The sequence below is a fragment of the Simochromis diagramma genome, unplaced genomic scaffold, assembly GCF_900408965.1.
Source record: "Simochromis diagramma unplaced genomic scaffold, fSimDia1.1 OVJJ01000159.1, whole genome shotgun sequence".
Taxonomy (NCBI): Eukaryota; Metazoa; Chordata; class Actinopteri; order Cichliformes; family Cichlidae; genus Simochromis; species Simochromis diagramma.
Genome location: NW_024387197.1, coordinates 165,384 through 287,279, shown reverse-complemented (window position 1 = coordinate 287,279; position 121,896 = coordinate 165,384). Strand labels below are relative to the sequence as shown.

The window sequence follows — 121,896 nt, the reverse complement described above, 5'->3', positions numbered from 1 at the left end:
GAATGATTCCTTGCAATCACCTTCAACTTAACAAACAGGATTTTGCATCATCAGAGCCAATATGAAATCTCAGCTGTCCAGTAGAACTTGGAATATTTTCTTGGAATTTCCCACGTACTTTGGTTTATGCAATGTAGCAGTTTAAATAACTGAAATTAACTGAACAGAAACTGTAGTGTAAGTAATGAAAATGCAAACTGGGCACTGTGTAACAAAGCTGAAATTTAAGCGCTTTGCATACACAGACTTTTTTTTAATCAAGGGAAAGGAATAATGTTACATTTTTCAGAATGTCACCGGATACCTTTTGATAACAATTCCCTTTTATCATATATAAACTTTTGTGTGTTGCGTACAGGATGTAAACTGAATGTTTTAATTTTTTTAATTTGCACAGTGGAAAATAAAAGGCTTAAAAAACCCTGCTTGCAGTGTAAATTTTAAACGGCTAACATGTGAGTATATTTCTGTACTTTTTAAATGAACTGAGACAAGTCTTTTTTATGTCTGAGGAGGGGATTGTTAAAATGTGATAAAGAGATGTGCAACAGACATAAACAACAGTTAAACCCGTTTTTATTTGAGAGTTGGGCTCTGACTGTGAGGTATTATTTACACTGCTCTTTTTTTAAATTCTTTGTTATGAGTTGTGGGTGCATTTGAGTTCTGTAGCTGCGTGTATGGCAAAGTCAACTGAGAATATGAAATCAAAATACAAAAAGCCGCAGGTCGACCGCCACATCACGCTCTGGGAAGTGAAAGGTTGGGAGCTTGTTGAGTGACAGTGTCCACACAGTATTCTACCTGTACAATAATAGTGCTACTATTCACATTCATCTGTACAATAATAATATTTACAGAGATCACATTAGGGAAAGAGCCAGTACCTGAGGAGTTGGTTTCATAATTAGCTTTACTCATTCACCATGGTAAAAAGAAGCACACCCACCCAATGGTAGCTATATTCACACAGAAAACGTGGGGTCCTGTCTGGGATCAGGTGGAAATTGCATCAATATTACAGCAACTCACTGCTTGAGATGATGCAATTTGATTGTAGGTGAGAACAGGATGTGTGTGGGTTTTTTTTAAACATCTGCAGGTTGGTTTCACTACACAACAGTATCAACAAGACAATACTGTTTATGTTTTTAAACTCTTTATCTTCTGAGTCACAGTACTCACCCTATCTAAGAATGAGAAGCACTTATTGAAATGGTTTGTTCAACTTTTGCTGAGGAAGGCAGCAAAGAGCAGATTAGATTATAAGATTATGGCCTTTTACACAATCCGAGTATGTGTCACTGTCTCACCATACTGCCAGAAGAAAGCAGTCTGTAAATACCAGTTGCAGTTTCTTTAAACAAAACACTCCTCTTAGATGTTTTAGGTGAGCTGGCACACTTTAACAAAAGTGAGAAAGCTATGAACAAAAGATGAGGTCACTAAGACGCGTGTGCTAACAGACTTTGTTTCCTTCTACAAATCTCTCTCCCTCTCTCTCTCTCCAAAACACACCAACTATACATGAAAACATATCAGCCAGTTCAGAGTACCATTTGACAGCACATAAGATAAAACACCATGAATAAACACAGCATACATGTGCAGCATTTCTCCCAACCAATAAATAAGAACAGAATACAAATTCATTAAATAACAATCATCGTCTCAGATTGAAATCACCATACCAAGTGATTCAGTTATAACTTAAACAGTCACAAATTCATTTAAAAAATATCTGAAATGTTAAGCTCCTGGAAGTCCTCTGACTGGTTCCAGAACCATTGTTTCAGCCAACAGGTGCATACTTTCACCAGCCTCTCACCGGCCCTCATTAATCTCCCCAGCAGTGCCCTCTGCAGGCAAGACTTAAACTGGTTTCTTTGGACCCCGTTTCACTGATCACCCATTCCACCCGAAATCGCACGAAAAAGTGGAAACTCTGCGTCTCTTTGCTTTGAACTCTCTATCAGGTTGCCAGGTGCTGTAAATGCTGCAGATGAGCAGTATAATGACAAACTGTCAAACATGAAGGAGCTTTGGATTTGGTGTTTTCCAGCAGCTTTATGTCATCTGTAAATCTAGGTGACTGCTTTGGAAATGGATGGAGAGCTAAGCTTTGTAGCAGTTTCCCTGCGTGGTGAGTGCCAGCTGGCCATTGGGCGCTACTTCATTAGCCTCATCCTCCAGCAGGCCTGACACGTCAGCGTTGGGGATGCTGTCGTGGTAGCTGCTGAAGCTGATGTTGTCCTCTTTCAGTTCAATGGTCCAGAAGGGGGCGTTGAGCTTGCGGTTCTGGTACTCCCTGTAGGTGTACACGCCTCCGACAAAGCCCAGCAGTAGCAGCACCACCAGGATGATGACAGCCAGAACGATGACGTTGAACTGAGTCCAGGTGACCTCTGTCAGGGCAGCTGTGGTGTTGTCAGTGGGGCTGCTTAGACTGGTCAGCAGAGCCTGGGTGGTGGAGGTGGTGCTTAGTGTGGTACTGGTGTTGCTGCTTGATGTGAAGGCTGGTATCCCTCTTGCTCTGGGAGACATCAAAGTAGTGCTGGTGGTTATTGTGGTGGAGGAGGATGTGGGGTGCTTTGCTGTAGCTTCTGGTGTGGGAATAATTCGGGGAGCTGAGGAGAAAAAGCATTTCAAGTATTTAATCATTTCAGATTTTATTTTTAAACATGTGAGACTACAGCAGACCTTTTCTTCCAAATTTTAACCCATTATTTTTATTCCTTGACCTAAGTAGCTTTGCATGGTTTGCAGTTCTATATAATGCTCGTTTGTAATCATCTTCAACCCAGCAGTGTGTTTTGGACTTACTCGGATGGGTGCAGTTAAGTTTGCGGTTGTCCCCTATGAAGCCGGGAGCACAAAGCTGGCACTGCGTCCCAGTAGTGCCGTTGATGCAGCGGAGGCAGTGGCCAGTGTCAGGGTGACAGAGCTGGGGCGGGCCCAGAGGGTCTGCATTTCCATTGCAGTCACATGGAACACAAATCCCAGCTGATTTGTAGAAACCAGCACTGCACTCAACACAGTGTGGTTTGCTGTACTGGGGAAGGCACTGGTCACATACTGGAGAGCCACTTTGATCTGTACAGGAACAGAGGAAGTTGCACATCAGCTGCTGATCACTGCTATTTATGACTTTCAAGTACACAAGCATGATCTGAGCTTTGTTTGAGATTTAAGTTTACTCATGTTAAATATGAGCATTTGCTAGATTACACTTACTGCAGGGACAAAAAGAATGTTAAACACATATAAAAAAAAACCCCACATCAAAACACATTCTTTAGTCTCAACTTTGATCGCTATATCATTAACATACATCCATCTTATTTCTTCTGCTTTACCAGGAGTTTATCCCAGCTGCCACAGGGTGAGAAGCAGTTTGCACCCTGCCATCAGTCTGTCACATATATTACAAGCAGAGGTTCTAAAATCTAGCTGTAATGATGACTAGCAATATTATGTTGTGTTTTCTGAAGAACCCTCTGAACATGTATGATCTTGTGTTATATTATACAGCCCGAAATGAAACAGCTATTGTCGGGCCACTAGGTGGCTCAAGCTGACAGTACATGGATGTGAGAGAACCATGTTGTGTCATATCTCCAGAGGAGGGTGTGATTTTCCCTGTTTGTCCTGTGCAACTCAGTGAAAACACAGAGTGCTTATGCCTCAGCCAGGCCCACTATGAAGTACTCTGAAAAGGTTTTACATTTTTTTAGTGTTTTTTTTAATTCTGGGTTAAAAAACAACAACAGTGATTTGTTTAAAGCTCAGTAATAGCTTGTATTCAACCAGAATTTACATGAACACTGTTCATCTGCAACAAGTGCATGTCAAATGTCAGCTTTCTCCTAGCCTTGAGCCTCTGGTCACATGACATCTTCTGGCACATCAAACAGAGACTGCAGTACTGCAGTGCACTCCCTTCAACAGCGTTGTGTCACCAAGACACCACCGTCATTGGCCTCATTCAGGATGGTGATGAGTCTGCATACCGGCAGGAAGTTGAGCGGCTGGTACTCTGGTGCAGTCAGCACAACCTGGAGCTGAACACTCTTAAGACTGTAGAGATGACAGTGGACTTCAGGAGACATCCCTCAACTCTGCTCCCCCTTACCATATCAGACAGCCCTGTGTCAACTGTGAAGACCTTCAAGTTCCTGGGTACCACCATCTCCCAGGACCTGAAGTGGGAGACCAACATCAACTCCATCCTCAAAAAGACCCAGCAGAGGATGTACTTCCTGAGACAACTGGGGAAGTACAGTCTTCCACAGGAGCTGCTAATCCAGTTCTACACTGCAGTCACAGTCTGGTATGGTGCAGCCACTAAACAGGACAGGAGCAGACTGCAGCGGACTGTACGGGCAGCAGAAAGGATCATCGGCGTCCCCCTGCCCTCCATCCAGGATCTGTACCTCTCAAGAACCAGAAAACGGTCAGGGAAAATCATCACAGACCCCTCACACCCTGGACACAGACTTTTTGACCTGCTGCCCTCTGGCAGACGGTACAGAAGCCTGCAGACCAGGACCATCTGACATAGGAACAGTTTCTTTCCCCTCGCCATCTCCCTTCTAAACAGTTGACCTGTCACACTGCTCCCACTGCCAGACTGCAACTGCACCTTATGTACATTCTGTAGTATTCATTCCACCTCATTTCATTTCTGTCATCCTGTATTCTGTGTATATAAGTTTAGATTGGTTATTTATAGTTGGTTTACACAGCTTTGTGTATGCATGTGTAATGTATATATAGACACGTATGTGTGTGTGTGTGTGTGTGTGTGTGTGATTTACATTGCTGTGCTTGAGAGTCACCATCTACCGGAACCAAATTCCTTGATTGTGTCTGCACATATACATGGCCAATAAACACGATTCTGATTCTGAAGTAAACATGGTGGTAGCCTTGATGATTAATCAAACCAAATGATCAACGCCTTATTTGAACAAGTAAATCAAGTCTGAATTGGATAAAATTCTTATCTGCCAAATGATTAGAATTCTTATTTTGTAATAAGTATTCAGTTTTAGATTTTAATTACAAGTAATATTATTTTAAGCTAAGTATGTGTTACACTGCCCAAAGGGCTCCAGTGTTTGGCAAACCAGCCTTTGCTTTTAAAGGGTTAATCTGTCTGCAGTAGGAGGATTTTTGCCATATGACTTAGAGGTGGGAATCATCCCCATGACACAAAATTATCACAATAATTCATTCAAACTGTGGTATTGTGATTTTGAACATTTAGTGATATGCTTAGTATTGCGATTTATTACCTTTTGTCAACTACAAATTGTCAAAGTCAAACCTTTCCAGTATCTTTTTTAATTAATAAAAGTTATCTCATGTCAGTTATCTTTTTGGCTGCAAAATGACATCAAGAATACAGGGAGTGCAGAATTATTAGGCAAGTTGTATTTTTGAGGAATAATTTTATTATTGAACAACAACCATGTTCTCAATGAACCCAAAAAACTCATTAATATCAAAGCTGAATGTTTTTGGAAGTAGTTTTTAGTTTTAGCTATTTTAGGGGGATATCTGTGTGTGCAGGTGACTATTACTGTGCATAATTATTAGGCAACTTAACAAAAAACAAATATATACCCATTTCAATTATTTATTTTTACCAGTGAAACCAATATAACATCTCCACATTCACAAATATACATTTCTGACATTCAAAAACAAAACAAAAACAAATCAGCGACCAATATAGCCACCTTTCTTTGCAAGGACACTCAAAAGCCTGCCATCCATGGATTCTGTCAGTGTTTTGATCTGTTCACCATCAACATTGCGTGCAGCAGCAACCACAGCCTCCCAGACACTGTTCAGAGAGTTGTACTGTTTTCCCTCCTTGTAAATCTCACATTTGATGATGGACCACAGGTTCTCAATGGGGTTCAGATCAGGTGAACAAGGAGGCCATGTCATTAGTTTTTCTTCTTTTATACCCTTTCTTGCCAGCCACGCTGTGGAGTACTTGGACGCGTGTTATGGAGCATTGTCCTGCATGAAAATCATGTTTTTCTTGAAGGATGCAGACTTCTTCCTGTACCACTGCTTGAAGAAGGTGTCTTCCAGAAACTGGCAGTAGGACTGGGAGTTGAGCTTGACTCCATCCTCAACCCGAAAAGGCCCCACAAGCTCATCTTTGATGATACCAGCACTCCACCTCCACCTTGCTGCCGTCTGAGTCGGACTGGAGCTCTCTGCCCTTTACCAGTCCAGCCACGGGCCCATCCATCTGGCCCATCAAGACTCACTCTCATTTCATCAGTCCATAAAACCTTAGAAAAACCAGTCTTGAGATATTTCTTGGCCCAGTCTTGACGTTTCAGCTTGTGTGTCTTGTTCAGTGGTGGTCGTCTTTCAGCCTTTCTTACCTTGGCCATGTCTCTGAGTATTGCACACCTTGTGCTTTTGGGCACTCCAGTGATGTTGCAGCTCTGAAATATGGCCAAACTGGTGGCAAGTGGCATCTTGGCAGCTGCACGCTTGACTTTTCTCAGTTCATGGGCAGTTATTTTGCGCCTTGGTTTTTCCACACGCTTCTTGCGACCCTGTTGACTATTTTGAATGAAACGCTTGATTGTTCGATGATCATGCTTCAGAAGCTTTGCAATTTTGAGACTGCTGCATCCCTCTGCAAGATATCTCACTATTTTTGACTTTTCTGAGCCTGTCAAGTCCTTCTTTTGACCCATTTTGCCAAAGGAAAGGAAGTTGCCTAATAATTATGCACACCTGATATAGGGTGTTGATGTCATTAGACCACACCCCTTCTCATTACAGAGATGCACATCACCTAATATGCTTAATTGGTAGTAGGCGTTCGAGCCTATACAGCTTGGAGTAAGACAACATGCATGAAGAGGATGATGTGGACAAAATACTCATTTGCCTAATAATTCTGCACTCCCTGTATAATATGGGCAGAAAGCTGTGACATTTTCAAACCATAAATTCAATTTCAAATTAGACTAATTCAAATTCAGTTTTCAAAAGCATTTATTCAAGTTACAATTCAGATTCAATCTGAGCAATTCAAATTCAAATTGAACTTATTCAAATTCAGCTTCTGATGGCACAGATTTCTGCCCATAATACAACGCTGCCAGTAAAAACCGCCATAATTGCCATAAGACAAAAATCAGTCAAGTCTGCAATCAGTCTGAAATTGAACTTGAATCCCCTCGAGTTGTGCTTATTGAGAGACTCATACAGACTGATGGCAACATGTTGGCAATCTGTTTGCATTTATAAATTAAACAGCAAGTATTTGCAAACTTTCAACAATCTGTCAGAGAGTTATTTCAGTCAGTCCAAGAGAATATGAGAACAACATAGGTAACTATCACTGAAGAATTCATAGTAAGACCAGTGGTCATCCTGAGGCATCTTAATTGGCGCCATTAAAAACTAAGGAGCAGCGTTGCTCCTTCTCAGCCACTGCTCATCCAACTCTGGAACAACTCTGGTCTAAGTTATAATTAAACTAATTTAAGTGACCAAATTGTATCACAATACATTATGCTGCTAACAAAGCTTTGTCTCTTTGAGAGCATACGCACAAGCTAATGTGTGCTAATGTAAAGCTAGCCAAGAACGGAGACTAATGCTCAAGCCCAGTGCACGCTGACCCCAGCCCTGAACTTCAACAGGCAACAGGGATGTGCAGTCTTCCAGAATAGTAGTGTTTCTATTTCTATTTCTACATGTTTCTACAGTAGAACATTGAGGTGATTACCTTGGAGTCTTTTTTGGCTCATTTTCAACTTCTCTTTGTGTATCTGATGTAACTGACTAAGCCTGCAAAATTACTTTTACACACATGCGTGTGCAACAGACAAAACACAACATCAAGATGGTGGGGATTGGAGGATTGTGTTATTTACCTGGTAGAGGGGAGTTTTTAACACATAATATAGCAAACATTTACTTCAATCTAAAGGGGTTAGACAGGTCAGTAGTGAATATTCCACCAATATAGATAAAAAGTTTTTGCAACATGAACAATATGACAAACGGTCCCATTGTTTTCCCCTTTTCAACACAAGCTGACAAGCCTGCAGTTCCATTTTACTGGTTCCCAGATTGCTCTTCTCATCAAAACACTGTTGCTGTCCAAAGAATAACAGGTTCCAACTTTCTTATAACAAAGACTGGTTTCTGGCACAGAACCACAGAATGTGTGCTCCAAAACTAGGAGCCACTGATTTTCTTCTGACAGAACTTAGTTCTGCACTGCTCAAAGTTCTGCTCTGAAACTTGTTGAAAAGTGTGTGTGTCAACATGTTGGTGGTGGAAAATAAGTAAAGAAAAGAACCATCAGTTTGGTTCTTAAATGTTCTTTTTATTTCTTTGACGCAATCTGATTCTGCAGTGGGATAAATCTCACTGATACCTGAGCTACTAAACCTTACTGTTCGAGCTTTGATTTGATGTGTAAAACTGAACAGCAAAAACATGGGTCATTGAGCAGGGGGTGAAGGCACACAATTTGGCTATGAGAAGTTGAGAACTCGTATAAATAATGTGTGTGACACTGCAGCATAGTAGACCATTCCCTCTCCAGTCGTCAGCACAGGAGAGCTGTTGGCATTGAATGATTTAAGCACAGATAGCTGCCTTCCAGTGGCCTAGATGTTGGTCTCCATCTACTGTAGTTACACGGCTGTGTTGATTTCCAGCAAAACTAAGGAAGGCGCATCTGATAAGGTTGATTTAACCTCTGCTGGGGGTTCAAAGGCTGGGTTATACAACCAAAAGGAAACAGGAGCTGCTTTGCAAGCGAAAAGTGCAAAGCACTCCTCTTTCCAACAGCACACACATACACACATTTGAGTGGTACTGTTAGGCAGGCAGGTCCCACATACACAATTATATAACACAAGACGATTTAAACAAATGAGTCAAAATATCTGATGAAGCTTAGAATAAACTGAAATATCCTGACTGTTCTATACCACTGGGTAAAGACACAATCATACATGGATGATTTAATATGTGTGACCCACATTCTGAACTGGTGCAATGCTCCATTTCACCTCTCCGAGTGTCAGTACAGAGGATATTCATTTACTGCAACAGGCCACATCAGCACATTTAGGAAGCATCTGCCCCTCACAGTGGAGCCATGATACTGCATTGTGGCATCTTCTCACTTGTCACTGTTGCCGGGGCAACCTATACAGGGAGGCTGATCTCTTTCCGGTTCTAGTCTTGAGTCTGTGAGATCCTCGACAGCTGTGCAACACTAACATGAGAGCACCTCACCCTGTGAACCATCCCAAGCATATTTCAAGCTGTCTAAATAGAGGGCATGATGATGCCCATCCCCCTGCTCCAGTCTGCTGCTGCCTGGGTGGCGCTGAAATGGCCCAGCTGTGAACATGCCGTCCCAGCTACGCTCTGCCTGGTTCATGTCCCATCCCCTCCCTCCCACATTTTGTAACCTCTGCTATGGCCCCTGGCAGTGGCAACCCTGATCCGCCAGTCTAAGTGCATCTATACATGGCTGTTGCCATGCAGGCCACCACCAATAGTGGTGGAGGGCATATCAAGATGTAGCAAAGCTGTGTGCCCCAAAAGGGGGAAGGGCAATGGTGATAGAAGACAATAAGCAGTAGAAAGCGAGGCCAGTGATGCAATGCTGAACGCAAACCTCCAAAGGCAGTTTGCAGAAAGGGTTATGGTGCAGTTCAACAAGGATGAGCTGTGATGTCTGAAGCACACAAACTCACACCATGAGAGACTCATCACTTGCACAGCACATGTAGCATGGTTCCTGGTCATATTTTATTTAACGCCTTGGAATGAAGTTCAGGCAATTTGAAGGTAACTGCCAAATTCCCTTGTTTGGTTGACAGCACAGTATCTTATTTGAAATTAAATAACTGCATTTCAAAACTGCAGTATTCTGCAGGTTCATCACATGCAAACTGGTCTGCCTAGCATTTGCTTTAGTTTCAGCTGATTCTTAACCTAAGTATAACTAAGGAAGTATATCTATGCATGTTCTTTCATAGGATGGAGCCTATCCCAGCTGTCTTAGGGCGAGAGGCAGGCTACACCCTGGACAGGTCACCAGTTGCAGGGCTAACACATAGACACCGACAACCCTTTGCCCTCACATTCGCACCTATGGGCAATTTAGAGCTTCCAGTTAACCTATTCCCACTAACTGCATGTCTTTGGACTGTGGAAGGAAGCCAGAGTACCCGGAGAGAACCCATGCAATTAAACCTATTTACAACAATTTGAAAAGGTGTGTTTTTTAAACTTCAAAACAATAGCAATTGAAAGGCTTTCTTTACTGACATATTGATGCCAAGCTCATCTTTGGTCCATGATTTTTTCTGTATTACATATATATGTTATTTATGTTATGTGTTTCTCACTCACCAAATGTTAAATTTTGATTTTTTTTACTCAAGAAAGTTGAAGGTGATTGCACATTGATATGGGACATGTGATACACCATTTTATCATTTCAAACATTGTTGTTGACCAGATGCTGATCTTCATGTTTGTTTTTTTTAAACTACTTCCTTGCGATGAAATTAAAGGAAGAATTGAGGTAGTCTGAGAATGTTATAGGGACTGTAGTTCAACTCAGATGTCAGCTCCACAGAGACCTCCAGGAGGTTGTGGAAGTAGGGCAGCAGCAGCCTGAGGTGAAAGAAGTGGGAACTAGAGTGCTGATCTTTGTCTGGAAACGTCGAAAAGACTGTGGTTTACAGTTGAAAAGTTATGAGAAAAGCGCAAAGGAAATAATTGATACTCCATTTCCAAAAAAGTTGTTTTTGCAAGTCAGTTAAATCCCACATATAAATAAAAATAATACAAAAAGAACATATCTAATGTTGTGACTTGCAACCATGTTGGCATTTAAAAAAATATTGCATTTTAACACATAACATATTAGTAAAATTCAAGAAATGTTGCAATACACTTGGTGAAATATACACAAATAATAAGATCAGTTAATTACACGACTGGATATAGAAAAAAAGCAGCAGATAACAATAGGGAGAGAATTATCACTTTTCATAGATGGTATGTTTCCAAACTGTTCAGCAATTTTTGAAATCATTATAATTTCAGAAAAATAAGCCATGCTAATGTAATATCTTAAAGGACTGAAAGAATCCTAAAATGACAATGCGAGTGACTCATCTTTGAGCAGTGAAGCAGCACTGTATTTAATGGTACAGTCACAGGGTGCAAAGCAGTGGCTGCACAGTGAGAAACATGCTGCTGTTATCATATTCAAAATGAGTTTATATCTGGAATAAACTTTCTCAGTTTCAATATGTTGCCTTTGAAATAATAGTTTTCTTTCAAATGTACAGTGGATTGCAAATCACTGGATTCTCTTTATACTTTACATTTTATGCAGTGTTGTGAATAGGCAGATCCAGGAACAGGACCAGACCTTGAAAGGCTCATTTTAATTTCACTCCATTCAAAATCTGCCAACAAACACAAGGTGTGTATGCAGTATATGTGGTATTATATGTAGTTTGCTTTTTAGGTTATCTAACATTTGGCTGCTGGTTGCTTATCTACATAATTTCTCTGATGTCACCCTCTTTCCTTTTCATTACATCTCCCTTTGACTGCATTTCTCTTTTTAGTTTGTGTAACCAGCCAACAGTAGACACCATGATGTCATTCCGAGTTATTTTCAGCAATAACAGCTTGAAGGTGGAAAATGCTTTCCAAGACATCATCACTGTCAGGTTTTTATGTCATAAATCCCAGGATTAATGGAGTATAAAGCCAGGAGGCCAGATCTGCTTAATCACTGCAACAAGCCATTGGATGAGCGCTAAATGTCTGACGTGTGAACAAGTGCTCACCAGTGTGACAGGTGCCATTGGAGGTGGAGTTAGAGCAGGGGCATGGCACACAGGCTTCGGTCAGGGCAGCTCCAGGACTGCGGTAAAAACCAGGCTTGCAGTTCTCGCAGTTCAATCCGTGGGTGTTGCCCTCGCAGTTCAGACACACTCCTGAAAGGTAGAACAAAGGTCACAAGATTAGCTGTTATTCTTTCTTGATCTGCTTATGACAGAAAACGAAAGTAGTTGGTTATATAACAATGTAATCTGACGACATTTTAAAAATCTAAAGCAAAGTTTTTTAAGACCTTTTTAAGACACTCAACAAATGTGAGTTACACTCTCAGTCGGAGGAACTCTCATTTATACAGTTTTAAATATAAAGCAATACTCAGATTGGTGCCTTCCTATATATGTTCCCTGTTTGCAATGAAACATGCTGGTAATTTCTCCGTCCACAAGGTTACTTGTTGCTTTCTGTTGTACTTGCATGAACTGAACTTGGCAAAAAGAGCTTTTGTGCAGAATGACTGGAAAATGACAGAATTCATTTCATCAAGTGCTTTAAAGCAAAACTAAGAATCCTTCAGACCAATTCCAAAACATGAAATGGTTTCAATTTTAATTGAATATTAAATTAATTAATTAATTTGTTTGTGTGTGTTGTTATGGCGTGTGTTTTATTGTATAATTTTTGTAATTGTGAGATAGTTGCTGGTGGCATCTTGGCCAGGTATCCCTTAAAAAGAGTTCTTTAATCTCAATAAATGTTAATTACAAAAAATTAACACAGAACCATACTAAAATCTTTTATTATATTTGGGTTTTCATAAACAAGCAACTACTAGTGCAAAACAATGCAAAAAGTCTTGAAGCAGAGTGTATTTGATGTTTTTGTTAATACATAGCAGTAAAATGTCTTTGGATTCTGGACTGGTGGTCAGACAAAAAAATACATATTTTTTAATAGTTTTCACTGTTTACCATCAGGGTGAGGAGTAAGAGTCATGATTCCTATTTTTTTAAACATACCATCAAACCATTATTCGCTCTTACAGGAACCTCATTTAATGTCTATCAGGAAATAGCCAAATAATCTATTAGAGCTTCCTTGGGTTGACATACTTAACCACATTCTAAAACATATCAAATGGCTGTGAGGACAAAGCAACAACTATGCTGAGACCGCTTAAGGCAACAGTTGCAATTTCACCAAATGTGCAGCTAATATTGCTGAACGCCAACTAGCATGCTAATATCGCTGAACTGCGAGCTACCAAAAAGACAGTAAACCCTGTTTGAAGTTGATTCCATGACCTAATTCATCAAAACTCTTGGATGTGATCTGGCTATTGGAACTCACTGGCTAGCCTATTGCCATTTAGAGTTTTAAGTAATATAATGTAATAGTGAAATGGTGAATTTGGTTTAAGGTTTAAGATAATCTGGCACATTGCAAAGCAATCACCTTGCACTACATGCAGGCAGCCAGGTGGGCCAAAGAGAAATACTTTTAGAATGCTTTGAGCATGTTAACAGGAATGGGTTTTTAACTTTCATGTTACTATATATACTTAATCATTCAATAAAAACCACAGCTCACTTCAGGATGAAGTATGTCGAGGTTATATTGAACTCCAAGGTAACATCCTGGCCTGTTACAACATACCAATCCTGGATTGACCAATTGCTTTAATGTAATCGCATTATATTTATTAGGCTTGCAATATATCCAAATCAGTCTAATAGATGCCAGGGTTAACAGGACACCGGTAGAAAATACAGGTACTGGGGAACTTGTTTTAGTCTTTCTGTTAGGATGCCTGGGTCGTTGACCCAGGGTTTTGAATTTATTATACTATTTATCATTTCTAATCTTGGGTTTCTTTGTTAGAGTTCTCTTTTATGGTTTATGTCTCTGTGCATCCTTAGTTGCTGTCTCCCCTGTCTGTGATATCCCCATGTCCAGTCAGTGTCTGTGTCTGTCCTGGTCCCACGTCTGTTCCCTCTGTTGCAGTGCCTGCGTGTGAGTCTGTGTCTTTAGTTCAGTCTGTGTTATGTTTCCTGTTTTATTTTGAAGGTCCATGTCTGATGTTAATGTATCTGGTTTCGCTTCCCCTTGTCTCGTTAGGCCTGATTTGCCCCAGCTGTGTTTCCCTCCTGTTACCCATTCCCTGATTGCTCCCTCTGTGTATTTAAGCCCTGTGTTTCTCTGTGTCAGTGTTGTGATCTACCCTCATTTAGGCTGTGTGTTCTGGCTGCCTGCTTATGTAAGTTCATTTGGATTTTTGTTATGTTTTGCCATCCAGCAATAAAAGCTGAGTTTTGAAATACACTTTTGCCTGCCGTGAGTCTGCACTTTGGGTCCACTACTCCTGCCTGCACACAGCGACACCAGACACTTTCCAGCCTTGTAATACCTGCAAGTCTCTTTTAGGCAGCTAAATAAAATCCAGGATGCTATGCCTGAAAAGGTGGGTACAGCTTTATTGCTCACCTATAGAACTTTCTTTCCCAAATAGGAAGCATTTCAGAAGTTAAAAAAAAAAAAAAATTTTGCAGAGTGCAAAAATGTTAATAATGTTACAAAGGCTGTGCAACTGCACCTTTAACACACCAACCAAGAAACAAGTTTTATTTATTTATATATAAATAGATCAGTCATGTCGACAGATATGATTATGACAGATATTGACTGATAGGTGTGGATGTGGGATTAATACAGTTTTTAGACTACATAAAAGAAAGTGGAGTTGTTTTGAATGTTCAGTGAGACCAGGGAAGGACTGCATAAATACCAGTTCATTTGCATTTCCTGGAGATATTGTGTTTACCTCTTCACTACAACATGCTCTGTCTTTCAACTTTACTCTCCTTCGTACCTTTATTTTCATTTAATGTTTATCTACAGATAACATTTTAATTTTACTGAAAACATATAAAGCAGGCTTTAAAACACTTGTTGGAAATACTTAATGTGGGTTGTTGCATTCAAGGAGATGTCCATGCTAATTCTCACTTTAGCATAACTGCATATTTTTCACCTTTTTTAAATTTAAAGAATTTTCAAAACATACTCTTTGCTTCAGTGCTTTATTTAAGAAAAAGAATCCCAGATTAAAGGCATTGTTATTCTTGTAAATATCTGTGACGGCAATCACCACTATTGTGCTGTTTGGAGTTGAGCTTCGATGTTTGTTTGAACTGTTTTGCCTCTATGAGCTCTGACAAAGGTTATGTAGATGTGACTCAGTCTGCCTACAGGCTTATGCCATATCGTTGTGTAACCAGGATTTCAGCCATCACCACACAGAGGTTAAATTACTGTTTAAAGAAGAAGACAGAAAAGTGAATATCTAAATGCAACGACAGCTTGTTTTCAGTTCAGAGACACCAATTTATAAGCAGAATTTAATATGTTAAAGTATTATGAAATTTGAATGTATGTTTTAAGGTTCAGAGAGATTCTAGTGAAACATCATCTTGTTTACTTATCCCTGCATTAGATACTTTTAAGGTTGAAAATAATGTGTGTTGAAAAAACAATAATGCACCCCTGTTGTGTTTATGAGACAGTGTTTGGGATACTGCCTAATTTGCATTTGTGCAAGGAGTTCCTGTGTGAGCAGCCTTAGGGAGAAGCCACAATCACTCTTTAAAGGGAGCTGTCAAACCTGAGCTATGGTAATCCATAGCACTATGAACACTGAGCCCAAGTGAAGGCTAAAGAGCTCCATCTGCGCCTGCATTATAATGCAAAGACATATGCCGTCTAAAACTGCTACACACATGCCCCACCCACACACACTGCCCCCCTGTGCAGTTCCTCCTTTTCGGGGTTGTCACTAGCCAGTGATTTCTAAGTATCAAGGCCTGACTGCTGGGAAGCGAGCAGCAATCCTCCTTTACATTTGAAGAAAGTGCAAACTCTCAAGAACACAAACCGAACTGGAATTGCACCCTAGTGTTTAACTTGCTTCTCGGGTTGCTGAGACCACAGACTACAGCAAATATTTACTTCAAGGAAGTAAAGTGGGGGAGTTTTGTGCTGCCAAAGATTAATTAAACTCGGCATTAGACTGTTCTCTGGGTATGCGATCAAGGTGTTACTGTAACCTGGACAAATCCAACATTTGAATTTAAAGAGTTTTATGAGTATTTAATCAGCAAAGACTGGACAATTTGCACTGCCTTTCTTATGCAATGCCAATGAACAAAACAGTGCATGTTGAAAACGCTGCTTCTTTCATTCCAAGCTCTAACAGATTGGTGTTGTCCATGTCAGGGTTCTCAAGAAAAAGCCCAATGCAAAAGCATCCAACTGAAATTGACTGACAGTCAACTTTGGGATTTGCTTGTCTTCGCCTTGCTCAAGGACACTTTGACCCTACAACTAGTAGGTGTAGCTGATCAGTGTTTAAGCTTCAACTCTATTACCTGGAGTCTCTGAGCTGGACTTGTTCGCTGCCTTTTGGAGCGTTTCAATTGAATCATCTGACAAATAACACAAGCTGGTGTATGATACAGACCGCCAAAGAAGTCTGTGCCTTTATTGAGTGAAATTGTAGTTGCTAGCAATAACATTGCTCCAACACAGTTTACTACTGGCTCTGAAAATCCACTCTGACAGCCAAACACCAACGAGTGATGTCATGAATTTGGGGTTAAACCATCACAAGATTTATATACATAAATATCAGTTCCATTTACAAATACAGGTTATCTGTTGTCATTATTATTAGTAGTCAGTACTGGTATCATAAAAAAAATATATTTTGTTTTTATGATGATTATAATTTTAAGTGAAGTTTCCATGTAAAATGAAGTAGGATAAAAAGCAGAGAGAGTAAAAGTTGTCCTCTAAAATGAAGCTGATTGTTTTCTTGGACTTTATTTATTGAGAAAAATGATTTAAAAAAAAAAAAAAAAAAAAAAAAAAGTCTCTGATAACAAATTACTTCAAAAAGGAAAGTGCTTCCAAATAATATTTATTGGAGTCAGTTTGTCTAAACAAAAGCTCTTATTTTGGAATCAGATTGTGCGGATTTGCAGGATTTTCTGTTTACAAGGCAGATGCTTTCACTAACTAAGCTACTGTGGCTCTTCACAGCTGACTCAGACAATCCTGAATAATGAAAAATTACAAAACAAAATAGGTTAGGTTTTAGTGACAATGAAAATGAGATCATTGAACTGCAGCGTTTGTCCTCAGCTGACTCACCGGACTGCGGATGGCAGTAGTTGGTGTGGTTGTTACACTGGCAAGGCCGACAGCCAGTGCTGCTGAAGTCGAAGAAACCCGGGTAGCAGTCATCACACTTCGGTCCATACACTCCTGATTTGCACACACATGTCCCTGAACTGTGGGGGCAGAACAGAAGACAAAAATCAATACCCAGTGGATCAAATACAGTCGCAGAAAGCATTTCAGTGGACCATAACACCATGGCAGCATGTCAATGAGGTACTCTGTGTGTGTGTGTGTGTGTGTCTGTGTGTTTGGTTTTAACAAAAGGTTTCCCTCCACGCCTTGATTAATTCGATGAGGTGATTTATTAGTGGCAAATGTGGTAAGAAATCATGTAAAGTAATTATATACTGGACAAAGCTATGTGGTGCTGCTGAGTAGCATATAAAGCCGGATTACAAACAAAGGTAGCTTATTAGTGGACCTCCCAGCATGCACTTTTTTGAGAGTGGTTACCTTTGATGAAAAATACACATTGTGCAAATGTATATTTATTACATACAAAGGTAGCATAAATCAAGGTTCACGGTTCTATTTCTTGAATGCTGAAAACAAGCAACTCTTAAGCAGCTCTTATGTTTAAAAATATTAACAGCAGACATTTGAGATGTTTTAAAGAATACTGTGATCTTTGTCTGTCAGGTTATGAAACGTCAGAGCATCGAGAATCAAGGCTTTTATTGGCCACATTTTCTTTACATATCTGAGAATGATTGCTTTCAGCTGAGAAAATCTCATTGTATAAAACATCTCCAAGAATCCTCCAGCAAACTTAAATCCAATTACATCTGAGTTCTTCAGCCATAACACACTCGCAACTGAGTTATTTCACATGATAATGTGTCTTTCATAGATCAGACCTTTGCTCTCATTATGCTGTGTTAAAAATAGCAAATGCTCATTAATACAGTGTGAGTGTCAAGAAGAGATTTTGTTTTTCTCTCTCATCCACCGCTCACTGGAGGTAAATTCCTTGGAAGAGAACAATGCTAAATCGAGCCCGATCAGCTCTTAAACCCAGACAATGGACTCAAAGATGTAATCTTGGGACAATGACTTCAAAACAATTGAAGCAAATCACAAGTGACTCGAAGCACTTTCCATGAATGTGTGCGTGGGTCTTCATACAAACAAGGCTTTGTTAAAACAACTGCACTTAATGCAAATGAAGAGGCCCATAGCGATGCTTAGTGAGGCGTGGGCACTGTTGAAGACGAGGCTGGGAGATCAACAGTCCTCGATCCTCTGGCTACAACACACACTCAAATATCAGGCACTAACAAAAAGTATCAGCGTGATACATCATGACCCTAATACAAGCAAGTGAAAGATATAATGTCCAGCTGCCAAAGGAAAAAATAAAAACACGATACAAAAAAACAGATTTATTTAAAATTGCCATTTATTACTAAACAGAAAGATACTTTGCTCATCAAAAAATGACAGAAAATGTAAAGGGATTTGTTTTTACAATAGCCAAATTATCTGTATTAGATTAGATTACGTTCATTGCCATTCTAAACAAAAAAAAAAGTTCATTTTTTTTCTTTAAGTGATTATAAACGAGTGTGTGGGGCTTATAGAAACTAGACTTTTGAAAACTGATTCAACATGAATTTTGTGAACCTGGAAAACTAACTAAACTAAAACACAAATTATTGGGGAAATATTATTTGTCTGTCTTTATCTGTTAGTTTGGTCAAACTTTTAGCTTGCAACTTTCCTGATGAGTCAGCGATGTGAGTTTGTAATCAAGATTCTACTTCGGCAAAATCAGCATGTGGTCAGAGAGCGAGGATACGCCTAATATGGTCATCTTAAGAACACCCCATGTTTACACCTTCTGTTTGTGAGAAGCAGGTAATATGAAAACTGCTTGCCAGTCTTGCCAGAGTTTTTTTTTTAAATGTGCTGAAACTTCCATATTTTATTGAGAAGAAAATAACTTGTAATGTTCTATCATTCAACTCTAACATTCACTCTGCATCAGGATCTGCGGTTAAGTGTACTTGAAAGCTGTCTTTTGATCAAATGTGCAGCATCCCAGTAAGGCCAGATGGTCCACTGGCTTTGATTCCTTACTTTTCCTTGTACAAAATACAACCTTTCACCTTTGGCTAATTATACATGTGTATTTCTCTAAGAGGAAAAATAAAAGAAAGATGTCAAACAAAAAACACTATACAGCATGCAGCTGCCTGAAATGAACACTAAAACATTTTAAGTATGCTATAATAAATAGCCATCTGTACAGTAATAAATACTACAAGGGACAGCAGCTGGAAAATCAGCTAAACTAACATGATGCATTTTTCCTTTAAAATACCTCTAATTCGGCGTTTTTCCTTTGGGGATCTTTTGTGGAATAACTACAACAGGTCTGAAAACCTCCAGGCCTTTATAAAGAGTTTTAACTTGGCTGGAAATTTAAATAAAGCTTTCAACAGACAAACTGTAATGCCAAAATATAATACTTCAATTGAAAGGTAATAGCCTATAGTCCCTGAAAATCGGTTTATAAAACATGTGGATAAAATAAAACCCAGCCTTCCCCCTAGATGGGTTCTACCAGAGGTTGATTCGTTCTGCTGTTATTTCTGCCCATTTAAAAGAAAGAATTTAATTTAAATACATTCCTGGAGGGTTCTCTTGGGTGCTAAAAACTTTGATTGTGCCCACATTTTAGTATATAGGAAATGCTCTGCCCAAAAGAGTTCTGCTGGATTCAAATCATTACTTTTGGATCATGATCACACCAAAAATATTCCTCTGCTACAAACTGGGAGTCTTGCCATCAGCCAGTGTTTTGGCAGACTCTCAGTGCTGCTGTTCATAAATGTCATATCCCTGCTACCTTCACATATTCAGCTCATTTCAACACACTTCCTCCTCCTTGCTTTAGTGCTGGGACTTCTCAGTTAATATGGTAGTCCTGGCCTGACTGATGTTAAACATCCTGGATCCTGTCAGAGGCAAATAAATATGTCACCAGTGACTGATTTATAATCAGAAAGCTTCTTCTTGCAAAGTTTATTCTTGTATTTCCCTCTTTTGACTGATAAAGGCCACCATTATGCAATGCCCCTTACACTGTCAGAGCTGTCACATAAATTCTGATTTAACCTCAAACACTTTGCATGGTGTAACATACAGAGGACAGCAGATTTGATCTGATTTGTATTACTGTGGTTCATTCTATACTCCTACTGTTGCAACTATGTTTCCAATGATTCCTAGCAAGAGCTTTCTAATTCATATAACAATCGTCTGGTGATTAATGGTGAAAATGTGTTAGGATAACAGGATAAAACAAGTGTCAACATTTTGGTTACAGTTAACACAGAATTCTACACTGTGGTCTATATTTTGATCACAATCTTTCTGAAGTGGTTATTCTGAAGAGTTATCTTATCTTAATGCAGCTTTACTAATGACTTTACATTGACGTGGTATTGCACAGCGATGCAGCCCGTCTGTTTGTCTACTGTAGCTTCATCTAATCTATAGGAACCCATAGGTTTGAACTAGGCTTTAAATGTTTACGTTGCGTCTCAGTGGCCCTGCTTGTGAGATTATGAAGACCCTCTCTTTGTCTTCTGTGGCCAGAAGGAGGGGGTTTGTTATTGTTTTGATGTAGTTTCATGGCTCCGTGCTGGCCAAGCTGCTCTGCGTCAGATCTGTGTGTTAAGTAGGTCAGTATAACATAAGCGACAAAGCTTAACCCCATTCTGCTGCTGCTGCCATGCCAGCGCTGTCCCATTGGCTGCTCCTGTGTTGGATCAGGCCAAATGTCCTCTCTGTAACGGGGACGTTGACAGTTCAGTTAGCCACAAGGTTCAGTAAAAATAAACAAGGAAGTACACTAAGCAGGTTTAGTTGCTTTTCTGGTTGAGCAGTGAAATGCTCAAAGGGTGTGTTAACCAAAAGCAGAGCCAGATCTCCCTTTGCCGTCTTAGCCTTTCATCTGTATGAATGTGTCCAAATATTCCATGTTATAGCAGGGCTTAGCGCGTCTGGTTTTACGTTCACTTCCCACGATCATGAAAACAAAACAAAAACAAGGGGGAAGAAAAGGTTATCTTTTTTTAATGTAACATGCTCACATTTTTCTAGCACTTGGCAAAGTCATTTAGACTACAAGTCATATTTAACCATCGTTTATTTAGCACTTAATTCAATTTTAGCACTCTATCGACCTCAAAACCAAAGCCAATTTACATTCTCCAATTAACTTAAGATGACCATGTCTTTAAACACTTGGAGGAAGCAGGAATGCCTGAGGTACTAAAACCACAAAACAAAGATCACTAACAGGCTCTTGTTTTGTCTTGTAAATTTGGGGCACCCCATCACTTGCCTGTATAGCAGCTCCTCTCCTTACAAGCCCAAACTCACTCAGTATTTAGTTTAGTCTGTGCTAAGATCATTGAATCAGCAGGATCTACACAGGGGGAGCAGAACAGCTTTAATGATTGCAGGGTTCCTTTTTTGGGAATCTCTAATGGTTTCTCACCCCAGTCATCTTCTGCAGTGCCCTGAGGTCTCGATTGGAAGTCAGCACTCCTAAGCTTTCTGTCTAGCTAACAAACAGGTCAACACAGGCACGCAAACCTGCTGTTGCCTGTGTTTTCTTATTGGCACTCAAACAACCTGCAGTGGAGCTGCCGGGTAGCAGGGACCAGCAGCTGCCCTTATGAGGGGGGGTTACACTCAGAAACTATCCTGTGCCTAACTACTGACTTTACAGTCAGTTCTGCTTTTCAGGGTTTTCCTTAAATATTTTATACACCTTTTTGTGCATTCAACAGGTCAGCAAAGTGCAAAGGGAGTTCTTCTCTCCTCCAGTAAAGCCTGCTGCTGAACTCCCTCAAACTTCATGCTGACAACCTAGGCTTTTCCCCTGCTACTTATCAAGGTCACCATGTAAATTTAGGCATGCCCTCAAACACAGAAAAAGCAGCTGCCTCAGAGGCCACCATTTTTAATTTACTAGCTACAGTCACTTTTGCTAAGTTTAAATCTAAAAATGTGTAAAGAAAATTGAATACCCATTGGACTGAGCCAGCTTAAAACTGCAATATGTGAAGAATACTATGGTTGCAATGAAATTCATCTCTCAAATGGTAATACCATTATAGGAAAACATTATTTGTGTACCTAATTAAATTAGCTAAAGGATTCTTTAAAGACATTTTAACCAAAACTTTCAATGTGCATTACCTTTAAGCCTTTAAGCTACCTGATATAAAACACTGAATAAATGTAGTCCGGAAAAAGACTTTTGCATCTTCTGCGTCATTTCTAATAATACTGTTCGCCACTGAAATATCACAATCGGTGCAGAGTAATGCTAGATGAACAGCAAAAATGCCTCCAGTGACCTGACATAGACACAGAAACATCTGTAGCCAAAATCAATATTTCATTACAGACTGTGGTGCTTTTTGACACAGTAATGGTAAAAAAAAAAAAAAAAAAAAAAAAAATCCTTATAGACATTGCCCACAGGATCTGACCCACATACACTACTGACTCTTGTGTTCTGACAGATGCAAGATGATATTAAAGCTCTTTTGTCAAAGACTGGCCTGACCTAACCCAACAAACTGGGTAACAGTGTGTGTCCACTTTACATCACATGATTTGCCGACAGACAGAATGCCAGATCATGAGAGAGCAAAAGAGGGGAATCTCATTAAGGTTGTTAAGAAGACTGAGCAAGGACAGAGTTACAAATGTCACTCGGCTTTAAACAGTCGCCAGCCCTGAGAGAATTCTATTAGAGTGGGTAATAGAGAAGCTTAGTGTCCTAGGACAGGGTCAATAATGATCACATATTTATATGTCCGCATACAACAGCTGCTGGTGAGTTATTTAGTTAATATTAACATAAACAGGTTTGACAAGTTCCTCATTCTCACACAGCAAAGCACAGACTGCTATCCAGTACCGTACAGTGCTTAAAACAGTTATTTCTTTTATTTCTTTGTGTTCAAAAGGGGAAGGAAATCTAGCTAAACAGTTATTATTTAAACTAGTATAAGTCCAAAATGTCACTATTGATGAATAGCGAAATGCATACCGAAATACCTGTGAAACACATTTGTATTTGCTAGACTACCTAGCTAATAACTGATAAGGTAATAATATCAGCTGAAAATATTGTTTAATAATGGATTGGATTTATATAGCACTTTTCAAGGCACCCAAAGCCAAACTGAAATTAACATGGTCCTATTAACACTAAAGAGGACCTATTCTGCTCCATATTTAGGTTTGGTTTATTCATGGGTCAAAATAACTGCCACTGCCATAAGAGAGCAGAGAGCAGGAGGGTGGAGTATTCAGTGTGCAATGGTATTTAGGGAAGTGATAAATCAATTCACATGAACGTCACAAAGGTTTAAAAAGCAGAACACTTCCCTGAAACAAGATGCACACCATCCTCATTACTTCTTCACAGCTGTAGATTTCCAGTAAAAATAAAAATAAGGAAATACTTTCTTAAGTAAGCACTATTCTACTAAACTACTGAAGGCAACCACCTATGTTACTATAGAATAATCCTATCTTGTAGTGGGTCTTAGGGATGGGTATTGTTTAGGTTTTATCCGATACCGGTGCCAAACCGGTACTTTTGAAACAGTGCCGGTGCTTAAACGGTGCTCGAACCGGTGCTTAAAGAATGGAGAACACAAACTTTGTCCAAAAACCTCTTATGTTTTTTACGCAGTAGATGTGCTCGGTGTGAGATCTTGCAGCAAGCTATCAAATACGGTGCATTTCTCGGCTTTTAAAAAAACACTATGCATCGCCAGGTGTTTCATCAGATTCGAGGTGTTATCTACTTTGCGCAGTATCACCTTAAAGCACTTGTTGCAGGCTGCTGAGTTTGCATCTGTTGCTGTGAAGTACAGCCAGACTTTTGACCGCTTCGCCTTGGGCATTTTTAATCTGTAGCTCTGCTCTAAAAGAACGTACGTACCTGGGCCTGCTTACTATTCTTGGAAAGTTAAAATGATTGGCTAGAATCCAAAGTGTATGACATCTCAGGGGAAAAAAAAGCACCGAAATAAAGCACCGAAATGTGCGCTGCTTTTCAGTCTGGTTACCACCGTTTATGTCAGAACCGGTGCCATAATGGCACTGGATATCGGTACCCATCCCTAGTCTTAGTGCAGGACAACAGGTTCCTGTCATTTTAGCTCCTCTGCCTATCAAGCTATCCCGTCTTTAAGAAAACTTTGATTGGTTACCCAATCAAACAGGTATTTGTAGCTGTCCTTGAGGTCTACAATGTTACTTTGTGGAAGTTCGATCCCCTCAGTTCTGACTACCTTCCCTCTCTTTGTTACCATCCGACTACACTTCTCCAATCCAAATGACATTCCAATGTCATAGCTGTATATCCTGGTGGTGTGGATCAGTGAACGGATGTCTTGTTCACTCTTGGCATACAACTTGATGTCATCCATGTACAGGGGGTGTCTGACAATTGCTCCGTTCCGTAGTTGGTATCCATAGCCAGTTTTGTCGATGATCTCACTGAGGGGGTTCAGGCCTATGCAGAACAGCAGTGGGGACAGAGCATCTCCTTGGGTAGATCCCGCAATTAATGGTGACTTGTGCTATGGGCTTGAAATTGGCCTCTAGTGTGGTATGCCACATCCCCACTAAGTGCCTGATAAAGGTTCTAAGGGTCCTGTTGATCTTGTACAATTCTAGGCATTCCAGGATCCAGGTGAGGGGCATCTAGTCATAGGCATTCTTGTAATCAATCCAAGCAGTACACAGACTGGTCAGTCTGCTCTTGCAGTCGTGGGACGACTGCTCTGTCTACCAGTAGCTGGTGTTTTGCTCCTCTTGTATTCCTGCCTATTCCTTTCTGTGACCCACTCATGTATTGAGCCATGTGCCTATTCATCTTAGCTGCTATGATGCCTGACAGGAGCGTCCATGTGGTACTGAGGCTGTGCTGGCAGATGCTCATGGAGTGCAGTCAAGCTCCTTCAGCCAGTAGGCGTGAACCATGTCGGGGCCTGGTGCTGTCCAACTCTTCATATTGGAGACCCTTTCTTGGATGTCTGCCACTTTGATGGTTATCCTGTTCAGGGAGGTTGCTGTGGTCTGCTCCTAGATCCATTAGCCACTGAGCATTGCTGTTATGTGTTTCATCCTTCTCCCATATGCTCTTCCAGTATTGCTCAGTCTCCAGCCTTGGTGGTTGTGTTCTCATATTGTTCCTCTGCCACTGAGCAGATGGTTGGATGGTTCTGTGGAGAATAGCAGGTTTATTCTCCTGCCTTCTATCCCTCTGGTATACCTCTTCAAGCAGCTGGCCAGGCCTGTAGGTTATTTCTTGGCAGTTTCCAAGGCCTCAGGTTGCTGTACTTCTTAGGCACCTTCTTCATCGCATCTTTTTGCAGCTCCGATAGTTGGCTAACCTCCCTCCATGCTACCTTGATCTTGGCCTCTAGTCTCATCCTCATATCGGAATACTCTCATGGCACTCGAAAAGATAGTCAAAGCAATGATCAGGACACATGGACTCACCATGTTACTGGCATTGATAGAAGAAGAGTATGAGGGTTTTTAACTTCTTTCTGAAGCCCCCCCCCCTTTTTTTTATAACTAGTAATATTTACATCACTTTTCTTGTGACCAAATGACTGAAACATTGTCAAAGTCTCATTGGAGTAACCATCTGGAAACCTGTGTGATTATGCAAATCTTTAAATGGCATTTCTAAAGGTTTAGACTTCTGCAGGAAATCCACCTTCTAACTTACATAGTAACCAGAAACTCCTTTACTCCCTACACCGGAACCTTCAATGCCATTCAAGTGGCTGTGGCATACATTAACCTGGCGTGGAATTGCATTTCTAGGAAGGTGCACGTCCAGTGGCGTAACTCATGACATAATTTACGGCATAGATTTGATGTAGAAGTACAATTCACATGTAACAGAAACTACTTTTCATAGTTTTGTTCTCCAGTGAGGCAAAGTTTGGGGTTTTTTTCGTTGTTGTTTTTTTTTTTGCTTTGTTTGTTTGTTTGTTTTTACAATCTTACCCAGCCCTTAGTTTTGTTATATAGTTTTCATTCATTTGTCATCTTTTATTTTCCCAAACTGTGGCTTAATGTCTTTATATTGAGCATTCACCACACTTAACACTCCTCCTGTGAGCAGAGGTCACATCATTATCAGCAGTTCTGTTGAAGGGTGAGTTAATCTACAACCCAAGGCACTAAAAAGTTTGCTTGTGCTGAAAGATTTCCGTTTCCCCATTTTGTGTGCCCACTGCAACTTAGTTAAAGAACACAGATGATCATTTCACACTGAGAACAACTAATGTCATCTGAGGGTAAAGAACAGTCTAAATGCAAAGTACTGGAAGGCACTTTGGCCTCTTTTTATCCAACCCGACTTCCTCTTCCTGACATAAGCTACTGCTGTCAATTTATAAATTCATTAGTTTGATCACATGTGACTCTGAGTTTGAGGATAGTGGCAGATATTCACTCAGCAGGGCTTGGGCATGCTTTACTTTCTCTTAGAGGCTATACAAGAAAAAACTGACCTTCCATAAAGTGGTTTCTGCCTCTGTGCAGAAAAACTAAATGAAGTAGATATTCTAGAAAGAAGGTCTTGCTTTTCAATTCTAAGGAACAAATGTGGAATTCTGGCATTTAAATTGAAGTTTTAGAGAACTGAAAATAGGCGCTTTTAAGCATCTGCCTGAGATGTCATGTCATCTATATTTGGCCAGCCAAACAGATAAATGCACCAGCAAACAAAAACAGTGACTCAGAAATGCAGGGGACATTCTTAAAAACACTCAGCATGTGTATGCAGAATGACATCACAACCAACAAAAATCTTCTGCTTCCACCCCGGCAAATGCCCCAACAGAGGCTCACAGAAGAGCACAGCGTTGAGCACTTGCTGTGGGCTACAGGCTGTCCGGCAGTTACATAATGCTGCTTCACACAGCAAAGCTCAGACTTAGTTGCTCGCTTGGATTTAGGAAACTACAACTGTATTATAACTAAATGCTGCCATTAAAGCCTATCAGGCTCTCGACAACCGTGCCAGACTTTCTAGACCTTTTTGTCTCACGTTCCGACTTGGAAATGATTATTCATGCTTTTGTTTCATCTCACTTAGACTATTGTAATTCCTTGTTTACTTGCTTAAGTAATGCCTCCCTGGAAGGACTGCAGGGTGTTCAGAATGCTGCTGCTAGGCTTCTGACAAAGCATCACAAATACTCCCATGCCACTCCCCTGCTGATTCAACTGCATTGGCTCCCTGTCAAGTTCAGGGTCCAATTTAAGATCATTATCATGACTTATAGGGCCCTGCACTGTGTAGCTCCAACTTACTTAAGTGATCTTCTTCTTTCCTATCACCCCAGCAGGTCCCTGAGGTCTTGTGACCAGGGGTTGCTGGCTGTCCCGCATACAAGGTTAAAAACAAAAGGTGACAGAGGGTTTGTATCAGTGGCTCCCAGACTCTGGAACTCACTCCCTTTGAGTTTGAGATCTGTGGACTCAGTCATGTCTTTTAAAAAGCAGTTAAACACCTATCTGTTTAAACTCGCTTTTGGTTGATTTTGTTTTGTTTTAGATTTTAATGTCTGTTTTCTGCCTCTGTAAAGCACTTTGTGATTTTATCTTGAAAGGTGCTATATAAATAAAATTTTATTTATTTATTTTATTTATTAAAAAGTGCTCTAGAGCAATAGTTCTACAGGATTTCTGTGGGTCTTTCAAGGTCGTTTGCTGTTTTGTTTTTTTCCACATGTTTTTGGGTCCAGTATATTTCCAGAGGAATATTTTGTGTTAGTTAAGACACAACACTGACCTATGAATCATTCAATCATAAAAAAGGCAGCTAACCTAGGGGATGAAACAGTGCTGTATGTGCACTTGAAAAATAACTGAGCAAAGACCCAATTAAAGGGAACTTAATTACTAGCAACTTGTCACAAAAACACAATATGTTATCACTTCACAAGCTGAATCTATGAAAAATGCCAAAAATAACAGTTTGACAGACAGTTTTGCACCAACAATGGAATTCCCAAAAAAGCTATTAGCTAAAAACTGTACACAGACATTTTAGGAAGCAGCATTGTTAGTTTCCAACCTTCTAAATATCACATTATGCCAACAACACAGGAACAATATGTTGATGCATAATCACATGTCATGTTTTTGAAATCTTTATGTAGACATAATCTATACATTTTATTCATTGTTAAGTTATATAGAAGAAACATTAACAATTTACATCTTCCTTAGCAAGGTTTCACCATTTCCCATTTCATATTTAAAAAGAAATAGATTCCAACTCAACAAGTACAGTAAAGGTTTTGGTTTGGTTATACTGACCAATTTTTTTTTTCCAAACAGCCAAACTCTCTTATTCCTAAGGGTGTAAGTTGCTCTGTCACTCTAGTAGAGTTGGCTTGTGAGCTTTCTGCCAATGTCATAGTTGCAAATTATTCCTGCCTGGCCTTAATTAACCCACTGTCAGTCCAAAAGTTTCAGGAAATTTGTATTTTTAATTTTTTTAGGCACAAGCATTTAAGAGTTGTAGTTGAATAGCTTCATTAGCACAGAAAAATGTTCTAATACTATTTTTTTTCTTCAGCAGTTCTGGGGCTAAGAGCTTAATTCTTGTGGAAATGTGGCTGTGCATTCTGTTCAGCTCCAAAGAGCAAGCAGACAGTCCTACTTGTGTAAGAAAATTCATCCAACAATATTTTAAGCAACACTTAAAATATCAAACACTTGTTTGATATAAATAAAGTCATATAATCCGCAGTCTTAAGATGTGAAATGTTTAACTGTTTTCAGCCCATTTCCAGTCTTTATGTCAGACTATGTGAAAGAGGGCTCTTAGTGAATCTTCTGACAGAATTAAGTAGATTCTCTAAAATGTTCCAGTTTATATTCTTGCTTTGGTTGAATATGCAACGTTAATGACAGAGAGTAGGAGGAACTTTACAGGTGTGATGAGATGACTGTCGGGAGTGAAACTCATCATGTTCCATGCCTAAAGGTAACTACGCCTCCCCAGCTTCTTGACCAGGTCAGTAATTCCTGAACTAATTCTTTGAAATCTTGGTATAATTTCTGCTGTTATCACTGTGATTTCAGTGAACATGACCACAGCACAGACTGCCTTTACTTCAGCTCATTACTTAATGGGAAAGAAACCTAAAGCAGCAGGCCAGGGGGTCTGAAAGCTGGTTAATCTGGATAAGTTACAATGCTAAGCTCCTGAATGAGGCTAGGCTAGGCCGGGATGGTTATCAGAGGCCAGGCGCAGACATCTGAGGAGGAGTGTATTTGGTGTGTCGCTGTGTGAAAGCCCAGAGCCCCAAAATAACCTTCTTGCCTCCACCTTTACCATCATTTGAAAGTGCTGTGCATGCAAAATCTCAATCAGCATGAAAAACACATCCTGTAGTTGCATCACAGGACTCCACCCAGTAGGATTTAGTTCAGGTGAGTAACATGTTTCTCGGGGCATGACAAAACAAATCCTCCACACGCTGCGGACACTGACTCAAGCTTCTAAACAGCAGCTTTCCTTTTCATGGCTAGAGGCAGAAAGTACAGCCGCTATTTTTACCGCATTCCTAACCCACACACGCAGCTTCTTTTCCCAGTCTGTTCTTGTGACTGTAGAAAGGCTGTGTATAAGAGCTGTTGTGTGTTCTTTGACTGGATTTGAGAAGTAACCGGGGTGGGTAACATTTTGACATCTTCCAGGAGGCCTGCAGCAAGACAACCTGGATCAATGAGCAGAATAATGATTGCGAATGAACACCGTGTCTGAGCACAGCTGATCCCTTGAACATCTCGACCCCATCTTTAGAGATAACAAACACTAATTCACAGCAGACAGTCTGTTCAAGCTTGGTGTGTCACAGCAGTTTTGGAGCTAAATTTAAGACTCCTTTAAAATGCTGTAGCCAATTTGCAGGTACATTACAAATCAGAGGTCTGCCTTTGTCCTGATAACCCACTGTATACAAAATGTGTACAGCTGGTCTACATAATAAAAATACCTGAAAGGGTTCATGGAGGCTCAAAGTAAATCTCAGTAGCCTCATAAAGAGGATTTGTTTCAGAGTTTAGATCACAGTGACACAATTAGAGTCTTAGATAGTGCTTCTCTACTCAACCTCAGCAATCAAAACGCTTCGTACAACATGTCTTATTCACCCATTTACACCAGTTCATACAAGCACTTTTTTCTGTCCAACATTCACAGTCTGATGGATGTGTCAGAGGGCAATTTGCAATATCTTGGCCAAGGATATTTGGTATGCAGGCAGGGATCAAACCAGCAACAATTCTGATTACCTTCTGATTAGTAGATATCCTGGTCTACCTCCTGAGCTACAGTCACCCTGTGTTCGACAAACTGGTGGTTAAATGCAGTCACTCTGTCGTTAACTCACGTGCAAATCAGTGCTGTCGCTAAGCCCTTTATGCAAAACATGTTCAAATTCAAGTTAAGCCAGTGACTGAGCCAGTGTTAAAGGAAAGCCCGAATGATGTCTTCGTTTTATTGATTTTACTGGTAAGTACTGACCAGTCGTAATATTTCTCTTATCCAAAATGGGTGAAACCTTTTTTTTCCCTCCAGAATTCAAACAAAAGCTTGAGGTCATTTTCAGGTGTAATCATGTCCTAAAATTTATTAGCATTAGTCCCAAATTGGCTTCCATGGTGTCAGAATTCATTTTTTTGAGCAATAGCTCTCCAGTCTTTCTGAAGGTTGTTCTCAGGTTTTTCTTTGAACACTGAACATCAGTGGGAACAGGTCTTCTGGAATAATGAATCCAAATTTTACATTTTTGAAGTAGGACAGAGGTACAGCAGTGAGTGTTTGCAGCCATTTTTAAAACATGCTGAAGGCTCTGTCGTGGCTTGTGGCTGCATTTCAGGCTGTAGCATTGGGAGTGGGAGAAAAACCCATTCGATTTTGATGCACCATGGAACACAATCTAGGAAAACTCTGAACAGTAACAGATTAATTTTTCATCATGACAATGATCCCACACAAACCACCAATGCAGTAAAGGGATACCTGGATAGAAAAAACACACAATGAAACACTATCAGTCATCGACTGGCCTCGCCAGAGTCTAAATCTAAACATTAGAAACATTAGTAGGGGCGATCGTGGCTCAAGAGTTGGGCGTTTGTCTCGTAATCGGAAGGTTGCCGGTTCGAGCCCCGGCTCCGACAGTCTCGGTCGTTGTGTCCTTGGGCAAGACATTTCACCCGTTGCCTACTGGTGGTGGTCAGAGCGCCCGGTGGTGCCAGTGTCCGGCAGCCTTGCCTCTGTCAGTGCGCCCCAGGGCGGCTGTCATCACCAGTGTGTGAATGTGTGTGTGGGTAGGTGGATGATTGTGTATAGTGTAAAGTGCTTTGGGGTCCTTAGGACCAAGTAAAGCGTTATACAAATACAGACCTTTTACCATTATTGAAGCAGTGTGGGAATATCTTGACAGAGAATGGAACAAAAGGAAGCCAACATCCAAAACAGGCTCTGGAATGACCTCCAAGAACCCAGAAAAAATATTTCACTTAACTACTAAGAGATTAAAAGACAGCTTGCCTACAACAGTCTAGACTAAGCACCCTAAGAAGGGCTAACTGATGGCACAACCATAGCTGGACTGGCCATCGGGCATACCGGGCATTTGCTCGGTGGGCCGATGATTTTTTTTCTTTTGTAAGGGTATAAAAAATGAAAGGTGGTGGATTTGCCAGATGCTGACCGGTGTGTAAAAATAACTCAGTTGTTTGGTGGTGGCTATGGCGGAGCTTCCACAGGGAAAAGGGAGGCAGGAAGAGCAGAGACCCAAGGCAGCACCGGTCCGAGTGTCAGGGGAACTGAACTTCAGGTAAGAAGTTATGACCTGCAGTCTATCTGGGTCAGATATAAATCAAGTTTAGGTGGAGTTTATTTTCGTTGTGCTGACTTTTTACAGTCAGTTACAATAACTCGTACTGCGTACTAGCTAGCATGACGGAGTTTTCATCAGCATTGTTGTAGCGAACTTTATTTTATTCATAAGGTTAGTTAGTAGAGTCGCCAACCGTCCCGTAAAACGGACGGAGTCGTCCCGCATTCAGAGAAAAATATTACGAGTTTCGTATTGAGCTGAAAAGGAACAGTTTGTCCCGTACTTCAGCTAGAATGGAAAAAGACACAAAGCTGGAGTTATTATGTCATTACGCTGCACAGCTGCCTCTTCTCTCCTCTCTCTCCTGTTGCTACTTCAATCATGAAACTGATCAATGATCAGCTTTTCTCTCTTCTTTGTTTATCGCCCACTTTGCGCCAGAAAGAGGAAACCGCCGAATGTCGCGCTAAACAACAACAGCACGTTTAAGCTTGATAAGCTGTTGTTAGAATTTATTTAATATTAATTTCTAGTATCAGCTGATGTTTGCTGGAGCCACAGCTGTAAAAGCTGCTGGTCATGATGTCGGTTTGGATATCTGGTGAGAGGGAAACATGAAGATGAAACCAGGAGATGCAATCTGAGCACTTAAAGAGCTTTCTACTACAATCTTCCTGCCATCCACATTCATACAATGCTTTCATTCTATGTCTTATAAGCACTTCATCCAAGACGGACACACTCGCACTCTGATGGACACATAGGGGCAACTTCACTTTGAAACACGCTGGAAGATCCAGACACTGACCGTGGGTTAACAGTAGGTCAACCAACCACTGTACCTTCTGATCAACAGCCGCTTCTGCCCTTACCTGAAAGTCTAGGCTGTGATTATGTATACAGGAAAAAAAATAATTAACTTGCTTATCTGGCTCTGCATTTTTATGCCAAATCCACCAGAGTAGTTGCCTCTTTATACACACAACAGTCAAGAAACCATGTTTAACACCAAAACAGCTTCAGAATTGACTCTCTCTGTTTTGTCCTTCACCAGTTAACAAAATACCCAACTTTACCTGATAAATACTAGCAATGTGGTTCTGGGCAATGTAAACATCTATTTCTGCTGGTCACTGTTGGAGCAAGCAGTAAGGCTGAACCAAAACAAGCTGAAAAATGCTAAAATACAGCCCCCCTTACATTCTATACAGAGATACAGTTGACATGCGCATTTTATACCACAGTTAGTCAGAAAAGCAGTAAATATGTAAACAAAGCTTATCTGATTTACTAGTGAGACACAGCACAGAAATGAGTTGTCTCTCTTCAGTTGTGTTGACAAAACAAACAAACTGACTTTTTTGCCAGAGGCTGCCCTCGCGGGGAAACTGAAAAAGCAGCCTTACCTGTCACAGAGGTGGTTCACTGCACCGTATGAGTCGCAGGAACAGGGCTGGCAGCCACTGGTGCCATTTGTGAAGTAATCCTCCTCGCAGTCCTCACACTGCAGACCAGTGTAGCCCTTCACACACGAACACTGACCGGTGCTCTTGTCACAGTCGTCGGGATGTGAAATCCCCTCAAAGTCACTGCTGCAGTTACAAAGGATCTCTGAGTGAGTGGTGGCTGGGGTGTGACAAAAAAACAGGAAAGACAAAAAAAAATGTAAATAATGCATGAAGGACAACAGTAGTGAGAGCAGGTCAGAACTGACCACACTAAACAAAATGATGAACATTGTGTTTATTTCACAAATATTAGTTCACAATAAAACATTTTAAATGCGACAAGCAGTGACTTGTGTAATGTGCAAAACAGGGATTTTAAAACCTTTTTGTTGTGACCCTTAAAGATGAAAATACATGTTTCCTTCAAAATCATAAACCATTCAACTTTTCATCTATATATATATATTTTTTTTTTACCCTGGTTTCACCCTGCTTGTTCAACACTTTCTCCTTTTCACTCCCTGTTTGTTTAGGTCTAGCAACAAACTACTTTGTTGGGATTAGGTAAAAAAAACAAAAAACATTTTGGTTTGGGTTAAAATACATCCTTTCACAATGTTAACCATATCTTACACAGCAAACCTCTCCCATCGGCAACAAGCGTCTTTGCCATTTCCTTGGATACCACAGTTATGTGTCCCACAACTGTGACAACCGCTAGCAGATTATACAGTCCCGATCAAAAGTTTAAAGCGCTTGAAAAATGGCAACAACAACAAAAAAAAAATCATATTTTGTACGGTTGGATCTTAACAAGGTTCTAACAAGCTTGGAACCAAGCTTTAACATGGAACAAGGAGAAATGGGAGTGAGACAAAACATTTGTTTGAGCATGCAATTTATTAAAAACAACAATTAAAGTGAAACTTTTTGCATTTGGAGGTCACTAAAGTTACACCACACCCTCTCCATGACCCTAGATAGGTCACCAGTGACTTGAGCCCTACCCCACGAAGAACCTTCAACAAACTCTGAGTGTAAAAGTAAACTCTTAGTTGATTAACTCTAATCTGTAACTGAGTTCCCTGTTCCAGACCAGCTGATCAGAGCAAGTTCAGTCATTTCAGAGCATGTTCATGCGCACATTCAGCTGCACATGCATGAATGTGGAAAGGACAATCTGCATTTGTAATCCGGTGGCCTAAGAGAAATGAACACATGTCAGTACTGACTATGATATTTACCTGAAATCACAGCAAGGAAGATGAGTAATTATAATCAGCTTGAGATACTATGTCATCTTCATAATAAGTATGAATGTTTAATAAAAAAAAAAAATAGATACAAAAAAATAAATGTCTGCTGGCATCTTTTACCCAACTTGAAGTGTCATTAGATGAAGCTGGAACCCTAATTTAGATTTGATTTGTAAATCTAATTATTCAAACTGTAGGAGTCAGAAACGGAAGATTAAAATATGAAGAAACAGATCAGACAGTTTACTGATAGACCTGCTGTTAATTACCCAGATAGCAAAAGATCATTTTGTTTTTTCAATATTTATTCAGTAAAAATTGAATCTACTGGAGTACTATAACAACCTCACTTTTTTTTAAAAATACAATTTTTTTATTTTATTTCCCCCACTACTGAATAAAACCCCCTTAATGAGATTTACAGAAAAACTCTGCTTTTATGTTCCCTTGTTAACCTGATCTAACAGCAGCTTCCCTTACAAATAATGGCTCTCTTACAGTCATAACAGAGATGCTGTACGTTACTTTCCGTGGAGCTTGCATTGAATAAAGACTTGGAAAAGTACTATCAGTAAAGCTAAACATGATTTTACTTCAATACTTCAATACAGTCTTGGGGGATCAGCCATTTTAAATAAGGAGCACAGATTGTGCCAGGGAGTAAGCCATTATGAATGGATCTAATCAGAGGAGCTAGGAAATGATGAGAACCAAAGATCCGGGCCTGACTCAGTCAGAATCCATGATCCATATCCATTTTGGATGTCAATGTGAGGACGCCACTTGCACTTGGCCTAACCCATGCAGGTGTTTGTAAAAACCCACTGAGACATGTTCAGACTGAATTTCAGACCATGTACCTTTCAAAATGTTGTTTGACATCATTTCATGACTGAATGTCAATCTGTGAACAAATTTTAACGCGGAATGTCAGAACGGACTTCAAAAACTCATTTAGTTGTATTATAGTCTTATCTCAAAGATCCCAGCTGTGACAGGCATTTTTTTATGACTGTTACCATTTACTATATGACAAGTGATTCATCATTGATCAGTCTTCTCTGTCTAAAGACCCTTTTCTTTAAATAGTGATTGCTACAGTAAGGCTCAATAGATGTTTGCAGTGGACAAAAACAGGCTGTCACTCTGATGGCTCCATTACTGCCTACAGAGTCAGAGTTAGCAGGATGGAGACTAAAATTTTATTCCGAGTAGATAATAACTCTGTCCTTATATACTGACAACTGAGTGAATGTCATAGCACTCATGTTAATTAAAAAAATAGCACACTAACATCTAAGTGTTTGTAAAATGAATTATGCTTTGACAGCAACTTTATGAATGAGGAAATGTTGCATCACACAGGTGGATCAGGTGCAGCAAGAGGGGAAGTGAGGAAGAAATTGAGACTTTGAAGTTTACAGAGTCTGTTACCATGGTGACTGATTCAGTTTTTCCTGGAACAGAAAACCCAGAATTTCACTCATCTCAGTTTAAACATTTGACCTAATGTTTTAAGCCTTTCTATAGCTGATCATGCTGTCACTGTCATTGCAGCATTCCACAGCTAATGGAATCGGCGTGATGCACTGTGTTTGTAAAGAGCGAAGTCTTTATGCTAGCATTTGTCATAAACCAGTTTAGCCCAACATTACACAGACACCTGCCTTACACATTTACTGAATCTGGAAACTTTGGAACTGGTAGTGGAAGAGAAATTTAATTTGAAAATGGACCAAATGTGAGCATGCCCAGAAATGAAGACACTAGGTGCTGCCTTGGCTTCCACCATCGTTCACTTTAAGCTGCACAATCGAACCACAGTCCACTAATATCATCTGTGTCTAAGAGCTGCCCACTGTGTTGTGCTAAAGAAGTGCACAAAGTTACACTTTGCTCATCCAGATTTTTCAAATGAAACCTTGTCTTTCTTTGGCTGGTTTCTGTTTTGTTGAAAGCACAATTCACTTATGCTTCAAAAAAACAAAAAACAAGATTCTCATCTCATGGAGACTCTAGACAGTCTAGAGATAAGTGTGCAACTGCGCTGCATATGGAGGATGTAATGACAGACATGTGGATGAACCCACAGAGTGCCAATCTATTATTCATCTGATCTCAGGCTAGGTGTGGCAACTGACTGTGTGTCTCCATTCTGTGCTCAGCAGTGAGACAAAGAAAACAGACAAATAAGAGAGCAGAACAGCATATTTTTATGTGGTGTGCACATAATACCTCAACTAACATTAAGAGAGGAAAGGACAGCTAAATTTTAATGCATTCCCGCTCAGGCGTCCTACTCAGATTATACTCGTCTGCCACTGCTGCTTGGAGTTTTATGTAACTAATAAAGGCCTGTGGTTACGCAAGCTTGTTGAATATACAGTCTGGGCCTTTGCTACAGCAATGTCCGCATAGGAACTGTCAGTTCTGATCACGCCTGAAAATGTTTGCGATCCAGGGAATGCATCACCCCTAACACACGCACAAAGTTCATTCTTAAAACCCAGCTTCCGCTAGGTGTGAGATGATTCTGTGAGGCCACGGCAGCAAGTTTGATTTAGATTGCACTGGAACTGCGTGCAGCGAGGAAGAGAAGGTGAGGAGGAACCGAAGCAAGAGTTCATCTTTCTCCTATTTAACTTGCTGTAAAGGGTTGTGACAGCATGGCTGCTGGTATTCAGGAACAGACAGTGGCAGACTGCTCACCATGAAAAAAGAACAAGAAAAACAAAACAACTGCCTCCTGTCCTGCCTAATTTAGAGCTTGCTATGGTGAAAACAATCATTGTGCTTTGAGATTTGTTTGGAGAGTCAAAACGCATTATCTTCCATGAAGCACTGGGAGACTTTGCAAAGTAAAGCTGTGGAAAAACACCACATGATATTGGTCTATGGGGCCTCTGCCCTGGAAGAGAATCTACTGAGGTAGCCGAGCGAGGCGTTATCCCGAATGATGTGATGATGTCGTGTGAGTGGCCTTCACGCTACAAGAATAGAGAGTTTCGGGGGTTTTGAAGTTACAAATCTAAACAAGGCCAGCTGAAGTTTCCATTTATGACCTGACACGTGGCCATGTGTTTCATTTTGACCTCACGGTTCACGTAACAAAGTGGATCAAATGACTTAAAAGGAGAAATGACTAAATGCCTCACTAACATGAAAAAGGATCCAGGAAGCAGTTTGGTAAATATGCTGCATTTTGACTGAACTTTAAAGTGGATCTATTGCTAACACTTCCTGCACTCTGGTAGAGTATATTTGCATGAATCGCAGTTCAAAAATCTTTATTTATCTGCTCGTGTGCAGAACCTGTTTTTCCTCTTTGGGCTAACTTTTTTTTCTTATTGGCTGTCAATTATGAACAGAAGGTCTGAACAGCAGGTGGGTGGGGCTTCTGTAATCCCAGCCAAAGCTCAACATTTTAACTTTGTTGCTCACTCGTTTATTTCTAGCTCCATACTTCAATCCTTGAACTCTACTAGAGCAAGAAAACCATTCTTAGTTAACATATACTAGGCCCTGGCTCACCTCCTTAGTTCGCCTTTTGACAGAGACAAAGCTGTTTGTTTCATTCTGCTTTAACCCATCTTACTAGCGACTGTCTGTTCACTTTTGTGCTCATAGCGAGAGCTGACCATATTAGGGATATTACCTCTATATAACCAAGAGCACAAAAAAACAGCCTGAAACTCAGTGTTTAGAGCTGTAGCCTGAGCTTTTAGCTGACAGGGATTACTTGTAGGTACATTAACCTCATTATTTGAACAATCATTCCTTTTTAATGTGAGCATCCACCATTGTGACAGTGTGCATATGACAGAAAATAAGGTAAACCAATTCAAAAGCTTATTTTGTCCAACCAGAATGCTTATGGCCCAAACAGACTTACATATTTATTACTTACATATTATGAAAAGAAAAATAAACTCGAAAAATGTTTTTTTGATAACGTTTAATCAGTATCAATAGAATTTTTTTCTTGTTTATGTGCCATGTTATAGAATTATAGACACTCACAGCTAACTATAACAGTAAAACTACTTACAGGTGAAATGGATAATGCTGATGTGGATGTTACTTTGTAAAGGGCCACTCGCGTAAACACTGTTGCAGACCAAGCAGACCCCCATGCCTCCACCCCCTGTTGAAAAAGCACTTCCTGATGGCAGCAGCCTCTTGGCTTGAGGAACAAGACAAAGACTCCAGGGTGTTTATGTGGCCTCTAAGCTCCCACAGGATCCCCTGCTAACATGCAGGTACCTGACAACACAGATGAACACCTTGAGGGATTCCATTTCCATAACATAACAGGTCAGAGCTGGGGAATATTGTGCTTGTTGTGTTCATTTCTGGAATACAGTTGTGATCCAGCACCAAGAAATTACCTTTGAGCATCCACCAGGTCAACGATGATCCACTTGGCAGCAGAGTTAGTTTGTATTTTAGATATATGCCACTTTCAGAAACTAAAACATGTTGCCTCTCAAATTAGGCCTCTTATGTATATTTTAGCATAACGCTACTTCTGTTATAAGGTTAAGCCAAAATCAAACTCGAAACAGTCAAAATGGAAGATGTTCTTTAACAATGTTCCACTGAATATTTGTGCATCTTTAATGGCCCATCTACCAGGAGTTCAACCAGAACTCAAGCTTTACTTCTTTCCTCCCAAACCAGTCAAATCTGGAGATTTCTCAATAGCCATTTATGGCTGCAGTGCACCACAACCAGCTTTCTTAATCCGCCACCATCACTAGGATGAATGCTGACAGTCAGGTAGGACACAGTGAGGAGAACAAAGGGGTCACTGTAAAAAAACATGACTAGATTGGACCCCCTGGTGTGGGGAAGCCAATATCATTCAAATACAGTAGCCTGAATTTTACACTTAGGTTCAGGAGGTGTGCAACTGTGTGTGTACGTGTTGGTGTGTGTAGTGCACTATAAAGCTACAAGCAGAACACAGTGTGGCCCGGGGAGATAGGGGATGAAGCTTTTACAGACAAAAAGGGAATAGACAGTGTTGAACAAGAACACATAAAAACCATTTTTATGTGGTTACAACAGGATAAGGGCAAAAGAAAGCCAAAGCACGATGACACACCATCTGAAGGTGAATTTTGGACATTTGTGCGGTATTTGTGGCAGACTGGAGAACAACACCATGGATGCTGAGATGTGTGTGAGGTGTGAGAGGAGGAGGAGGAGGAGGAGGGGGCAGACTCCCCCACTGTCATTGCTCATTCATGGCTTGGCCTGCCTAGCCATTTTGCTTGGATGGCCTTGTTCTGAATATGCCAAGCAAACAACAATGGAGAAGATGAAGCAGCTATATGAGCAGCGTATTCCCTGTCAGCTGCAAACATGGCTGCTCTGACTATACAGAATCAAGGCTTGGATGAATTCTCTGTGAATTGGAGAAACTGAGTGAACAACAACAGGATTACACACCCCCTCAAGCCCCCCACACCCAACCCCAACAATGTAATATATGTCACACGTCCTAAAATAATAATAATTAAAAATGAAACCCTATGTTAGAACGGAGCTGTGCAGGGGAAGCATCTAGGCTCTTGCTTATTTTCAAAGGGGCACACTATGCACTCTGAGGCGTCTGCCCATTGTTGCAATCTGGTTAATTCGGTGGATGCGTCAAACCCACGGAGCCACCATCCGAGCCTACTGATGTGACTGCGCAACACAAACGTTAAATCTGCAAAGGTTCCTGCTTCACAGGACTCACCCTGGCTGCTCTCCACTGAGGTAACAGATGTGCCGATATTATCCGCAGCCCAGGCATCGTTGGCCGTGCGCTGGGAAACCATGGACACCAAGGTCTGCAGCATTTTCTCCGGAGTGAAGAGGGATGTTCGCGCGTCGGCGGACCGCTTGCGCACGCCGGTTAGCCTGGAAAACGGTGTTGTTTGTTCTTTAGTGTATGGGATTATTCCAACATCAGGGGCGTGAATTGTGCTGGTGGGGGTGGGTGTCGGGTCCGTGGTTGGCGTTTTGGAGATGGCCGTGGTGGTGGTGGAAGGGTCGGCTGAAACAATAGTCGGCAACGGTGCGAGTCCGGCTGAAGGCGAGAGAGTGAACCAGCTCTCTGGTAAACTGCGAAGCATGTCGTTGCGGAAGGTATCCCAGGCATCGGAGGCTGAGCCGCTTTTCCCGGAGATAGACGACGCATCGTAGGTACTGATGCGGGGCGCAGCTTCAGAAAACCCACTATATACATACAAAATAAATAGTAAAAGCAGAGATATGTACATCATTAAGGACGTTAACGTCATGTTCAGCCTCAGCTCTCCATGTAAGCCCCAGTAATGGTCTTCCTCAGACCGTTCCCTGAATGGACGTGTACTCCAGCATTGATGTCTCCCGGCGGCGTACACTGCTGTTTGTTGCCCTATGAACCACCGTCAACACTTCACCTGCGCTGCAACCTAGCGCGAGCCGTTCCTCAGATCGACGTACCAGTGAGCCAATGGGAGCCCAGGAAAAATGCCCACGGGGCACTCGATCGCTCGTTGATTGGATAGTCCCTTTTTCACGCCGCAGACAATAAGTTGTAAATTATCAAGTGTCTCAGCCTCCCCGAAAATTATAACCGGTTTCCATTCATGAAGTGGACCACGCTAGGAATTTTTTTGTATTGATAGGGTACTTTGTAAAAATAATGTGGCAAATGTAAGTTTATTATTTTTTGTCCCATTTTACACCTCAGTATGCGCCCGCTTAGGTATGGAAATTTCCAATAATTGCTGGCCTAAAGGTCCAATTATTGCCTTGCTCTTAATAACACCACACGCATTAACTGTCATAAAATTTACTAGCAGCATTAAAAATTTTCCTGGAGCTACTCTTCCTGAAACGCAATCTACAGCTTAATAAAAAGCTCTGTGTGAAATAAAGGTGACTTGGGCATAAGTTTGAGTGGATCATGGGTATTTTCTCTCCTGACGTATGTGAAAACGAACACGTTTTTGCTAAACCCTGGTTGTGAAACCGCATAATCCATATTCCATGTCCTCACCAGTGACATGATGGCATATTTGATCCAAGCATCAAACAGGAAGCTGACCATGGAAAGCGCAGGCTGCAAAAGATCACGGGTTAAACAGCGGGCAAGCTTAATGTACTACATGTACAACAACTAAAGCAGTAATACCATTTTTCCGTTTTTAGTTTTCTCATTTACCCAAAATGGGACAGCAAGGCTATGAGCGAATGGGACAGTGCTAAAAGGCTTTGCTAATAAAAACGTGTGAGTCCAGCAAACATTTAAACGCAGAGTAACCATCACCTAGTCATGGTTAAAAAAAAAAAAAAAAAAAAACCCACATTGAAAGCTGTACAAGCCTTCTACCAAGAAGATGATTTGTCAGGTCTTCAGTGTTGTTATCCAGCAGATGTGATGTGGGGAGAGCTATAGTCAGAGCATGCTGCTCCTTTAAATGTGTTTTTATATTGCATAATAATCAAAAGGAGTCCGGTTTTAATATTGTATTGTTTTAAAATTTTATAAAAACAAATAATTATCTTTACATACCTGTTTTTCTTCATCGTGTTTTCAGCAGTACCTATCTTGCATGTGGTGAAATTGTCTGGAACACACTGACAGGTTTAATGTTGCATTAAAATACTCACCCGTAAGAATTATAGGACACTTGTTATTATAAAACAACAACAACTATGTAAATGAATTATATTCAAGCAACACATTTCCATTTTTGTTCCACTAACAAAGACCAGACCACTTAGAAGATGTTTGGTTTATTAAAAATATAAAAGAGTAAAGCTGGAAAAACTCAGGGTGCAGAGTGTCCTCCTGTGAATCCTATGGTTCCTGTGCTGAGAGAGAGTTACAAGAAAGAAAAAGAAACACAGTTCTGGGGTGGACAGATAAATGCATTAGGAAATGAGATGCCGTTTTCCTTTGAGCTGAGGGTGGCCCCCTCAAACCTCTCTGCAGGATACCCAGCTACTTTAGTTCAATTTTATATAAATAAAATAGAAATGAATTCCACCAGGAATGGAATTATTGTGACACTACAAAAAAGCAAAACTTTATATTTTATAGATTGTTATTTATGAGTCAATTTATTCATTTTACAATCAGTTTTCATTCCTAATTTTTCTAAGGAAACAACAAAAATGTGCCTTCAAAAGTAGAATGAAAAAAATTCTGCAGCATAATTGATTACTAATTGATTTAGTAATTGATTAACTAATCAGTAATAACATGCACTGGCTTAACCACCCAAATATTCCCTAAAAATATGGACATCGTGCCACTTCAAACATACAGTTAATATCTGCAGTATTACACATATGCGTCACATGTTGATTTTATAGCAAGCAAGTTTTTAAGATAAAAAAAAGTTAAGAAAACCCTTTATTCGTGATGTTTTCTCATATTTGTTAGCTGTTCACAGTGCCCGGTACTGGTTAGAAGAATTTCCTCACTGAAGGAAACCAGTCCATTGTTCCTTCAGTGGGCTGGTTTCAGTCATTATGCAAATGTACTGTTTTTAAGATTGGGGAAACCTGCAGTCAGCTGTGACTGAAGAAGTCACTTGGATGAGTAACGAAACGTTTCTCCCACTGAAAACGCTACGTCCAAATGAACAGAATCAACTTTTGGAGATTTACTTACCTGGATGATTGAGAATGCATCAAGACATTAGAAGAATTCAAATGTTCAGTTACTGTATATGCTGTAGATCTGTTTGCAAAAGTAGTTTTTCCACACTTGACACTTGTTAAGTAATTTGTTGATGATACTAACGCTCTCCTTTGCAGCGCTCCTCTCCTCGCTGCTCCAGATTTCATGTGCCATCTTAAACTCGAGGTGGATGCCAGTGCTGTGTGGGCTGGAGCAGTGCTCCTGCAGGAGGATTCACTCTGTTACTTCTCAAAAAACAACCATCAACTGCACAATAGTACAGCTGAAAAAGATATCACCCAATATGTATTTATTTATATTTACTCCTGAAATGTTTGTTGAGAGGATTTTGTAAATAATCTTTGTTAAGTAGTGAACTGTGAATATTTCACCACTGTACATATCGAGCACATTTCAGCAGAAGTGAGTCGTTTTGTTTTGCTTTTTTTTTTTTTTTTTTTTTTTAACCTTGGGTTCCTCTTGTTCATTGATAGGGAGCCTAGATTAGAGAATTGTCTTTTTTTAAAATTTCTGTTGTGAAAGCTCAACAGAAGCTTTTTTTTTATGTTTTGGCATTGCCTACTTCCAGAGCAAAGAAACTGATTCTAGCATCTTAAATAGTACTGTGCTGTTGCTCTTTTCTTGGGGCTGGTGAGGAGTAAGGATTGGGGAGTCACGTTATGTTTAGGTTGTGCCTACGCAAAAGTGTAGACGTTTATTTTAAGGTCACCACAGGAAGTAAGGATATGGTCCCTTGATTTCTTGTAGTCAGTTTATGATTGCCAAGTGTTTGTTGCCCCCTAGTGGCCTCATGGGGCGATAACAAGTCAGTTTGTTAGAAAAGCTCGGAATCACATGGCCATATTCAGAAACAGTAGTGTAGCACGTGTATACTGTGAGCAACACACATGATCCGTTACACCAAGGAAAAATACTGAAAGCGCACGCGCGCACACACACACACACACACACACACAAAGAAATGAAAAAAAGAACCATATTTAACAATTTAGGTAATTTGACAATATTTTGAAGGTGTTCACCAGAAATATTTTTATATGTTACTGTGTCCAAGCCAAACTGCTTATCCTGCAAAAGATACAGAGAATTGTCATGCAACACTTGAATAACACAAAACTACTACACTCAGTTTGTTTTGAAAGATGTTTCACAAAATAAAAACACACATTTGATCAAAACACATCATATACAGATCCAATATGTGATTAAAAATAATGACATCACATATAATCTTTAAATGTGCAGTTTATCAAGTTTCACCTAGCAGTCTATACCTGCCTTCTCCTTTCTTTTCTTACATCTTTCTCCATCTCTGCAGTGAAGTTAGCTCTAATTTTTTCTCTCCCTGTGAGTTCCTGTGATTTATTTTTAATTTTATGTCCCAGGTGTGTGTTACAGGGGCTACAGTTGGCGATACACTGTGCATTGTTTTTGTACTATATCTTCTATTATGTCTTCCCTAGTTCAGCTTTCACAAGAGTGAAAGGGCAAATTGTGTAATAAATGATGCAAAGAAATTCAGTGTGCTTCAGGGTACTATTTAATATTAATATGTTATTTAATATTAGTGTTGTTTCAAAACATTACTGATGGAAATGACCATTTAGCAGTGCTTAAGAAAAGGTGTATAACTTAAACTGAGATTTATTTTACATTATTCCCAGTATTAAGATGAATTGACAGGTTTGAGTTGGATAAAAGGAACCAGCTCCAGAACAATTCACCTCAATTGGAAAATAAAGATTAAGTAAATTCTAATTTCAACAATTTCCTTTCATTTCACGAAGAAATAGTCTGAAAACAGAAAAGGGGATAGTTAGAAAGACTTATGTGTGTGAAGGGTTCAGATTTACATATGGGCCCCAGTTTTATACTCCATTAGACTCCACCAAAAACCTGCCAAAACAGTTATTTTTAAGTATCGCTGAAGAATCCTTAATAGCTGCACAAATAATGACATGAAGAGTTTTGTCCCATGCAGAATTCACTTCCTGCTCCTTTTGACAATGCCATAAAGGTCTGTGGTCCAGCTGGGCATGGCAAAGGTTAGCTGCTATCATCCTATTTGCTCAGTATGTAACTGTTAACAGCATCAAAGTGCTAAAACTATAATAAAGGCAAAGTCAAAAGATGCACCTCATCAATGTTTATAGTTCATGATTAAGAAAAAATTCAAGATTCAAAGATTCAAAGCATTGTCATGTGTACAAAGAAAATAATTTCTCTGTGCAATGAAATTCTTTCTCTGCCGTCCACACACAGATGCCGGTTAATATGTACAAATAGAACTAGAACAGATAAAATACAAATAGTATAAATAAATAGAGACAAAAATTGAAGTATTAAATAGATTTGTGTGCAAAAGAGCTATGAGCTTAATATGCTGGTTTGATATGTAAGATGACCTGATGTGAAAAAATTATTATTACTGTTAAAATAGGTCAGCTGTTCAAGAGTCTGATAGCAGTGGGGAAGAAGGAGTTGTGGAGTCGGGATGTTCTGGATTTCACACTTCTAAACCTTCGTCCCGAGGGCAGAAGTGTGAACAGTCTGTGTTGGGGGTGTGTGGGGTCGTTGAGGATGGAGGCAGCTCTCCTCTGTTGCTGTGGTAGGGCATGGTTTGTCGCTCTGCTGCTGCGGCCCAGAGGAGAGAGCTGTGGTGTGCAGCAGGAGGTCGTTGAAAAGGTGCTGCAAAGAAGAAATAATTGTGCAAATATACAGTCATTCATCACGTGTTGAGTATCAGTAAGGTGAACAAGGTCTCACAGTTTGACGCTTATCCCATGGCCCGGGTCAGCAAGCTCCTGGACCGAGTAGGCACAGCTCATGTTTATTTATTCATCCAGGGGCTACTGGCAAATTTTCTTGGATTGGATGGATGGAGGTACAGTAACTGGTAAGTACATTCCTAAAACAAAAAAAAAAGAGGTGAGGCAGGTCTTGGGGCTTGCCAGTTACTACCACTGGTTTGTGGTCAGACCTGACCAAAAGGTGCCAAGGATCTGGTCCAGTGGATGGAGCAGAACCAGCTGGCATTTGTACAGGTAAAGAAGGCCCTCTATGGGGAACCCTTACTCCACACTACTCAATTTTCTGTCCCTTTTATTCATGAAATGCCTTGAATAGAGGGGTGGGGGCAGTTTTGTCCCAGCAGGTACTGGAGGTCGATTGCCTGGTCGTTTGTATCAGCTGAAAGCTGTCAGAGTGGGAAGCCTTGTAGACTTTACTTTGCAGCCATTTAACACTCCAATAAAATTTTACCAAGTTAACAATCCTTGAACCAACATTCTTTTAATAGCCAGCAGAGGGTGACTCCTGTGATTTCAGAGACACTTTTGATTGTATGTAAATCTATGAGAAAAGGGGCAAAAGTACTCTAGGTCTCCAGCCTGAAGAACCACTATCTTGATAACTTTATGGGCTTGTTCACTAGATTGAAGTTATATGGATTAAAACATTAAGCTCAGTTTTAAAATTTTGGTCCTCATTAGAATCACAGATGAATATAAATCATTGGCTACCAAGTTGATAATTACAAGCCGTTGGCCAATTAGTGTGTGGTGTCCTCAGTTTCCTCACACATTTGATCGCTGGCTGGAAAAAGCTAAGATGGAGATGGTGAAAACATGCATCTCAAAGCTTCTCTAACTAATTTTCTATGGTAGCTATCAACATCTTTTTTACAATGACAGCTTTATCCTACCCTTATTAGTGAACATATAGTGCTTAAGAAGCAAATTTAGCTGTTGTAGCCATCCAGCCATCCATTTTGTAACTTTTGTAGCTTTTGTCAAAAAGGTAATATAAAATAAAACTGATGATGTAGATCAGTGAATCAATTTGTCGTTCACACTTGGCATTCAGCTTGGTGTCATTCCTGTAGAGGAGGTGGCTCAAGTCGATTAGTGAAGGGACAATGTTGCCTGGATTCACAGACTGTAAATGAAAGACTGAATCTTTGGAAGCATTAGGATTAAGGGGAGAGATTCATGATTGCTGGACCTGGAACAAGCATGTTCTGGAAAAGTAAAGATCTCTAATCTGCCTTTCATCAGCTCCAGTATTAAGCATCAAAACTGCTTTCAAAGCCTTGAGGCATAAATTCTTCACTGACAGATTGTGGGAATTCTTAAAAATAACTTCGTAAACTAACACCCATTTGGAACAATCCAGATATTTATCAGCAAAAGAAAATAAAGTTTTTCATCATGGTATGAGAAAGGGATAAAAAATCTAGAACATCTTATACAAGATTTCAAATGTATTTCATTTGAATAACTATAGAATTAGCAACAGTAAATTCCTTGAATATCAGCAACTGAAATCCATTGTACAGGAAAAATTTAATCCCAGTCAACACAATCTATAAAAAGCTACTTGGGTAACAAAATCTCTGTACCCCCAAATGGTAATCAAAAATGTATAAGGTGTTGTTTAAAATTGACAATTGTTCTTGCAAAAGCAAAATGTGTTCGTCACCACTGTGCATTCAGATCAAAATTCTGATTGCAAAAGGAAAGACAGGACAAAATAATAAATAAATTAAACAAGTGACTTTCCAGAAGCCACGGTTGCACTTTATTTTGTTTACTTTGCTGTGACATATTTATATGAGAAAAGAGATCAGAGACTACACCTTTACATGCCTCTTCCTTTTCTAAGATCATTCGTTACTTGAAGAAAACAAAACTGAACAAACTCAAATCAAACTAGATCTAGTCCCAGCATCACTTCCATCACACCTGTGAAGTGTGGTGGATCAATTCCAGTACTACTTAACACATTGTTTGGAACAGACGGCGAAAAAACAAAACAAACCTAAGTCCAGCATTTACATAATGGTGATCATTTACAAATCACATCAACTTTTTTGATTTCTGTGTTGCCTCATCATTCCTGGATGCTCTCATAGACTTCAAATCGGTACTGAATCCCATTCTCCTCCTGCAGCTCTTGTGGTACATCTGGAAACCTGTAGGAGAAATGATCTTTAACCTTTAATGCATCTTGATTCATCTACAAATAAAGTTTAGAGGCAAGTGCATTATTTCACATTCAAATACCCAATTTCAACATCATTCACATAACACTTTATTATATAATCAACCTTCAACATTTTCCTTACTTTGTTATGTGTGTACCAAGGAGTATTAGAGCCACATTAAGAAAGAAATGCTATTGATCATTTTGAGAAGGAGGTACAAATTTTGAGATAATTCTTGAAATAGTATTTTGACTATAAAGTTGAAATGTGTTGATTAGTTGTTTTTCCATGATGAACTGCCACGGCTGATGTGACCCTATACAAAATGCCCGGTGTAGAGGATCAAACAAATTTTTTTCCATATAAAAAAAAAAAAAAAAAAAAAAAAAAAAAAAATTGTACTGCGATGATGCACTGCACTGCATTATTATTTTTTTTGTGTAGTGTCAGATACTCCCTCTCGACACTTGCATGGACAAAAATAGTCACACGGCTCCATTATAGAACTTGCAAAGATACAAGAATTTCATGCACTGGCCCACAATGGGACAAATGGGATTCTGGTGGAATACAGTAAAACTTCCAAATATCAGTGGCTCATGGTAGTGCCAACTCCAAGCAACAGTTACCTCAAGCTTTATATTATAAGGTAAAGACCCTACAATAATACAAAGAAAATAGAGAAAACAATCAGATGACCCCATTTGAGCAAACACTTTAGCAAGAGTGGGAAGGAAAAACTCCTTTTTAACAGGAAGAAACCTCTGGCAGAACCAGGCTCAGGGAGGGGCAGCCATCTGTTGCGACCTGTTGGGGGTGAGGGGAGGAAGACAGGACAACGACACACTGTGGAAGAGAGCCAGAGATTAATAATAACTAATCATTAAATGCAGAGTGGGGTATAAACACATAGTGAGTGAAAGGGAAACACTCAGTCCATCATGGGAATCCCCCAGCAGCCTAGACCTATTGCAGCGTAACTAAAGGAGGATTCAGGGTCACCTGATCCAATCTATATGCAAAAATATCCAAAATGAGACCTGGTTCCACAGAAGAGGGGCCTGGAAGCTGAAGTCTCTACTTCCCATTCAGTACTATATTTCAAAGATTTTCAGGGCTGAGTTCAATAACCTTAGTTTTATCTGATTTTAGAATGAGTAAATTAGAGATCATCCATGTCTTTATTTCTTTAAGACATCGCTGAAGTTTAATTAATTGGTGTGTGTTATCTGGCTTTATGGATTGAAAAAGTTGGATATCATCTGCATAGAAGTGAAAACGTTTGCTATGCCTTTTAATGATAGTGCATAAGTATAGTGTAAACAGAATTGGTCCTAGCACAGAATCCAGTAGAACTCCCAAAATTATCCTCTTTACACACAAGTAATTAAGTGTGTGAAGAGGAATCTCAATACAAACAAACAAATTGGAGACTGTTAGATAGATATGTTTCAAACAACTGCAGTGGATCACCTTACCTATCAGCATGCTCTAACCCAGGGGTGGGCAACTCCAGGCCTCGAGGGCCAGTGTCCCTGCAGGTTTTAGATGTGTCCTTGATCCAACACAGCTGATTTAAATGGCTACATTAGCTCCTCAACATGTCCTGAAGTTCTCCAGAGGCCTGGTAACGAACGAATTGTTTGATTCAGGTGTGTTGACCCAAGGTGAGATTTAAAACCTGCAGGACACCGGCCCTCGAGGCCTTGAATTGCCCACCCCTGCTCTAACCACTGTAATAAAATATAAGGATAAGCACAGAGACAAGTAAACTGACAGAGGCCATAAGAAGATCATTTTCCCTTCACTAAAGCTGTTTCTGTGCTGTGATGAGCTCTGAAACCTGACTGACTGTTTGACAACTACTCTTTCAAGAACTTTTGAGAAAAAACAAAGGTTGGAAAATGGCCTATAATTAGCTGACAGATGGGTCAGGTGATTGCTACTGCCAGCTCGACAGCCTGTGGTACGTAGCCAATTATAAGAGATAAGTTGATCATATTAAAGAATTGAAGCATTAATTAATGGTACGACTTCTTCGAGTAAGGGCCTGGTGGACGATAAATAAGAAATAAAACAGTTTTCTGGATTTTCCAGCTAGGGTGGACAAAGCTAAGCATCAGGGAAACTCCATCTGGGTGTTTTTGGAGTGGACAATTGCTGCCACGCCCCCCTCCTCCTCGGCCTGTTCTTCGAGGATTCCCGACAATTAGTGTGACTCAGGGGTATTTTAGTTCTGTTTAATGATTTGAAATGTGTGACAAATATGCATAAACTAGTGCCAAGCATGTGTGATGGTTGGTCTTACTCTGGCAGCAGACGATATTTGTCCAGACTGATCTCAGGTAAGAATGTGTCGCACTGAAACTGCTTCAGAATTTGAGTGACAAACAGTCTTCTCATTCCCGTGCTCCCCATCATCTCCTGGATGATCAAAACATAATTAAAGAGAAAGGTGTGTAGTTGCAGCTTCTCTTGAAGTGCTTCACTATATAACCATCAATAGTAGCAGTCACCAGTGTGACAGTAAAAACCATTTTGGAGTAACTATTTAGAGTCCAGCTGACTATTAATATGTAATCAGTTAGCCTGGCCTACTCTTTTTTGGTTAATTCAAAATGACCAATTTTTGACTCTAAAAAAAGTGAATACAAACATACCTTGTAGAGAGAACTGCCTCCTATAACCCAGACCTGATCGGCCTGATCAGCCAGTTCTGTTTCGATTAGCCTGAGGGCTGAGCTGAAGTCTGACGCCAAGTAGTGTGCTCCTGCAGGGGGCACTCTGGACCAGAATGACCAGTTACAGCATGTCAGTTAGAACAGGGCAATACTTTGTGTAGCAAAACTCTGCACTGAGTAATAAAATCCCCCCCACACACACACACACACTCACACAGACACGCAGGAAGTCAATGCACTGCACACTGGGCATTATGATAAAACGTGACACCGTGAAATGGCACCAACTGTGTGTGACAAATACTTGCACTTCCTGCTGAGGACAATGTTGACTCTGTTGCTCAGAGGTCGGTTCTTCTCTGGGATGGAGTACCATGTCTTCTTGCCCATGATCACCACATTCTGCTTGCCTGCACAAAGACAAGTTTTGAATTCATTTAATCAATTATTATTATTACATGTTTTAGCGTGCAATCTCCAGTGCATGGAGTGTCAAACTCCTTTTATGTCACAGGCCACATACCGCCCATTTTGATCTTAAGTGGGACGAACAAGTGAAACTCCACTTTGTGTCTGTGTAATTAAGTTAAATATGTAACAAATTTGTCAGAACTCTTCAGACTTAAATTGTAAGAAATAAATGTGTAAAATTACAGAAAAAGTCCTGGTAGCTGACCACCCAGTCTTTTGTTTTGTCTTTTTTCTCCGGTCCTCTCCTCAATCAGGAGTGACATGTTTAGCTGCATGTTCTCCTTAAATTGCTGGCTGTCTGAGTGGTGTCCAAAAAAATGATGTGGGCTTTATAGATAATTGAGAAACTTTCTGGAGCCAACCTGGACTTGTTAAGAGAGATGGCATCCATCCCACTTTGGATGGAGCAGCTCTCATTTCTAGAAATCTGGCCAAATTTATTAAACCACCCCAAAATGTGATTATTCAATTCAATTTTATTTATATAGCGCCAAATCACAACAAAAGTCGCCTCAAGGCGCTTCATAGATACAGAGAAAAACCCAACAATCATATGACCCCCTATGAGCAAGCACTTTGGCGACAGTGGGAAGGAAAAACTCCCTTTTAACAGGAAGAAACCTCCAGCAGAACCAGGCTCAGGGAGGGGCGGGGCCATCTGTTGCGACCGGTTGGGGTGAGAGAAGGAAGACAGGATAAAAGACATGCTGTGGAAGAGAGACAGAGGTTAATAACAGATATGATTCAATGCAGAGAGGTCTATTAATACATAGTGAGTGAGAAAGGTGACTGGAAAGGAAAAACTCAATGCATCATGGGAATCCCCAGGCAGCCTACGTCTATTGCAGCATAACTAAGGGAGGATTCAGGGTCACCTGGTCCAGCCCTAACTATATGCTTTAGCAAAAAGGAAAGTTTTAAGCCTAATCTTGAAAGTAGAGATAGTGTCTGTCTCCCGAATCCAAACTGGAAGCTGGTTCCACAGAAGAGGGGCCTGAAAACTGAAGGCTCTCCCTCCCATTCTACTTTTAAATACTCTAGGAACAACAAGTAGGCCTGCAGAGCGAGAGCGAAGTGCTCTAATAGGGTGATATGGTACTACAAGGTCATTAAGATATGATGGGGCCTGATTATTTAAGACCTTGTATGTGAGGAGCAGGATTTTGAATTCAATTCTGGATTTAACAGGAAGCCAATGAAGGGAAGCCAAAACAGGAGAAATATGCTCTCTCTTTCTAGTCCCTGTCAGGACTCTTGCTGCAGCATTTTGGATTAGCTGAAGGCTTTTCAGTGAGTTTTTTGGACATCCTGATAATAATGAATTACAGTAGTCCAGCCTGGAAGTAATAAATGCATGAACTAGTTTTTCAGCATCACTCTGAGACAGGATATTTCTAATTTTAGAGATGTTGTGCAAATGGAAGAACGCAGTCTTACATATTTGTTTAATATGTGCATTGAAGGACATATCCTGGTCAAAAATGACTCCAAGGTTCCTCACAGCGTTACTGGAGGCCAAGGTAATGCCATCCAGAGTAAGAATCTGGTTAGATACCATATTTCTAAGCTTTTCAGGGCCGAGTACAATAACCTCAGTTTTATCTGAATTAAGAAGCAGAAAGTTAGCGGCCATCCAGGTCTTTATGTCTTTAAGACATTCCTGCAGTTTAACTAATTGGTGTGTGTTATCTGGCTTCATGGACAGATAGAGCTGGGTATCATCAGCATAGCAGTGTAAATGTATGCTATGTCTTCTAATGATGCTGCCTAAGGGAAGCATGTATAATGTAAACAGAATTGGTCCTAGCACTGAACCCTGTGGAACTCCATAATTAACCTCAGTGTGTGAAGAGGACTCTCCATTTACATGCACAAATTGGAGTCTATTAGATAGATATGATACAAACCACTGCAGTGCAGTACCTGTAATACCTACAGCATGTTCTAATCGCTCTAATAGGATATTATCGTCAACAGTATCGAATGCTGCACTGAGGTCTAGCAGGACAAGCACAGAGATGAGTCCACTGTCAGAGGCCATAAAAAGATCATTTGTAACCTTCACTAAAGCTGTTTCTGTGCTGTGATGAACTCTGAAACCTGACTGAAACTCTTCAAATAAACCATTCCTCTGCAGATGATCTGTTAGCTGTTTGACAACTACTCTTTCAAGGATTTTTGATATGAAAGGAAGGTTGGAGATTGGCCTATAATTAGCTAAGACTGCTGGGTCTAGAGATGGCTTTTTGAGTAAAGGTTTAACTACAGCCAGCTTGAAGGCCTGTGGTACATAGCCGATTATTAGAGATAGGTTGATCATATTTAAGATCGAAGAGTTAATTAATGGCAGGACTTCTTTGAGCAGTTTTGTAGGAATGGGGTCTAAAAGACACGTTGATGGTTTGGAGGAAGTAATTATTGAAGTTAACTCAGAAAGATCAATTGGAGAAAAAGAGTCTAACTTAACATCAATGGTACTAAGAGTAGCTGTAGATAATATTACATCTGTGGGATGATTATTGGTAATTTTTCTCTAATGATAAAAATTTTATTTGTGAAGAAGTTCATGGAGTCATTACTAGTTAACGTTAAAGGGATGGTTGGCTCAAAAGAGCTCTGACTTTTTGTCAGCCTCGCTACAGTGCTGAATAGAAACCTGGGGTTGTTCTTATTTTCTTCAATCAGTGATGAATAGTAAAATGTTCTGGCTTTGCGGAGGGCTTTCTTATAAAGCAGCAAACTATTTCTCCAGGCTAAATGATGATCCTCTAAATTTGTGACACGCCATTTCCTCTCCAGATTACGAGTCATCTGCTTTAGGGTACGTGTTTGAGAATTATACCACGGAGTCAGGTACTTCTGATTAGAGACCTTAGTTTTCACAGGAGCTACAGTATCCAGAGTCGTACGGAGTTGGGAGGAGGAAGCAGAGATGTCTTACATGCCTCTCTGCAGCTTCTCTCCTCCCATTATCCACCCAAAACCCTGACCATAATATCCTATTAAAGCATGCAGTACGTATTACAGGTACTGCCCAACAGTGGTTTGTATCATATCTATCTAAAAGAGTTCAATTTGTTCATGTAAATGGAGAGTCCTCTTCACACACAGGTTAACTATGGAGTTCCATAGGGTTCCGTGCTAGGACCAATTCTATTTACATTATACATGCTTCTCTTTGGCAGTATCTTCAGAAGGGATAGGATACATTTTCACTGCTATGCAGATGACACCCAACTTTATCTATCCATGAAGCAACACCAATTAGTTAAACTGCAGGAATGTCTTAAAGACAAAGACCTGGATGCTTTCTAATTTTCTACTTCTAAATTCAGATGTAACTGAGGTCATTGTACTCGGCCCTGAAAATCTTCAAAATATGGTATCTCACCAGATTCTTACTCTGGATGTCATTATCTCAGCATCCAGTAACACTGTGAGGAACCATTTTTTTGACCAGTATATGTCCTTCAAACGCACATACTAAACAAATATGTTCGACTGCTTTTTTCCATTTGCACAAAATCCCTAAAATTAGAAATATCCTGTCTCGGAGTGATGCTGAAAAACTAGTTCATACATTTATTACTTCTAGGCTGGACTACTGTATTTTATTATTATTATCAGGATGTCTTAAAAACTCCTGGAGAAGCCTTCAGTTAATCCAAAATGCTACAGCACGAGTAAATGGTAAATGGACTGGTTCTTATAAAGCGCTTTTCTACTCTTCTGAGCACTCAAAGCACTTTACTGACAGGGACTAAAAAAAGAGAGAACATATTTCTCCTATATTGGCTTCCCTTCATATGCTCCCTGTTAAATCAGGAATTGGTATGATGGTATGGTCCCAGTCTGTCTTTTCATGTGACTGGCCACATAGTGTGCCCCATCAAAATAAAGTCCCACCCCTACCTGCATAGATTCTCAGCAGGGCTGAAGATTCAGCTCCCACATACAAGCGGGCCATTAATAATTAATAATAATAACAACCAACTTCTGACAAGCTTCTGTTTTTTCACAAAACCCAAAGTATGGGTTTGACATAATGACATAATTATGATGGGTCTGGACAGAGGTAAATCTGTGCTAAAATCCTGAGCTACATCTGTTGAATTGGAGTGTGTTATGATACACAGTGAATTACTTTTCGATATATACTACTCTCCAAAATATGTAGTTTCACAATGATAGTGTAAAGCACATTACATTATTTACCATGTTGTTTAGTTTATGTGGATGTTGCTAAAAAAAAAAAAAAATGTCATGTGGTCTCTGATTTTGTGGAGGGGAGAGAAAAAAAAAAAAAAAAAAAAAAAAAAAAAAATCGCATTTTCCACAAATCTGCTTGGATCCCAGTGACGTAAACTTCGTCTCTGAGTAGTGACTGAAATAAACCATGAGGTGCAATCAAAGCATTGTAAGATGTTGAAAGTAAGATGATAAATCTTACTTTCAACATCTTACAATGCTATGATTGCACCCATTCCCCAACTCTCTGTGAATGGTACTCAAGGTCATTGATCAGTTTTTGATCAATGGTCATGACAATTTGCATATTAATGATTAAGGAATTCTCAATAAAAATTATTGACAACAAAAACAGAGTAGCATTCAGGTAGCTGTAGGGCTGCAGCTATCAGCTATTTTAGTAATCAAGTAATTATCGATTATCCCATAGATTATTTTACTCTGATGTGCTGTGTAATCCATTAATTTAAATGTTATTAGGAAAGGATTAGACAAAAGTAGGAAAACAGTCAGGAAATACTCTTAAGTGTTCAGTTTCTATGCCATATGTGCCAGATACAAGATCCAGAACAGGAGTGTCAAATGTATCGCTCGCGGGCCACATCTGGCCCATTTTTGTTTGACACAATTATATCTGTCCCATGATTAATTTCATAAGTCAGTTATTAATTGTCCATCGGTATGTGGGAGCCGAAATCTCAGCCCTGCTCAGAATCCATGCAGACAGGCGTGGGACTTTTGATGGGCACACCATGTATGTCTCCCCACACACCAAAGAAAAAGTTAAATAAATGAGCTGCAATACCTGTAACTTGGTCAATCATTTTTATAGTCACTATCTAGATGGGTTTTTTTCTGTAATTTGAGGTTATCACGTTTATTATTTTTACGTTTCAAAACAGTATTGCCAACAACCAGAGTTTGCTCCTCAACACATGAGGGTGGCTTCGGTCGCACTGACTACAGGTACAAGTATCATTATTACTAAAGGAGGCAGAGGAGTAACTAAACTTCTGACACACTGAGCAGGAAAGTGCAGGAGGGACGGGTGGAGAGGCCATGTTGCTAGAGATCTGGCTACGAGCTAAACTAAGCTAGCGAATCCAGAAAGACACACTGAATGAATACTGCGAATATAATTAGTGGGTGAATCGAATTATGTGCTTTGGCGTGTGTGAGCTTTTTATTAAAATTATAGGCCATTGTAACAGATAAGTTATACAAAAACACCATCATTCATAGTAACAGGAGCAGGGAGTGATACTCTACCATAGACAGCACCAACACCAAGTCGTGTTCTTTCACCAACATGTAGGTAAAATAACAGAGGTAACTAGTAGGTGTTGGGTTAGTATGATGTTAAGCAGAGAAATCCAGAAGGATGAATCTTGGTGAATTTTGCAAAGAAAAAAAAAGAAGATTGAAATAGCTGTGGTAGACATGTACCTCAAGAAGAGGGAGGGACAGGGTAAGGGTGGAGTAAGGTGCAGTCTTAAAGAGATAGGACACTGTAAGTTGGTATCAGGAAAGATTGTAGCCAAGCAGCATTGTTTGTATGTGTTTTTCTTGCTGCTGTTACAACCAAGGCTACGTCCACACGTACCTGGGTATTTTTGAAAACCGTTTTCAAAAATACCCAGGTACGTGTGGACGTAGCCCAAATTTCCCCTTGTGGGACAATTAAAGAATTATTCTATTCTATTCAACCCTGGCCCTTCGATACAAGCAGCACACTTGTTGCTTTATGTTCATGTTTAAGTTAGGTCACTCAGAGAACTTTGACCAGTGACTAAGCAAAGACAAGGTGGAGATGAGTTACCTTTCACTGACGGAGTTGCTGTCATCTTTCGGAAATGTGCGAATTCCTTACTGTAAAAGAACATGTATGTTTACAGATGTACATTTTAACGTCGCTACATCAGCTCGCTTGACCTTAGGTTAGACTTAGCTTGTACCAACAAATGTCCCATATTTAAACTGTTGTGAATGAATTGTTGGCCTATAATCCGCCAAACACATCTCAGACTTATTTCTCATGAATGATATTAAGTCACTTTGAGCCAGAAACAACATTTCTGTCACAGTGTAGAAGCTGCTGTCAGGTTTTGCCAAAGTCACTTGTACACGTCCATTACCCAGATAAGATATTAAAAATGTTTTCTTCACCAGAGATCTAGCCAAAGCATATTGATTGTCTGAAGATATGTACAGTGATTAAAAATGTAGCACAGCCGATGTACAGTGCCATACAAAACGGTTCATTTCAGAAATCCTGCCGATTAATCAATATAAGCACAGATACTCGACATAAGAGATACAGAAACATCGGCCGGCGGGACTGACCTGAGCCTAATGGGGTGCCATGGCAGGTTTCCCTTGTTACCGAGTCCCCGGTCAGGGCACACGGCCACAATGGCGTTCAAAACGCGGGCCATCGTTACCGTGGACTGACACTGCACACTCCCGCCACAGAAACGCCGGAAATGACGACGATTGCTTCTCTTTTTTTTCTCCAACTTTATTTCAACAGAAACCTTTTTTAACAACAGCAAGCATAATACATGGAGAACACAATGTATTATTGTAGTGCAAAATTATAATACAGTGGAACAGTATGTATAATTAAACAAATAGGATAGAAATACAGGTTAAAAGGGGGACAAAAGCGAGAGATGCTGTGACGCCGAATAATTAAAGAGATTAAAAATATTACAAATATTAATGGTTTTTAAAGCTTTCTTGTTGTGAGAGGAACAAATTGTAGTCAGAGATCTAATTCTTTCCTGAAAGGGGAGAAGTACAGTTTCTTGTTTGAGAACTTACATTTAATGGTGAAATACATCTTTCACTTTATTATTAGAATAGAATAGAATTTTATTTCGAACATGCAAATATAACTGAAATAACAAGAGAAAAAAGAAAAACAAAACAAAACTTAAAAATCATCAAATTTTCATGTATATATTTATGTCTACAGAATGTGTGTGCTCGAAAAGGAGTAGGAGTAGTTTACACTTTTACGGTTCCTACCCCCTTTACCCCCTTACTGATCAAATAAATGATGATGATGATATATAGCGACAACGATGTAAACTCTGTGCAGGCAAATACTATTGTACGCAAATTCAGCTTTTCTTCACTTCCAGTTAAAGTGGGTTTAAAGTGCACCGCCTTTAAACTGCCCGCTTGTGGTCATTTTACAAACAATGTAGCATGCAGAAGCTGCATGTTGCATATAATGATGCAAGGAGAATCCTTCTTAGGATACCTAGAGGGTCTAGTGCCAGTCAGATTTTTGAAGCTGTGGGTATTTGGACTTTTAAGGAATTTAATGTTCACTTTTAGAGAACGACTGGACGGCTCTAGAAACAGTATAATTTTCAGCACACACAGATCCGACAGTGAGCCATCCTTTTAACTATGGAAATAAAGTCTGTCAATAAAGACTGAATTGAAATTGAATTGAATTTATGGATGCGGTATTTGGCGAGGAGTAAAATCAGATTCATGAGGTAAAAAGCTCACTAGAGTATAACCAAATAAAAACGTGTTTTGATTACAATAAAAACATGGTACAAATTTTGATAAGATACTGTAAGAGATGCAACTAGTGATATCTCTCCATAAAATCTGAGTAAAGGTACACAGCCAAAAGTAAATGCGAGCAGGTCTCTGGGACAATCTTACAAAAGGCGCAAAATGTGTCTATGTCACTTATATTTTTAAAGGAAGCTTTTAACAGGGTAAAATCTATGAATTAGCTTAAATTAAATCTCATTTTGTTAGTAAGGAGGATTTTTTGTTACAAAGACCAAACCTTTTTCCAGTCAGTGTCCTGACAAAATGAGTCCAGAATTAAATGGATGGAGGAACAGAGATAAGTGACTCTTGAAAAAGAGACCCAATCTTGGCATTCACACCTTTACAAGAGGAGAATCAAATCTGACCTAAAGGAGACTCTTTCAGAACAGGGCAAGACATGAACAGATGTGGGGAGACAGTGGTATTTCTAAACAACATGGATAGCTGAGATGGTATGGCATCAAAAACAATACAGAACTCCTTCGGGTATACTGGATAGGAACTCTGAGTAATTATATAATAATCCTGCATTATTGAATACTTGACTTACAAGAAGAATCCCATTATTAAACTCGTTTTCAAAGAATAGTGACTTATTCTTGTATAGAATGTTACAGTTGTTCCAAATATAATATCTTTGTGGAGAAAAGTTATGTTTATAGATCAAAGACCATGCCAAAAGAGCCTGTTGATGAAGGTTTGAGAGTTTAATTGGGATTTTCTGAATACTGTTAGTTGCAGAGAATAATAAAGTCCAAGCCACCCAAACATGAAAAGATATTGACGAGAGATGAAAGATGACTGCTTCTTCTTTCGGAGAGCTATACGGCTTGTCTTCTTTGTGAAATAACACAATTCTGCTGAAAACATTTGCATTTTTTTATTTAGTCAAAAAGCTGCCGCCTTAAAGTATATCAAAGTCAGTCCTAAGTATGAGGGTAAAATGTAAAAAGCTTACAACTGACAAGTGGGTGGAACCCCCAAAATCCAAACTCAACGAAACCTGCTGAAATTTAGCTTGAAGTACAAGTGTTCAGCTATCATGCTACAGCCAGAGCTAGAGTACAAAAACATATTCTTACAATGCTTACCAAAGATATCTGACATATTTGATGACAGAAATCTTTATGTCTGTCTTTATGTATGTGGTAATCTGATGACAGAAACCAATGCAGCAGCTCAGCAGCTGTATTTACAGAAGTCTCTCCACCTCAAATTATGGACTAAAAGCATCTCATACTCCCAGTCATCAGATCTCAAGTGTTCAGTGAGAAGCACCATAAGAATCATCCTTGTTGAAAAAAATCACGTGACCTCATTTTCATCCTATCAGATGTGAATAAAGCTTGTGTAGAGATTCAAGGAACAGTCTGACAGTAAATACAGCAGGGACAGCAGTGCAGAGACTCGTGGATGAAGAGATCACACTCCACACAGAACACACTGTGACACGATGGACAGCTGAACATCTGGAATGTCACAGGCATGCAGACAGAGCAAATAAATAAAAGGCAGATAAAGACATTATACAGTTTTTACAAGAAAAAATCTAAATGAATCCAGCAGGGCACAAAGTGTCACAGCAACTGAAGGCAGGCCCCTGATTTCACCAAAACTTAAGCTCTGCCAGCCAGCACATGTGGGTGGAAATGTGTGCTGCTTAAATCTGTAAATAATCAAGTAGTCTGCTGACTTATCCTATCTGCATTCATTCTCAGATGGGTATAAATTTATATTTACATATACTTTAAATAATTATTTAATCTTTAAAAAAAAAAAAAACTAAATAATATACATATAATAACAACAATAATATTGATAATAAAAGGGGCAGCATGGAGACACTTATATAATTATTATTATTATTATGAACTGAAGATGATGGCAAAAGTCACAGTTTTAACAATTTCACAATGAGGAACATTAAAATTGTTCAAATTTTCATAGATGCAGTTTTGTGCAGGTTGGTGAAACTATCCATCTTCACTCCTGAGAAAGTCTGTCTCTCGCCTTATTAGCAAATACCTTTTGTGAAACAATTTGCCTCTGTTTAAACATCTTGTGTTTTTCTGAATGAAATGTGTTTGTGATTGTTGCAATGTTTTTTTTCCTTTTTTTAAATCTGACAGCATCCCGGCTTTGTGGAATTGGGCTTATATCCTCCTGAGAACCGAGGAAAAAAGGAATCTTCCTGTTGAACTTGTTGTGTGATTTCCTTGCTCTTTGGAGTGAAAAGATTCCACCCAAACACATGAGATATCTATGGAAAGCCCAGCATATCCTCTATTAAGCACATCAGGACTTAGTAGGGTAGCTCAAATAAGTCAAAAGATATAGACCAAAAACACTCTACATGTCCTCCTGGTTCTTAGGAGGACATGTAGAGTGGTCATGGTTTGAGATGCAGACAAATTTCAGCAAGAGTGAGATGATGGCTATCCACTGTATAAGGAAAAAGCAAAAATCTTGCAGATTCTGCATATTCATATGCAGATGCCTGCTGTATGAGATTGTAGGTGTGTTAATATATAAAACTGGTGAACCTCATGGCAAATTTAAAAGAACGGGTAACTATACTGGCTTGTCACAGACCACATTTCCCCCAGTCTTCGACAGAGATGCTGATCTTTAGAGCAGGCCAAACAAAAGCTGGATGTTATGTTTCTGAAACATTTTGTGAATTAAAGCCAATATTAAAGTGTGTCTTGTTATTCACATACCCGTGAGCAGAAATCACTTGTAAACCTCGACAAATGACTCAATTTACACAGCAAAGACTGAGGGCAGTTGACTGTGACAGGCAAACTGGCTTTTATGAGTAAAACTGGAAGTTCATTTCACAACAAGAATAACACTGTGCTGTGCTGCACAGATATTCAGCCACTTACACTTTTATCCTTCAGCTCTGCTTGACATGCCTGACAGAACCTGAAACCAAACCACAACAGTATAAGACATGCAGTGAAACACCATCTGCATCTCAATGTGAGAGTAGATCACAGCTACCCGTCTCCTTGGAGCTTCTCCACTGGACTCTCTACAAAAGCTTGGAGGGGGAAGAGGTGGTGAAAGGATCTGGCGAGATGGGGGGCCGACACCAGAGTCAAACCTTGGAGATAAAACAGCACATAGGCCAGTCAACACACAACAACAAAAAGAAAAAAATTTTTCCATCTAATCCTTTAACTGAACAGTACATACCACACACTTTACACTCCACAGGAAGCTCAGTGTAAGTGGCGTGGCACTGTGGACAGAAATATCCTCCCAGAGACAGACCTGGACCACTGCTGCTGTCCAGATGACTGGACAAACACAAAGACGAGCGTCAAAACAAATATTAATTTTAACCTGCAGTCTTAGCCATGCGGTTAATCGCACTGCTTTCTACTCACGACATGCTGAACGACGGCTTAGCATCCTGGTCAGTCACAGAGGCAATGGTATGCTGAGGAAAACCTGAGCAAACACAAGGTTCACATCAAGTGGATTCAGTGAGAATGACTTACTTTTTTTCTCCAAATCTTGGTTCTGTTTCAAAGGAATCATTTCAAAACGTCACGACAAGATATAGCTATCAGAAACTCTGAAGGATTTCAACACTAATCTAACCATGAACAGCAACTTTCACAAGAGCTTAGAAGAAGCATTATACAGACACACAAAGCCACAAAAGCATACAAACACAATTCTAAAGACCTAAAGGTTCATCAGCACATAATAAGATCAACAGTTTACAGATGACACAGAAATAACCACTGCTTTATTTTGAAGGAAAACATCTCCAAAGTCTAGCAGCTGAAAGTGAGTCAGATTTGCTGATGCAGTGAGGGAATAAAACAAAGCAGAACACTACTTAAGAATCACCAGAGCAGCAGCAAGCACTGAAGCTTAACAGAACAAAGCTTCTGTGTTTAGACCTGCTGACAGCATGTACCCACACTGTACCCTGGACAGTTGGACAAGTGCGTTACTTTTACTGGTGGCCTCAACATTGGACGCAACGTACATAAAGAGCTTAAGTATATGAGAAGGTGAACGTGACACTTCCAGTGATTACTTAGGGTTCACCAGTGTCACTGGTTTGGTTCCATTGTTTTTATTAATAACTTTGATCCACAAGGAAATCCTACTAATTCCAAAGGCTTTTGCTGCAGCTGTAGGTAAGTGACGGGAGAAGAGCTGACTGAATACCAAGAGATGGAGACGGCGTCAGCATACTCACCCATGCGGATTAAAGAGCATTCAGAGGAGGAGCTGGCAGGAGGAGGTTTGATGTGAAGCATCAGCAGCTCTTTGAAGTGGCTCTCATCCAGGATCACGTGGTACGAGCCGCCTGTCTCTCTCGTCAGCACTGTACATACCCGGACCTCTGCTGACAGACCGATGACAGACACCCGCACCTTCAGAGACTTCAGGGTCTGACGGAGGAGATGGAGCACAGAGCTGTCTCTGGACCTGAGCTAACTTGTCTATAAGATAATCAATGGACTGATGACTCTCAGCACAAAAAAACAGAGTGGCTTCACCTTGATCAGCTCATAGATGTTGGCTGGGTCACATGTAGTGAGACTACTGAGGATGATCAGGATCTCCCGGCTCGTATGTCCAGGCATGTGCCTTCACACAGAGGCAGACAGCAGCTCAATGACGTCTCACTACAGAAGCTAATCAAAAACAATGACTCTGCTAAACCTACTTGAGGGTTTGTATGGCCAGGTTGAGGGAATTGTAGAGGGACGGCTCTCCTATGCAAACAGTGTCCACAGCTTTTTTCAGAGCAGTGATGTGCTTCTTTGGATTTCCTGGTGATGCCGTGAAACAACACACACACAGTACATTTGCATTACAGAACAGATGACGTGAGGTTTAAAAAACAAAAACAAAAAAAACAAAAAACACTAACACTGGCACACTGATGCTAATTAAAAAAAAAAAAGAAAAAAAGAAAAAGGTTTAGTGGTAAATCAAAAAACATTGGTTCAAAGAGACCAAATCACAGATACCTGCCAGATCAGTCAGCTTCTCAGCCCTTTTGTTCTTTGTGGTGATAATACCAACCTACAAAACAAAACACAGCACAACTCACTTACTAGCAGTCACTCATTAGTCTCTGGAAGTTTGCTGAACATCCGCACACAGCCGAGTGTAACCCAGCAGCAACCTGGGGCCAATGCTGAAACTCTGGCACCTCCAGTGAACCCGTAAGACTGGTTTCGAAAGGACACTCATATGTTAAACCCGACATATACAGATTAGAAAGCATGTTTACAACCTGGTCAACCTTCACGGACAGGACGTCTCTCCATTAGAACTGCATGTTGGGCCATTTCCACCAGGGTCTGTCACCCTCACTAATCTAAGACACCCAACTGTCTTTGTGCATTTTTATAAAATTATCAGGCGTTGCTTTGTGGTAGCATGAAGTCTGTGCTCCAGGTTGGCAAATCAAACTTTTTTTTGTCTGTCACACATCAGCAGGCGCATAAGCTGAGCAGCCCAGCCTTAGAGGGAGCATGAGGAATTCAGTAGTTTAGGAGGAGCTAAGAGTCAAAAGGAAACTAACTGGATTGGGCATCTGAGTAAAAGTATGAAACCAGTGTGTGTTTGTATACAGTGACAAGGGGCAGAATATGACTTATGGCATACCTGGCTGATGGGATTTTGGTCAAAATATTCATCAACAAATACTTCCATGAGCTGAGGAGGAAAGAAGAGATGAGATGAGATGGTTAGCAGACAATCACACCGTGTAGCTGCTGGTGTCCAGGGAGACAGCTCTGCTTTACCTTGAGAGTAGAGGTGAGGCGGTTTGGTTTTAAGTCCTGGTCTTCCATACTACGCGAACAGTCAATCACCACATACACGTGACGCATCTGAAGTACAAAACAACCTTTAACATCTTAACCTTCTTTTTCAATTTTTTCAAGAAATAGATGTTATGCACAATATTAACCAGCGGGTATATGTTGGGCTACAAATATAGAATGTGCAGCAGATCCTATATTGACATGAGAGCTCAGAGGCCTTGGCTTTGTGCTACGACAGGAAACTTCTCATTCATTTCAGGTTTATTTATAGAGCACCAAATCACATAAACAGTCACTTCAAGGTTTTAAACTGAAAAGTAAAGATCCAGCAGCATTCTGCAAACACATGATATTATACAGATATACACACAACTACTCACATATTTAGAATAATTAGTTAACTGTGTGTAAATTTTCTATGCTTTATTTCAGAGTGCTGAAACAGCACTCCACTTCAATAACGAACCACAAAAAGTGTTACGCATGTGGGAAACACAAGGCTCTGCACAACTCACCATTCCAAGCCTCACTTGCCCATGGCTCTCTATCACCCTGTGCAGCAAAGAAAGCATGAGATGAGGAGCAGGAGAAGACACAAGCATTTTCATCATGGGATGGATAGACAGACAGACAGACAGACAGACACAAACACGCACACCTTTTCCGTTTGGACTGGTACAGAATCTCTTCTACTGTGGCTTTGAGTGAGCCTGACTCGTCCTCCTTCAGCACCTCCCTGAGGATGAAACATATTCCACAATAATCCAGGGAATGACGACACACAGCTCAAGCTGCAGATGCACATGGCTGAGCAGTCTCACCATGTCCTCTCATAGCCCCCTTCCCAGCGCTTGGCTCTCTCTGGTTCTTCATCCATTGTGTTTGGCGGCCAGAAATTCAACAGACGCTCCCAGCCAAATCACTGCCAAACCAAGTACACACATTCGGTACTACAGACTCACAATAACTCATGACACGCTGCATTAAGGATAGGACGTATGGCCACATTTCGGTTATTGCTCATTCTGCATTTAACCCATGTGCCTTGCTTAGAAGCACAGTGGCAGTTATCGATTACTGTAGATTACCTCGGTGACTAGCTACCTTCTAGGAAGTTGGCGGTAAATAAAAACATGTTAATAAAAACCCCATCATCAGACCAAACAGCACCTTTACGTACGGGTCGTTATCAGCGCCACAGACCTGCCTGTAAGTAGAGTCAAACTAACAGATGTTGTAAGTGCAGTCCGCTGAGCCACAGCTCATAGCCCTCCATGTTCTTCCAGGACAGCGTGAGGCTGACACTGGGTTCGCTGACCTTACAGTGAGAGAAGCGACAGATGAAGTCGGGTTTTGAAATGAACTTACACTTTCCACCACCAACGAATTACTCCAGCTCGCCGACTCTATTCCGCCTGCTAGCTAGCTAGCTAAAAGTCCTGATAAATCAGTGATTTTCATGCAGTTCAAACAACAAGCATGATGCGGGACTCACATCATGCAGTTACACAGGACTATGATTTTAAGCACCTTATAACTTACTATACTAACTAAACAATAAATATAAACACTCACCAACTCTGACTATACTGTAATGCAAGCTGTGCAACAAGACTTTTCCTCCGGATGGAAACGGGCAAAGAAGAGAAAGGATCCGGTGACATACTATTTATTATTATCGTAGCATGATGGCCGCGGCATTTTAATGAAAGTTTACACAGTGTCATATACAAACAAATAGCTTTGTGATTTTACATCATACTGTACATATCAGGGAGAGTGCAAAAATCAGTGGGAAAACTAAAAAAATGACAATGCTTAATGGTAGTTTAATGCAGTACATGGCAATTGTTAGAAGTTATTAGCGCCCAGATCCATGAACATAAGCTCTGCGCCCATACTAAACAGAGTTTTCCTTTATATCCATCATGCCAAGGTAATAAAGTATAGAAAAGTTTACTTCAGAACAATCGAAAGAATAAAAATAAACATTTACAAGAGCACATGCACAGCTACTCCGATACCGAACAAATTTATAAGTCTCATCTTAACTGTGCCCACAATTATGCAAAACATTTCGTATCACAAGAGAAAAACAATAAAGTCTATAAACCTTACTTGTTTTTCAAAATTTTACTTGTGGAACTGAGAGGTAAAAAAGAAAGAAAAAAAAGATCCACATTTTATTTATCCTTTTGTTGTAGAAAAACTCTTACTTGATTGGCTTATAAAAATGCATTTCATAGGCAAGAGCATCACTATAATAATAATCATACACGAGTTCATCATAAACTGGACAGTTCAGTTCATAGACAGGGTCTTGGGTTGAAGGTTCAGGGTCGACGGTCATATTCACTGATCTTTCTCTTGATGTGCGACAGTTTGGATCTGAGATATTTACACCTCTTCTTCTTAATCTGGTACTCTGATGACTGTGGACAATACATAAGAAAGGTATTGTTGTTTGAATTCTTTACACACAAATTTCACTGCTGAGAATGTGAATAATAACCTTACCTTCTTGAAGTCCTTCAGCCTGTTATAGTCACTCAAGGCATCCTGAGATCAGATTACATATATTAGTTGGCTAAAGAAGTAAGCATCATCCCAAATTCTCACACAGAACTTTCTTTTATGCTAAAGTTTTCAAACCATTTCTAACACTTTATTACTGGATTTATTATTTGATTTTGAGTAGAATTATTTGAATATAAGCAAACACATAATGGATTGCATTTTTATAGTGCTTTTCTAGGCACCCAAAGCGCTTTACAATTCCACTATTCATTCACTCTCACATTCACACACTGGTGGAGGCAAGCTACAGTCTTAGCCACAGCTGCCCTGGGGCAGACTGACAGAAGCAAGGCTGCCATATCGCGCCATCGGCCCCTCTGGCCAACACCAGTAGGCGGTAGGGTAAAGTGTCTTGCCCAAGGACACAACAACCAGGACAGAGAGAACAGGGGGATCGAACCGGCAACCTTCCAGTAGATGAGCTTCCCAATTCCCCTGAGCCATGGTCGCCCCAACATATCAGTCTTATAAAGTTTCCTATAAAATCAGCCACCTCGCATCTGCTATTAAACTGTTGACAGTTAGAAGCTAAATTGTTGCCTTGCACTGCAACTTGTACATTCACAATGAAATTGAATACAATGTAAATTTCATCAGATTTAAAATTGTAGGATTAATTGATGGCAAGACTTTTTTGAACAGTCTTTAGGAATGGAGTCTAAAACAAAACAACCCCACCCCCCATTTTGCTGGTTCAGAAAGTAAGGACTGAAGTTAACTCAGAAGGATAAATTCCAGTACTGAATTTTATGCCTGTGGCACATATTCCAGAATATGTGAATATTCTTTTGGTTAAAACGTTATTTGTGAAAAAAAATTCATGAAGTCATTACTAGTTAAGGTTAAAGAACTAGTCAGTTCAACAGAGATCTGACTTTTTGTCAGCCTGCCTAAAATAGGGGTTGTTATTTTCTTTAATCTGAGATGAATAGTAAGATATTCTAGCTTTACAGGGTTGTTTTTGTTTTGTTTTTTGTTAAATAGAGCAGCAAACTCTTTTTCCAAGCTAAATGAAGATCTTCTAAATAAGTGGCATGCCATTTCCTCTGTAACTTATGGGTTATCTGCTTTAAGGTGGACATGTGTGAGTCATTAAAAGGAGTCACCACTTCTGATTTGAGGCTTTTTTTTTTTCCAGAGGAGCTACAGTATCCAGAGTCATACGCAGTTAGAATGTAACACTATTAACAAGATAATCAACCCCTGTGGGAGTAGAGTTCAGGTAGCTCCTCTGCATTGTGCTGGCACATATCATTGAAGAAGATAACAGTGGAGGAATTATATCCTTTCACTAAGTTACAGCACTTTCAGAAAGACATCTACTGTGTAATATTGTAAATATAAACATTATAAAGAAATGAACAGAAAAAACAGGTTTTTCTGGGAAGAATGTTATATGTCAGATGTAAGAAGAAGATCCAGAGTGTGCTTCAAGTGGTGGGTGAGCTCGTTTACATTTTGAGTGAAGCCAGTTGGCTCTAATTACAGTTTAAATGCTATGTCATTTTTAGTATCTACATGGATGTTTAAAATAAATAACACACTGTAAATATTTTATCTGAACTGAAATCTAAATCACAGTCATTGTTAACTCATTTTGAGTGTTTGGTTTTTGTTAGATACTCATTAGGTCGCTTAACTGTTATTGTCTGAAAATTGTTTGTGTAGTTTTCATTGGTTTCTGTTTTAGATTTAGTTTGTTAAAATTATTATAATATGGAGAATACTTTTTAAAAAGTGCAGTTTTAATTTTTATTTCAGTTACTTGAAATGCCTTGTGTTGGTTAAGTATAAAAACCTAGGGTACGGCATACATTTATGAAATGTAAGACTGCGTTCTTCCATTTGCGCAACATCTCTAAAATTAGAAATATCCCGTCTCAGAGTGACGCTGAAAAACTAGTTCATGCATTTATTACTTCCAGGCTGGACTACTGTAATTCATTATTATCAGGATGTCCAAAAAACTCACTGAAAAGCCTTCAGATAATCCAAAATGCTGCAGCAAGAGTCCTGACAGGGACTAGAAAGAGAGAGCATATTTCTCCTGTTTTGGCTTCCCTTCATTGGCTTCCTGTTAAATCCAGAATTGAATTCAAAATCCTGCTCCTCACATACAAGGTCTTAAATAATCAGGCCCCATCATATCTTAATGACCTTGTAGTATCATATCACCCTATTAGAGCACTTCGCTCTCACTCTGCAGGCCTACTTGTTGTTCCTAGAGTATTTAAAAGTAGAATGGGAGGGAGAGCCTTCAGTTTTCAGGCCGCTCTTCTGTGGAACCAGCTTCCAGTTTGGATTCGGGAGACAGACACTATCTCTACTTTCAAGATTAGGCTTAAAACTTTCCTTTTTGCTAAAGCATATAGTTAGGGCTGGACCAGGTGACCCTGAATCCTCCCTTAGTTATGCTGCAATAGACGTAGGCTGCCTGGGGATTCCCATGATGCATTGAGTTTTTCCTTTCCAGTCACCTTTCTCACTCACTATGTATTAATAGACCTCTCTGCATTGAATCATATCTGTTATTAACCTCTGTCTCTCTTCCACAGCATGTCTTTTATCCTGTCTTCCTTCTCTCACCCCAACCGGTCGCAGCAGATGGCCGCCCCTCCCTGAGCCTGGTTCTGCTGGAGGTTTCTTCCTGTTAAAAGGGAGTTTTTCCTTCCCACTGTCGCCAAAGCGCTTGCTCATAGGGGGTTATATGATTGTTGGGTTTTTCTCTGTATCTATGAAGCGCCTTGAGGCGACTTTTGTTGTGATTTGGCGCTATATAAATAAAATTCAATTGAATTGAATTGAAATGACTTCAACTTTGATTTGCAAAAAAATGAGTACTAGTAGTTGTAAAACTTTGGAAACTCTAATCCGAAGTCAGTGCCACGTCTAAATACATGTATGGTAAAAATGGTAAATGGCCTGTATTTGTATAGCGCTTTACTTAGTCCCTAGGGACCCCAACTACATTCAGTCATCCACCCATTCACACACACTGGTGACGGCAAGCTACATTGTAGCCACAGCTGCCCTGGGGCGCAGGGCTGCCAGACACTGGTGCCACCAGGCCCTCTGACCACCACCAGTACGCAACGGGTGAAGTGTCTTGCCCAAGGACACAACGACCGAGACTGTCGGAGACGGGGGGTGTCAAACCGACAACCTTCCGATTACAAGACGAATTGCCAACTCTTGAGCCACGATCGCCCCATGAGTCAAGTAAGGGTGGACCAGCCACCTTCCCTTCAAAGAACCAGACAGATGCTGCCACCCTTACCATGAACTCTGGACTGCCATCAGAATGTCGGTCCAGTTCTCGGTCCAGGTCGGCCAGGTCCTGGTTTATGCCGTCCAGCTCAGCCTGTAGGTTCTTGTATTCTTGGTGATCCCTATCAAACTCCTGTTTGTAGGCCAGACGCTCTTGCTCATCCAAAATGGGGGGAAACAAACTATATGCAAGAAGACAATTCAGTACATAACCAGTAAAACAAAAGAGATACGAATCAGTCAAGGTCAAAGACAAAGTTCTTTATTACCAGCTTTGATCTAGAAATAGCAGATTAATTGCAATCAGCTAATAACTGGCAATGGAATCACATGCACTCACACACTGAAATCTTCTTCCTCTAGGTCATCCCCAGATTCCACACCAGTGTCGTAGTCCCTCAGCCTGGGCTGCAGGCCTCCCACATAGCTGCTGATGTCAGAGTCTCTGCAAACAGGATTTACTGATTCATCCATTTTGCAAAAGCCTTATAAGTATCTGCCATTAAAACAAACACACTTGAACCCTTGTAACATGCTTACAGAGCCAACTGGTCTCAAATATGGTTAATATGGTTCCTCATTATCCTTCAGCACCTTAAACTTCAAAACTTAAGGATGAGCTGACCCATCAGAGATGGATCACTGTGATCGAGTGCTACTAGAGAGTTATGTGCACCTCTTCTCTTTGCACCAGACCTCATTTCAAATTTGGTACAGGGACACTGATCGTTTGTTGACCTGATTTGAACAGAAGTATCCCCGTCTGACCAGCTGGAGTTCCCTCTACACAGCACAGGAAACAGTTTCTGCAGCAGCTGAGATGTTCATCTTCGCAAAGTTGATAATGATGCACTTTTACACAACCATGAAGAACAGTTTCTTATTGACCCACACTCACAAATAAATGTATCTTCATTGTACATTTCTATTTGAAATGTTATTTATTTTCTGTGTTTCAGTGAGTGTTTTTCACTACAACACCAACAATACAAAACCCTTTTCTTGGGAATTTAGCGACGTTAAAAATATAATCAAAGAGGCTTTGGTGGTGGATTGTAAGTGTCATGGTCTGTGTGGAGTTATGTTCTCCCATGTCTGTTTGGGTACTGTGTGGGGCATTTTCAATTCGTCCCACAGTCCGAACACACAGATTGACCGTAGGTGTGGGTGTGAATGTGAAAGTGAATGGTTGTCTGTCTCACTGTGTTAGCCCCATCATAGACTGGTGACTGTTCAGGGTCTACCCCTCCTCACCAGCTGGGATAGCAGGTGCCCCACCCAGAAGTCTCCAAGCCGTTTTATTTTAGATGAACTTTGGTGGTTTACAGAGGAAAATTGTGTAACTAACTCCATCAGGCCACAGTCCTGATCATGTGAGCCCCCCCCCCCCCCCCCCCCCCGCCTCTGCACCCCACCCCAGAACATTTAGTCCTACAAAACTTCATTTACAAAAACAGACTGACAGTGATGCTGCATGTGCAAAAGGTCAGACACCCAAGGTAAGACGCTATCATGTTTTAAGTAAACAAATTATACACTGTTCAGTCATTTCAGTAATTTATTATTCAAGAATAAAAACCCAATAGAGCTGCTAGCATCACTATATCTGTAAAAAACAAACAAAACAAAACAAAAAAAAAAACCCCAATTCCCCCAATGCTTAATGATACCTTTTCATAACAATGAAGAACATGCTTACCCTGGTAGGTATAGAGGCTTGTTGTAGTCCAGCTGGTCTAAATAGTCTCTAGAGGCCCCAACTTTATCGTTATGGTCATTAACAAACACCTCTGGATCACCAGACACGTTGGTCACCTGAAGCAACAAACATAGTCAGCCTCAGAGTTTCTACAATGCCAGATTGAAATTAAAGGGACTTTTCCAAATGATGAGCAGTTTAAGGGTGAAAGTGGCTCTACAAATATTTTGAGTTTAGGTTTAAGATGAAAATACCACGATTATGTCATCAAAGATTTTTCACATTAATGAGTGTCGTCCCATATCGTTAATGAGAGTGCCTTATCATAACCTAATGAGATACTACGCTCATACTTGAGGTCATGGAAACCTGTTTCCTCCATATGAAGCAAGAAGCATCCGCAGGGACCAACCGGTTCCTCTACTTGTCCCTGTATGTCTGAATACCACAAATACCTTCACTATTGTCAACAAGAAGTCTTAGTCAGTGCCTTTCAACCAGCACACCTGATGAAATCTCAGGCCTGATGGTGCTACTTGGAAAGTACACAGCTGGAATTAAAGCTACATGGACATAATACTCAGATACACATTTTCCATTTTTATCACTACCATCGGAAGACAGGGAATAAATTAATTAATCTGAACATGTGAAAGATCTAATGAGTTAATGTTTAAAAGAATAAAAATATAACAACATGCTGTTTCACTTTAGATGACATCACAGTGACACCACAGCACATCATGCTGAAACTGAGAGTGGCTAAACAGACCACACCCAGAAACTACAGGTGAAACCTCCTCTGCCCAGTGTCTCTCTCACCTGTCACGCGCGCACACGCACACGCGCGCACACACACACATCAATTCTCAGCTTTTGTAACAAACAAGTTGTGTAATTTCTGAAGTAGTAGTAGTGGTTAGAATCTGCAGCCAATTACATGAATTATGCTCCTATGCATCTTTATTGCCATTTACAGTGCTGTTAGGATGTCCCAGACTGTTTTAATGTTCTTAACAGTCTGTTTAGAGATTACACAGATCACTTCACAAAACCAAGCATTCTGAATAGTGGATAAGAGCAGATAACACATTATCACCCTGCAACTGACTTTAATGTTGCGGAAATTTTAAAGGTGTGTCAGAGGGGAAATTTTAAAGCCCTCTGACACACCTTAGAGATATTGTGTGTTCTAGCTCTTGACTGCAGATGTGTGTCATGTTTACAGTATTTAAAATATTCAAAAATATTCACAGAGAGTTGGAGACTGAGTGGGGAATTTGTTGAGCTGACCTGATATATTTAGTTCAACCTTAATTTGACTGAATAAAGTTACGCTGCAGCTGATACAGGCTTTTGCTATTTAGTAAACAGGTAAATGCGATGCTGATGTCAACACAGTCACACACAGACTCACCCACTCCCCGACGCTGTTGTGGTGACCAACATTGACAACCTTGATTTCCTCCCAGAGAATGCGTTCTGGGCCCCAGCGCCTGATCTGTTGGCGAGTCTTGACCGCAAACACGAGCAGGATGATGAGGGCAACAAACACCAAAAAGCCCATAACCACAGCGATGGCCTGCAAGAAGCACAACCAAGATCATGGAGCTGAAGTAATACCCATTATCAGGGATGTAAATGACAGGCAAGTTTCTCACATTTCCCTAAAAATCTCAACCTTATAACACCTGCCACCAAACAATGAGTTGGCCAAAGGACATTTGCAGGTACAAGTCTGCCATGAAACAATGATTCCAAATTCATGTAGAACAAACTGGGTTCCCAGTATCACTACATGTACAAGTTGGTTTCCAACGGCACACTTGCTCAGTTCAGCTGATTGCTGCTTTAGTGCAAAAATGTGTAGAAACACACCCAATTCCTGATCACCAACATGTATTCTGCTGCTCAAGATATCTCCTGCCCACAAGCGACAGTCAGTGACGCCGTTTCTGTCAGGGTTATGGTGATGTTTGCAGTTCTTACAGGTAACATTTAATGACGTCAATTTAACAAAAATAAGGCAAACAAACACTGGTGTTCAGTATTTTCCCCGATTTAAGAAATGTGAAAAGTTTGGAGCTCAATTGCACCAATCCCTGAGTGCACCCAGAACAAGCTGATTTAGTACTGAAAGAGGGGCACACACATTTGTCAGGTTTTTGTTTCTTTTGCTTTTAATAACTTTGAAATAGACGAACACATAAAGTTCCAATAAAATGAACATTTGCAGACTTTTCTCTTCCTGACACCACTCAGTTCTATTGCATTTTTCTTCTAGTCTTTTGAAGTCGTAATTTCATCTTCATGTGTCCATTAACTGTGAGTTTAATTTACTGCTGCCTCTCTGGCTGAAACTAAACAAACTCTCAGTATACACAGAGAAAGGAACTACGCAGAAACCGCACATCCTGTGCCAAAGATCCAACCACACATTATTAGAGAAAAAGTGTCTCACCTCTTGGGGCTCCACCACGCAGTAATGGTAAAGGTATTGGTTTAAGAAGAGGCCCTGGGGCTGGACCTGGTTCTGGAACTGGGCACACATCTGTACTACCTGGTTGTAGTACATAGACCCCGTGGACTGTGCTGTTGGATTTATCGCCACCAGGTACACAATAGTGGCAATAATCATCAGGAATGCCAAGATGGCGCAGATAATGATTGATGCCAGGTAGAACTTTGATGAACGGGCAGTACCTTGCCTTGACACAACCATGATGAATATAATAAGCACAGCTATGAAGGTAATTGCAGAAATGGCAATGATAAAGCCTTTGCCAGATCTGGGATCCATTTGTGTTCCTCCATAGCCGGAATAGGAACCACCATATGCGCCACCATATGAGCCACCATATGAGCCACCATACGCGCCCCCATAACCGGTTCCATATCCACTGCCATATGAGCCTGGCACGAGACCAGTTCCGCCCCCCATGAGACTCATTTCGTAATCCCAGGCCAGTGTGGAGGCCACACAGGCAAACACAGCCACACACATGATGATAATGATGATGCACATTATCTTCATCACACCAGGTGGTGAATTCCAGCGATAGAAGTGAAGCACCTTATTTCCAGAATAATAGGAAAATGCTGGGTTGGACATGACTTCACTGTGCCTGTGGCTGGAACAGAGGAGAGAAGATGAGTTGTGGTCATTGTCAAGACATGGAAAAGCAAACACCAAGTACTGATATAAAAATAGCAAGGCTACCCCAAGAATAAGGTCTAATATTGTCAATGTTTTCATCACAAGGGCAACTTCTCATAATGGTGTGATCTACTTCACGTCATTAAAATGAACAGGTTATCACTTTGAAAAAGAAAATCCTCATGTCATCTAAAACCCAACTAAGCCAAAGCCTCATTGATGTCCATCACACATTTTCCAAAGGCTAAAGATGATTTAAAAAAAAAGTTTATTAGGGATGGACGTGTTTGTCAAATAGTTAACAAGAACAACAAAAAAAACTTGGTAGAACTCAAGTTTTTTTTAATACAACAAATTGTTTATACACTAATAAGCCAAAGATCTATGGTTTGAGCCCAAAAGGTGACACTAATGCTGTTGGGCATCTGACGTAAAAATCTAATCAAACGTGAATCGGCCCACTGCAGCAATGCCTTGTGAATACTGGAGCGCTGGAAAATGGCAACTATGAAAACTATGCCAACAGTCGGGTGACAATGAGAAATGGTGTGGGATTGAACACAGACTTTACTAACAGGACAAGCACGCACAGCTAAAGATGTCAGAAAGTCCGGCGCGGAAGCGGTTTACCTAATAACAGAAAATATGGTTCAGTGCATTCTGTGGCCCTACAAATACAACAATCCAGTCATTTGAATTTTGGGTGGGGGCCACTCTTTAAAGAATACTGAGTTAGTTCCCAGTGAAAATGAAACTGTTTATTTGGGTGCCTTAAATTGCAATGAAACATTTTTGTCATGTATTTGAAATTAATGTTAGAATAGAATAGAGTATAATAGAAAAGCCCTTTATTGCCATTGCACATGTACAATGAAATTATGGGTGCTCCATGTCAACTATGCAGAATAAAACATAAAGAGTAGGACAGCAGGAATAAATAACAAACAGGATAAATATATACAGTCAAGAGGAATATATACAAAACAAGAGAAAGCCACAAAATAGAAAGGCATAACTATTATTACCAATTGCCTGAATTTCATCACACAACCTTTTACGGTCTTCTGATGCCTATATTGAAGCTTTTTTAAACGTATTACTGGCAATTTAAAAACAAGCAAACGCTTGCTCAAAAATGATGAAATTTGTCACTTTTGTTATGTGAAAATCCTTTAAACCTTACATTAATTTAAAATCATTGAATTCTGAGGCTTTTCTTCGAACATGTCTACATTTCCAGAGGTTTATTTACCATAAACACTGCACTGAGCTTAAGTCAGCTGAGTCCATAAATGACTAGATGAAGCAGGTGTCTGTGCGTAGTGAATGATAAAGGGAATTCAGCTTACCGTTTTTTGCCACTGTGGTTGCTGTGTTTGTTGCTCGGCATACTTAAGGTCAACTTCCACTCACTCTAGTAGGACAACACACAAGAAGCAATGAGCATTCAAAAGCTTTTGTATAATGTCATGTGTCAGACTAGTTTTCCTGCTGAGGCACATACCAGCTCTCAGCCTTTTGTTACAAATGTGTATTTGTGCAGATTTCCTAGCTCACATGATTTCTTTGTTTTTCTTGTCTAAGTTAACTGAATCAATCATGTGATACATACTTTTCAAAAGTCAACACTTCAAATTGCGTTTGATTTTCTGAAATGTGGGGCTAGGAATGATTAGAAATGATTGACACTAATATTCATGAAGTGCCTTACTCTGACGCTTTGTTAAAAATGATATATTTTATGGTCATCTCAAACGATGAATGCGAAAATCTAACAAACTAGTGACGTATCAGGGGACCAATGTCTGGCTATGGAAAGCACTACGATGGAAAACAGCGCCTGTGTTTATGAGGAAGCCTGTTAATATGGTGGCCATTTCAGATTAAAAGCAGCTGTCTGAGCAGATAACACTGATCCATTCCATCACCTGTAAACTGACTTTAACATCAATGCTCATCTCTTCTACTTCAAACTGTCCGTAAACTCTAGTTACACCTTTAAGAGGGACCTACCTGTGTGATGATCGGCGTCCTGCTGATGAACACAATACACACTCACTCAAATACGAACACAAACACTGTGCTCGCGACCGCCTCCATCCACAGCGCGCACTCAGGTAGCAATGAGACGGGCATATAGGCGTGTGCTCGTCACGTGGTCGCCTCCTCCTTGAAACAGGACTAACCTGTCCTCAGTGCCTGCATCTTCTGGAAACAGGCAGAAGATGCGTGTACTCTTCCAGGAACTGTTTGAGCTTTATTTCCAGTGCTCTTAAAACCAGATTATAAACAAATGAACTCTCAATCTGCTCCACTTAAAATAACAAACATAATCTCTTTTGAACATCTATTTATCCCGCAATTTCGACAAAAAGCAGGATTACTATCAAGAAATGCGAATCCCGACGTGCCAGACTTGATCTCTGTTAAAATGCATACATGCAGTAATTCGATGTACCTGAAATATGAGCCGATGTCCCCATCCCGTCTTCCTACTGTTGTGAAACTTGGTAGGACAAACAGTAACCTGTCAAACCTGTTCTGCAGGTAGAGCTTCTGCTCAGTGCACCGCTGTGAGTCCAGCAGCCACCTTGACCCCTGCATCAGTAGACCACTTCTAGTAGCCCGCATGTTTCTTTGCTTTTTGGACAGTTTCTAGCAGACACACCTTGAGAAAATATTCTATTCCTTTACCCATTTATCAGTGTCACTGCTGTCTTTGTATTCATTTTCATTTATACAAATACTCTTACTTAACACGTGAATGCAGAGAAACTCTTTGTTCAAAGTCCATTTTAAATTTGGTGTAAGTGACAATACTGAGTTTTTCAGGAACAGCTGCTGCAGGAAAATGTCGCTGGGTCTGCTGTTTTTGGATAGCTGTTAGTTTATTCATCAGAGTAGCTGCAAAATTAAAACCCCTGGAAGCAGAACTTATTACCAATCTTTCAATGGGCACCGTTTCAGGTAGGGGTCATGGGAGTTGGCATAAGGATTTTTGGCACCAAGAGTCATATTGTGTTCCTTGAACAGAGTGGTCGGCTTTAAAGGTTTTCCCATGAAATGAACAGTGAGTAGAAAACAACAACCTGGCACTAAAGGAAGGCACTGCAGCACACATTGATAGAAACAAAAAACTTTAATGAAGGTTACAAAAGAAAGGTACCAGAAGACAGCTTGTTGTTCATGGAGCTGTGCGGTCGGAGACAGGTCAGAGTTCAAATAGTCAACTGATTCAAGGTTCTGCTGGGAAACTTTAATGTCCTGTGATGCGTTCCCTACATCCTCATCTCGCTTTAACTTCAAGCACCTAAAAGATCTCTTGTGGAGAATCTGTTCATCATGTGGACTGACTGTACCAACCATTGCACCACCATGTCAGCCAATTTTAAACACATATTTACTATGGCAAAGTTGTACAAATCACAAAGCAGAATTTACATTATAGTTAAAAATATAAATTCAGAGCACAGGTTTCATGTTTAAATGCAAAATAAGGCAAATACACATATCTATCATATGACCCCAAACCAAACTACAGATAAAAAAAAACAGTGTCCAGTCAGAGGAAAGCAGTCAACTATCTTTATTATCTTGCCCATGAATAAAAGTAACTGTATTAAAGTTTCCATAGCAACATCCAACATGAAGATTTCATCTCTTTGCTTGTCTACCAGTGTTCTTTTGAAGTTGCTGTTGTTGCTGTTATGCTAAGCTAACATGGCCATCTTACAGTCTCTAAAACAGCAAAATCCCCAATATGTTCTTTTACAACTATCGGGGAGTGCTGTGTGCATGTTCATTTACCAACACTCTGTTGAAGTTTACGGTTTCCGTGACTTTTACTATTCCCTCTATAATGACGACACATCCCAGACGATGTTCCTTCTAGTGACAGTGAGTCTACCATCCATCATGACGGAGTGACTGCAGTGTTTTCCACCTATTTCAATGTGATAATGTCACCTCTGTTGTCAGGAATTATGGTTCAGCAGTAACGGGGAGTTTCACTTGGAAGAGACAAGCGTCTTTTTTAAATTTACACCACAGTCCCACTGTTGTGTTGCCGCAGAGCACACCTGAGCACACCTGTGTTAACTGCTTAGTTGGCATCGCTGTAGCCCACGGACTTGTTGTACTCTTGAATCTTCTGTTTGATGTGAGAGAGCTTGTTCTTTAGATACTCACACCTCTCTCTTTTTTCCAAATATGTTGGGTCCTAACAAGGAAAACATAAATCAGTAAAATTGAGTACATTTCTTCACAAAGATTTCAGTAAACCACACAAGTATTAAGAAACCAGGCAGTACATTTTAACCCTAATGGTGACACACCATTAGAGGTCTCAAGTTGGGTTTTTCAGACTTGTGTTCGTTTGCTTGTCAAAATATGAAAACAGGATAGATAGTACAAGAAAGCTGCCATGATTAATCTGAGCTAGAGCTCCAAATCACTGTCATTGTTATGGCCTTCTATCCTACAAAAGCCATTACCCATCACCTGCTATACCACACTACAGTAAGGTGATTTGGCATCTGCATTTTTCTGATTCCTGTAGTAGGATTTGTATGTACAGCAGCAGAGAGACTTAGAAAACCAACTCATCTATCATCTGTGACAGTGGATGTGAAGTAAATTTAAACAATTTACTTGTGCTTTTTCACTAACATAAAAGGGAAGAACACTTTTTAAACTTTTTTTTTAATGATTTATTCATTTTAAGTGGTACTGTGCACTGGGTTTGGAGTTTCAGCAGGTATGACCCTTCTATGAGGAGTTTATATGTTTGCTTGTAGGTTTTATTTTTATTTTATTTTGTTTTCTTGTCAGGGAGGTGAGGATGCTCCTGTAATAAAAAACCATGTTAGATTAATGCTGCGCAGTAAAGCCCTAGATTATTAACCTCTGGGGTTTCAGTTCCTTGACTAAAGTCCAATTAAAAATGACTTCCCTGCTCAGACTGTTGCATTCGCAACCCAAGCCCAGTGAAGTGACAGAAAATTGATGGATAAAAATAAAACAATAATGAAACAAATACTGGAAACTACAAAAATATGAGTCTAACACAAGAACGATATATAATGGTTAGTGAGACAAGTGTGACTCAGCTGAAAAACTGCATTTATTTTCCAAACAAATTCATATGTTGTAAATAGATTCTTCTGAGGTTTGATGAGAGTTTGGAGTTATGCACTCAAACAAGTGTCTGCTAGGTTTTTTGGTTTATCCAAACCTTTCTGTAAAACATCCCCCCCCCCAAATATATGAAAGCACAACAGAGTGTTAGTGGGGCAGCTCTTTGATCTAAGTATTATTAAAAATAATAACTGTTGTTAACAGAGACATGAAGGGATATATTTTATAGAAACACCCCTTCCCTATAGACCCCAGTCTGACAGACAACAATTCATGATGTATACTCACAGCTTTCTTCCTCTGATACTCCATTAAAATACCATTTATCCGCTCCTTCTCCTGAAACAAAGCAAACGTGTTACTGGATGTAATGTTACAATGTGTGTGTCTGTCTATCTGCTCGCTAGCAAAATTACCATTTGGCTGGAGGGCCGGGATGGAAGGTTCGCCATCATTTCATCCATCTCTTCGAACTTCTTGGCCATGGCCTGGACCTCAGCATGCAGTTCTTTGTACTCAGCATACTGGTCATTGAACACAGCCTTGTACTGGTCCCTCTCCTCATCTGTGTAAATGCTGGGATACTTCCTGTAGAAACAGCAAAGGAAACAATATTTCTTGGAGCACTGGCAGCTGAATGTGTCTAACACAGGTGTTTAACTGGGATACTCTCCTTTATCTTATCTTACTTATCTTATTCTTGATCTTAAACTGCTAATAAAAATCTGATTTCTGAGGATGGTTTAGAAAATAGCTAGTTTGGTAAACTGGTAACTGAATAAACTACTTTCTAAATCATCAGAATCAATCAGAATCAGAATACTTTATTGATCCCTGGGGGAAATTATTTTTTGTTACAGTGCTCCATTATAAACCAACATTAAGACAAGACAGACAATATGCTAACTAAGAATAGTACAATATATACATATATATACACATACATACGTAAGTCACTCATAAATAAATAGCTGGAAAAGAAACATGTGTAGTTGTAGCAGTAAACAGTGTGTTAAGTGGATGCGTTGTACAGGGAGAAACCATGTGTGCACCTTTAATTTTTGTCTTACTGACACCAAATCCATGAAAAGATCTAAGATCATAAAGGAACCAGTGAAAGTGTCACGGTTCTGGGTCCGTTGGACCCAGTATTTTGAGTTTATTGTGTTTTGATTTAAGTGTGCATCAGGGATTGTGTTCTTGTTCTCTTGTCGTGTTATGGTGATGATTATGATGTCTATTATTAGAGTTCCATGTTTCTGTTTATCAGGGTTTAAGATGTGGGTTTAGTTTCATATGTCATTTCCTGTCTGTCTCTCGATGTCGAGCCTGCATGTGATGTTTTATTGTGAAGGTCTGTGTCTCATGTGAGTGTGTTCAGTTTTACCTCTGTCTCATCTTACTGATTGTTCCCAGCTGTGTCCACCACCTGTGTGTAATTCCCGTGTTTCTCTGTGTGTATTTAAGTCGTGTCCTCCGTCATTGTAGTTGCTGGTCCGTCTGTGTAACCACCGTGTCTCGCTCGTGTGTTCACCCTTCTGTCTACCATCGTCTGCCTCTGCTCGCCCTGCTTCATGTTCAGGTTTCTGCGCTATGGTTTAGTTGTTTCCCAGTATAGTTTAGTTCGAGCTCCATTTGCTGTTTGTCCTTATTTTGTGCTCAATAAACCACCCTCACTTCTCCACTACTGCCTGCGTTTGGATCCTCCTTCGTTTCCTCCACACGGCTCCTCTCACTCGCCGTGACAGAAAGCAGCTTAAATATGCACTCAAAAAATAATTGTTTTTGAAGGCTCAGTAATGTTCTACTAGAGCTGGTCAGAGGAGATTTTAGCAAACTATTATCAAGCACGAATAATAATGTACTATTTGTAGTGTGGATTTAACCCACATTTAGAGTTGTGCTGTGTATTTAGGCCAGCAGGACACTGTGTGATGACACTTTCTGGATAACAATGGAGTTCAATGATAAAGGAATTAAATGTGTGGCAATACTTATTTTTGATTCTCCACAGGGCATTCTTTGACAGTGTAGCACATTAAATGCCAAAGACCAGCACTTTATAGTCCTACCCACACTGGGCCAGAAGGTCTATCTGATGTGTGTCGGTGTTGTTCCTGGATCATCATAATAATATTTGTCCAGGATCAACATCGCATCTGACCAAACATAGTTATGATGTCATAGCTTTGCGGATGTCCACTCAAGAAAAAAAAAATCCAAAATGAGGGCTGTTAGGGCCAAGGTTAGGGTGTGATTGTGGTGAGGGTTTGGTGTGTGATGTTATGGTGTTTCCACATCGCAAAGCTATGACATCACTACAGTATGACTAGTCACTTGCAATACTGAAACCTGGACCAACATTAAATTTGTTGATCCAGTAACTGGACCGACAGGAGGACATCAGATGGTGTAAACAGAAACACGCGCAACAAGCTACACATGAACTGTATGCCACTTTGTGTGAGATGGGCCTAACATGAAAGTGTGACAAACAGTAGCACTGGTGAAATGGTTATTCAGCCTTTGTAGCAGTGAGTTTTCTAGAAGAGCCATAATTCACATAATTTGTACTGGAGTGTTCACAAACTAAAAGAGGTCACACCATTCTGGGTGGTTTGGAGTTATGTATTTTTCATTTACAGACGTAAGTGTGATACTGCTTTCCCAGAATACCCATGTACAAAAACACAGTGGTCATCATTGCACTGCTGGAGGTTTTATTTCTGTTAAAACACTTTAATTTAATTCTATTTTATTTATATAGCATCATATCCAATCAGCAGTCCCCTTGAGGCACTTTATAATGTAAGGTAAAGACACTGCAATAGGGAAACACTGCAACACGAGAACAAAATTGGGGACTGTGTTTAATCAGTCTGTTTGTATGTCAAATATACACGTGACATCTGATACTACACTAGGGCCTCCCTGTTAAATGCACAATACACAGCTGGAAGACGAAACCTAGATGGTAATACTCACGCCACATAGTCGGCTATAACAACAGGTTTGGGGATGTGTCCGGCTGGTATGTGACCACGGAGGATCTCTGGCTCTGGTGCCATGAGAGGAGCAGCTTTTAAGTGGTTGGGAGCCTCCATGATGTCTGGCTGAATGGTGGGGAGAGGGGTCTGCTCCGACACCATGGAGGATGGACCAAGCTGCGGCAGGTAAACATAGACACATGTTCAGATCATACATACTGTGTGCACCTTGGTGTCTGCAGGAACATTTCAAACACTTTCTCATACTTACTATAGAGAGTGGGACAGATGAGCCAATGGTTCTTATCTATTGTGTAATGAAAAAGAGAAACAGGAGTTTACTGACATTGGGTAAATACACCCTCTCTGCAAAACCTAAGCTGTGATGCTATGTTCTCTTTAGATAGAAGAGGTTTTCTACTCCCAACCCTTCCAAACAAACCACACTTGTTCAGTCTTTTTCTAATTCTACTGTCATGAACTCTCACATTCACTGAGGCCTGTACAATCTCACATGAAGCTCTTGGGTTGTTTTATTGTGTCTCTGAGCAGTGCACAATCTGATCTTGGGTTGAATTTGCTTTGACATCCACTTGTGAATAATCTTTCTCCTTGTAGAATGCTGGGCTTCAGGTTGTTTCTTAGCTTAATGTCCATGCTGAAATCATCAAGGTGTGCAACACACGAATAAACAAATGGACTGGCTCTTATATAGCACTTTTCTACTCCATCTGATCATTCAATAGAACTTGCCTTATTGACCCAATCATACAAGCACTTTTTTCTATGCTTTTCTATACACAATTGAATATTAGATTAGAATAAAAACTGGAGATAAAGAGAATAACAGCTGGCTAGTTCTTTGGGGGGCATAACTATTCAAAAACATAACAGGATAAGCATCACTGCTCAGTATTACTTTTCAGTTTTATTGTAGGGTTATTACCTAACAGTGTAATGCACTTTGAAATTGCTGTGGCTGTTGTTGTCATTTGGTGCAATAGAAATAGCACTGAATTACACTGAAAATAAAATTGTTGCATGTAAAAAAAAGCTCATCCAGTGAAGCAGGTGATTACTTAACATTACTTACAAAGCGGTCTTACAACAGCGTCCAGGAATGCTGACTCTATTTTCTAGAGGATTGATTGGCATTAGGTTTTGTATGTGCTGATCTCTTATCTTGGATATAACAGCACAGGGTGGGTGCAAAAACATGATAGTTTACTTACTGGGGTACACTGTCATGTAATAGAATTAATGTTTTATTACATGACAAATTTAACCCTAAACCCCCAAAATGTTCTCTGGAGTATCTCCAGGCCTCTGCATTAAAGGTCAGGTTAGGTATTTAGCTGTGAATATTATTTTTGTGCTTTTTGTGTGTGTGTCAGACCTCCTGTGCCAGCCCCTCTTTCCTCATCCTGGCTGCTTCATGTCTCCACAGCTTCACACACACCGCTGCACTAATAAAGTAGAGCACCATGGTGATGAAGATGAAGACAATGGCTGCTGTCTGGCCGGACTCGGTGCGACAGAATGCACCGTTCACTCCATTATTGAAGACTGGCGAGTAGCACAGCCCCCCTCGAGTTGTGTCATTCACATACACCAACCCTGCGGCTAAATAGAGCACACCCAGCACCAGATTTATGGAACACTCTGTTAGAGGCCACCATGAGGAATCCAGAAGGATGGCTCTGTAGTACAGGGTCATGCCAAGAACAACCAGAATAACTGTCACTATCCATGCAAGGCCAGCCACAACCAGAACAAAAGGCGTCTTGGGTCCTGTGTATAAATAACCCCCAGACCCATATGCAGCAGCGCCTCCACCAAGCCCTCCATACAGCTGCGGCCCAGAGTACCCATACATATTGAACCACTCGTTGTCCTTATGAACGTAAGCGCAGACACAGGCAAACACTGCAGCTCCAAGCAGCAGCTGCACACCGCCCAGGATCCTTAGCAAGCCAGCCCATGACTTCATGTAGGAGTAGCGCGCATGATATTCTTCCACCCGCTCCTGGTACGTCTGAACTGAGACATTGGTGGGCACTGCAGATGCAGAGTCAAATGCTTCGGCACCGAGCAGCAGTCCATCTCGCTCCTTTTGAGATGTGTAGCTGCCTCCAGAGCCACCATAGCGGTCTCGATAGGAGCCTGGAAGGGAGGGAGATGGAGGGGCAGAGTGAGGCGGTGAGCAGGGGACTCCTGATGTGGTGTGGCACTTAGCACTCTTTTTGGATGAAGGAGCAGGGGAATCAGGGCCAGACCCACCCTTGCTACCACGGTTACTGCTGTTGCCACGGAAAAAGTTCTTGACAGAGTCAGGGATGAAGCGGCGAACTGGCTTAATGTCCATAGCGTCACGGTCTTCGTCCATTGGGTCGTCATTGCTGGAGGGATAGAAAGCTTCAGGTCCAACAGGTGGCTGTTCAGGTAGAGGGGGAGGGGGCAGGGAGTCTAAGCTGACAGCTGGCACTGTCCCATGCAGGAGTTGTGGAGGTGGAGGTATTGCAAGGTCCTCATACAAGGAATCCGCTGGGACCTGGTCATAGAGTGGCATCTCCCTCACTCGGTCAAATCTGGAGACTCCTGAAAACATCACAGCTTTGACTTTCTGCAAAGAGAAACAGAGAGGATTACAATGGCATAGTACCAAGATCTGAACTTACAGCACCTCTAAAATAAAAACACAGGCCTTAGTTTCATTCCTCATCTTCTCGCAGCTGCTTCCTTTAGGGGGTACCAAAGGAGATCATCTGCCTCCATCTCACCCTGTCCCAGCATCCTCATCTGTCACTACATCCATGAACCTCCTCTGAGGTCTTCCTCTTTTTCTCCTGCCTGGCAGCTCCATCTTCATTATTTCATTATCCTTTGGATAAACCTGACACTCTCCCTCCACTGCATATGTCCAAACCATCTCATCCCAGACTGAGCTGTCCCTCCAATGTACCTATTGCTAATCCTGGATTGCTCATCTGAGCATTTTCAGTTTGGCCTTCTGTCTTATTGTCAGTGCCACCGTCTCCAAAGCATACATCATGGCACTACCATCACTACCTACTTATAAACCTTCCTTTTCATTACTGTACACTGCACCCTCACTGCACTCTCTTCTTCACTTCTCTTGGGCACTGCCATTGGAGGTATTTAAACTCATCCACCTTGAATACCTCTGCTCCTTGCAGGTTCACTGATACAGTTTCACTGCTTTCCATAAATCATGACAGCACTGTACTTTTGAATTTTTGCCAAGGTCCAAGAAAAAAATATCAGCTACAGCGAGAACTTTAATAAATGATCAGATGACACAAATTGGATGAAACAAATTCATAATGTAATGTAATTCCATTAATTGAGTCATAAATGCAAAACGTATGCTGTAAAGCCAACTGTTCGTCTGCTGGTGGGTGACCAGTCTTTACTAGTCTTGACTAGTCTTTACTCAATTTGAAGAATAGTAAACTGTTTGGATTTAAATGTCTACGAATTCCAAAATTATCCCTCTAAGATAATAAAAGTACTGTGATTATCCAGTCTGCACTGCTGTGTCAGTGCTCCACACAGGAGCTCCAATAAATACTTGGTATACCAAATACCCACCAACTCTGCTGTGGAGGAATTTTGGCTTGTTTTTCCTATTCAGAACTGCTTTATGCTGGAAACACTGACCATTCACACCTCAGCAGGTTTGGGTCCAGACTGTGCTTAGGCTATTTTAAACTTAGTTTTGAAATTTTGTGCTTGGTTTAGATGAAAGAGGAACCATGTCTTCTTAAAAGATCTCTGGACTAACCAGCACATACAATAATCTCTCAACACCTTGAGGCAATTTTGAAGCATGGGAAAGTATCATCCACATAAATATTTCCTAGCTTTCTTGTTTTCTTATATGTGATGTACAAGAAAATGTCCTTCATCAGACCAAGTCTATTTCTCCGTCACTGGAGTCTTTAATTCAGGTCCCCACTGTAGGCTTGTCTGCCACTAAGTGTGGTGCAGCTGACTGCAATCCACTGTGTCTCACATCTCATCAGTCAGGTCAAGGTTTCAGCGCTTGTCCTTCATTTGGCTGCAGAGCAGCACTCTTGCCATAATTAAAATGGTGAATGCCTCACACCAGCAGACTTTTCAGTCAAGGCTGTCTACATGAGGCATCTTCCATTTATTAAGTTAATATAACTGTTATTTGTAAAAACTGGGAAAGCTTAAGGGAACTGTAGCAAAACAGCTAATTCCATGAGTAAAATGACGAGAAATGAGCACAAGATCAGAGTTTTTGTTTTGTTTTGTTGTTTTTGTTTAAACAGAGAACATTCACAATAATTTCATTTTTACGTTATTTGTGAATATTTCTAGAATATTCTCAGTATGACATTGCACAATAGGACGTTTTTTTCTCTTGCTTCATGGCAGCACTCCTCAATAAGTAAACTAAAGGAGAGATTTGTAGTTTTACAGAGCTTAGCTCAGACTCCCCATGACTCAAGGCTCACAAAATATACACTATTTAGGACTCCTAGCTTAATCTCTTATGTTGGTCACAGGTTCTTCAAAGGGCGCCTGTACATCAGCACAAGCAGCACAAGGTACCGCCTTTACCGTCAGGTCCCAAAAGCGCACCGACACATGATGAGGGTGGCAGAGCTGAGAGTACACGGCTTGACCACAACACACAGAGCACTTCAGACTGGAAGTCCATCTGTTCCCCTCCTATTCAAACTTCACTCATTCGCTGACTTACCTTCTCACTGGTGTCGGTGCTGGTCTGTGACACAGGCAACAACCTCCTGTCTTTGTTTTCTCACACTTTCACACCGATTATAGGTCAGGCATCGCTATGAACAGTGGTTAAAGCGCAGTCAGGAGCCGGAAAAGCAAAGTGCTCGCACCTCCCCACCGCGGTAAAACTTACCTGACCTGTCCGGCCAGCCTCACGATGCGTTCACGGCCTCTTTTCACATCTGAATCCTCACTCTCTAATTCCTACGCCACATTGTTGTGTTCCCTTGAGTAAAGGCGACTTTCAACAACCGTTTTTATAAGTAATATTTTTTAATACATTTATTTTTATTCTTTTGCAAAAAAAAGTATCACTTATTATAACTGTAAAAAAATGTTGATTGGAAACGTAAGTGATATCGGTAGCTTAGCCCCTTATTTCTTGATAGATGTGAGCGCAGTTTACTCTATAGAAATGTACTTTTTAAATCACTCTTTGTATTTTGCATTGTTAACATAAGAACTGAATGAATATATCTATATATATAGATAGACGGATAGAATTCTTTTCAGCAACAATAGGACTCAGTACTTGGCTCCATAACTGTCTCTGATACACCTTGCTACACATAAAAAAGAGCGTTTCACGCACCATGTGACTTTTCCTCAGCACAGGGTGATCCTTATGAGTCCTAATATCTGATCCTAATGAGTCAGAGACATTATGAGATGGTGATTAAAAATCTATAAAAAAAATTAAAAATACAAACAAAATACCGCACTGTTGCAGAACATGTAATTAATGCTGCAGAAAACCACCAGTCTGATAGTTAAATGCACAGCGCAGTAAAATAAACATTTTAATTCCAGTGACTCGTTTTTTGAATGGCCGATGTGATGATTAACAGGCAGAGTCAATCAATCTGCAGGAAAAAACATTTATCAAATACTGAAATCGAAAGGGACGCTGAAAAATGGCACCTACAGTAGGAATTTTAGGATTTAGGATTTTAGGGTAGTTTAAATTTCACTATTGACAATTTATGAGATTACATTTGATGGTTTTATACGTCTTTTACTTTGCACGTCTTCTCCCAGACACTTTGTGAGTCGATCCAATGTAAAAGTAAACCAAAGAAGAGAGAACCTATGTTCGGATTCTATTATTTTCTTCTAGATTTAATTATTTTCTTTTCTTTGCTATTTTGTTTATCCTTCTGTCTCACCCTCACCTGTTTCTTTCTCTCTTTGTTTGTGCATGTGTTAGAAATGAAGGATATTCCACCAGTGACCATTGCCAAGTTCTTTATAATGATCGGGTACATTACATTCAGTGTGTTTTTGGATCAAATGAAGTATTCCCCCGTGCTCAGAGGGCAACTGGATTGTATCGATACAAAGTGACAATAACTATATTATTTAAAAGTTTCAGAAAGGCCAGAAGACAGATCAGAGGCTGACAGCTGACTATCAATGATGACAGCATAATGATTCAGTGCACTGGCATGAACATAAGTGCACTTTCGTGGTCAAGACAATACATAATTAATACATAATTTTTTCTCTGTCTTGTATGTATAGAAATACGCTTCTAAATTAGATAACATAAACACATCTAGACTAGACAGGTTACTGTGTATGTTAAATTGTACAGGTGGTGGGTGCCATGTGTCCCATCTCCTCCCGCTCTCTTCTTCCTTCCCCTCACTGCCAACTGGTAGTAGCTGATAGCTATCTGGAGGAAGAGCCTTTGCGGTCAGCGACGACCTGAAACATCACCAAATGCTATCGTCTTTTGAGAAGATTTTTTTATTTTATTTTACTGTTCACAGTATTTGTTAAGTAGATTTGACCTGAATCCATCTGAGTGGCAAAACCACATCTTATCTTGTCTATTTCGGCTCATCTGAGTTCCCAGGACAACTAATGTTTATGCCAATGTACCAGGGTTATCCAATCATCATCATCATCATCATCAGAGGCACAGGCAGTTTAAATCTGGAATAACGTGTGAGGGGCGGAGCTGCTTCTGCATGAATCCTACTACTGTTTGTCGTTAACTGTTATAACGACGCATATGCCTATTCTGACCAATCACGTGTTGACATTGTCTTCCGTATTTTAGGACTTGTCAAGTGGTGATTGGTGGAAAGCAGCATTGCGGTTCGGAAGTGAGTGCCGGTCATGACAGCAGAGACACAAAGATGGAGGTGGTTGCTACTATCCGCGGGCTCATCAGGTCGTTACTCTTCTTGCTGCTGTGGTCCAGCTGTGAAGGACGAGACTCGGAGCTCAGCTATGTGACCTGCGGCTCTCTAGTCAAACTGTTTAACACCAGACACAACGTCCGACTGCACTCCCACGACGTTAAGTACGGCTCAGGTAAGTGTTCAGAGAGCTGCCGGTGTACGGCCACAGCAGCTCTGAGGCGTCAGCATTGCGCTTACTGTGCTAGAAGAGCTTTGTAGAAGCAAAAAATACCCGGAAATTCAACCCCAGCACAACTTCCGACTACCTTTCCCCACGCTGAAGTTAAGAAGAGGTTCGCTCCATGATTGCATGTCTTAGTTAGTCTTTGGGAGCGTGCTGCTTTTGTGCTATAAGCACAAGAATGAGAAACTGATATTCCCATCAGTGCATTATAGAGTTACCTGCTTTATAAGAGCATCCATTAAGTCAGTGAGTTTGGGGTCGTCCCCATCAAGCACCAGGGTTAGGCTGACTTTCACATCTGCCATTTGGTAGAGAGGCTATAAGTAAGGTTTGCATACTGTAACAGTGACTTACTGAAACTATGAAACTCACTTCTTTTTCATATCAAACACTTTGAATTCAGATGTAGATATTATGTCTGCTTCATTTGTTATGGAATGACAGTTGAACAGGCCTCACCCAGCTATCAAGCTACTTGTCAGTCAGTTTTCTGTTAATTTTTTGAACCATTGAAATCGGACATGTGTATAAAGATGACTGTGGATTTTGTAAAGCTGCTTAAATGAAATGTGGTGGTCTACAGGTATATTTGTCCCACAAAATATGGACCAAACTGCCCCACCTGTAATAGTGGGAAAGGCAGGGCACACCTGGACAGGTCACTAGTCTGCACAAAGGGCAGTGGAGAACATTCAAACTCCACACTGAATCTAACTGTAGTCAGAACATTATAAGTTTGACAGGCTGCATCACAGAATAGAATATTTATTGAGCTTAACATAAAGGGTAATTGGCTCCACATATTAAGCACACAGTTACAAATCTGGGCTTTATATTGGATGGTGATTGTAAAATGGGCAGACAAATGGCGTAGCATCTTTCATTTTAGAAAAACGGGTAAAGGTAAAAACCTATTCTCTGCAGGCAGCAGAGACAGTAAAACATGCCCACCCCTTCCTTATTGCGACTTTTAGTTAGAAGTTGGAGATCATGCAGCATCATACAACAAAGTTGACATCCTGTCCACTGTTGCAAGCTGGCATTCCTGCAGGTCATGTACAGCTTGATTTTCGTAACCTGGCACATTGTGCCGATACTGCTGCAGCTGGGTTGAAGACCGTATCATTTTGTCGGTTTTTACCCCTATTTTAATGACATATCAGTGCAGAAGCTCAAAGATGTACAGATAATACAGAAAGACATGTTGCAACAGTTTGAAAGGGTGAGACTTTGTGGAAAATACTTTGAAAACACGCACTGCAATGTCTTTGCTTCTAGTTTTCTTCTACTATATGAGTGCTGATGTGGCGGTATTGTCAGGTGGGAACATCTTGAGTCTCTAACCCATTCAAAACCCCAACTCACACCTTATGTCAAGTGACCTCAGTAGGTCACATGATAGGGTGGGCCAAGGTGTCACAGTGGTTTCAAGTGAAATCTCTGGGAAACGCAGCTAACATCTCAAGCTTCAGTGATTTAGTAATGTAACATATTAGTTTTGTTTTTCTAAGCTCTAATGATGATGTTGATATTTATATAACAAAGGAATGGCCCACACCTGCCCATGAAATTCAGTAACAAAACAAAACTGGTTTCTTGCAAGTGAGTTTGGGCAGAGCTGTAATGGCAGCTGCACTAGCTGCAGTCTTCCACGTGTATTTTTTTCCTGTGCTAGTGGTTGCTCTTTTCCTATCAGCATGTAAGGATGGACAAGAACAATTGTAGGTGTATGCTAGACTCATCTGTTCCGGAAAAACTGCAGCCTTGGTACATAAGCTCCCTACCATGCCAGTGGTACTTGACAGATAATTAAATAAATATACATTATTATAAATATTATATCAAAGGGTATCATAAGTATCAATTCTGGTGACATCCCTGATATATAACAATATAAAATATATACTTAAAGTCTGAACAGGGGCGTCCACTTTTACACAAGATCTTCAACATGTGGATGTGACAGGATCTGATGTTGAATAATCTTGTGTACAGAGCGAGACTGATGGGGTAGTGAGCTATGTTGACCTTAAAGCCTTTCTTTCTATGTCAAAAAATTGGCCCTCTTTTTGCCCAGCTAAATCACCATAGCAACTTATTCACCATGGTAACCTGGTTGGGAGCAGGTTATGTGTTTCGGTTCAAAATTGTCTGCAAGAGATTCTTGAATGTTTAAGTGCATTAGACTGCTGTTCAACTTCACTGTCAGTTGTAAAGTACCAGCTGAGACTGCACTGTGTTGTCACTGGAATGTGCATGTGTTCAGCTGGTGCTGCAGAATGGCCAAATGTTTTCATACATAATTCTAAATACAGAATTAAGCTGCTTGTTCTCATTTATACTGCTAGAATTACAACTACTAGGACACAGGACATACACCAAGAATGAATGAATCAATGAATCTAATTAATTTCACTGTGATCTTCAGACAAAAGTGAAGTGTTTTCTACGTCTCCTATATTAGGCTGTGTGACAGTAACATTTTTACGCTATCAGTATTAATGTTAATAGTGATTTTTCTACTGCATTAAACTCTTGTCCTACTTGCAAAAGTATTACATTTTACTGTTATATTGTTTTGATGTTCTTGTTTGGCTTTTTGTCGTTGTCATCGTCATCTCTATCATCATTAGATAGTGTCTGATTGGAGTAGCCCACACTCAAAGGGATGATGCAGTCCTTTTCTCGTGAGTGCGCTCAGAACCTGGGGTCCGTTCTTCGTACCTCGCTAAGTAAGTTAGCTGGATTTGATTGTTGACGATTTCGCGTGATCTTGGATCATTCGGTTCTCCGAAGCTCATCCGGGACTTGCTGTCATAGCAACAGATCCATAAGCGTAAACCTGCTTGGGAGCAGGCTTACTTTATGTAAACAGGATTAGATCGCGGCCACTCAGGTATGTCCGCTTCATTTATACGAAAGCAACAGCGATATTTTTCCACTGTTTTTCCATAAATAAATATTATCAATGTAACTAAAGGTAATGCAGTATTTGATTCTTGTATTGATTTCATACAGATACATACAGGTCATTTCCTAAAAAAAGGGAAATATACTATTAATCTATTTCATGTATTTGATTATTTCAGATGTAATTCATATTTTAGAGTTGTAATAGTAAATTACTTCGTGTAATCAAGATGAGAGACCACGGCTATAAAAGCGAAGGTGGATTTGGGAAGTCTGTCGCAGCCATGTCCTGTCCGTATACGCGAGCCACCCATTGCGGAAGGTGCAAGATTGATAAGGAGAGTTTTCAGAATTCAGGATAGACAGGATCCTTTAGCTCAGCACGACAGTGTGCTCATAGAGAGATATCGATTTTCCCGTGAGGGTATTATTTACTTAACCAACTTGTTGACGAGGGGGTGCAGGACCACCACCTGTCTTTTTGTGCTCTGCCCTTCTCTTGGTTGCTGTTATGAACAAACAAACAGATTATTTCAGGGTCTCTTTTCAAGAGACTAAAAGCAATATAAGTGATTAAATATTACCATTCTGTAGAATATTCTTATGTTTCACTTTTACTTGTTCCCATGTTCTAGTGGGTCCTGTTGTGGCTCTAATGTGAAAGAGGATATGATATAATGTAATATAATAAATTTACCCTACCGCCTACTGGTGTTGGCCAGAGGGGCTGATGGCGCGATATGGCAGCCTCGCTTCTGTCAGTCTGCCCCAGGGCAGCTGTGGCTACAACCGTAGCTGCCTCCACCAGTGTGTGAATGTGAGAGTGAATGAATAGTGGCATTGTAAAGCGCTATATAAATCAAATCCATTATTATTATTATTATTATTATTATTATTATTAGATTACTTACGAGTTTAATTTGTCAGCAACTTTCTGCCAGCACTCTCTCCTTGCTTTTGCAGCCTTTGCAGTGTTCCCTTGCGTTTTAATTAAACTCTGAAACTCCTGAAATCCCTCAATCAAGAGTTCTTGCTCTGCTGCCGAAAAATACTGAGCGTGCTCCTTCGACATTTTCGCCGACCAATCAAAGGGTTGCCGATCAATGTTTCTACTATCGATGCGTAGCCCCTGTTAAGCCACCCAGTGATCTCACATTACTTCATCCAGCTATACTAATCGTCAACAACAGGTGTGTTCGGAGAACCGGAATAGCGAGCTCAAAGTTGGCGCGATGATTTGATCTTGGATGTGTCATTTGATCTTGGATGTAGTAAGCGAAGTACGAAGAACGGACCCCTGAAGTAGAGAGCCTGACTTATCACAGACACCCAATAACAATCATGGCAATATACATTTCCTCCAAATAGCATTTCAGTTTTGTTATGGTAGTCAATGTTCAAAGAAAACTCAACTGTGTTGAACTTCCTTCATCGTTCACTCCTTCTGTCAGGAAGGCTTTATATCCTACGTCCCAATGAACAGAATAAAGTTTTTAGGATTTCCTTACCTGGAAGATACCATAGAATAGTTTGTAACAACGCTGCTGGTTTCCTCTCAAGTATAAACCTACAGACTGCACACAGTCTCGAGCAATTTCTAACGGAAGAGTTTTATTCTATATCAAAAACCTATTGATTATCCCTCAGCAGCACCTGTTGATCTACTTGTTGTTTTCAGAGAGAAGTGCATATTCAATTCAATTTTATTTATATAGCGTCAAATCACAACAACAGTCGCCTCAAGGCGTACAGTAGATCCTACAATAATAGATACAGAGGAAAAAAACCAACAATCATATGACCCCCCCCCCCCCCCCCCATGAGCAAACACTTTGGTGACAGTGGGAAGGAAAAACTCCCTTTTAACAGAAAGAAACCTCCGGCAGAACCAGGCTCAGGGAGGGCCGGCCATCTGCTGCAACCGGTTGGGGTGAGAGAAGGAAAACAGGATAAACACATGCTGTTGAATAGACAGAGATGAATAATCGGTACGATTCAATGCAGAGGTCTAGTAACACATAGTGAGTGAGAAAGGTGACTGGAAAGGAAAAACTCAATGCATCATGGGAATCCCCCAGCAGCCTACGTCTATTGCAGCATAATTAAGGGAGGATTCAGGGTCACCTGGTCCAGCCCCAACTATATGCTTTAGCAAAAAGGAAGGTTTTAAGCCTAATCTTAAAAGTAGAGATAGTGTCTGTCTCCCGAATCCAAACTGGAAGCTGGTTCCACAGAAGAGGGGCCTGGAAAACTGAAGGTGGGCCATTTATATGGATACACTGTAATAACATGGGAATGGTTGGTGATATTAGAGTCCTGTTTGTGGCACATTAGTATATGTGAGGGGGCAAACTCTTCAAGATGGTTGGTGACCATGGTGGGCATTTAGAAATCGGCCATCTTGGATACAACTTTTGTTTTTTTCAATAGGAAGAGGGCCATGTGACACATCAAACTTATTGGTAATGTCACAAGAAAAACAATGGTGTGCTTGGTTTCAACGTAACTTTATTCTTTCATGAGTTATTTACAAGTTTCTGACCACTTATAAAATGTGTTCAATGTGCTGCCCATTGTGTTGGATTGTCAGTGCAACCCTCTTCTCCCATTCTTCATACACTGACAGCAACACTGCAGGAGAAATGCCAGCACAGGCATTCCAGTATTCGTAGTTTCAGGTGCTGCACATCTCATATCTTCACACCATAGACAATTGCCTTCAGATGACCCCAAAGATAAAAGTCTAAGGGGGTCAGATCGGGAGACCTTGGGGGCCATTCAACTGGCCCACGGCGACCAATCCACTTTCCAGGAAACTGTTCATCTAGGAATGCTCGGACCTGGCACCCATAATGTGGTGGTGGTGCACCATCTTGCTGGAAAAACTCAGGGAACGTGCCAGCTTCAGTGCATAAAGAGGGAAATACATCATCATGTAGCGATTTCAAATATCCAGTGGCCTTGAGGTTTCCATTGATGAAGAATGGACCCACTATTGTTTTACCCCATATACCACACCAAACCATCACTTTTGTTGGTCCAACAGTCTTGGAGGGATCCATCCAATGTGGGTTAGTGTCAGACCAATAGCGGTGGTTTTGTTTGCTAACTTCACCATTCACATAAAAGTTTGCCTCCATCACTGAACAAAATCTTCTGCGTGAACTGAGGGTCCTGTTCCAGTTTTTGTTTTGCCCATTCTGCAAATTCTGTGCGCCGATTTGGGTCATCCTCGTTGAGATGCTGCAGTAGCTGAAGTTTGTAAGGGTGCCATTTGTGAGTAGCTAATATCTGCCGAAGGGATGTTCGACTAATGCCACTCTCCAGTGACGTGCTATGCTGTGGGCTCTTGCCGAATGAAGCTAGGACAGCCACTGCTGTTTCTTCATTAGTGACAGTTTTCTTGCGTCCACATATTGGGCAAATCCAACACTGAACCAGTTTCGCGAAACTTAGCAAGCAGTTTGCTAACTATAGCATGGGAGATGGGTGGTCTCGTAGGGTGTCTTGCATCAGAGATGGGCAGTAACGCGTTACTTGTAACGCGTTACTTGTAACGCGTTACTTGTAACGCGTTACTGAAATCCGATTACTTTTTTTCAAGTAACGAGTAAAGTAAGGGATTACTATTGCAAAAATGGTAATTAGATTACCGTTACTTTCCCGTAGGAACTGCGTTACTAAAACCGTGATTTTTTTTTTTTTTTTTTTTTTTTGGCGCGAGAATGTCTCATGACAATGACGTAAGCAAGTGCGACGTTCGTGGCAACAGCTGTGTGCAGATCAACAATGGATAATATATCGAGTCCGGGAGAGAGTATGAGCATGCAGCGTTTAAAGCGTGGAAGTACTGACCTTATTTTGAGTTTGAGTCCATAAAAAGTGACAAAAACATTAGCGTCTGCTGTGCGTGGGAAGAAAACTTCTTTTTACAGCGAATAAAACCCCTAAACTTCCAAGCAAGCACTGAGTGTGCTACCACGTAATGGGAAATTCACAGAGAAACTCGCGGATTCTTCCACTGTCCGCTGCGGCACACCTGCACCAGGGTAAACCTCCGCCTACGCCACTCCTGCTTTACAGGTGAAAATAGAGCAACAGGACCGCTAGTCTTTGACTTTATTTATTTTCTGCTGTGTTTTACTTGCATCTATTTGAAAGAGTGAGTGTAAACACACACAAAAAAATATTTTATGTGCTGGAATGTGCAGAAAATAAGTTTAAATGTTAAACAAATTTCTTCCAGTCAGAGAATGTTGCATATAATTAAATTTTTGCTTGATGCATAAAGTTAAAAGATTAAAACTAATAAAACAAGTTTTAAAAAGAGACTTTTCCATTTGATTACATTTTGTATGATGGATTATGTAGAAAAAGTAGAATTGGGCTGAAAGATCTATCGCTTTATCACCTATTCAGGTTGTAAATCATGTTTTTTTTTTTTTTTTTTTTTTTAAAGTAACTAAGTAATTAATTACTTTTGAAAATAAGTAATCAGTAAAGTAACGGATTACTTTTTTTGGGAAGTAATCAGTAATTAGTTACTGATTACTTTTTTCAAGTAACCTGACCAACACTGTCTTGCATTTAAATCTGCTGCAATGACCCGGTTACTGCGTTCACCAGATATCAACACAATTTTGATCCGCTCCTCACGTGTTAACCTCTTTGACATGTCAATGGCTGTGAACAAAGAGAAACTTGTAAATAACTCATGGAATAATAAAGTTACGTTGAAACGTTACTTACGTTGTTATTTTGGTTAGTAATGTTCTTGCTGTGCCATAACATCTCATTGGTGATTTCGATGGAATGCAGGCTGTTATTGAAGTAAATGGGCAGAATTGGAGATCATCTGCAGAAGGTTTTGGTGCCGTCACATTATATTAGCAAACCTTGAGAATGAAATTGTATATAATGGGCATATAGCCTGTTCTATGAGCACAATGCTCAACAACAAGTCTTTATCTACTTGGCTGCTGAATCTTAACAGGCTTGCATGCACTGACCACTCTGTGCTTCATTGGTGGAACAGTAATTAATAATTCAAGATCAAAAGTACTATAAATGCATGATGCCTCGATGACACTTAATTGTATAATTTTGTGTGTGTGTGTAGGCAGTGGACAGCAGTCTGTAACTGGAGTGGAGAACGCAGATGATGCCAACAGCTACTGGCAGATTCGTGGGAAGCCCAACAATCCATGTCTGCGTGGTGTTCCCATCAAATGTGGCCAGGCCATTCGCATCACACACATGAAGACTGGACGAAACCTCCACACACACCACTTCAGCTCTCCTCTGTCTAATAACCAGGTCAGACACACACAACTGTTTCTCTTGCTCTTTTAAACACATGTGGATGTTCACCAGGGTACAAATGCTTCCCTTCTCCTCTGCACCATCCACAGGAGGTGAGTGCTTTCGGAGAGAATGGCGAGGGTGACGACCTGGACGTGTGGACGGTTCAGTGTGAAGGCATTCACTGGGAGCGCGACGAGGCTGTGCGCTTCAAACACGTGGGCACCGACGTCTTCCTGAGTGTGACGGGCGAACAGTATGGCCACCCCATACGTGGACAGCGGGAGGTGCACGGCATGAGCTCTCCCAATCAGCACAACTGGTGGCGTACTATGGAGGGCGTCTTCATCCAGCCCAGCCAGGAACCGCTGCGCCACGATGAACTCTGACATCATCATCATCATCATTAGGAGACATGAGCATGGACATACTTCTGCCTGGACCTGATGTATGACTTGACTGAGAAATCTTTTCTATGTGAAGCACTCGGGGTGTTTTGTGACATGAAGGGGGTTGGCAGGCATTATTTGTGTGTACGTAGTGTAGCCTCAATATGTTCTTTCAGCTTCTTCCTTGGAGAATGTGAAGAGGGATAACATTGAGCCAGGGGAGATGCATGAGGATGGCTATAGCCCTGAAGAAAACTATCATTTGATTAATTTTGTCCAGAAATACATAATGACATGTACTGTATGTAATAAAGCCTTTCTTTATTTCATATTTGGTGTATATAGGTGTAATTAGAGCACACTTCACTGTCTGTCTTTTCGCCACTGTTCCTGTGTTTGCAAGGTTATGGTATCTGGATTCTTTGCTGAGCTTATCTAAGCTTAGCAGGTTGTCTAGATGTCTCCTGCTACCTTAACTCTAGCTGCTGCATTGGGATTGGCACAACACAAGACTGGCTCCATTATTGATCCTGTCAGCCTTTCTGTTTACACTGCAGTGTACAACCTGCCAGACTCACAAGGTGGCAGAATACTCCACCTCAGTGCTGAGTCCAATTACAATGCTTGGTTATTTATTGTAATGTGTAACAGTTGATTGTTTTACTGCGCTTTTGTAGAGTGTTGCAATGGAGGAAAACCCGTATCTTGTGACCCCATAGTCCCCGTAGCACAATTTTGGAGGTCTTTCACAAAGTGACCACAAGCACTCTGCTCACTGTGAGTTTTCTACTGTGGCTCAGGAGATAGAGTTAGTATCTTGGCAAGATACTAACTCTAAGTTGCAGTATGAAAGTGTATGAAAAAATTAGAGTGCGCTTTCTAACATTCACAAAGGCAAACTTTAAGACTGGCTCTATGATGGAGATCAGGGCCCGTATCCCTAAAGAATCTTTGTGCAAAAAGTGGCTCCTAGCGGCCAAATTCTAAGAAAATTCTCAGAGTCATGACGTTTTCTTAGAATTTCCCCTAAAAGTGACACGACAATCCCAGTTAATATAAAAGCTATTCCTCAAGATTCCTAGCGCTTAAAAGGGCTCCTAAGGTGAGATCTGCTAAGAGCAGGGAAGAGGACTTTTAGTGGCTTAGGAGTTCCCCTAAGCAGCTGCACAAAATGGCCAACAGAAGAGGCAGGAGAGAGGTCCTGCAAACACTGGATGACAGGGAATTATTGAGACACTACAGATTGGATCGTGCAGGAATCATGTTTGTGGTGGATCTCCTTAGAGATGCAATTACTTCACCAACTCGACGCCACAACGCTATTACACCAGAGACTAAAGTAATCACAACCCTGAGGTATTTGGCAACCGGGAAAATGCAGCAGTGATGACTTGGGTCTGTCCCAATCCTCCATCAGCAGTCATCACCCAAACACTGACAGCTTTGTCACAACCTAATATTGTGACACAATTTGTTTCATTCCCGCTGGATGCCCGCACTTTACACACACATAAAAGGGCATTTATGGACATTGCAGGATTCCCTGGCATTGTGGGTGTAATTGATGGAACACGTGAGAATAATTGCACCATCAGAGGACGAGGCTGTCTTTGTTAACAGGAGGAATTTCCACAGCATCAATGTGCAAATAGTGTTCAGTGCGGCCTGTAAGATTTTGGACATTGTGGCTAAACGGCCAGGCTCCACACATGATGCGAGAATGCTCTCTGAGAGTGGCATCAGACAGCTTTTTGAGAGACGCTATGTGCCAGCTAATTACCACTTGTTAGGGGACAGTGGCTACCCATGCAAACCATGGCTCCTTACACCTTACCTCCAGCCACGCCAAGGGCCCCAACTAAACTATAACAGGTAAGCCAAACAATACAAAAATCATGGAAATGAAATGCAAGCAATATGTTAGAGCATCCAAGTAGTGCAATCTTTCCATCAAATAATTAAAGGTCTCTGTATTCTATTGTAGGGCCCACAAGACAACAAGAGCGGTGGTGGAGCGTGGCATAGGCCAGCTTAAGAGGCGCTTTCATGTTCCCCCCAGAGCGGTGCGGCTGAGGCCTGAAAAAGTCAGCAAAGTCATCATAGCCTGTGCAATATTACACAATATTTGCAAGGTTAGACAGATTGCAGAACCTCTGGAGGATGGCGATGAGGATGAAGACAATGATGAGGATGGTGGTGAAGAAGATATTTACATTCCACAAGGGAACCTAGCCCAGAGTGGACTACCTTACAGGGCAAACTTCACAAATTTACATTTCAGGCAAGCTGTAGCCCCATGTCTTTTGAGAACTTGTGATGGTATTAAGAACTACCACAGTTTTACTGCACATCACCTGCAATTGTTAAATGCAAGACACAGAACACAATCTGTAAATGGTTTATTTTTTAGGTGTTCAATTTTAAGGCGGTAGTACTCCTCCTGAAGGGAAAGGACTTTTTTTTGTTGTTCAAACACATCAATTGTGAGTTGCAATCTGCTCTCCTGCAGGGATGCTGACGGAGCAGGTGCTGCGGATGGGAATGGTGTTTGATCCGCCGGGCTATCCTGAGTAGCAGCTGCAGATGGTTCAGGCGGCAATCTCATCGTCAAACTTGATGGGCCCGGTTCTTGTGATGGCTCCATGCTACAGAAATACATAGGCCTAGTTTAATTATTGTTTTTATTAAATTAATTTAATACAATTAGTATGGATAACACATGAAATGGCTTCTGCAATTAATAAACACTGTAGATATGAATAACCCTGTGTCCTACCTGTGCTGCACTTCAAGGGCCTGCATCATTGATGTGTCAATGCCTGTTGGCAGCCCAGTGACACTGACCTCAGAGTGTCCCAGGACTTGAAAGACAGTGTCGCCCACCTGGGACAGCCGCTTTGCAGGTGGTCCACCCCCTAGAAAGAAACAGTCAATGAACACAGTACTTAGGCATGTAAATTAACTTTGCCAGCAGGCGCAAGTTGCCAGATTATGTGGTAGGCTATAATATTTTGCTCACCTGTGAGTGAGGATTCCCGCTTGTGTGCTGCAATCTCATCTTTTGCCTTGGACTGCAGCACATATCACCTTATCTCACAACCGTCGCCTGTCCGCACCACCAGTGGAAAAGAGGCATTGATTATTTGGGATATTGTGTCCCAGGCGCGTCTCTTGCCTTGGCTAGTGACAGTTGGGCCAAATTTTCCTCGTAACATACCTTTATGTTCGTTCACCAATTGGGCCAGCAACAAACCTTGCTCCTCAGTCCAGTTCGGCTTGCGAGTCCTTTTTTTCTCCATTTTCTGTGTTTGTAGAATATTTGTTAACAAGCCTTTATAAATAGACCAGCCAGCAATCACAGACATTGATGAAAGCTGAGCCGTGTTACCCTCGTTAAGACCACACTGGACTTGTAACGTTGTGATTTCTACTTCATTAAGGACAGCCCCTTGAGATAGGCCATCTTGTTTTCAATGGGGTCCATATGGGAGTGAAAGTACAAAATATGCCAGCTAGGATATTAATATGAGCAAATAAGACACGAATCATTATTTGAACAGGGTGTAATGAGTTTAAGTTTTCACATATTTTAGATTCTAATGTTAGGCTATAACCCCTACAGCTTACTATTCATTTTCCAGATATTTTCTTGAATGTGAAATATTATTCACAATTACAGTCAGCATAAGATTAGAGTGTATAATTATGTTTATTGATTTGAGGGTACATCCTTTGCTCATTATCACCAAAAGCCATTTCCATCAAACTTGTAGGATCAACCAATCACGGCTTTTGAAATGATGACTCATACCTAGCAACGGGGTCAACCACACCTCCTCACTAAGATAGGATTTTCCATCCATTCCTTGCTCAACTCCTGGCAAGGAATTTTTAGGTTAAGTTAGGAGCTCTCTGAGAGGATTCTCAGAATCTTTAGGGATACGGGCCCAGGATAGCAGCCTTTGATACTCGAGTAATTAACATAATTTTAAAATGCTTTAATTAGCCATTCATCTTAAATAGTAGCCTAAGTGAGGAACACGAGTCATTATGTTGTGTATTCATTCAGCATATTTAACAAATTCAGTAATACTGAAGCTCCAGTTTTTCAGTGCTGTCAGCAGATGTACTGTGCTCCATCTGTCAACAACCACCTCTGCTATATCAAGTAAAAACACAAAAGGACCAGCAAAATGATGAATGGATTGAACAGTGTAATGACATCAGTTTTATTATTAAATGTTAAAATATGGAAGATGATGGTAAACACTACTGCTTTTCGCTCTCTCATTTGTTACGTCCCCAGGCTAGTCTAGGGGTTAGAAGGGACCAACATAAAGGTAAATAGTGAAGGAGGAGCCAAGATGGTAGGTTAAAAGGTGTATTTCTTGCTAGAAATTCTAATTCAGTTCTAGTTCAGACTGAGGGTTAACTTCAGGGAGAGGTGAGACCAACATAGCAAACAAAACATCCCTGATATGAAAATAAAAGGAACTTACCTAACACAAAGAAAACAAAATATACAACCTGTAACAAGTGCCACCTGGCAGTTTGTTGCTCTCTGCCAGGTGATTGGCTGAAGAGCTGTGAAAAGGTAGTGAGTGTGTGGGGGTAAGTCAGCGCTCTTCTGTGGAAAAAACCAGAGGCAATTAATTCACTCAGGTGCGAGTGGGTATACTGTCGTGTGACCACGAATTTTAATAGAAGAATTGATCAAGCCCTAGATCGACTGCGCGCAGGGAAACTGATCAATATTCTGTGCTGTCTCTGCTGTAGTTTTTTCGTTCTTTTGATTGATTTGTAATTTTGTTTTGGTTAGTCCGTCCAGCCGTAAAGGGGGTTATTGATTGGGAGTGAGTTGTGTAAGGGCGGATTAACATCCCTTTTTGCTTTTTGTTTGTGCCACTTCCCTTTATATCCCAGATTGCAGGTCATGCATTCCCAGCTGTGCTGAGACCCGAATTGTTTGCAGTGTGTGCCACAGATAAATTGATTGCAGTGTCACTAAACGGGGTGTGACGGTTTGCAGTGTTGTTATTTTTTTGCACCGTTTGTGTGGTAAGTCTCATGTGCAGCTGGGATATCAGCAGGACGTGTTTTAAGTTCTGTCTGAAAATAACTGGGAAATTGTATGTTTAATTAATGTAATAACTAAATTATCAATTTATTTCCTTGCCCCTTTTACTCGTACCTTGTCCTCGGTTACAAACCTATAACCTACCTAACATCACATAAACAGGAGAAAACAGGGAATCAAAACAAAAGGCAGCTCTCCCCTGGTGTTGGCCAGAGGGGCCGATGGCGCGATATGGCAGCCTCGCTTCTGTCAGTCTGCTCCAGGGCAGCTGTGGCTACAACTGTAGCTTGCCTCCACCAGTGTATGAATGTGAGAGTGAATGAATAGTGGTATTGTAAAGCGCTTTGGGTGCCTTGAAAAGCGCTATATAAATCCAATCCATTATTATTATTATTATTATTATTATTACAAGCAGTCTGAACTCGGAAACACAAAATGCACATACAAGTCAAAAAGGCCAGGGGGCCCAGAAAAACTGCTCCACAGGCATTAAGTAGTGCTCTGCTGATTGGCAATTAGGTGGATTCTGTGAGCAGCATCCAATCAGGACAGAGGAGGTGGAACCTAGACAGAACATAGGGCATTAGTTCATAAAGGAAAACCAACATCCTCCTGAACACATTTTAAATGGAATCTCATTGAAGTTTGGCCTTTAACAGTGTAGGGTATACCCTAACAGCTGTAGACTAAGAGCTGATTTAGGCTTCTGCAGGGACTCTGTAGAGACTCCCACATAACCTATATGATGTACAGCAATTGTTGCTTTTTGTTTACTTTGTATGGAAAAAGGTTTGCAACTTGTACAGAAGTTCTCTTGTGCAGTCCTCTGAAGATACAACACCTCAGTCTTATCAGAAGAGTTTTTGGTTATATTAAAAGTATATAGATTCTCCTTTGGCTTCCTCTCATTTATCTGAATTGCAGTGATGTTTTCAGGCTGGATCATTGATCCAGTAGTTGCAGAATGTTGTTTTTTACTGCAGTGAACAAGCTGCATCTTTCTATATAATTTAAAGCACATTGCTGATAGGTCACCAAGCAACTGCAACATCACAATGATTTGAATTTAGTAAATCTATCCCATAGCACATAAAAATTAAATCAATCTTATTTTCTTATATTTTACTCTTGTGAACCAAAGTCATTTCTCATCTCATGTCCTCCTCCTTGTTAAGGATTAGGGGGAGGAAATTCCATGATCTGTGCAATTTTATTATACAGATTGTTTGTATGCCAGTGATCCATTACAATAATTTATGGGATAGCGTTTTCTCCTCCTCTTTCATAAATGATGCTCCAGTGTTTCCTATGCTAATGGAAGCACTGAAGCTCCTTTATTTTGTATTTAAAGAATAGAGATAGAGAAACAGCTCTTATTATTGCTACCACACAGATACCTCTGGCTCACCTTTCTCTCAGTTAGGAACCTTCTGAACCAAAATGGACTGTGTAAAAAAAGTAAGTGGAAATGCATATGAGGGTTTGAAGGGACTGAACAGGCCGATCCCAATAGTTGCCACTGGATCAGTGTGACATGGTTACCTTTCCAGGGAGGTGTCCGTTGGGATATGCAGTAGGTTATTTCAGAGGGGTTTGTGGTTGTGATGTACAAATGATGCAGATTTAACACTGAAGTATGAATGCACAATTAAATCTTCTCAAGAAGAAGGTATTCATTGTCTGCAGTTGCTTTTAGTTTTTCAGCTGTTTGTCTCTATGGCCACAGTTATCAAATGGACTGGTTCCTATATTTTCTAGTCTGAGCACTCCCCAAAAGTTGAGTCTCTTCATCTGGATACAGTATTTTCAGTGGAACGTTTCGTCACTCGTCCAAGTGACTTCCTCAGTCTCCGCTGACTGCAAGTTTCCCAAACCTTATAAACAGTACATTTGCATAATGACTGACTTTGCATAATAACTAGCACCACTGAATTGAGTTCCTTGATCATTAATATGCAAATTCTTATGACATCAACAACAACTGATCAAAGACCACTGATCAATGGCCATGAGTACCATATACAGAGAGTTGTGGAATGGCTGCAATCACAGCATTGTAAGATGGTGACAGATGTACCGTTAGGCCCCCTCCTTGATTCAGAGATGGTCTTTCCCTTTTCACGTAAATGGCCTCTTTGACTCCCTTCTCAAACCAACGTTCCTCCCTGTACAGGATCTGTACATCCTTATCGCTGAAAGAGTGTCCACTGTAGGTGTAAATTGACTGAGTCCTAGCCTGACGAGTTGGCTGTTCTGTGTTCTGCCGTCCGCTTTGCCAGAGGTTGTTTGGTTTCCCTAATGTATGGCAGTCCTCCTGGCACTTAACAGTGTACACTATATTACTCTATTTGTGTCGGGCGACCCGATCCTTGCGGTGGACCAATTTTTGGTGCAGCGTGTTTTGGGGTTTAAAAGCCACAGAGATGCAGTGTTTAGAAAAAATGCGTCTCAACTGTTCCGATACTCTTGACACATACGGGATTACTAGGTTTTTGTTTAGGCAGCAGTTGTCCTTCTCTCCTGGATCGGCTGGAGCTTTCTTTAAGTGTCTTTAGGTGTCAAATAAACAATCTTGAATGTACCCAGCTTTAACAAATGTCCGGCTGGGATAACCACATTTATTCAGGGCCTTCTTAATGTGATGTTCTTCTGATTCCCTGGCCGCTGTGTCTGTGGGGATGGTGTTCGCTCTGTGTTGTAGCGTCCTCATGACACTCAGTCTATGCTCCAGTAGATGATGAGAGTCAAACCTTAAATACGTATGCGTAGGTTTATGGTACACATCACCTTTTAGATGTCCCCCATTACTGATGGAAATCTCATAGTCTAAGAATGCTAACATGTCACTTTTCATATCCTCTCTGGTGAATTTGATGTGTTGGTCCACAGAGTTAATTTGATCTGTGAATTTTGGTAAGTCCTGAGACTTGATTTTCACCCAGGTGTCATCCACATACCTAAACCAATGACTTGGTGGTGTTCCAGGGTAGGATAACAAAGCCCTCTTTTCCACTTCTTTGATGGCCTGTCCCAGCAATGCAAAACCCCAGCATCCAACATTAGCACGGAGGAGATGAAGGCACTCATAAGTAGTCCTGGACTCAGCAGCTCCACAGTAGTTTTTCAGTTGCACATACAGGTAATTTTCAAATTCAGCACCTTGATCATGATGCGCTCGTGCTGGGAAGCCAAATCTTAGAGCATAGTCATGAAAGATTTTGCATGCAGCAGTTTTACCTGATTTGGAAGTTGTAGCCTGGGCAAAGAGTGTAAAATGGTCAATGACTACAATAATGGTCAAAGGAGCTTGCAAAGAAAAGCGTCTGGACTTCTTTAAGTTACTTGAAGACGTTTCACCTCTTATCCGAGAAGCTTCTTCAGTTCTAAGGTCAAATGGTGGAGAGTCCCAGATATAAACCTAGTGGGAGTATCCCCCCACAGAGGGACAAAAGGACCCCCTGATGATCCTCTAATCGCCTGAGCCAAGGTGTGAAATTGGGTGTCGGTCCCAATCAGCCAGAGTTTCGGTTGAGTTCATTGTGAAACCTGGCCCCACCTTATCATGCAAATTCCTGAGATCAGATGGCCCAGGATGTGAGTGGGCGTTAAGGCGTCTGGGAAGGGATCTCAAAACTGGATTATAGATGGCAGAGAGTTGGTGTCGTAAACCACCGCCTCTGTTCAAAGATGGTCGCTCACAGTGGACATAGATGGCTTCTTTCACTCCTCTTTCAAACCATCTGTCCTCTCTGTCCAAAATGTGAACATTGGCATCCTCGAAAGAGTGTCCTTTATCCTTAAGATGCAGATGGACAGCTGAGTCTTGTCCTGTGGAGCTGGCTCTTCTGAGTTGTGCCATGCGCTTGTGAAGTGGCTGTTTGGTCTCTCCAATGTAGAGGTCTGGGCGTTCCTCGCTGCACTGTACAGCATACACCACATTGTTAAGTCTGTGTTTTGTCTTTCGGGTGAACCAGTTTTTGTCTGAGCGTGTTGCTGGGTCTGAAATGCACCGGGATGTCATGCTTGGAGAAAACCCTCCTGAGTTTTTCTGATACACCGGCTACATAGGGGATGACAATGTTGTTGCGTCTGTCCTTCTTATCCTCCCTCGCTGGTGTCTGATCTTCTTTTCTGTGCCTCTTTGCTGACTTTAAGAACGCCCATTTAGGATAGCCGCACGTTTTGAGTGCTTCCTTTACATGTGTGTGTTCCTTCTTTTTTCCTTCAGGCTTAGAGGGAACATGTTCTGCCCGGTGGTGTAGGGTCCTAATTACTCCAAGTTTGTGTTCCAAAGGGTGATGGGAGTCAAAGAGGAGGTACTGGTCCGTGTGTGTGGGCTTCCGGTAAACTTCGATGTTGAGGTTGCCATTCTCTTCAATGTGCACAGCGCAGTCCAGGAAAGGCAAACAGTTGTCCTTTGTGTCTTCCCTGGTGAACTTGATGTTTTTATCCACAGCGTTAATGTGTGCAGTGAAGGATTCCACTTCTTGTGTCTTGATTTTGACCCAGGTGTCGTCTACATATCTGTACCAGTGGCTGGGTACTCATCCTTGGTAATCTGTAGTGTTTAAACACTACAGCCACTGGTCTGTACCAGTGGCTGTAGTGTCCATCTGCATCTTAAGGATAAAGGACACTCTTTCGAGGATGCCAATGTTCACATTTTGGACAGAGAGGACAGGTGGTTTGAAAGAGGAGTGAAAGAAGCCATCTATGTCCACTGTGAGCGACCATCTTTGAACAGAGACGGTGGTTTACGACACCAACTCTCTGCCATCTATAATCCAGTTTTGAGATCCCTTCCCAGACGCCTTAACGCCCACTCACATCCTGGGCCATCTGATCTCAGGAATTCGCATGATAAGGTGGGGCCAGGTTTCACAATGAACTCAACCGAAACTCTGGCTGATTGGGACCGACACCCAATTTCACACCTTGGCTCAGGCGATTAGAGGATCATCAGGGGGTCCTTTTGTCCCTCTGTGGGGGGATACTCCCACTAGGTTTATATCTGGGACTCTCCACCATTTGACCTTAGAACTGAAGAAGCTTCTCGGATGAGAGGTGAAACGTCTTCAAGTAACTTAAAGAAGTCCAGACGCTTTTCTTTGCAATCTCCTTTGACTATGATGACCTGGATGACTGAGAACCTTCACAGACATATTGACTACAATAATGTATTCATAACTGGCCTTGCACTTTTCAAGGTGTGGGAAATCAATTGATATGAGTTCAAAAGGTTGAGTATTGACAATATTAGTCAGTGGAGCTCTGATCTCATGACATGGCTTCTTCTATTCAATTCAATTCAATTTTATTTTATTTATATAGAGCCAAATCACAACAAAAGTCGCCTCAAGGTGCTTCATAGATACAGAGAAAAACCCAACAATCATATGACCCCCAATGAGCAAGCACTTTGGCAACAGTGGGAAGGAAAAACTCCCTTTTAAAAGGAAGAAACCTCCGGCACAACCAGGCTCAGGGAGGGGCGGCCATCTGCTGCGGCCGGTTGGGGTGAGAGAAGGAAGACAGGATAAAAGACATGCTGTGGAAGAGAGACAGAGGTTAATAACAGATATGATTCAATGCAGAGAGGTCTATTAACACATAGTGAGTGAGAAAGGTGACTGGAAAGGGAAAAACTCAATGCATCATGGGAATCCCCGGCAGCCTACGTCTATTGCAGCATAACTAAGGGAGGATTCAGGGTCACCTGGTCCAGCCCTAACTATATGCTTTAGCAAAAAGGAAAGTTTTAAGCCTAATCTTGAAAGTAGAGATAGTGTCTGTCTCCCAAATCCAAACTGGAAGCTGGTTCCACAGAAGAGCGGCCTGAAAACTGAAGCCTCTCCCTCCCATTCTACTTTTAAATACTCTAGGAACAACAAGTAGGCCTGCAGAGCGAGAGCGAAGTGCTCTAATAGGGTGATATGGTACTACAAGGTCATTAAGATATGATGGGGCCTGATTATTTAAGACCTTGTATGTGAGGAGCAGGATTTTGAATTCAATTCTGGATTTAACAGGAAGCCAAAACAGGAGAAATATGCTCTCTCTTTTTAGTCCCTGTCAGGACTCTTGCTGCAGCATTTTGGATTAGCTGAAGGCTTTTCAGTGAGTTTTTAGGACATCCTGATAATAATGAATTGCAATAGTCCAGCCTGGAAGTAATAAATGCATGAACTACTTTTTCAGCGTCACTCTGTGACAGGATATTTCTAACTTTAGAGATGTTGCGCAAATGGAAGAAAGCAGTCTTACATATTTGTTTAATATGTGCGTTGAAGGACATATCCTGGTCAAAAATGACTCCAAGGTTCCTCACAGCGTCACTGGAGGCCAGGGTAATGTCATCCAGAGTAAGAATCTGGTTAGACACCATATTTCTAAGATTTTCAGGGCCGAGTACAATAACCTCAGTTTTATCTGAATTAAGAAGCAGAAAGTTAGCGGCCATCCAGGTCTTTATGTCTTTAAGACATTCCTGCAGTTTAACTAATTGGTGTGTGTTATCTGGCTTCATAGATAGATAGAGCTGGTTGTCATCTGCATAGCAGTGAAAATTTATGCTGTCTTCTAATGATGCTGCCTAAGGGAAGCATGTATAGTGTAAACAGAATTGGTCCTAGCACTGAACTCTGTGGAACTCCATAATTAACCTCAGTGTGTGAAGAGGACTCTCCATTTACATGTACAAATTGGAGTCTATTAGATAGATATGATACAAACCACTGCAGTGCAGTACCTGTAATACCTACAGCATGTTCTAATCGCTCTAATAGGATATTATGGTCAACAGTATCGAATGCTGCACTGAGGTCTAGCAGGACAAGCACAGAGATGAGTCCACTGTCAGAGGCCATAAGAAGATCATTTGGAACCTTCACTAAAGCTGTTTCTGTGCTGTGATGAACTCTGAAACCTGACTGAAACTCTTCAAATAAACCATTCCTCTGCAGATGATCTGTTAGCTGTTTGACAACTACTCTTTCAAGGATTTTTGATATGAAAGGAAGGTTAGAGATTGGCCTATAATTAGCTAAGACTGCTGGGTCTAGAGATGGCTTTTTGAGTAAAGGTTTAACTACAGCCACCTTGAAGGCGCCGATTATTAGAGATAGGTTGATCATATTTAAGATCGAAGGATTAATTAATGGCAGGACTTCTTTGAGCAGTTTTGTAGGAATGGGGTCTAAAAGACACGTTGATGGTTTGGAGGAAGTAATTATTGAAGTTAACTCAGAAAGATCAATTGGAGAAAAAGAGTCTAACTTAACATCAATGGTACTAAGAGTAGCTGTAGATAATATTACATCCGTGGGATGATTATTGGTAATTTTTTCTCTAATGATAAAAATTTTATTTGTGAAGAAGTTCATGAAGTCATTACTAGTTAACGTTAAAGGGATGGTTGTCTCAAAAGAGCTCTGACTTTTTGTCAGCCTGGCTACAGTGCTGAAGAGAAACCTGGGGTTGTTCTTATTTTCTTCAATCAGTGACGAATAGTAAAATGTTCTGGCTTTGCGGAGGGCTTTCTTATAAAGCAACAAACTATTTCTCCAGGCTAAATGATGATCCTCTAAATTTGTGACACGCCATTTTCTCTCCAGCTTACGAGTCATCTGCTTTAGGGTACGTGTTTGAGAATTATACCACGGAGTCAGGTACTTCTGATTTGAGACCTTAGTTTTCACAGCCGCTACAGTATCCAGAGTTGTACGTAGTGAGGAGGTAAAATTATTAACAAGATAATCGACCTCTGTTGGAGTAGCGTTCGGATAGCTGCTCTGCTCTATGTTGGTACAGGGCATTGAAGATGATAACAGTGGGTGGATTATATTCTTAAACTTAGTTACATCACTTTCAGAAAGACATCTACTTTGATAAAGTCTACTCTCCACTACTGTGTAATCAATTATTGTAAATGTAAATGTTATCAGGAAATGATCAGACAGGAGAGGGTTTTCAGGAAACACTGTTAAATGTTCAGTTTCTATGCCATATGTTAAAACAAGATCTAGAGTGTGATTAAAGTGGTGGGTGGGTTCTTTTACATTTTGAGAGAAGCCAATTGAGTCTAATAACAGATTAAATGCCATGTTGAGGCTGTCATTTTTAGCATATACATGGATGTTAAAATCACCCACAATAATTATTTCTGAGCTGAGAACTAAATCAGATAAAAAGTCTGAGAAATCAGACAGAAACTCTGTGTAAGGCCCAGGTGGACGATAGACGATAACAAGTAAGACTGGTTTCTGAGTTTTATAGCTGGGGTGGACAAGGCTAAGCATCAGGCTTTCAAATGAATTAAAAGTCTCTCTTCTGTTTCATGCAAACATCTCATCTGTAGCACAACGTTGTGAACCTGTGTCCCACTGTGCTGTTCCCTTTACAGGCCTAGGTCTATGCCCTGGGTGGTATTTCTGTGCTGCTGCAGAAGGGTGCTGGTGGTAAAACGGGCTGCTGAGATGCTGGTGTTGAGTTTGAATGGTTTTTTTTTTTTATTTGGGTAACTTCAGCCCTCAAATCTTTTAGCAGCACCATGTCAGCATGCATTTCTTTTATATCTCTGAGAAGATCAGCGGGAAGGAGGAACTCTTTTCTGGGCTATGCTTCTCTTTCCCACTGGGGAATCATTAGACTGGACAGTATATACAGTAGCTACTCATGATGGAGCTGGATTTCCGTTTCATTTGTGACTGGGATATTTAGCTTCTCTAGCAACAATTCATCTGAAGTATTTGTTTGCAGTAGCTAAGGGATCATATTTTAGATACATACATTCAACCCCCTGAGAAGCAAGCAGGATTTTCTCTCATGTCCATTGTCCTGATCAAGAAATTGTTGGGCATCTCTCTACTACTCTGAACCTCAGAGATGAGTTGTTTCTATAACTCTGTGGCACTTTTCTCCTGGTAATGAGACCTGAGAAGATAAGTTAGGTAACTCCTTAACTGCAAGCCTGGTGTGATAGCACAAATTATAGCATCAGTCATTTCTGATTCTCGGTAGCCTTTATTGATCCCATTTTCAATTTGTCTGGTCAGACTGGAAAATGTGAGTCTGTCTTTTTGCCCAGGCTCTCCTATTTGACCTGATATCTTAAAATCTTTGCGCCACATGGAGCTGTTCGTGCTTTTGGAACAATATTTCTCACTGGGGTGCGAAGAGTTAAGCCAGGTTTCATGCTATTTCTCATCAAGTCAAGGGTGATTGACAAGAGGATTTCTCTTACAGGTCAGGGATGGTCCTCAAGCCAAACATTGCAGTGCCTCCAACTTTTGTGCTCTTAAACAGGGGGAAAAGTCAGGAGAGATGAATGAAGATGCTGATGTGCAGCTCTTGCTTTCACTCACCTGTGTTGAGTGTCAGTTACAAAAAAACACAACCAAAACCATATTTTCTCTGCAGACATTCTGGAATTAATTGATAAGCGATTTTCCAGCTTCGGTGCAAGGTTGTCTCTGGTCAACATTCTATATTGTGAATTCAATTTCTTGAGGGAATCTTTGGAATTCAGCCAGCAGCTGAAACACCACCCGGGTGTACATATCTGGTCGTCAAGTCTGACGTCACTAGCCGTGTCTGGGCCTAAACTCCGTTGCAGGTCCATATATCAAACAATCACTATGGCATTACTGAGAGTTGAAAAACTGTCTAAAGTCTTTCATCTTTAATAAAATGATCAGCGTTCTGCTCTACCAGGTGTAACAATTGAGTTTAACATCCAGGCATCCATGAAAACGGAATTTATGACATTTAACGGAGTTAGAAGTTAGCAGGACGTTAGCTCGCTAGCTTCTATCTAAATACAATATAGCATGTCCTGACTGCGGGGTTTTGGAAACAAATTAAAACGTACAGCTCTGTTATCACTTCCAACATACAGACAGAAAACTAAACAGCAGTGACATTTGTAGGGTTACTGAATGTAACCGAGGACAAGGGATGAGTAAATGGGGCAAAGAAATAAATTGATCATTTATTTATTACATGAGTTAGACATACAAATTCCCAGTCATTTCCAGACAGGACTTATAACACATCCTGCTGATATCCCAGCTGCACATGAGATTTACCTCACACCCCGCTTAGCGACACTGCAATCGTGGCACACACTGCAAACAATTCGGGTCTCAGCGCAGCTGGGAATCAGTGCTATGCATGGCCTGCAATATGGGAGATAAAGGGAAGAGGCACAAACAATTAAACAAAAAACAAAAAGGGATGTTAGTCCGCCCTTACACAACTTACTCTCAATCAATAACCCCCTTTACGGCTGGACGGACTATCCAAAACAAAATTACAAATCAATCAAAAGAACGAAAAAAGGACAGCAGAGACAGCACAGAATATTGATCAGTTTCCCTGCGCGCAGTCGATCTAGGGCTTGATCAATTCTTCTATTAAAATTCGTGGTCACACGACAGTATACCCACTCGCACCTGAGTGAATTAATTGCCTCTGGTTTTTTCCACAGAAGAGCGCTGACTTACCCCCACACACTCACTACCTTTTCACAGCTCTTCAGCCAATCACCTGGCAGAGAGCAACAAACTGCCAGGTGACACTTGTTACATGAAGTTTGGCTAGCTGGTATATAATGATGTGCTATGTGACCGCTAGCGACACAGCTATGTTAGCATAATATAAACAAGCTAACTTTTTCCTCCACTCAATAAAAGTTAATGTGAGTGTTCTCGGTGGTCAGGAACAAATGTAATTGCATGGCAGGATGCTGTAAAAGGACCAAAGTTCAGCCAGGAGAACAACTGAGATAATCCATCCACAATACGAGGTTAGTCATTCATATACTGCTGCATGGGCTGGGCTGTAGTTACATCCTAAGGTTTTAGGATGTAACTACAGGATGTAAGGATAGAAGAAACATTTATTGAAATAGCTCGCAAAAAAGTTTTCATTTGTGGAGACTTCAATATTGATTTGCTAAACCCAAATAAACATAAAACCACTGAGGAATTTATAAACACAATGCACTGTATGAACCTATTCCCTAAAATTACTAGACCTACCAGGATTACATCACATTGTGCAACTCTCATAGACAACATTTTTACAAATGACATTGAAAATAAGACTGTAAGTGGACTCCTGATTAACGACATAAGTGACCATCTTCCAATTTTTACAATCTATGATAGGAATTACAAGATCAATAAAATGGACAGTAAAAAAGAGTACAGACGAGTAAGAACAGAAGAAAGAATGAATGCATTTAAAAAAGATTTATTGAAGGAAAACTGGGGTGAAGTATATCAGGAACAGGACGTTAATAGTGCTTATAATAAATTCCTCAGAATATTTACATTACTGTACAATACCAACTGTCCAATAAAGCAATATAGTAGGAAACAGAAATATATGGACTGTCCATGGATAACAAAAGGTCTGCAAAATGCATGTACAAAGAAAAATGCTTTATACAGAGAGTTCTTAAGAACGAGAACTAAAGATGCCGAAATCAGATACAAAAGATATAAAAATAGGTTAACTAATATACTTAGATTTAGTAAAAAGGAATACTATAAGAAGCAATTGGATATAAATAGAAATAATAATAAAAGATTATGGGAAATCCTGAACAGTGTTATAAAATGTGGGACTGGACAAAAGAACTATCCCAAGTATTTCATTTGTAATGACCATGAAGAATACAATATGGATGTTGTGGCAAATAGTCTCAATGAATTCTTTGTAACTGCTGGACCAAATTTAGCAAGAACAATCACTGATCCTGGGAAAGCACAGGAAAAACCCGATACACTGATTGACAGAAATCCATATTCTATGTTTCTCACAGCCGTTGATGAAAATGAAGTTCTTGAAATTGTCAAAAAATGTAAAAATCACAAATCTTTGGATTGTAATGATATTGATATGATAGTGGTTAAAAGAGTCATTGAGGCTATTATAAAACCATTCACATACATCTGTAATTTATCATTTCAAACTGGTCGATTTCCAGACAGAATGAAAATAGCAAAAGTTATACCTCTATACAAATCTGGGAACAAACACCATTTCACAAACTACAGGCCTGTCTCTTTACTACCTCAATTCTCAAAAGTTCTTGAAAAACTGTTTAAAAACAGACTGGAAAAATTTATAGATAAACATAAACTACTCACTGAAAGTCAGTACGGATTCAGATCAAACAGATCAACATCATCGGCACTATTAGATTCAATAGAATACATCACAAATTCCATAGACAAAAAGCAATATGTGGCTGGGTTATTCATAGACTTGACAAAGGCATTTGACACTATAGATCATGATATATTAATAAGAAAACTGGAACGTTATGGTGTCAGAGGGGTAGTTTTAGATTGGGTCCGGAGTTATTTAAGTGACAGAAAGCAGTTTGTGAAAATAAATGGTGGTTGCTCCTTATGTATGGACATTGCTTGTGGTGTACCCCAAGGGTCAGTTTTGGGTCCAAAATTCTTCAACTTGTACATTAACGACATCTGTAAAGTGTCCAAAGTATTAAAAATGGTTCTCTTTGCTGACGATACAAACATTTTTTGCTCTGGTGATGATCTGCAGAATTTATTGGAGGATATGACTAATGAAATAAGTAAAGTGAAGTTCTGGCTTGATAAAAACAAATTATCATTAAATTTGAATAAATCTAAACTGATGTTATTTGGAAATAGTAGTTTAAATACAAATGCAAAGATTCAAATAAATGGTGTTGATATTGAAAGAGTCAGTGAAAATAAATTTCTGGGGGTAATAATAGATGAAAAACTTAACTGGAGAGCTCACGTAAGATATATTCATTCCAAAGTATCACGAAGCATTGCAGTACTAAACAAGGCAAAACAGGTATTCGACAGAACATCACTTCATATTCTCTACTGTTCACTGGTTTCACCATACTTAAGCTATTGTGCAGAGGTCTGGGGCAATAACTATAAAACCACATTACATTCACTTTTTACTCTTCAAAAAAAAGCAATTCGAATCATCCACAATGCAGGTTATAGGGAACGTACAAACTCACTATTTTTGCAGTCTGAAATATTGAAAATTGACGATATAGTGAAATTCCAAACAGCACAAATTCTATTCAAAGCAAAAAATAAAGAACTGCCAGGTAATATTCAGAGTATGTTTTTTTTGAAAGAAGGAAGTTATAATTTAAGGGGTTTTTGTAACTTCAAAACAATGAAGGTACGTACTACAAGAAAAGGCTTTTGTGTTTCTGTTCATGGAGTGAAACTATGGAACAAACTGAATATGGAATTAAAGCAATGTCCAAACATAAAACTGTTCAAAAAGAGTTATAAAAATATGATCTTCTCGATCTATAAAGAAAAGGAAAATATTTTAATTAAGTGAATGTCTCTATTTAAAAACAAACAAACAAACAAAAAATTCATGATGTGATATTATAGTATATCAGAAATCTGTTCACTATTTTTATTACAAATTATATCAGTAAGGAAGCTGACTAAATATTCACTGATAATTTATGGCAAAGGGGTGGGATTAAATAAGTGTATACTTCTTCCCACTCCCTTTCAACATGTAAATTAATCAGAATGTTTTTTTGTATGTAATTTGTATAGTATTTTTTTTCTCTCTTATTTCTTTTCTAAATGTACTTGTATATTGTTCACATGTTGAAATAAATTACCAATCAATCAATAATCAAAAACTGAGCTTAAATAAATGATTTGCGGTAATAAAAGCCGAGGGAGGTCAACAGTGATCACTGACTGTTTTAGGAGCTTTTTGAGATTAAATAGAAGAAAATACAAAACATTAAACATGTTAACAACACAAAAGCCATATCAAATGCAGACTACTTTAGGCCCAGAAGTAGGATTCGTCACGTCATCACTTAACGACCGGATTGCACCCTTATGGAACCTCTCTTTTTGTTTGTTTGATTGTTTTTGTTTTTTCCTCTCATTCATTTGAACATCATACATCGTTTAAAATAGTATATGATCCTGAAAGAAAAAACAACACTTTCAGGGTCTTTTACAAAGCTTTATACTCACAACAGACACCCATCTAAAAATGAAATTGATTTCCAGCAGAATTCTATAAAGAGATAACCCCCCCTCATAATAAATCCTAATCAAACTGGTTTCATACATGGGAGGCATTCATCAACAAATACACGTTGATTACTTAATTTGATAGATTATTCATGCCGTAAAAACGCTGAAACTACAATGCAATTGCATCTCTAGATGCAAAAAAACCAAACGTATTTGCTAGAGTTAACTGGAAATTTTTATTTGTAACTTTACACAAATTTGGTTTTAGGAACTCCTTCATGAACTGGTTAAAACATTATATAGTTTCCCAACAGCTTGTGTCAGGACAAATGACCAAACATCCTCCAGCTTCTGTCTCCAGAGGGGCACCAGACAGGGATGCCCACTCTCCCTTTCACTGTTTACAATTTTTATTGTGCCATCAATTACACCGGCTATAGTGAGTGAAGAGTGTTGAACATAAAATCATACTTTATGGGAATTACATGTTGCTTTTTCACCACTATTCACAAACCACTCTCTGTGAGGTAATTACATTAATAAACTCTTTCTCAAGAGCTTCAGATTATTTGATAAACTGGTTCAAATCTATAGTTCTTACAATGAATTGCTCCTTGAATGTTTCTCCTAGTCGTGCAGATTTAACTAAATTAAACCACATTTCACTTTTGAAGAAAGTACAAGATGATCTGACTAGATGGAAGTCTCTGCTTATATCACTCACGGATAGAGTTGCTTCAATAAAAGTGATGGTTTTGCCAAGAATCAATTATTTATTCTCAGTGATCACGAGTAAACCATTGCCTAACTCGTTTGTATCTCTGGAGTCCTTTACAAAAATAAACCACTGCATTTTAGCTTAAAAACCCTGCAAAGGACCAGGGATAAAGGAAGACTAGATCTGCCTTTCACCACTATTCCATAGCTAACAGACTACAATACATCTCAGGATGGTTAAAACATACTCTCTCAATTCAATTCAATTCAATTCAATTCAATTCAATTCAATTCTTTATTGCCCCACAAGGGGAAATTAGTTTAGCAGCAAGGGCAGCAATAGGAATAAACAAAATGCTAATAAAAAGCCACAAGACATTTATTTGCAATTAAGGGGACGAGTTGCAGTAGGGATAAAAGAAACCTGGAGTCTTTTTGTTTTCCTCACAGGTACTCTAAAACAACGGCCAGAGGGCAACAAGTCAAACTCACCGTGAAGTGGATGGTTAAAACAATTAACAATAAAATGAGCCTTCCTCAGCTCATGCTTGTTATAAATGGCCGAAAGCCCATCTTGCCAACACTCTGAGATTTTACTGGCAGTTTTTACAAAAAAGTCCCAACTGATTCATGTTCTTCAGAGTCATGTTACCAAACCAAGCAGCGATACAGAAAGAAATAACAGATTCAATAAAACGTTCTTTAAAAGACCTAATTTTCCTTAAAAAGAACAGTCTTTGCTGAACTTTTTTGGTAGTGGTATCAACACGAGGCTCAAAACACATTTTGTGGTCAAGAACAACCCTTGAATACTTGTAACTCTCTACAATCTCAATATCAGCAGCTTTAATAGGTGATGAGCAGCCCTGGGGAGGAGAGGAGAGTACATCAGAAAGAACACTGTTCACTTTTACGCATTGCGACCTATTTGTCAAAAAGCCAACTGATCAAACTAGGATCAAGAAATAAAATTATTCAGTACCTTACCTGGAACAATGACAGCCTGTTTTCTAATCTTAGATACTGTCTGTAACTCTAGAGAAAGTGAAAAAATATGATGGAAAAATCCCACTCGACTGATCAGCACAAGTTTTCAGTAACTGCCCAGAAATGTTGTGAGGTCCAGGACTCTTAAGCTTAGTGTGTCTAAAGAGATTAGCTGCCCCTCTCTCATCAATAAAAAATGATGGGGAAGTGGTAGTCTCTTCTCGTCTGCATAGAACAATCAAGATTTTCAAAACGAAGATTAAAAACTGTTAAGCCAAAGGTTTATCGGAGGTAAACCCATCTAAAGATATGTTACAGTTACCCTTGTTTGTAGCCCATGTCATGGAGAGAGAGAGACTGCAAGTTGCGTGTCACTTTAAAGATGGCGTCGACATCAGCTTTGGGATGGATTTAAACAACAGCGATAAATATCTGAGGGAATTCCCTCTGTAAAGAAAATGGCCTGACAAATATTGACAGGAGCTCATTGTCGGGAAGACACAACCGTTCACGCACAGTAAAATTATTACACCAGCCATGGTTGATATATAAACATAGCCCTCCTCCATGAAATTTATGTGTTAGTTCACAGTTCCCATCCAACTGGACAAGGGCTCCAAAGCTGCTAATTTGCAGCAAAGTATCACTGTCCAGATTGGTCAGCCACGTCTCAGTAAACGACATAAGACAAGCCTCTCTGAAGTACAGTCCCCATCAATCTTGTTCCTAGAAGACTGGACATTAGTCAGAATCATAGAAGGCAGAGTAACACGATTCTTCCTCCAAGGTTTTCTTAGACGCTGCCTTTCTTCCCATGTTTCCTTGAAACCTCAAGGCTTTTCAAAGTTTGTTCTTGACCAGGCATGAGAAACAAATCAGGGAAGCAATCCGTTCCCTCACAAAGTTAAAAATTTGGTTAAAAACTAAGTTAGAAAACACAAAAAAATGCCTGCTGCAGGTCGCCAGAAGAGAAGTGCCCCTAAGGTCCTAATTAATACACACACATTACACATACACATTATTAGATACTTACATGGAGAAATCATGGAAGACAAGCACAATCCCATGCACAAATGTACAAACATACACTATCACACTCTATCTTGATTGACTGCCTCCAAACATATATTGTATTATTAGCACTGTGTGCTGTTTAATAAACATTTAATATTTGTTATTTACTGTTAGCTAAATTAATTATTTACTGTTAATGCATATGTCAGTTGTTTCTGTGGTTTTTCTGCTGTGTTGGTTGTG

General features: G+C 40.4%; 7 protein-coding genes and 2 long non-coding RNA genes across 12 annotated transcripts; 3 read left to right on the top strand and 6 right to left on the bottom strand.

The window, feature by feature from the left end:
* Positions 1-559: 559 nt before the first annotated feature.
* si:ch211-158d24.2 (multiple epidermal growth factor-like domains protein 9) lies at positions 560-41,411 on the bottom strand. The gene is made up of 6 exons (XM_040050070.1): positions 40,508-41,411; positions 33,464-33,683; positions 17,092-17,231; positions 11,892-12,041; positions 2,824-3,093; positions 560-2,627 (listed from the first exon to the last, which is right to left on the bottom strand). Exons 1-6 carry the CDS (start codon positions 41,052-41,054, stop codon positions 2,116-2,118), a joined length of 1,839 nt encoding a protein of 612 aa, XP_039906004.1. The 5' UTR covers positions 41,055-41,411; the 3' UTR covers positions 560-2,115.
* A 4,241-nt stretch (positions 41,412-45,652) lies between these two features.
* LOC120745303 lies at positions 45,653-58,848 on the top strand. Its single transcript, XR_005698608.1, has 3 exons — positions 45,653-46,049; positions 49,959-49,963; positions 58,837-58,848. It is a non-coding gene; the product is annotated as an uncharacterized LOC120745303 (long non-coding RNA).
* Positions 47,989-58,326, bottom strand: dhfr (dihydrofolate reductase). 2 transcript variants are annotated; one of them, XM_040050033.1, is made up of 6 exons: positions 58,178-58,320; positions 57,654-57,703; positions 51,420-51,525; positions 51,095-51,218; positions 50,743-50,858; positions 47,989-48,422 (listed from the first exon to the last, which is right to left on the bottom strand). In XM_040050033.1, the coding sequence occupies exons 1-6, from the start codon at positions 58,267-58,269 to the stop codon at positions 48,341-48,343; spliced, it is 570 nt and encodes a 189-aa protein (XP_039905967.1). In that variant the 5' UTR covers positions 58,270-58,320; the 3' UTR covers positions 47,989-48,340. The 2 variants fall into 2 exon arrangements, with proteins under 2 accessions (XP_039905967.1, XP_039905968.1); XM_040050034.1 differs by lacking the exon at positions 50,743-50,858 and having other exon boundaries at positions 58,178-58,326.
* A 1,260-nt stretch (positions 58,849-60,108) lies between the features above and the next one.
* Positions 60,109-66,879, bottom strand: gtf2h2 (general transcription factor IIH, polypeptide 2). 3 transcript variants are annotated; one of them, XM_040050029.1, is made up of 16 exons: positions 66,802-66,879; positions 66,430-66,544; positions 66,048-66,148; positions 65,885-65,962; positions 65,742-65,778; positions 65,206-65,292; positions 65,066-65,116; positions 64,423-64,477; positions 64,116-64,221; positions 63,946-64,036; positions 63,642-63,837; positions 62,812-62,875; positions 62,618-62,721; positions 62,423-62,525; positions 62,305-62,344; positions 60,278-60,885 (listed from the first exon to the last, which is right to left on the bottom strand). In XM_040050029.1, the coding sequence occupies exons 3-16, from the start codon at positions 66,101-66,103 to the stop codon at positions 60,775-60,777; spliced, it is 1,179 nt and encodes a 392-aa protein (XP_039905963.1). In that variant the 5' UTR covers positions 66,104-66,148; positions 66,430-66,544; positions 66,802-66,879; the 3' UTR covers positions 60,278-60,774. The 3 variants fall into 3 exon arrangements, with proteins under 3 accessions (XP_039905961.1, XP_039905963.1, XP_039905962.1); XM_040050027.1 differs by lacking the exons at positions 66,430-66,544; positions 66,802-66,879 and adding an exon at positions 66,595-66,795 and having other exon boundaries at positions 60,109-60,885; XM_040050028.1 differs by lacking the exon at positions 66,430-66,544 and having other exon boundaries at positions 66,802-66,878.
* Positions 66,880-78,053, bottom strand: oclnb (occludin b). Its single transcript, XM_040050025.1, has 9 exons — positions 77,940-78,053; positions 77,276-77,338; positions 75,231-75,900; positions 74,187-74,351; positions 72,770-72,885; positions 71,411-71,515; positions 71,081-71,252; positions 67,744-67,785; positions 66,880-67,658 (listed from the first exon to the last, which is right to left on the bottom strand). The coding sequence occupies exons 2-9, from the start codon at positions 77,314-77,316 to the stop codon at positions 67,560-67,562; spliced, it is 1,410 nt and encodes a 469-aa protein (XP_039905959.1). The 5' UTR covers positions 77,317-77,338; positions 77,940-78,053; the 3' UTR covers positions 66,880-67,559.
* A 993-nt stretch (positions 78,054-79,046) lies between these two features.
* On the bottom strand, positions 79,047-88,993 carry marveld2b (MARVEL domain containing 2b). Its single transcript, XM_040050024.1, has 7 exons — positions 88,803-88,993; positions 85,446-86,672; positions 84,321-84,356; positions 84,048-84,226; positions 81,479-81,650; positions 81,351-81,401; positions 79,047-80,145 (listed from the first exon to the last, which is right to left on the bottom strand). The coding sequence occupies exons 2-7, from the start codon at positions 86,655-86,657 to the stop codon at positions 80,029-80,031; spliced, it is 1,767 nt and encodes a 588-aa protein (XP_039905958.1). The 5' UTR covers positions 86,658-86,672; positions 88,803-88,993; the 3' UTR covers positions 79,047-80,028.
* A 1,885-nt stretch (positions 88,994-90,878) lies between these two features.
* sdf2l1 (stromal cell-derived factor 2-like 1) lies at positions 90,879-100,142 on the top strand. The gene is made up of 3 exons (XM_040050032.1): positions 90,879-91,162; positions 99,243-99,439; positions 99,535-100,142. Exons 1-3 carry the CDS (start codon positions 90,985-90,987, stop codon positions 99,811-99,813), a joined length of 654 nt encoding a protein of 217 aa, XP_039905966.1. The 5' UTR covers positions 90,879-90,984; the 3' UTR covers positions 99,814-100,142.
* A 130-nt stretch (positions 100,143-100,272) lies between these two features.
* Positions 100,273-102,270, top strand: LOC120745299 (putative nuclease HARBI1). Its single transcript, XM_040050030.1, has 2 exons — positions 100,273-101,685; positions 101,798-102,270. The coding sequence occupies exons 1-2, from the start codon at positions 101,378-101,380 to the stop codon at positions 102,243-102,245; spliced, it is 756 nt and encodes a 251-aa protein (XP_039905964.1). The 5' UTR covers positions 100,273-101,377; the 3' UTR covers positions 102,246-102,270.
* A 7-nt stretch (positions 102,271-102,277) lies between these two features.
* Positions 102,278-103,516, bottom strand: LOC120745302. The gene is made up of 4 exons (XR_005698607.1): positions 103,031-103,516; positions 102,833-102,919; positions 102,590-102,728; positions 102,278-102,458 (listed from the first exon to the last, which is right to left on the bottom strand). It is a non-coding gene; the product is annotated as an uncharacterized LOC120745302 (long non-coding RNA).
* Between the last annotated feature and the right edge of the window lie 18,380 nt (positions 103,517-121,896).

Excerpts from the sequence above, each read along its gene's own strand:
- si:ch211-158d24.2 (XM_040050070.1), bottom strand. The coding sequence starts at position 41,054 with ATGACGTTAACGTCCTTAATGATGTACATATCTCTGCTTTTACTATTT. Across the intron at positions 33,684-40,507 it reads CTCAGTGGAGAGCAGCCAGG|CCACCACTCACTCAGAGATC; the intron begins GTGAGTCCTGTG and ends GTCACACCCCAG. Across the intron at positions 3,094-11,891 it reads CAATGGCACCTGTCACACTG|ATCAAAGTGGCTCTCCAGTA; the intron begins GTGAGCACTTGT and ends GTTCCTGTACAG.
- dhfr (XM_040050033.1), bottom strand. The coding sequence starts at position 58,269 with ATGGCCCGCGTTTTGAACGCCATTGTGGCCGTGTGCCCTGACCGGGGA. Across the intron at positions 51,219-51,419 it reads GTCCTCAGCAGGAAGTGCAA|AGTGCCCCCTGCAGGAGCAC; the intron begins GTATTTGTCACA and ends ATTCTGGTCCAG. Across the intron at positions 48,423-50,742 it reads AAATATCGTCTGCTGCCAGA|GTTTCCAGATGTACCACAAG; the intron begins GTAAGACCAACC and ends TTTCTCCTACAG.
- gtf2h2 (XM_040050029.1), bottom strand. The coding sequence starts at position 66,103 with ATGGATGAAGAACCAGAGAGAGCCAAGCGCTGGGAAGGGGGCTATGAG. Across the intron at positions 65,963-66,047 it reads GGGGGCTATGAGAGGACATG|GGAGGTGCTGAAGGAGGACG; the intron begins GTGAGACTGCTC and ends TTTCATCCTCAG. Across the intron at positions 64,222-64,422 it reads GAAGCTGACTGATCTGGCAG|GAAATCCAAAGAAGCACATC; the intron begins GTATCTGTGATT and ends CGGCATCACCAG.
- oclnb (XM_040050025.1), bottom strand. The coding sequence starts at position 77,316 with ATGCCGAGCAACAAACACAGCAACCACAGTGGCAAAAAACG. Across the intron at positions 75,901-77,275 it reads AACCACAGTGGCAAAAAACG|CCACAGGCACAGTGAAGTCA; the intron begins GTAAGCTGAATT and ends CCTCTGTTCCAG. Across the intron at positions 67,659-67,743 it reads GGCTGAAGGACTTCAAGAAG|TCATCAGAGTACCAGATTAA; the intron begins GTAAGGTTATTA and ends TATTGTCCACAG.
- marveld2b (XM_040050024.1), bottom strand. The coding sequence starts at position 86,657 with ATGTTTTCAGGAGTCTCCAGATTTGACCGAGTGAGGGAGATGCCACTC. Across the intron at positions 84,227-84,320 it reads CATCTGTCCCACTCTCTATA|CTTGGTCCATCCTCCATGGT; the intron begins GTAAGTATGAGA and ends TACCTGCCGCAG. Across the intron at positions 80,146-81,350 it reads AGTATCAGAGGAAGAAAGCT|GACCCAACATATTTGGAAAA; the intron begins GTGAGTATACAT and ends TTTCCTTGTTAG.
- sdf2l1 (XM_040050032.1), top strand. The coding sequence starts at position 90,985 with ATGGAGGTGGTTGCTACTATCCGCGGGCTCATCAGGTCGTTACTCTTC. Across the intron at positions 91,163-99,242 it reads CGACGTTAAGTACGGCTCAG|GCAGTGGACAGCAGTCTGTA; the intron begins GTAAGTGTTCAG and ends GTGTGTGTGTAG. Across the intron at positions 99,440-99,534 it reads CTCCTCTGTCTAATAACCAG|GAGGTGAGTGCTTTCGGAGA; the intron begins GTCAGACACACA and ends CACCATCCACAG.
- LOC120745299 (XM_040050030.1), top strand. The coding sequence starts at position 101,378 with ATGGAACACGTGAGAATAATTGCACCATCAGAGGACGAGGCTGTCTTT. Across the intron at positions 101,686-101,797 it reads CCCCAACTAAACTATAACAG|GGCCCACAAGACAACAAGAG; the intron begins GTAAGCCAAACA and ends ATTCTATTGTAG.